Source organism: Ovis aries, chromosome 1, assembly GCF_016772045.2.
Source record: "Ovis aries strain OAR_USU_Benz2616 breed Rambouillet chromosome 1, ARS-UI_Ramb_v3.0, whole genome shotgun sequence".
In the NCBI taxonomy this organism is placed as follows: domain Eukaryota; kingdom Metazoa; phylum Chordata; class Mammalia; order Artiodactyla; family Bovidae; genus Ovis; species Ovis aries.
Window position 1 is genome coordinate 242,762,554 of NC_056054.1, and position 121,896 is coordinate 242,884,449.

At 39.1% G+C, this 121,896-nt stretch overlaps 1 protein-coding gene and 1 long non-coding RNA gene across 6 annotated transcripts; one reads left to right on the forward strand and one right to left on the reverse strand.

Annotated features, from left to right (window-relative positions):
- Nucleotides 1-57,110: 57,110 nt before the first annotated feature.
- LOC114110055 (uncharacterized) lies at nucleotides 57,111-79,440 on the reverse strand. 2 transcript variants are annotated; one of them, XR_003586437.3, is made up of 3 exons: nucleotides 79,327-79,440; nucleotides 68,006-68,172; nucleotides 57,111-65,399 (listed from the first exon to the last, which is right to left on the reverse strand). It is a non-coding gene; the product is annotated as an uncharacterized LOC114110055 (long non-coding RNA). The 2 variants fall into 2 exon arrangements; XR_003586440.3 differs by having other exon boundaries at nucleotides 68,001-68,172.
- A 74-nt stretch (nucleotides 79,441-79,514) lies between these two features.
- Nucleotides 79,515-121,694, forward strand: PLSCR4 (phospholipid scramblase 4). 4 transcript variants are annotated; one of them, XM_060405560.1, is made up of 9 exons: nucleotides 79,515-100,026; nucleotides 100,134-100,161; nucleotides 100,653-100,763; nucleotides 107,133-107,368; nucleotides 112,118-112,160; nucleotides 113,047-113,273; nucleotides 116,334-116,495; nucleotides 118,557-118,715; nucleotides 119,670-121,694. In XM_060405560.1, exons 2-9 carry the CDS (start codon nucleotides 100,155-100,157, stop codon nucleotides 119,724-119,726), a joined length of 1,002 nt encoding a protein of 333 aa, XP_060261543.1. In that variant the 5' UTR covers nucleotides 79,515-100,026; nucleotides 100,134-100,154; the 3' UTR covers nucleotides 119,727-121,694. The 4 variants fall into 4 exon arrangements, with proteins under 4 accessions (XP_060261543.1, XP_004003327.1, XP_060261550.1 ...); XM_004003278.6 differs by having other exon boundaries at nucleotides 79,515-79,664; XM_060405567.1 differs by having other exon boundaries at nucleotides 79,515-79,664; nucleotides 100,659-100,763.
- Nucleotides 121,695-121,896: the final 202 nt, after the last annotated feature.

Below are 121,896 nucleotides of genomic sequence, written 5' to 3' on the forward strand. Positions count from 1 at the left end.
ATGGGGTAAATTTCTCCCACAATGAAGAGCTTCATTTCTTTAGGCTGTTTTGCCCAGCAGTGGACATTTTACCAAGTAGTGAATATGTTTTCTCTTTTAATCCTAGATTCAAGATGCTAGAATATTTTAAAGGGATGGTAAACCATTTTAATGACCACTTTTGAAATACTACAAGACATTTTCAGACTCCCCCCACCACCTTTTTGTGTTTTCACAGGAAAAATACTACTGAATTAAACATGGATTGTGTTATCTCTGTCTGCATGTAATCACTCACATGACTAAACACTCATCATTTCAATTCATTTCAAAATGTATTCATTAACTTATTCAACAAATATTTAAGAATTATGGCATTTCAGTCAATGTTCTATGTTCACAGATAAGGAATGATGTAAAATTGTATGAGGTATTATCATCTGTCCTCAAGGAGATTTCCTCTCTTCAGTTCAGTTCAGTCGCTCAGTCGTGTCCAACTCTTTGCGACCCCATGCATCGCAGCATGCCAGGCCTCCCTGTCCATCACCATCTCACAGAGTTCACTCAGACTCATGTCCATCGAGTCCATGATGCCATCCAGCCATCTCATCCTCTGTTGTCCCCTTCTCCTCCTGCCCCCAATCCCACCCCGCATCAGAGTCTTTTCCAATGAGTCAACTTTTTGCATGAGGTGGCCAAAGTACTGGAGCTTCAGCTTTAGCATCATTCCTCCCAAAGAAATCCCAGGCTTAGAAGGAATCAAATATAATAGGTAATGGAACTGTCAAATGTCTATCTTGGGAGTAATTCTGAAATAAAGTAAAGATAAAAATTTACCTAATGGTATTCCCAACCTCCCCTTTCTTTGCGTTGATCCTAGTCACATGTTGCCTGCCTATCCATACTTTTCCCAATTAAAGTATGTGCTGCGGGAAGATGGTGGTTAGTAGTGTACATGAATGGCATCACTATGTTATTTTCTCAGAAGTACCCATGAAATGATTTTAAATTGGACATTCCTGCATAAAGTCCACTGGCTAATTCACTCTCTGTAAACCACTGAGAAAACTGGCTTCTTTGTGGCTGGTCCTTATTAAACCATCATGAACTTCCTGACAACTCCAGTCTGTGGGAGACATGTCAGGCATCAGTGAGTAGAGATTCACGGTACTAAGCTGGGAGCAGTCCATGTCAACACGGCTTCTTCTCAATTCAGTCACTGTAGCAGGAAGGTGATTTTCTGATATTTTAGATAAATGTTTTGATCTTTTATGGTAGAACTGGAGCAAACTGTTTCTCCTATCTGGTCATCTCTGCTAATAACCATCTGATCAGGTGCAAATAGGCTAATTTCACTTGATAAAAAATATTTTTAATTAATTCTATTCATAGTAAGTGAAGTGAAGTGAAGTGAATTCACTCAGTCGTGTCCGACTCTGCGACCCCATGGACTGTAGCCTACCAGGCGCCTCAGTCCGTGGAATTTTCCACGCAAGAGTACTGGAGTGGGTTGCCATTTCCTTCTCCGGGGGATCTTCCCAACATGGGGATTGAACCTGGGTCTCCCGCATTGCAGGCAGATGCTTTACCATCTGAACCACCAGGGAAGCCCTGATGCTATTATTAAAGACACTTTAAAAATCAATTAATATGCTATAATATATGATCGATTTCTTTTCTAATGCTGACTTAATTATTTTGTTTCTCTCCTAATTGCTTTTTTTCTCTCCCAACAGTTGGACTACATACATGTTCTTCAGCATTTTGAGCCTCTGGAAAGTATGTATAATTCAACAATATTCAACAGTATTTGAATAAGGTGGAAGTTTAAATTAGCAACATTATAATCAGAATTATCCGGTAGCCACTTTCTTCTTTAGATTAATCCATTTTAGTGGTTCAAAGAGGAAAGATTTCCTTTAGAAACTAAGAGAATTATCTTTGTGTAATTGTATTTATTTATAAATCATGTAATCATCAAGTCTTATATATTATCTGGTTCTTCGTTTAGTCCTTGTCTCCACTCCTATCATTAACTTGTATAGATAAGGGGAGAAAAAGAGCAGAAAAACAAAATGACTTAGCAAATGACAAGCAGAATCTTGATTTGCTGAATTTCAGTCCAGGGCCCTTGCTTTGGAAATAGGAAGAATGAGAGCAGTCAACATGGAGACTGTCCTTCATCACTAAAACATTCCCAACCCTTAAAGCAACAGCTCTACGCATTTGTTTGACTATAGCATAAAGTTTTTAACTCTTCTTGGTCCTTTTCCTATTTGTAAGTTGCAATTATAGTAATCATCTTCCACAAGCTTACTAATTCATGAAGCAACATACAATCTCATCAAAATACTTTTATAAGTCAAATTTTCTGGATATAGGTATTGCATAAGACATGATCAGTCTTCTTCAATATGGTTTCAATCTTTACTCTTATGTGAAAAAAAATTTTTTTAACCATTTTACCCTGAGATTAAAATAAATGTTTTAAATTCTAAAAGATCTAAATACTTCTTATAAAATAGTTTGATGTTTGAGTCAGTTGCATTTATTTCACATGAAATTTTTAAAAAGTTGTTTTTCTTTATATCTGTAACAAATGTTGCCCAAATAACTTCTTGAGGACTATTTTTACTACTTCTAATTTAAGATGGCTCTCTCATGATGGCAGGTTTTGAAACTAATTGGAGAAGGAAATGGCAACCCACTCCAGTATTCTTGCCTGGAGTATTCCATGGACAGAGGAACCTGGTGGGCTACAGTCCATGGGGTCACAAAGAGTCAGACAAAACTGAATGACTAACACACTTTGAAACTAATTATGGATACTATGCTGAAAACAACCTGGACCAGATGGTTTACATTGTAACTGAACATGGAGCCGACTTTATGCAGAATGCTGCTGAGACACTGAGGCCCTCTGTGCTCAGGGTCACTGACTCTATAGGCCAAGAAGTCATGGCAATGCAGAGACCTTTCAAATGCATCTATTTCTGTTGTCCCTCCTCTGGGCAAGAGGTCAGAGAATGAAAGTCTAATCAGTTGTTTCTTCCTGATCCAACTATTCACCACATGGCTGTACTCTTTCCAAAACCATGGAGATGGGGATTCACACTGGCTCTGACAAGTCAGTATGGAAGAAGATTTGGGGGAGGGGAAAATTTAATTAATCAATTTAATTAATTCACCTAAGGAAAATCACCAAGGGATTTTCTTATGGGTTCATGCTTTTCAGTGATAATTGGTAGGCCAAGAACAAATTAGAATTGTTTATTTAGTGTCCACAGTTCTATCAATTGTGTGTACTGAATTAGAAATTTACCTGTCACTGAGAACAGTAGTCACACACTTATCTAAAGGTACCTTTGGATCCCTAGATAAGGTATTGGTAAACATACGCTTAGGCTTTTAGTATTAGCAGAGATTTTAGGTAACTTTACACAATCCATCACACCCATATCTTGCTACAGATAAAGAAAGAGTGGTTCAGAAGAGTTAAGTGTCTGATGATGGTGTTATGTTTGGCAGGTGGCAGTGCCAGAACTAGAAAGCAGATATTCTGAATTATGGTTTGGTTGTGCATGTGTATCTCAGTCACTTCAGTCATGTCTGACTCTGTGACCCTATGGACTGTAGCCTGCCAGGCTCCTCTGTCCAGGGGATTTCCCATGCAAGCATACTGGAATGGGTTGCCATGTCCTCCTCCAGGGGATCTCCCCAACCCAGGGATTGAACCCGCATCTCCTGCATCTCCTGCAGTGGTAGGCAGAATCTTTGCCGCTAGCGCCACCTGGAAATCCAACTCTTCTCCAAACTGTTTGCTACAAGAAAAGGAAAGCAGTTTTAAAAAGAGGCCAAACAGAATTTTGAATTCCAGATATGTCACCCACTTAAATGTCTACAGTTTCTTTAACTTCTTTGGAACCCGGTGTTCTTGTACTTAAAAACAGGCACAATAATGTTCACAGGATTTTTTAAAAGACATGTTTATTAGCATTGACTATATGTTAATTTATTTACATTAATAATTTACTAAATGCTGATACTTAATGATTATGTGATTTGATTTTCTATATAATAGAGAAAATAATAGTACTTGGATCTTTTTGAGGGTTAAATAATAATAAATATTAACTGCTCTGAACAGCACCTGGCACCTGGGCACCTGGGTTAGGAATTAGAAAGGGAGCTGCCTGTTTTATAGCAAGCAGTAGTCAGCCTCCTCTGTGTCCTGAAGGAAAACATAGCCCCATCCTTCAAAGTTTCTTTCTGCAAAGATATCCTGGAAGTGTTAAGAGTGAAATACCAGAGAACCATGAAGGGCTATCTCTCCCAACAATAGTTTCCCTAGTCCTTGAATAAGTTAAGAATATATCAAGTGGTGTGTGTGTGTGTATAAATATAGCATCTTCACCTCTGTCTCTGCTTCACTGGCAGCTGGAGGTGCAGTGTCCCCTTGGTGTCACCACTGGCTTTGTAGCTGGAACCTGTGCAGGGTGGTGTAGAGCCTCCAAAATGAGAAGAAAGAAGATATGATGGGAGTGCTTGGGCCATGTTCTACCTATGGCTGTGGTTCATTCTATTTTTGAGGTAACCTAACCCTTATGGCAGAAAGTGAAGAGGAACTAAAAAGCCTCTTGATGAAAGTGAAAGAGGAGAGTGAAAAAGTTGGCTTAAAGCTCAACATTCAGAAAATGAAGATCATGGCATCTGGTCCCATCACTTAATGGGAAATAGATGGGGAAACAGTGGAAACAGTGTCAGACTTTATTTTGGGGGGCTCCAAAATCACTGCAGATGGTGACTGCAGACATGAAATTAAAAGACTCTTACTCCTTGGAAGAAAAGTTATGACCAACCTAGATAGCATATTCAAAAGCAGAGACATTACTTTGCTGACTAAGGTCCGTCTAATCAAGGCTATGGTTTTTCCAGTAGTCATGTATGGATGTGAGAGTTGGACTGTGAAAAAGGCTGAGTGCTGAAGAATTGATGCTTTTGAACTGTGGTGTTGGAGAAGATTCTTGAGAGTCCCTTGGACTGCAAGGAGATCCAACCAGTCCATTCTGAAGGAGATCAACCCTGGGATTTCTTTGGAAGGAATGATGCTAAAGCTGAAACTCCAGTACTTTGGCCACCTCATGAGAAGTGTTGACTCATTGGAAAAGACTTTGATGCTGGGAGGGATTGGGGGCAGGAGGAGAAGGGGACGACAGAGGATGAGATGGCTGGATGGCATCACTGACTTGATGGACAGATTGAATCTAAGTGAACTCCAGGAGTTGGTGATGGACAGGGAGGCCTGGTGTGCTGTGATTCATGGGGTCGCAAAGAGTCAGACACGACTGAGTGACTGAACTGAACTGAATGTCAAAATTGGAGAAGGCAATGGCAACCCACTCCAGTACTCTTGCCTGGAAAATCCCATGGACGGAGGAGCCTGGTAGGCTGCAGTCCATGGGGTTACGAAGAGTCAGACACGACTGAGCGACTTCACTTTCACTTTTTACGTTCATGCATTGGAGAAGGAAATGGCAACCCACTCCAGTGTTCTTGCCTGGAGAATCCCAGGGATGGGGGAGCCTGGTGGGCTGCTGTCTATGGGGTAACACAGAGTCGGACACAACTGAAACGACTTAGCAGCAGCAATGTCAAAATAATGTATTTAGAATTTCTCTAATTGGGCAGATCAGCCTCTGAATGATCTTGTTTCAGTCCACTTTCACATATAAGTGAATTGAGGTTTATAATATCACTCATAAAATGAATATAGGACTTTCCTGATACAGTGGATAGGAATCCACCTGCCAGTGCAGGGACACTGGTTCTATCCCTGGTCCAGGAAGAATCCACATGCTGTAGAGCAACTAAGCCCAAGTGCCACAACTCCAAGCCTGTGCTCTAGGGCCTGCGAGCCACAACTGCTGAGCCCACGTGCCACAATTCCTGAAGCCTACACACCTAGAGCCTGTGCTCCGCAACAGGAGAAGCCACTGTAACGAGAAGCCTGAGCGCCGTGACAAAGAGTAGCCCCTGCTCACCTCAGTTAGAGAAAGCCCATGTGCAGCAACCAGTGCAACCCAAGAAATAAAGATTTTAAAAGCTTTAAAAAATAAATAAAATAAATATAGTAGTATGATGAGAGAGTTAATTACCCAGCTGACATCAAAGCATTTTCAAAAATTGCTAATGGGTTCCATCATCTTTTCCCAAAACGGGAGGTCTTTTTTTATGATTTCAGCAGTTGATAAAGGTACAAAGAGTAATAACTCACTAAAAATATAAAAAATGTTGAGAGATAGCCTAACCTAATATAATTTTTAATAAAAACAGAACTTATAACAAGTCATACTATAGCATTTTTTCATTAAAAAAAATGCCTTTCAGTGTCTACGAGAAATTTCTTATTACCTAACAGTAAGATTTGGCAAAAGAAATTTATAGAAATATTTTCAGGACTTTTTAAAGATTCCTTTCTGAATGCTTGACAATCCATCTAAGTTCATCATGTTTATCCAGTAAACTTTTCAACTTTTCCCGTATTTATTTCACCATATTATCCGGCATTGCTTATCTGATTAAAAAAGACAAAAGTTACTGTAGCAAGGAGAAAATGTGGCTGAGCTGAAGAGTGGGAAGGATGGAGTATATTATTCCCATGAGCAAGTGACATTAACATATTCACCGTATAGTAGGTGCCTGGGTCTCCCTTTTAGAAGCAGAAGTCCTTTGGTGTCCTAGGATACCTTAAAGACAGTGAGTTTAACCTACAAAAGCTTGTGAGAATATGGATTTTTATGAAGTGCACAGTACCATACCTCCTTGCTTTTTCATGTTGCTTGCTAAGCTGGAGGAGAATCCTCCCAATCCCCAGTCCTAATCTTTTGCTATATTGAGAAGAATTTAGTAATTAATTCAAATCATACCTCATGACACAAGTTCCCCCTAATGCTTCATTTAAAGATGAAGAAAGAGCATCAGCCTGATAATTTTAAGACATAGTCCATTCTCTACATTTGCCTCTCTATTCTTGCCCTGCAAATAGGTTCCTCTGTACCATTATTTTAGATTCTATATATATGTGTTAATATATGATATTCGTTTTACTCTTTCTGACTTATGCACTCAGTATGGCCAACTCTGGGTTCATTCACACTACTGCAAATGACCCTTTCACCTAGAGCCTGTGCTCCTCAATAGGAGAAGCCACTGTAACAAGAAGCCGAGTAATACTCCATTGTATACATGTACTACGTTTTCTTTATCCATTCATCTGTAGATGGACATTTAGGTTGCTTCCATAACTTGGCTGTTGTAAATAGTGCTGCAGTGAACATTGAGGTGTGTGTATCTTTTTGAATTATGGTTTTCTCAGGATATATGCCCAGTAGTGTGATTGATTGAAGAAGGCAATGGCACCCCACTCCAGTACCCTTACCTGGAAAATCCCATGGACGGAGGAGCCTGGTAGGCTGCAGTCCATGGGGTCACACAGAGTCAGACACAACTGAGTGACTTCACTTTCACTTTAATGCATTGGAGAAGGAAATGGCAACCCACTCAAGTGTTCTTGGCTGGAGAATCCCAGGGACAGGGGAGCCTGGTGGGCTGCTGTCTGTGGGGTCGCACAGAGTCAGACACGATGGAAGCGACTTAGCAGCAGCAGCAATGTGATTGCTGGCTAATATGGTAGTTCTGTTTTTAATTTGTAGCTGTTAACTAGTTGCATAGTATATAACCCTTCTTAACTATAATTTCCTCAGTTGAAATTACATTAAGTTCTAAATCCTTTTCCTGAACTGTTTTTATGCTCTCTCAATATAAATTGTTTCTAATTAGAAAATTAAAACATGTATTTTAACACTTTTCAATCATCACAAAGTTTCATTCTTGTCTTTCTAGGTAAGATTACTTGATGGCATATGTAGCATGGGCGGTATTACTCGGAAGTGGAATGATGTGTTATCAGCAGTGAGCGATGCTGACCACTTTGAAATTCACTTCCCATTAGACCTGGATGCGATGATGAAAGCCATGGTTTTTGGAGTTTGCTTCCTCATTGTAAGTCTGTCACTTTTGAGTTCGTGAAAGTGTTATTCTTTCTGATGGGGAATAATGGTACAGAGTGCTGGGAAGGGAATAAATGTGAGAACTAGGACACCTCCTGTCTCTGCCACACTCAGTAGGTACATGACTTGTGACATGATTCAGTTGAAAAGGTCAGTCAGTAAAATCTGAGTTATTCATTAACCTACACTGAAGCCAGGAACAGTCTCTAGTACATCTGAAATGTTCAGTGAATGCTGAATGAATAAAAGTCCCATTATTTGTAAGACATGGCTGGCTATTTAAGGGGAATCAAAAATAAAACAGTAGTATATCCCTCAGCAAATATAAGCGAATTAAATATATAACTAAGTATGAAGTTTCCCAAGAGTTTCTAATATAAAATGAATACAAATTAATCTTTTCCAGACCATGTCATGAGACAAGTGTCAATTCCATTTTTTAGAGATAAATCTAAAATTTTTCAGGGGTTCATAGTAGGCAGATGGGAGTACTGAGAATCTCTTCCTTCAAATGGGATTGTAATGAAGGGAATTGGAAATAAAGGGAGTGACTTGAAAAGTCCTGGAAGAGAGGGTTGCGGAACAGGCAGAATTTAGCTGATATAAAAGCTTAGTGAGCTCATAAGTTCAAAGTTCCAACAGAAAACTTGATGAGGCTGCCTGCTCTCTTAACTCTGTTTTCCCAGTCCCCTACAGTAGGCTGGTGGTCAATGCCCCTGGAATGTGTGGTGGGGCAGGGAGAGGTCTAGGGCTGCAATGACCGTGGTACATCCACTCTTGAGATCAAAGCTATATTCTGTTTACCCAACCAAGTGTGTATCTTAGAGCATCTATCCATGTAACAGTTCTTGGATTCTAAGAAATCAAAACATATGTACAGTAACATAACATATTATAAGGCAAATGATTTACATTGGAAACCTATATATGTGAGTTTAAAAAATAAAATCTAAAATTAAGTTTTAGACACATATAATTAAATAGCTGAATAGTTGCCTATTAGATTTTCCCATGGTTCTTAGTTCTACTGCTGATATCAACAAAGGACCAGTCATGTGAAATCAAATAACTTTGTTATATATAATTTCTAGGTTTACCTTAAAATTAAATGCAGCCCAGACTTATATGCATCTGGGTAGATTTTGAGGAAAAAAATCCTAATCATGAACTAGGTGGATAATGTAACCAATTACTTATAACAGCAAAGATGCTAACTGTGATGCTAACGATGATAGGGGCAGCTATTCCTTTTAAGTGTTTTTGTATTATATGCATGCTTCTGGTTCTAACTACTTTCTGTGTAGTAACTCATTGACTTCTTATATGTTAGATAAGTTACTATGATGATTCCCATTTTAGAGATGGGAAAACTATGGTTAGTTATCTTGTGCAAAGCCATCTAGTTACATAGGTGTCCGAAAGCCACTATCGAAGGTAACTGCAGAGACTATACCTTAAACCACTGTGCCGTGTGCCTCTTTCATCTCTGTGTGATCTCTGGTTTCTTTCTGTGTTAACACAGAGGAAGAGAAACAGGATAAATGGTGGCATGTTGCCTCATGTATTTTTTTAAATTTTAGGATTATAACTGGGAAGCCCATGAGGCTCTAAGGAGGTCTTGTCTGAGAGTGTTTTTCCTTCCTCTGGTGTCCCAGTGGTGCAACCAACTGAAGACCACTTTTTATGTTATTCTGTCAATTTGGTGCTTCCCAGGTCCTGTATATGTTTTAAATGTGAAACCCTAAACAAGTACAAATCTTGATTATGAATTCTCAATGGACAGTTTTCTCCCTACCTCCAGCACAGGCTAGTGCAGTCAAGCTTTTTATTAATCCTCATTTGCCAGTTTTTTTCCCCTGGTTTCTCTTTTATACTGGATTGTGTCCCTTAGAGGGTTCCCATGTTATTGGGAGGGTCTTTAATACAATACATTTAATGCTCAGGCCCACTGCCTTGCCACAATTGGTGAAATCAAATCAGAAATTGGCAACTCTTAGAAGCCAAAGAAAATGCCTGTGTAATACATAGAACTTTCAGATTTTTCCTTACTTTCAGCTACACAGATTTCTGTAAATTTCCTAGGAGTTTGGCTTTGTACGGAAATAGGTTTTAATTATGCAGTTTTCCCTAGAACAAGGGTTTGAACTGCAGGTCCACTTGTATGCAATTTTTTTCAGTGAATATGTAGCACAATGCCACATGATCCACACTTGGTTGAATCCACAGATGCAGAACTCTAAAGTTATATGTGGATTTCTGATTCCCACTGCCCACATTGCTCAGGAGTCAACTGTACTTAGTTTAGATTTTTCACATTATCTACTTTGAACATTCCAGAAATGGAAATGACATGGTTTGTTAGTGCCAAGAACATAGGCAGAGTGCTCAGACATCAACATAACAATTAAAATAATTTTCTCCTTGTGAATTATTGTTTGCAGTGACTAAAAAAGATTGTCCTTTGTTTTCTGTTTAAGATAACATATGCAATGTTTTGTCAGATGGCATTCGTACAGAATTTCCAATTGTCTGAAAATGTTTATTTCCACCATTGTTTATTATGTAAAACATCATTCAGTTAATATAGGAGCAACTGTCTTATGATCCAGGATACAGAAAAATTTATCTTGGAAAAATTGATGAAACCGTGTTTCTTCTGAAAATTTCAAGAGCATGTTTGCTCAGTTATTTTCACTAACAGTCATTGAACATTATTTACTCTTTTTTTTTTTTTTGCTAAAAACAAGCAAAACAGAGTTAGAAAATAAACAAATTTTAGACTCTTGCTTATGCAAGGATAGGCAGATGAGGGATGCCACTGAGAATAATTAAAATGACAAAATATTTATCTAGTTTTTAAATTTAATTTTAATTGCTCCTCACAGCTGTTTCTACCCTCTCCACCATAAAACTGAATAAAACAAGCCTACAAAAGGGGGCAGCACTAGCTCATAGCTTTCTTTACTAAAATATACTCATTTTCTTAACCAGAATTATGCCAGGTCTAATCAGTACATTTTAATAAATAGAAACAAAGGATTTTAGAGTTAGAAGAAACAGGAAGAACTATCTGCTCTACATTCTAATGTACAAGTGAGAAAGCTGGAAAGGCCTAGTTCATGTATCCAAATTAGTGCCAGAAATTAGTACTAGAACCAGAACTGTGATTACACATCCCCCTTTTTTGTCCAGTATTCTGGCAGTCACACCAGAAATTTGATTTAAAACATTTCAAGGTATTTTCATAACAGTGACATTTTAATTATTAATTATTCTAAATTAATTCTAAACTATTTTAAACTCGTGCAAACAAGGCCCATTTCAGTCATCCAGACTCATCTCACAGCAGTCCTCTAACTATGGTGGAAGAACCGAATTAATCTGTTGCAGAAATAAACACTTTAAAAGTGTCTACGTCATAGATTACATAGAGGTTTATTTTATTTTAAATGTCAATAAATGTATCTTTACTTTCATGGCTATCATTCACATCTGAGTTTAATTTTTTTATTAATATAACTGCTTTTAGATTTTTTTGGTAAAAGGATATTTAGCATTTGACAGATTTACTTGCACTGAGGTAATTTAATTATTGGTGGCACAATATCAGATGAGCACAGACAGAATCAAATCACTACCTTGATTAGGAGAAGGGAAGTATATTTAATGGGCAGTCAGATACAGTCTGCCCAGATATAATCCAGCCTTCCTGCCAGCCTGACAGAAGACATGCCTGGGGTGGGAGAATATTTCATTCAGAGGTCTAGCAGACTCAGTCAGCTATGGAAATTATTCTGGGTACTGCTACAATATTTCCATGAGTTTATTTTTATTTTTTCATTAGTTTTAACATTTGCATTTTTTTATGTTTTCTCTGTTTGTATATTTCTTTCTATTCTGTTTGTCTTTGTGTATTTCTGTCTACATGTAATCCATGCCGTTTGTTTGTGATATGGCTATAGCACCTGCCTGGAAATGGATATCAGGGAGAGACTGTGCCATTTTCTTCACTCATAGATTTACAACATTCTAAGAGAGAATGTGTTCATATTTTTTTCATTTTTCAAGAGGTCACTTTATAATCAACTGAGAAAACAGGAGTGAGAAACGTGTTATCTTTATCCTGACAGAGCTGTTGAGAGTACATGGCTGTGTTCTTTGGGAACACAATAAGTACCCTACATGCAAACCTTCATGTTATGAACTTTCAAAGATGGGAACATGCATCTGGTTCTTGGAGGGAAACAGAACCTGAGTTCTCAACATCAAGTATGAGTGAAATTGTAGCTTGCCCTCCATCTCCTGTTGCTAATCATCCTTCAACTCTGCCATCTCCCACCTCTTCTCCCTCCTCCAGTTAGTAACTCTTCTTGCCTGTTCACATGATGGCAGCCTGTATACCCCAAATGTTGTACTGACTACTGTACTTTTTGAGGTACTGTACTGTAAGATTAAAATGTTTTCTTTGTTTTTGTGGTTTTTTTTTTATGTGTTATTTGTATGAAAAGTATTATAAACCTATTACAGTATAGTACTATGTAGCTGATTTTGTCATTTGGTACTTTGGCTAACTTTTACTTAACAAGCAAATTGAGCTTATGAATATGCTCTTGGAACTGAACTTTGTATGTAGGGGACTTAGTGCAATAGATCTGTAGAAGGATGCAGATTGCCATTTACTCTCCTTGTCTCAGGCAGAGTCAAAAAACCATAGTCCTCAGAAGTGAAGTACCTCACCTACAGTCACAATGCACTGGTCAACCCAAGATAGATAAACCAACTTTAAATGAGTAAAAAAATACAATCTTATTATATACCTGGAAGGAAAGAAAATAGTTTGTAAGTAACACTAATGCTAACTCACAGATGTTCTGGTTTGGGTTTTTTTTCCCCTTTTCTTCAAAAAAGCTTGCAATTCAAAATGTTATATGAAATCACTTAATATATAAATGTGGGCACCTGACTACATTTTTAAAACATATCTGTAGGTTGATGATGCTTGCTGGCTTCCAGTTTTGTATTTCATTTTTATCAACTAACATCTTTGTAGAAGCTAGGATAAATTAGTTGAGTGAAAGGCCCTAGGGATAAGGAAAATGAAAACAGAGGGAAGTTTCTCAATTGGACACAGGCAGAGGTATCAAAGATATACATTTACTCACTTCAAAGTTTGCCTGCCCTGAATGTTTAAAATTAAAAAGACTGACAAAACCAAAGTGAGAGTGGAGAACAACTGGAACTCTCATAAATTGGTTTACCATTTTAGAAAATCATTTGGAAGTATCTAATAAAACTAGACATATACTTTATGATTTTAATTTTTAAAGGTATATACTCAAGTAAGTGCAAATGTTTAGCAAAGGTCATGCACAATAATGTTTCTAGCAGCTATTTTCATAGCACCAAATGCAAAGATCCCAAAATATCCATCCACATAGTCTCACAATGGAATACCAGACAGTAATAAAAGGGAGAAACTGTGACGAACAACACATCATGGCTGATGGAAAATCTCAGAAGCTATCTATATTAGTCAAGTTTCTCCAGAGAACCAAGAGAATATATATTAATATATGAAATTGGCTCATTTGCTTTTGGAGACTAAGAAGTCTCACAATCTTCCATTGGCAACCTAGAGACACAGGTGAGCTAATGGTATTCTAGTCCAAGTCCAAGGTAGGAGAAAACTGATATTACAGCTCAGACAGAGAGAGAGTAAATTCTCCCTAATGCCAATTTTTGTGGGCATCCAGCTGATCAGATGATAATCAGCTACACTGTTTTGAAGGGCAATCTGTTTTGCTCAGTCTACTGATTCAAATATTAATGCCATCCAGAAACACCCTCACAGACACACCCAGGAAGCCTAACTACATATTTGAGCAACCCATGGCCCAGTCATGTTGACACATAAAACTAACTATCACGAGTCTACTCTGTGTCAACTTGGCACCTATACATACCTCCTTAAGCCATACTCCACCTTTGAATATAGACAATAAAAGTTAATTACACCTAACCTGATAGGACTATACTTCTACAACTGAAAACACAATCACCCCTTCCCCAGAAGATAAAGTCCTTGAGTGACATATACCCTTCTGATACCTGGTAACTTAAATACTATGATATAAAATTAATATATAAGTACCATGATAATAAGTCAGTACATCCTATGTGATATGATAAAGGAATAGGAGAGGAAAACAAAGGCATCTGGTATATACACAACATATACAAAATAAGGAACACTCTAATTCCCAGTTCTGTAACAGATCACATGGTCATAGCTGGCATTTATAATTGCCTTCTTCCTTTATCCATTACCTTTGCCTGCAGACAACACTTCAGATGGTTTGATTTTTTACTTGGTGGACTTACCCAAACCTTCACCCCTAAAGAGCATAGCACACTAGTAGTCCTGTCTGGATTGGGTTGTTGTAGTTTTCCATTGACATTAATGCAGGGCATGGTAATATCAAGATATGCCCTAAGAGACTTCCTGTATTCCAGAATACTCTTCTTTACCTTCATTGTTGAGTAGAATCCAGTTTCCCCTTGGTAATCAGGATTAGTCACTTCATTCAGGACAGTTACACCCTTGTTTACCTGTTGATTCAAAGGCTCAAAGTGCCAGGGTGGTGGTTCTTAACTTTCAGTTTAATGCAGTTCATTGCTTTTCCTCCTAGTGTAGGCCTTCCTCATCCTGGTACTAAGGCTTCTAGGCCAGCAGAGCATGAGGTCACAGGAAGAGGAAACATAAATTGTGCTAATGGATTCACTATGGGTAATAGTGGTTCTGCTCCCATTTCCTCCCCTTGATTCCTGTATTCGTGAATACTGGCTACAGAAGAAAAGCACTGTATTTTGGATTCTGAGTCAGAGCAAATACAGCCTCCTAGAGAACCTTACCCCAGCTTTGTAAGGCATTGGCACTTGGTGCTGTAGCCAAATATTCAAAAAGCTGTTTAACCATTATTTCAACCCAGCTGCTTCCAGATGGTGAAGAACATGGCAACACCAGTGAATTCCATGAACAGAAACCCATTGCCACACTTCTTTTGCTGTAATGTGTTCCTCAATCAGAAGCAACATCTGTGAAATACCATGATGTGGTGGAAAAAAAGAACACAAATGGTAGTTTTGGAAGAAACATTGCATGCAAGGAAAGCAAATCCATATCAGTTAGCATCTATTCCAGTAAAAACAAAATGCTGCCCCTCCATGAGCTAAGAGCCCAAAGAGGTCAACCTGCCATGTGGTAGCTAGCTGATTAACTCATGGAGTGATGCCATACTGAGGACTCAGGGTTGAGCTCTGCTGCTGGCAGAGTGGGTGCTCAGCCTCAGCCGTGTGTGTGTGTGTGTGTGTGTGTGTGTGTGTGTGTGTGTGTGTTGGTCAGTTGTGTCTGATTCTTTGGCCCCATGGACTTTAGCCAACCAGTCTCCTCAGTCCATGGAATTCTCTAGGCAAGAATACTGGAGTGGGTTGCCATTTCCTTCTCTAGGGGATCTTTCCCGACCCAAGGATTGAACCTGGGTCTCTTATATTGCAGGGTCTCACCATGCTTGGTGAGAAGTTCATGGTGCTGAACCTGTGCTGACCACTCTCCCTGCCACCATGAATCCAAGGGGCAATGATGTGTGGCAGGGGAAAGGGATTGGCTGGTAGAACAGAATGGTTCATCCTATTTGCTTGATTATTAAAACTCTCCTCTATTGAGGTCACCCTTTGAGGAGCATTCACACCGGACACAGATAACTTCATGTTTTTGCCCAAAGAAGTCTGCCCAAATAGCTCTTCCTCATATTTCCTTGTCATTGGTTTTCCAACCATGTTCATTCCAAAGTTCTGATCATCCAACCAAATGGTCATGTAGCCATTGATGAATCATTGATTAATATTGATGAATCATATAGCCCATGCAATATTATCACACATCTGGCCTTTTATCCTTCCAAAGTGAACAACCAGGTATCTTGCCCAAGGGTCTGCTAACTGGGAGGATTTTCTTGGCCACTGTCCTTCAGGGCTGTCCCAGAAAGGGGCTGTAGTGTTGCAGCTGTCGACAGCTGGTGCCTGTGTATCCTGCAGAACCATCTGTAAATCAAGCCTGAGTGTTTTTCTCCTCTGTGAATTGATGGCAGGGGTATTCTGAGAGTGAACAAGAAGTCAGTGTGGCAGGAGTGGGGACCACAGACATTGGGGCTATTTCTTCATGTAATCTGTGCCTTCTTGGCCTACTCAGGCCCAATCATATATATACCACTTCCATTTGATGTTAGAGTACTTCAATGGACACCCAGTCTTATGGATTGCTGGATCAGATAACAGACAGTTCATGACCAATAGCTTAGGTCCCATGGTACTTGGTGGTCAATGCTTAATAATTTTTTTCTCTGCTAAGACCTATAGCTGACCAAGAGTGATTTCTCAAAAGAAAGTAGTTTTCTTCAGAGGATGTCAGGATTTTGTTCCAAAACCCAGTTGATATCATTCAGTCACCAAGTCATGTCTGACTCTGCAGCCCCATGGACTGCAGCTCAACAGGCCTCCTTGTACTTCACTCTCTTGAAGTTTGCCCAAGTTCATGCCCATTGTATCAGTGATGCCATCCAACCATTTCATCCTCTGTCGTCCCCTTCTCCTCCTGCCTTCAATTTTTCCCAGCATCAGGGTCATTGCCAATGAGTCAGCTGTTTGCATCAGGTGGCCAAAATGTTGGAGTTTCAGCTTCAGCCTCAGTCCAAAACCATAAGGCTCTGCTAAAGACTCCAGGCAGCATCTCTGTATGTCATAGACACTTCAAACACCATTGGATCTGCTGGGTAACATGACCAAGCAGCTTGCACAGCAGACCAGATCTGTTGCAGAGCTTTCTCTGGTTCTGGCTTAAAACTATCAGCCATTCAGGACACTGGCAAGTGAGCTGCAGTAACACTCAAATGAGAAAATGCTGCCTCCAAACTCCAAAGGCTGCAAGGAGGCACTGTGCCTGTGTTGTTTTTTTTTTTTTTCTTTTCAATTGTAGAAGGGGCCAGATGCACCAAATTATCCTTCATGTTAGAAGGGATATTTCAACATGCCCTACACCACCAAACTGCTAGAAATTTCACTGAGGTGGAAGGCCCCTGAATATTTGCTGGATTTGTTTTCTACTCTCTGTTATGAAAATATCTTACCAATAAGCCTAGAGTAGTTGCTATTTCTTGCTCACTAGGTCCAGTCAGCATAAAGTCACCAATACAACAGACCAGTGTGGTATCTTGAGGAAGAGAAAGGTTATCAAGATCTCTGTGAAGTAAACTATGACATGGGACTACAGAGTTTACATCCCTGTGAGGTAAGACAGTGAAGGTTTATTATTGGTCTTGCCAGCTGAAAGCAAACAACTTCTGGTGAACCTTGGAGACAGGGATGGAGAAGAAGGCATTTGCCATATCAATAGCTGCATACCAGGTACAAAGGGATGTGTTAATTTGCTCAAAGCAATGAAACCATGTCTGATACAGCAACTGCAGTTGGAATCGCCACCTGATCATCTACAATAATCCACTGTCATTCTCTAAGATACTTCCGTCTTCTGCACAGGTCACGTAGACAAGTTGCATGGGGATGTGGTGGGAATCACCACGTTTGCATCTTTCAAGTCCTTGATAATGGCACTAATTGCTGGGGTCCAGCCCCGGTGGATCCAGGGAATTCGAAGTGTGGACAGAGTCACCGTCTGGGAAAGGACTATTTAATTAGAAATATAAAGAGATTAGGAAAGAACAGTGTAATAGGAAATTTAGAGGAAAGAGGCTGTATTCCTTGGTTTACATAGAAAGCCAATAAAGCCCTGAGACAAGGGACTTGAACCGTCTACGTAGGGCCACAGACTCCCACTTGAATAGCAGAGGGTGCCCCACCTTGGGCTCCCTCTTGTGTGGGTCTTAGAAGCCCAGGCAAATAAGTAGACACGGCTAGCCTCTATGCCCCAGATGGGAATCAGCCAGAAAATAGAGTAAAAAAGAAAAGAAGACACGGGGGAACCAATCTTTCCAGGAACTGGCCCATCCTTTATTGTCCAGAAAAGCTTTTTATACTTTTGGTTGTACATAGAGATCAATGGATAATACAAAGTTATGCAGCATCAGCAGCCCTGACTCTTATCAAGACCAGGCTTTCTCTTTGCATACCTAGCTATACACACAAGTCTTAGGTGATTTACATCATCTTCTGGCCAGGAGGCCTATTAGCATTTTATGGCCCTTTTCTGATATGGGTCCGTCAACCAGAAAACTTATTTGCCTTAAAAGTGTTGTACTTACTTAAGTCTGGTGCCACTCTCAGAAAGCAGTAATTAAGGTTACATTCTTATATAGCAAGGACATAACAATTTATAACAAGGAAAGAGGAGTAAAGAGATTTATAACAAAGAGAAAGTTCACTAACTCAAAGGTCTAGTGTTGCTAATATCAAAACTACTATATTCCTTTTTCTATATACCAATTACATTGATTAATATCCTCCAGGTGCCTAAAAGATGAAGACTATGGAGGTCTGGCAGCAGTCATTGACTCAACAGTGAAACCCATCACCAATATATAATTTTTAGCTTTTTAGAAAAGGCTCTATATCTTTAAGATGGTTTGGGTCGTAAACAATTCACATGCGTAGTTGTAAAAATTCGGACAGACTGGTCAGGTAAGTTAGAAAGCTATCAGAGGGGTTTAAGCTGAGACAATCTTTTTACACCCAGGAGACTTATTGACTGGAGCTAAGTTAATTCCTTTTAGAGGAAGGTGGTGGGGGACAGCCCCCTGTTAATGTCAGAAGTGTAAGCGAAAAGCATAATGCAGTGTGGCAGGCAGACTCTGGTTTTGGGGGTAGATGTTCGAGAGAATTCAGCAAGGCTCCCTTAAGGCCCGACTCCTGTCGGACCCCTTAACCTCATGACCTTTGCCACAGGCGGGACTCCTCGTGCCGGCTCCTGGCATCTAATCTCTACTCTGTCTCTGGGTATTACAGTATTGATTTTGGTTTACTATTTTGCTGGGTAAAAGTGGCCCTAGTTGGCTTCTCCTTGGTCTTTTCCACCATAATTGCCTTCACTCCACATGTCAAGGAACCAGTGAGGGCATTCTGGTAACTACTGAGTATTTCTTCCAGTTATGCACTCTAAACTGGGGAAATAGCAACAGGATGGGCTCAGGGACTCATTATTTCCTATCCTCAATGCACAGTTACCCTAGTAAAAGGCCATAGGTCCCATAGGGATGGCTTTGGGAAATATTAGTAGTGTAAATTTTTAGTAATGTCTCTGGGTCCTTCCTCCAGGGGACCTGACCTCCTCTTTATTCAGGGACTTTTCAATCTATAAACTGACTCAAGTCTGGGAGTTGACTCAGTGTGTGTGACCTTCTGTTTTTATGATTCAGTTATGATTCAGAGATTTAAGTTATCCTAATCTAGAACTTTTCTGCTGCAAGTGTAAGACATCAGAGAGTGAAGGAAAGTGGGAGAACTGATGGTGCAGGCCACTTTAAGGGAAAGTGAAGTCGCTCAGTCATGTCTGACTCTTTGTGACCCCATGGACCATAGCCTATCAGGCTCCTCTGTCCATGGGATTTTCCAGGCAAGAGAGCTGGAGTGGATTGCCATTTCCTTCTCCAGGGGATCTTCCCGACTCAGGAATCGAACCCAGGTCTCCCGCATTGCAGGCAAATGCTTTACCGTGGGAGCCATCAGGGAAGCAGGCCACTTTAATGTCCCTCAAAGTAAAATATAAACAAGCAAAATAGTGCTGACATGATCCTAACATGTGGACTGGCCTGACTAAGACAAAAAGACTCCATTTGCACCCATCTTCAAATAGTATTTACATACCTATGCACTACTTTTAAACAATAAATGGGTTATTAATAAACATTAGTACTTAAGACAATTTATCATAAGCAGCAGTATTTCTTTATGATTAAAATAAGGACTATGGAAATAAATATCCAGTTAGAGTTAGCATCCCATTTCTACTATTTGTTCCTCTGTACTTCACTTTCCCCTTAGATCCATGCTTCGGGCAAATCATATTAACCTCTCTATGCCCTAGTTTTCCCATCTGTAAACTGGGGAAAATTATACTACCTACCTACATGAGTTGATTTGGGGATTGCGTGCTTAGCAGCTTCAGTTGTGTCTGACGCTTTGTCGGACTGTAGTTCGCCAAGCTCCTCTGTCCATGGGATCCTCAAGGCAAGAATACTGGGGTGGGTTGCCATGCTCTCCTCCAGAGGATCTTTCTGACCCAGGGATCAAACCCAAGTCTCCTATGTCTGCTGCATGCAGGTGGATTCTTTACCCACTGAGCCAACTGGGAAGCCCAAATTGAGGATTAAATGGGTTCTTATATATAAAGTGCTTAAGACAATGCCTTCTTCACAGCCACAGTAAACACTACAAAGGTGGTAGCTATTCAGTAGGTTTAGGGTAGAGCCTCCCTAATGGATCAGTGGGTAAAGAATCCACCTGCAAGGTAAGCGACACAGGTTCAATCCCTGGGAAAGGAAGATCCACTGAAGAAGGAACTGGCCACCCAGCACAGTATTTTTGCCTGGGAAATCCCATGGACACAGGAGCCTGGTGGGCAACAGTCCATGGGGTTGCAAAAAGTTGGACACGACTGAGGGACTAAACAGCAACTGAGGTTTTGCATTTCTAAGTACTTCTAGTATAATCCTGCTAGCCTGGGGATGACACTTGAGACCTATTGTCTTAGTGAACAAAACTGAACATTTGTTAGGGAAAGAATTTTGAAAATTTAGTGAGTTATTCTCATTCTCTATCTGTGTATGTATGTATATATATATAGTAGTTGTTTAGTCGCTAAGTTGCGTCCAACTCTTGGGATCCCATGGATTGTAGCCCACCAGGCTCCTCTGTCCATGGGATTTCCCAGGCAAGAATACTGGAGTGGATTGCCACTGCCTGCTCCTGGGGATCTTCCTGACCCAGGGACTGAACCCATGTCTCCTGCATTGCAGGCAGCTTCTTTACCACTGTACCACCTGGGAAGCCCAGTTGTATTGTATTCAAGGTTAATTTCTCTCATGCAATGTTACACAGTATCCTAATCACAAGATTAACTTATCGATGCTTCCCAATATGATCCCAAGTCCTGAGGAACACCACTTAGCCAACATGTGTGGCCAGGATTGGAACTCTGAAGCCCTGGGAGATGGAGCATAAAATATATCTTCTAATCGTCTTAAATATACAACCTTCCATGGTCCCTTCTCTGTTTGCAGCATGAAGATGAAGCAGCTGCCCCCACACGGACTCCACAAGAGGGAAGGGGCTTTAGAACTATGTGTGGGCTCTACCACCAGCTCGTCCATGTCTCGGGGAGCATGAGGCGGGACACTTGGTATTACAGAGAGAACTCTACTCCTGGGGCCTCCAAACAGAAGGGCTGGGACAACAGCTGCTTCTGCATTGCTAAGATATATGAAAGCATTACTCTGTATTAGTTCAGTTAGATTGCTCAGTCATGTCCCACTCTTTGCAATCCCATGGACTGCAGCACGCCAGGCCTCCCTGTCCAACACCAAACCCTGGAGTCTGCTCACTCACATCCATTAAGTCTGTGATGCTATCCAACCATTTCATCCTCTGTCGTCCCCTTCTCCTCCTGTCTTCAATCTTTCCCAGCATCAGGGTCTTTTCCAATGAATCTGTTCTTCACATCAGGTGGCCAAAGTATTGGAGTTTCAGCTTCAGTATCAGTCCTTCCAATGAATATTCAGGACTGATTTCCTTCAGGATTGAGTGGTATGATCTCCTTGCTGTCCAAGGGACTCTCAAGAGTCTTCTCCAACACCACAGTTCAAAAGCAGTGATTTTGGAGCCCAAGAAATAAAGTCTGTCAGTGTTTCTATTGTTTCCCTATCTATTTGCCATGAAGTGATGGGACCAGATGCCATGATCTTAGTTTTCAGAATGTTGAGTATTATGTCAACTTTTTCACTCTCTTCTTTCACTTTCAAGAGGCTTGTTAATTCTTGTTCGCTTTCTGCCATAAGGTGGTGTCATCTGCATATCGGAAGTTATTGATATTTTTCCTGGCAATCTTGATTCCAGCTTGTGCTTCATCCAGTCCAGCATTTCTCATAATGTACTCTGCATATAAGTTAAATAATCAGGGTGACAATATACAGCCTTAACTTACTCCTTTCCTGATTTGGAACCAGTCTGTTCTTCCATGTCCAGTTCTAACTGTTGCTTCTTTACCTGCATGCAGATTTTTCAGGAGACAAGTCAGGTGGTCTGGTGTTCCCATCTCTTTCAGAATTTTCCACAGTTTGTTGTGATCCACACAGTCAAAGACTTTGGCATAGTCAGTAAAGCAGAAGTAGATGTTTTTCTGGAACTCTCTTGCTTTTTTGATAATCCAATGGATGTTAGCAATTTGATCTCTACTTCCTCTACCTTTTCTAAATTCAGTTTGAACATCTGGAAGTTCATGGCTCACGTACTGTTGAAGCCTGGCTTGAAGAATTTTGAGCATTACTTTGCTAGCGTGTGAGATGAGTGCAATTGTGCAGTAATTTGAGCATTCTTTGGCTTTGCCTTTCTTAGAGATTGGAATGAATACTGACCTTTTCCAGTCCTGTGGCCACTGCTGAGTTTTCCAAATTTGCTGGCATACTGAGTGCAGTACTTTTACAGCAGCATCTTTTAGGATTTGAAATAGCTCAACTGGAATTCCATCACCTCCACTAGCTTTGTTCATAGTGATGCTTTCTAAGCCCCACTTGACTTCACATTCCAGGATGTCTGGCTGTAGGTGAGCGATCACACCATCGTGGTTATCTGGATCATGAAGATTTTTTTTGTACAGTTCTTCTGTGTATTCTTGCCACCTCTTCTTAATATCTTTTGCTTCTGTTGCTGCTGCTGCTGCTAACTCGCTTCAGTCGTGTCCAACTCTGTGCGACCCCATAGATGGCAGCCCACCAGGCTCCCCATCCCTGGGATTCTCCAGGCAAGAACACTGGAGTGGGTTGCCATTTCCTTCTCCAATGCATGAAGGTGAAAAGAGAAAGTGAAGTCGCTCAGTCATGTCTGACTCTTAGCAACCCCATGGACTGCAGCCTACCAGGCTCCTCCACCCATGGGATTTTCCAGGCATGAATACTGGAGTGGGGTGCCATTGCCTTCTCCGTCTGCTTCTGTTAGTCCATAGCATTTCTGTCCTTTATTGTGCCCATCTTTGCATGAAATGTTCCCTTCGTATCTCTAATTTTCTTGAAGCGATTTCTAGTCTTTCCCATTCTATTGTTTTCTTCTATTTCTTTGCAGTGATCACTGAGGACGACTTTCTTATCTGTCCTTGCTATTCTTTGGAACTCTGCATTCAGATCGGCATATCTCCTTTTCTTCTTTGCCTTCAGCTTCTCTTCTTTCCTCAGCTATTTGTAAAGCTTCCTCAGGCAACTATTTTGCCTTTTTGCATTTTTCCCCCCTTGGGGATGCTCTTGATCACTGCTTCTTGTACAGTTTCACAAACCTCCATCCATAGTTCTTCAGGCACTCTATCATATCTAGTACCTTGAATCTGTTATCTGTTACTCTGTATATCATTTACTCTATAGTTGAAAAGATAAAATCTTACCAAATAAAATCATATAAATATAAATACTTAGAAAGTTTAACATTCATGAAACATTTCTAATGCCAAGTACTCCAAAGGAATATGTTTTTTATTTCATAGCCATAGAATTTTTCTTGCTAAGCATTTTTTTTTTTTTCAGAACAACTAGTTATTCTTCTCTTGTCTAACAAGTAATCCATATGATTACTATCATTTAGGGCAAGATGATTCTTTATGTCACTAACTTCCAGGGAAAGCTCTGCTAAAAAATAAGCAAACAAATCTGTTCTTGCTTCTGTGTATGTGTGTTTGCCATTTACTTTAAAGAGATCTAAGTGTAATTGTGAAGTATTTTAAGCTATGTGATATCAAAATTTATTATCAGTTGTACAATAATAGTAAATAAAGTGTAATAATTTTTAAAATTTAAGTGTAATAACTTTTAATATTTAAGTGTAAGCCATTTACTTTAAAGAGATCTAAGTGTAATTGTGAAGTATTTTAAGCCATGTGATATCAAATTTTTAGTATCAGTTGCATAATAATAGTAGATAATTTAAAGAAGAAGAAGGCCAATCAAAACAGTGAAACTTGTTTTTTGTAGATACGTTTTTCGAAGCTGTGCATAAAGTAAAAAGCAGGACAACATGTAGGACATAAAGTAAAAGCAGAACAGATTCCTTTGTTATTCCCTCTGTTGTAAACTCACATCTGGTGACTGACTCTCAGTTTTATCGTTTGTGGTATTTTTATGATGCACTCTTTAAGAATGTCAGAAGGAAATAGGATTTGAAGAGTAAAAAACTGGGAGCAATAGAAATACAAAACTGTACCAGTAATTATTTTATTACAGTTTTTTATCTTATTGAAAATGTGGCTGTGTGTTATTTAAGCAATCACTTCCTTAAAAGAAGACTGACTCAGCACTCTTTGTTAATTGATACAGTGTCTCAGGATAGATAATAATGTAGAGCTTCTCATTTGGTCAAATTGTAGAACAAAACTTGGAATTCTGCCAAATGACCAGGTAGTTAGTATCCAAGTTAGTTGAGATACCAGGCTTCTAACACTGAGTCCACAGGGTCACTGGCTTTAAAAAACAAAACAAAACAAAACAAAGAAACAGATCTGTGAAGCCAGTTTAACTAATGGGTTGATTCATTTTTGCTTCTTTGTTGGTTTTAACACTGTCCTACTTTATTGTACAGGTCACAGGCCTTCGTGTCTGGAACTGATCTAGTTTTTTTCCATTGGGATAATGAAAAGTTCATATCCATGCCTCAGAGTTATGTGGGAGTTGATGTTTTGGGGATTATTGTCCAAACTGCTCTTCTAATAGCATTTCAGATCCATCCTTAGGGAATTATGAGTAAATGCTAGATAATGAAATTCACTCATATTATCAGATATAAAAAATATGTAAAAGTATGTCATTTTTGCTTCAGAAATCCAAATATCACCAGGGTTTGATTTTCTAGCTCTATCTTTTTAGACAAAATCCTTAATGAAGTCTCTGTAAGCCTTGATTAGTAAGGGTAAGAATTCCCTCTTTTTGGATTGTTGTTATAAACATATTTTACCATTATTTTATTTATATTATTACTACACCCTTCATTCTCAACTCTAAGTATTTTTATGGCTTTCAGATGATGCATAAGTACTCTAAGTAGGAGATAAATTTCTTAGAAAAATAATGAAGAAGTAAAATTTTACTAATTCTAAATATTAGATATACCTAATCTAGCATTTTCTATACTGAGGAAATAGATGTTCTCCTACAATACTGGTGTATATATGTAACATATTTTTTATTTTTAAAAGTCAATTCAAATAACAACTATAATTATTAATGTGTGTATTTATATTAATAAGCCACACGTCCTCCAGATTAGTTTTACAATCAGTTCAGTTCAGGTGCTCAGTTGTGTCCGACTCTTTGCAACCCCATGAATCACAGCACGCCAGGCCTCCCTGTCCATCACCAACTCCCGGAGTTCACTCAAACTCACATCCATTGAGTCAGTGATGCCATCCAGCCATTTTATCCTCTGTCGTCCCCTTTTCCTCCTGCCCCCAGTCCCTCCCAGCATCAGAGTCTTTTCTAATGAGTCAACTCTTCACATGAGGTGGCCAAAGTACTGGAGTTTCAGCTTTAGCCTCAGTCCTTCCAAAGAACACCCAGGGCTGATCTCCTTTAAAATGGACTGGTTGGATCTCCTTGCAGTCCAAGGGACTCTCAGGAGTCTTCTCCAACACCAGTTCAAAAGCATCAATTCTTCGGCACTCAGCTTTCTTCACAGTCCAACGCTCACATCCATACATGACCACTGGAAAAACCATAGCCTTGACTAGACAGACCTTAGTCGGCAAAGTAATGTCTCTGCTTTTCAATATACTATCTAGGTTGATCATAACTTTCCTTCCAAGGAGCAAGTGTCTTTTAATTTCATGGCTGCAATCAACATCTGAGGGATTTGGGAGCCCAGAAAAATAAAGTCTGACACTGTTTCCGCATCTATTTCCCATAAAGTGATCGGACCAGATGCCATGATCTTCGTTTTCTGAATGTTGAGCTTTAAGCCAACTTTTTCACTCTCCTCTTTCACTCTCATCAAGACGCTTTTTAGTTCCTCTTCACTTTCTGCCATAAGGGTGGTGTCATCTACATATCTGAGGTTATTGATATTTCTCCTGGCAATCTTGATTCCAGCTTGTGCTTCTTCCAGCCCAGCGTTTCTCATGATGTACTGTGCATATAAGTTATATAAGCAGGGTGATGATATACGGCCTTGACTTACTTCTTTCCCGATTTGGAACCAGTCTGTTGTTCCATGTCCAGTTCTACCTGTTCCTTCCTGACCTGCCTAAAGGTTTCTCAAGAGGCAGGGCAGGTGGTCTGGTATTCCCATCTCCTGAGGAATTTTCCACAGTTTATTGTGATCCACACAGTCAAAGGCTTTGACATAGTCAATAAAGCAGAAATAGATGTTTTTCTGGAACTCTCTTGCTTTTTTGATGATCCAGCAGATGTTGGCAATTTGATCTCTGGTTCCTCTGCCTTTTCTAAAACCAGCCTGAACATCTGGAAGTTCACAGTTCACGTACTGCTGAAGCCTGGGTTGGAGAATTTTGAGCATTACTTTACTAGCCTGTGAGATGAGTGCAATTGTGTGGTAGTTTGAGCATTCTTTGGTATTTCCTTTCTTTGGGATTGGAATGAAAACTGACCTTTTCCAGTCCTGTGGCCATCACTGAGTTTTCCAAATTTGCTGCCATATTGAGTGCAGCACTTTCATGGCATCAGCTTTTATAATCTTATCATACCATTAAAATTACATAATTATATAATTAATTTTACTGACTAGTGAAGAGTGAGTGAAGTCACTCAGTCATGTCTGACACTTTGTGACCCCATGGACGGTAGCCTACCAGGCTCCTCTGTCCATAGGATTTTCCAGGCAAGAGTACTGGAGTGGGTTGCCATTTCCTTCTCCAGGAGATCTTCCCAACCCAGGGATCAAACCCAGGTCTCTAACATTGTTGGCAGACACTTTACCATCTGAGCCACCAGGGAAGAGCCCTTTACTGACTAATTGCCTTTTAAATGAAATATACTTGATTTACTATATTGTATTAGTTTAACATGTATAAGAAAGTGATTGAGTTTTATGTATTTATTTATATACATATATTTAAGATTATTTTCCAATATAGATTACAACAAAATATTGGATATTGTGCCTTGTCTTCCAGTAAGTCCTTGTTCCTCAGCTAGTTTATATATAGTTGTGGGTTCTGTTAATCCCATACTTCTAAATTATTCCTCTCTCCAATCTTCCTTTCCTCTTTGGTAAAAATACATTTGTTTTCTGTGTCTGTGAGTCTGTTTCTGTTTTGTAAATCAATTCATTTATCTTATTTCTTAGATTTCACATATAAATGATACACAATATGTGTCTCTTTGTCTGACTGACTTCACTCAGTTTGATAATCTCTAGGTCCATCTGTATTTTGCTACAAGTAGCTGCCGTATTTAATTTTTTTCTGTGACCAAGTGTTATTTTATTGTACATGCATACCACATCTTCTTTATCCATTTATCTGTTTATGGACACTTATGTTGCTTCCATGTGCTGGTTATTATAAATTGTGTTGCTATGAACACTGGGGTGCATGTGTCTTTTTGAATTAGAGTTTTCATCTTTTCCAGGTGTGTGCACAGGAATGGGACTGCTTGACCATATAGTAGCTCTATTTTTAGTTTTTTACGGAAACTTCATACTGTTCTCCATACTAGCTGCGCCAGTTTATATTTCTACCAGCAATATAAGAATATTCCCTTTTCTACACACTTTCTCCAACTTTTATTATTTGTAGACTTTTTGATGATAGTCATTCTGACCTGTGTGAGGTGATACCTCATTGTAGTTTTGATTTGCATTTCTCTACTAATTAGTGATGCTGGGCATCTTTTCACGTGCCTTTTGGCCTACTGTAGGTCTTTTTTGGAGAAATGTCTATTTAGGTCATCCACCCATTTTTTGATTGAGTTGGGTTTTTTGTTGTTATTTAGTTTTAGGAGCTGTGTGTATATTTTGCATATTAACCCCTCTGTTACATTTGCAAATATTTTTTCCCATCCCATAGATTGTCTTTTTGTTTTGTGTATGGTTTCCTTTGCAGTGCAAAAGCTTTGAAGTTTGATTAGGTCCCATTTGTTTATTTTGCTTTGGGGAGACTGACCTAAGAAAGTATGCTTCAATTTATGTCAGAGAATGTTTTGACTTTCTACCTGGGTGATGGATGTCTGATTGGGTGATTTCCATTATTCTATTTTCCACATCCCTTATGTATTCCTCTGCATTATTTAGTTTGCTACTCATTGCTTTTAGCTTAGTTTTTATTTTGGCAATTGAGTTGTCTAATTTTGATGAGTTCCTCTCTAAAGATTTTAGTTCCTTGTCACAGTGATCTATGTTTCTATTGATAATCTTTCTTAATTCCTTTAGTATTTTTATTACCTCCTTTTTGAACAGGATCTAGTAGATAGGAGAGGTCTGTTTCACTATTTGTTCTTTTAGGGGATTTCTCTAGTTCTTTTAACTGGGAGTAGTTCCTCTTCTTTTTCATTTTACTGGTTTCTCTGCCTGTATGTATTGGGAGAAACAATCATATACTGTGTTCTTGAGGGCTGTTTTTATGTGGGAGAGTTTGTGTGTAGACTGTGTGAGTCCAGTATTTTTGGTGCCTGGGCTGTTTCTGGTGTGGATGCCTGGCACACTTTTCATCAGAGTGTGCTGGCCATTATCCCCTTGCTAGGGGGTGTGATTGGTATGGTGGTGACCAGAGCTTGCACTGGATGTTGGGTGGGGTTTCCTTTTTGCTTTGTGGCTACATTAGCCCTGTCAGGGGCAGGCCTGTTCCCGAGTTGTTGGAGTAGAAGTCCTGAAGATTGGGTTCAGTAAAGCTCTATTCCTGTTAAGTGTGTGCTGTGTCGCTAAGGAGGTGAGATGCCAAAGCAAGAGAGGCCTGTGTGGTCACAGTGAGCCTATGTGTCACCTGTGCTGCTGTCCTCAGTTTTTCCCAGAAACAGCCCAAGATCACGTCCCCTTCTCCACGGTGTTCATCCCAGACCTGTGTTAGTCTGACACAGAGGGCAGGCGTGTTGTGGCTGTAGGAATCAAAATGGTTGTACTGAACACCATTACCTGGCTTGCCTCTCTGGTAAGCCTCTCCTAGGGCATATCTGGCCCAGATCCAGCTCTAAGCTGCAGTATAATATAGGTGGGAGTGGAGTGCTCTGCTGGGAAAGGAACCACTCCATACTCCTCCCCAGAGGCTGTGCTCCAGGGACATGCAATTCTGTGACGCCTTCCACCACCTGATGTGTAGGCTGACTAAGTCTACTGCTGTGGAACCTGCCCCTGGATGACCCCTGCTGTCAGAGAACTGATAATCATTCTGCCCAGTCCTCAAGCTCACAAAGCTTGCAGCCTCTTAAGCCACACCCCACCATGGCAAGGGGGAAATGGGGCTCTCATGGCTGACTCACACCCATGTATATGCTCATTTTGGGGTGTATACAGCATACCACACCCCATCCTGAATGCACTAACTGTCAGCCCAGACTACACTCCACACGCTTCAGGCTGTCTCTATGCAGCCTAGATGGAGTCCTTTCCAAGGGTCCATCAGCTGAAGCCCTAGTTTCAGTGTCTGGGCACTTCACATACTCGCAGCCCCAAGCACATTTTCGGCTGGAAAGGGGAGGGAAGTGGAAGCCAACGGCTCCTGTCTGTCTCTGCCCGGATAGTTAGGCAAGCACATTCCAGGCCCCTTGGGCTCTCCATCTGTCCTAATGGACTTTCCAGTCACTAAAGGGGATTCTCAAGGCAAGGGCACCTTTCCTCTTTCACAGCTCCCTCTCAGGAGCTCCAATCCCATCCCAAAGTCTTTTTTTTTTTTATCCTGCCCAGCTACATGAGGATCTTTCTTGCAGCATTGGTTGAATAAGAGGTCTTATACCAGTTCACAGTTGCTTTTGTGTGAGAATTGTTCCATGTATAAATATATTTTTGATGTGTTTGTAAAGAGGTGAGTTCCAAATCCTTCTACTCCATCATCTTGATTTCTACCCTTAAAACTTTTTCCTACTGAATAATTTCCTGCACATTGAAATTACATCCATTTATGACAGCACTTATCACAGCTTGAATGTAGGCAGGGTCTATGACTTGCTTCTAAAATAATAAAATATGAAAATGAGATGGGATATCTCTTCCTTGATTCGGTTAGTAACATGGCAAAGGTTATGAGATGTCACGGTTAGCTGATTAGGGAGATATTTTTTCTCTATTGATGACTTGAGGAAGTAAGCTACCAATTTTTTAGTAACCCCAGGCAGAGGTCCAGGTGGCAAGAAATTGCAGATAGCCTTCAGCTGACAGCCAGACAGACTTTTCGGTTATACAGTGGCAAAGAAGTGAACTGTGTCGACAAACTGAAAGAGCTTGGGATCAGATTCATCCACTCAAGCCTCCAGATGGTAATTCAGCCTAGAGAACACCTTAATTGACACCTTGTAAGACCCTGAACAGACGACCCAGGTGAACTGTGCCCAGACACCTGACAAAAATTTTGAGATAGTAAATGTATGTTGTTGTAAGCTACTAAGTTTATGGTAGTTAATTACACAGCAACAGAAAAGTTATACAATCAGCCAGGTCAAATTGAAATCAGTTGAGCCTGCTTTACCATTTTCTATAGTGCTGTCTCATTCAAAATATTTGTTGCTCAGTCACGTCTAACTCTTTGCAACTCCATGGACTGTAGCCTGCCAGGCTCCTCTGTCCATGATATTTTCCAGGCAAGAACACTGGAGTGGGTTACCTTTTCCTCCTCCAGGGGATCTCCCTAACTCAGGGATCGAACCCAGTCTCCCACATTACAGGCAGATTCTTTACTGTCTGAGCCAGCGGGGATGCCTCATAAATGATTGCAATTTGACTTGTGAGTTTTTTCAATTAATAAAAATATTTTATTTTTCTGAATTTAAGGTGTCTGTGGCATGACCAGTTTTTTGTTTAATTTTAGATTTGTTAAACATGATTTCTTTAATATATCTAATACAATACTCACTTTCATACCTAAGTACTATTTTTTTTTGTTTTGTTTTTTTCTTTAAAGAAGGCTTGTAAAATCCTATCTACTTTGGCCCTTCAAAACCTAGATTCACCCTGAGCACTGATCACACACTCTGGCTCTTGGACAGCCTTGCACAACAACTGCAAGCTCTGCGAGCTGTCAGAGATAGGCTAACTCCTCTCCTTGGCTGATCAGGAGTCCTGCCTACATCACTAGGCAAAATTGGCTGAACCAACAAAGGGATAGATTGGAAGCCTTACAGGCTTTAAATAATCAGAGGAACTGCTCTTCTCCCTGCCAGAGCTGAGACTGAACTCATTTTCCTAGAGACACCGTGTAGTAGGGGACATTAGCTGGGGGAATCCCACCACAATTTCCTAGTCCACAAGGTACATGACTCTTCTCCACAGCCCGGAAATAAGCATTCTGCTGGCAGCACGGGCAGATGGCATCATGCAAGTCTAGGAGATGTTCTTTGTCCCCCACACTTAGAATCCCTTCCCTAGAGGTGCAAAGTCACTAAGCCTGGGGAAGCTCCTTCAGCTCCTCAAACTGCATTAGCTGAGACCAGTGGCAGCCTCATGTCACAAGCTAAGAGAAGCAGAAGACAGCTTTGAAAACTAGTTATTGGAACCACAGACCATAGAATTAGGCCAAAGATAAATAGAGGATTGCAAGCTAAGACAAAATTTTAAAAGGACAGGGGGCATCCTTAAAATATAGTCCAGATGCCTGCGATACAATTTAAAAGATCACCCATTATACAGAGGATTGAAAATTAACTTGAATAAGAATATTGAAACATATATACTATCATGTAAGAATCAAATTGCCAGTCTATGTCCGATGCAGGATACAGTATGCTTGGGGCTGGTGCACGGGGATGACCCAGAGAGATGTTATGGGGAGGGATGTGGGAGGGGGGTTCATGTTTGGGAACGCATGTACACCCATGGTGGATTTATGTCAATGTATGGCAAAACCAATACAGTATTGTAAAGTAAAATAAAGTAAAAATAAAAATAAATAAAAATAAATTAACGGATACCAATACAAAGATGAGTCAGGTATTGAGGTGATCTGACAAAGATCTTAATCATTATAAAAATGATTTCACAAGCTATTAGAAATTATCTGAGACAGAAACATGGAAAATTTTAGCATAGAAATATAAGTTACTTAAAGGAACAAAAGAAATTATAGATCTGAAAAATACAGTAACAATTTTTTTAAACTTTCTAGACTTGCTAGACAGCCTCCCTGGAGTAGGAAATGGCAACCCTCTCCAGTATTCTTGCCTGGAGAATCCTGATAGCTTACAGTGAATGGTGAACAGTGCCTCCAGATTCACGGTCTCCGAAGAAGATTTAATTCCAGGACCAAAGACAAGGTCTCAGTCACTCAGAGATTTGTGTGCAAAATTTTATTTAAAGCGACAGGACAGAGAAAGTTTCTGATATAGACATCAGAAGGGGATAGAAAAGGTACCTGCCTCACTAGTTTAAGCGGGGGCCTTATATACTTCTCTACTAGCTGCTGAGAATAGATGAAAAGAATACCTCAATGTTGTAAGAGTTCCACCAGACCCTTTCCCAAGGCATACATCCTGAGATAACTTTGGCATAAGATTAGTCAGGGAGAATGTGTTCTGGGCAACCTCTCTGGGCGAGATCTACTGTTGCTGTGTAATCAGGGGTACAAGTCTTGAGAAACAGGTTCCCAGGCAAGATTTGTTACAATTATAATCATAAACATAGAACCTAAGAAAAGTATTTCCATGAGCAAGACATTGTGCTGTGTGATCATTCCTTTCAGACTTAAAGAAAGGCCAGTTCTCGGGGGCAAGATACATTGTTGCACAGGGCTTAAGGAAAGCATGAGGGAGAATGTTCACCTCCTCCTTAAAAGGCCTTGGAATGCCTGCCTAAGCTTTAACTCTTTCAATCCCATGGACAGAGACGCTTTGGAGGGCTACAGTCCATGGGGTCCCAAAGTGTCAGACGTGACTGAAGCAACTTAGCACAGCACAGAACAGACAGACCCAATGATAGAGTGGAGATGACAGAGGATAGAATCAGTGAACTCTATATAATTGATCTAACCTGAACAAAACAGGAAACTAGACTGAAAAGAAAATAAACAAAGCTGCAAAGACCATAATAACAAATAATCTGACCTTTGTGTCATCAGAGTAGACAGACAGGGGCTGAAAGAGTTTTCAAAAAGTAATGGCTGAAAACTTCCCAAGTTTGATGAAGGATATAAGTTCACAAGTACAAAAAACTGACAGGTATATCTACATGGAAAATCACAAGAAATCTACATATTAAATAAATAAAACTATAATTAATGAGTTCAGTAAGGTCACATGATACAGATCAAGACATATAAATCAATAGCAACAAGCATGTAGAAAATCAAAATTAGAAATATAATATTATTTATTGTTAACATAAAAAAAATGAAAGACTTAGGTAGTCTTTAACAGGCCTTAGTTTTAAGTAGAATGATTTCTCCTACTTTATTCATAACCTTAACAAACAGGTACAGGATCTATATGCTGAGTTACAAAATTCTGCTGAAAGAAATCAAAGATGTAAACAAATGGAAAGATTCACTGTTTTCATCATGTATTTGAAGATTAAGCATAATAAAGACAGTTCTCTCCAAATTGGTTTATAGGTTTAACGTAATTTCTATTGAGTTAAAGAAAAAGAAAAACTTGTGTAAATATAGATAAGCTTATTCTAAAGTTAATATAGCAAAAAAATTAATAAACAGAAACTTTCAACTAAATAGGATTAGGAGATCAGAAGGGGAGGCTCTCATTCCCTGTGAAAATAGCAGAGTCTTACTGGAGGGAAATTCTCCTCCTTCTTCCCCAGGAAGAAGGACTCATCCAATGAAAAGCCATGGACTCTATTTACTGAGGCTTTCCAGGTGGCTCAGTGGTAAAGAATCTGCCTGCCAATTCAGGAGACACAGGAGATGCTGGTTCAATCCCTGGGTCGGGAAGGTCCCCTGGACAAGGAAATAGCAACCCTTTCTAGTATCCCAGCCTGGAAAATCCCATGGACAGAGGATCCTGACAGGCTACAGTCCACAGTGCTGCAAAGAGTCAGAAATGACTGAGTGACTAAACACACTGTGTTTATTACAGCCCTCCCAACTTCCCTTTTCCCTCTGAAAAGCATTCTCCTTCCCTTGACATGCAAACACTGGCCACAGACGCAGACCCAAACTACAATTCTCTGCTAATCTCAAATAAACTCATCCTCGCTGTAGAAATATCTGTTGAACTGTTTACTACAAAATATAAACATACAACTATCCCTAGAACAGTTAAAATAATCATGAAAAAGAACAAAGAGGTAGGAATCCTCATACTGAACATTAAGGCCTAATAGAGAGCTACAGTAATGAGGACCACATGCTATTGGTGGAGGTCTGGTCATATAATGATCAGTGGAATAGAATACAGAGTCCAAAAGTAGATTCACACAAATTTGTTGAACTGATATTTTACAAATGTGGAAAAATAATTCATTGGAGAAAGGAGAACTTTTTCAATAGATGGTGCTGGAGCAGTTGGAAATCCACAGGCAAAGATATAAACCTCAACCTAAATTTCATACTTCACATAAAAAATTACTCAAAATATATCAGATATTGAAATATAAAGCTTAAAACTATTAAAATTTTATTAAAGAATAGGAGAAAAATTTTCAGATCTAGGACTAGGCAAATAATTCTTACACTTGGCAATAATATTCCAATCCATGGAAGGAAAAATTGATAAAATGGACTTCATCAAAACTAAACATTTTTACTCTGCAAAAGACCCTGTGAAAAGAAAGACTGGGAGAAAAAATGTGCTAATTAGAAATCCCAAAATATACAACTATCTAGAATATATAAAGCATTTCCAAAACTCAATAGTGAAAGAAAAACTGTTGCCCTACAATTTTATATCAAGTTAAAAATATGCTTAAAATTAACATGGCAGTAGGCTATTTTAAGGTAAAAGAAAATGAAAATTTTCCCTTAATTCTTTTATGGGCTTCCCTGGTGGCTCAGAGGTTAAAGTGCCTACCTCCAATGTGGGAGACCCAGGTTCAATCCCTGGGTCGGGAAGATTCCCTGGAGAAGGAAATGGTAACCCACTCCAATATTCTTGCCTGGAAAATCCCATGGACAGAGAAGCCTGGTAGGCTACAGTCCATGGGGTCACAAAGAGTCAGACATGACTGAGCGACTTCACTTCACTTCTTTTATACTTATGAATGATAAAGCAAAGAATAGCCATAATGTGATTTATAACATACGAAGATATACTGTATGTGCCAAAGAGAGCACAGAGATGGGAACAGAGTAAATAGACCCAAATGTTTTCAATGTTTCTACATTAATATGAAATAGTATAATGCCAACTCTATTACACTGAAAAGTTAAGGACTTGATCTGTAGACCAGAAAAACCATTAAAATTATGTAAATAAAATTATAGCTAAACATCCAATAGATTAATTAAAAGCCAGACATTTGCAGTATGGATTAAGGGGGGAAAAATACTACATATAGGCATTGCACTTTAAAATAAAGGTATAGAAATACATGAATTAATGGATGGAAAAATATATCAGGGAATCAGCATAACAAAGCTGAAATGGCAGTATCAGTATTGGGTATGATAGTCTTCAAGAAGAAATACAGTTGAACACAAATAAGGACATCACAATAATAAAATAACCACTTTATTTTGAATAAAGATAAATATACTTCATCTCACATGCAAGCAAAAGTAATGCTCAAAATTCTCCAAGCCATGCTTCAACAGTATGTGAACCATGAAATTCCAGATGTTCAAGCTGGTTTTACAAAGGCAGAGGAATCAGAGATCAAATTGCCAACATCTGTTGGATCATGGAAAAAGCAAGAGAGTTCCAGAAAAACATCTATTTCTGCTTCACTGACTACACTAAAGCTTTTGACTATGCAGATCACAACAAACTGTGGAAAATTCTTCAAGAGATGGGAATACCAGACCACCTGACATGCCTCCTGAGCAATCTGTATGCAGGTCAAAAAGCAACAGTTAGAACTGGACATGGAACAGACTGATTCCAAATTGGGAAAGGAGTATAACAAGGCTATATGTTGTCACCTTGCTTATTTAACTTACATGCAGAGTACATCATGAGAAATGCTGGGCTGGATGAAGCACAACCTGGAATCAAGATTGCAGGGAAAAATATCAATAAAATAACCTCAGATATGCAAATGATACTACGCTTATGGCAGAAAGTGAAGAGGAACTAAAGAGCCTCTTGATGAGGGTGAAAGAGGAGAGTGAAAAAGCTGGCTTAAAACTCAGCATTCAAAAAAACTAAGATCATGGCATCCAGTCCCATTACTTTATGGCAAATAGTTGGGGTAACAGTGGAAACAGTGAAAAACTATATTTTGGGCTCCAAAATCACTGCAGATGGTGACTGCAACCATGAAATTAAAAGATGCTTGCTCCTTGGAAGAAAAGCTATGACCAACCTAGATGGCATAATAAAAAGCAGAGACATTACTTTACTGATAAAGGTCCATCTAATCAAAGTTATGGTTTTTCCAGTAGTAATGTATGGATGTAAGATTTGGATCATAAAAAATGCTGAGTGCCAAAGAACTTATGCTTTTGAACTGTGGTATTGTAGAAGACTCTTGAGAGTCCCTTGGACTGCAAGGAGATCAAACCACTCAATCCTAAAGGAAATCAGTCCTGAATATTCATTGGAAGGACTGATACTGAAGCTGAAACTCCAATACTTTGGCCACCTGATGTGAAGAACTGACTCATACAAAGACCCTGATGCTGGGAAAGATTGAAGGCGGGAGGAGAAGGGGACGATAGAGGATGAGATGGTTGATGGCATCACCAACTCGATGGATATGCGTTTGAGTAAGCTCTGGGAGTTGGTGATAGACAGCGAGGCCTGGCTTACTGAAGTCCATGGGGTCACAATGAGATAGACACGACTGAGTGACTGAACTGAAATGATAAATATACAAAAGCTGAAACAATCTTAAATACTCCTGAACACATAGCTTCAAAATTTCAGAAGTAAAAGAAGAACTTGACAGAATTCCCTGGTGGCGCAAGGAAGAATCCACCTGCCAATGCAAGAAGATAGTTTTAATGTCTGGTCTGGGAAAATTTCACGTGCTGTGGAGCAACTGGTCCCGTGTGCCACAACTACTGAGTCCACACTCTAGAGCCCACAAGCCATAACTACTGAAGCCCGCACACTTAGAGCCTGTGCTCTGCAAAGAGAGAAATCACCAATGTGAAGCCCTTGCACTGCAACAAGAGAAAGCCTGTGCAAAGCAATGAAGACCCAGTGCAGCCAAACCAACAAACAAACAAAAAATTTAAAGAAATAAATAATTTTAAAAAGAAATGAGAAATTCCCCAATAATAACTGAAAGTTATAAAACCTCTCTCTCAGCAATTGATAGAACAATGAAAATAATACATACATGCAAAGGAGCTTCCCAGGTGGTGCAGTGGTAAAGAATCTATCTGCCAAAACAGGAGACACAAGAGAGGTGGGTTCAATCCCTAGGTTGGGCAGATCTCCTGGAATAAGAAATGGCAACCTACTCCAGTGTTCTTATCTGGAAAATTCTGTGGACAGAGGAGACTGGATTACAGTCTATGGGGTCACAAAGATTTGGACACAAAGAGTCAGACATGACTGCGCACACACGCAGGCAAAGACATACATAATGAAGACTCAAAAGATGAATAACACTATTAAACAACTTAGTCTAATTGTTATTTATATTTAACTACACAGGAGAACTGCAGAATACATGTTCTTTCCAATTTTATTTGGTACAAGATAAACAATATGCTGGGCCATAAAACAAGCCTCAATAAATTTAGAACTGATATAATATAGAGTATACCCTCTGAGCATCATATGATTAAATCATAATAAAATATTTTTAAACTGACATATATGTGAAAATTAAACAATGCATTTTGCAATAATGTATAGAAGAAAAATTAATCAAAAGAAAAATAATGAATTACAATAAAAACAACATATCAAAATTTGTGTGATGCATTATAGTTCTTACAGGAAGTTTTATACCTTAAATTATTTATATTAGAAAATTAATTAAAGTGAAGCATTGCAGACTTTATTTTTTGGGGCTCCAAAATCACTGCAGATGGTGACTGAAGCCATGAAATTAAAAGATGCTTACTCCTTGGAAGGAAAGCTATGACCAACCTAGATAGCATATTCAAAAGCAGAGACATTACTTTGCCAACAAAGGTCCATCTAGTCAAGGCTATGGTTTTTCCAGTGGTCATGTATGGGTGTGAGAGTTGGACTGTGAAGAAGGCTGAGCACCAAAGAATTGAAGCTTTTGAACTGTGGTGTTGGAGAAGACTCTTGAGAGTCCGTTGGACTGCAAGGAGATCCAACCAGTCCATTCTGAAGGAGATCAGCCCTGGGATTTCTTTGGAAGAAATGATGCTAAAGCTGAAACTCCAGTACTTTGGCCACCTCACGCGAAGAGTTGACTCATTGGAAAAGACTCTGATGCTAGGAGGGATTTGAGGCAGGAAGGGAAGGGGACGACAGAGGATGAGATGGCTGGATGGCATCACCGACTCGATGGACATGAATTTGAGTGAACTCCGGGAGTTGGTGACAGACAGGGAGGTCTGGCATGTTGCAATTCATGGGGTCGCAAAGAGTTAGACATGACTGAGTGACTGAACTGAACTGAACTGAAGGAAGTTAAAAAAATCACTCAAATCTACATAAAGAAAAAACATCAATATAAGACCAGAACTTGGTGAAGTATAAATGTCAATGGAAAACAACATAAGTTAATAAACCTAGCTAAACTTACCAAGAAGAAAAGGAAAGGAAAAATAAATTATGATTATCAGGGATGGCAATAAGTAAGAAAAGTTGATAAATATCTTGAAAATACTACTTATCAAGACTGATACAAGCTACAGCAGAAGATATATATAGTCCTGTATCTAATACAAAAATTGAATTTGTTATCAAAATCATTTCCACAAGCAAATTTCTGGGTTCACTGATGAATTCTATAAAATATGAGGAAGAAATAACACATATTTCAGAAACTCTGAGAGAATATAGGGGGAATACAGACTTTACAACTGGTTTTAAGAAGCCAACATAATTCTTAAAATGAAACCTGACAAAAATATTACCAAAAAATAATACTCTATACCAGTATTTCTCATAAAACCACAAAAGATTTTTAACAAGATATTGGCAAAATTGATCCAGCAATATGTATGATTTGAGTGACTGAGTGAAAGTTGCACAGTTGTGTCTAACCCTTTGTGACCCCATAGACTATACAATCCATGGAATTCTCCAGGCCAGAATACTGGAGTTGGTAGCTGTTCCCTTCTCCAGGGGATCTTCCCAACCCAGGAATCAAACCCAGGTCTCACTCATTGGGGTGGGTTCTTTACCAGCTGAGCTACTAGAATAATAAATCTTGATGGAGTTTACCTTAAGTATGCAAGACTGGTTTAATATGCACAAGTCATCAATGTAATTCACTGTATTAACACAGTAAAAGAAACCCAATATAATCATTTCAAATAGATTCAGTTCAGTCACTCAGTTGTGTCCGACTGCAGAGCACCAGGCTTCCCTGTCTATAACCAAATCCTGGAGCCTACTTAAACTCATGTCCATCAAGTCAGTGATGCCATCCAGCCATCTCATCCTCTGTCGTCCACTTCTCTTCCTGCCCTCAATCCCTCCCAGCATCAGGGTCTTTTCCAATGAGTCAGTTCTTCACATCAGGTGGCCAAAGTATTGGAGTTTGAGCTTCAGTATCAGTCCTTCCAATGAACATTCAAGTCTGATTTCCTTTAGGATTCACTGGTTGGATCTCCTTGCAGTCCAAGGGACTCTCAAGAGTCTTCTCCAACACCACAGTTCAGAAGTATCAATTCTTTGGCACTCAGCTTTCTTTATAGTCCAACTCTCACATCCATGCATGACTACTGGAAAAACCATAACTTTGAATAGACAAAGATTTGTGGGCAGAGTAATGTCTCTGCTTTTTATTATGCTGTCTAGGTTGGTCATAACTTTTCTTCCAAGGAGCAAGCATCTTTTAATTTCATGGCTTCAGTCACCATCTGCAGTGATTTTGGAGCCCAGAAAAATAAAGTCTGTCACTGTTTCCATTGTTTCCCATCTATTTGTCATGAAGTGATGGTACGAGATGCCATGATCTTAGTTTTCTGAATGTTGAGTTTTAAGCCAGCTTTTCACTCTCCTCTCACTTTCATCAAGAAGCTTTTTAGTTCCTTTTCACTTTCTGCCATAAGTATGATGTCATCTGTATATCTGAGATCACTGATATTTCTCCCAGCAATCTTGATTTCAGTATGTGCTTCATCCAGCCCAGCATTTTGCATGATGTACTCTGCATATAAGTTATGTAAGCAGGGTGACAATATACAGCCTTGACTTACTTCATTCCTGATTTGGAACTAGTCTGTTGTTCCATGTACTGTTCTAACTGTTGCTTATTGACCTGCATATAGATTTCTCAGGGGACAGGTCAGGTGGTCTGGTATTCCCATCTCTTTAAGAATTTTCCAGTTTGTTGTGATCCACACAGTCAAAGGCTTCGGCATAGTCAATAAAGCAGAAGTAGATGTTTTTCTGGAACTCATGCTTTTCCAATGACCCAATGGATGTTGGCAATTTGATATCTGGTTCTTCTGCCTTTTCTAAATCCAACTTGAACATCTGGAATTTAATGGTTCATATACTGTTGAAGCCTGGCTTGAAGAATTTTGAGTATTACTTTGCTAGTGTGTGAGATGAGTGCAATTGTGTGGTAGTTTGAGCATTCTTTGGCATTGCCTTTCTTTGAGATTGGAATGAAAACTGACCTTTTCCAGTCCTGTTGCCACTGCTGAGTTTTCCAAATTTGCTGGCGTACTGAGTGCAACACTTTCACAGCATCATCTTTTAGGATTTGAAATAGCTCCACTGGAATTCCATCACCTCCACTAGCTTTGTTCGTAGTGATGCTTTCTAAGGCCCACTTGACTTCACATTCCAGAATGTCTGGCTCTAGGTGAGAGACCACACCATAATGATTATCTGGGTCATGAAGATCTTTTTTTTTTACAGTTCTTCTGTGTCTTCTTGCCACCTCTTCTTAATATTTTCAGCTTATGTTAGGTCTATAGTACTTCTGTCCTTTATTGTGCCCATTTTTGCATGAAATGTTTCCTTGGTATCTCTAATTTTCTTGAAGAGATCTCTAGTCTTTTCGATTGTGTTGTTTTCCTCTATTTCTTTGCATTGATCATTGAGGAAGTCTTTCTTACCTCTACTTGCTATTCTTCAGAACTCTGCATTCAAATGGGTATATCTTTCCTTTTCTCCTTGCATTTTGCTTCTCTTCTCTTCTCAGCTATTTGTAAGGCCTCCTCAGGCAACCATTTTGCCTTTTTTGCATTTCTTTTTCTCGAGGATGGTCTTGATTCCTGACTCCTGTACAATGTCATGAACCTCTATCCATAGTTCTTCAGGCACTTTGTCTATCAGATCTAATCCCTTGAATCTATTTGTAACTTCCACTGTATAATCTTAAGGGATTTGATTTAAGTCATACCTGAATGCTCTAGTGGTTTTCCCTACTTTCTTCAATTTAAGTCTGGAATTGGCAATAAGGAGTTCATCATCTGAGCCACAGTCAACTCCCAGTCTTGTTTTTGCTGATGTAGAGAGCTTCTCCATCTTTGTTGCAAAGAATATAATCAATCTGATTTTGGTATTGACCATCTCATGATGTCCTTGTGTAGAGTCTTCTCCTGTGTTGTTGGAAGAGGGTGTTTACAAACAAGCATTCAACAAAAGTCATCAATCATCTGTGATAACTCTCAATATACAAGCAATAGTAAGAACTTTCTTAGCCTGATAAAGGGCATATGAAAAAGCTATTTAATGCTAACATATTGAGTGCTTTGGAGTTGAAAAGACAAAGGCAAATGTCCCGACCTACCATTTCTTTTGAGTCTTGTATTGCAGCTATAAGCTGATTGCTGTAAAGAAATGATAATACTTAAAAGGACTAAAGTTCAAAAATAAGCAAAACTTAATGAAATTGTTAAGGCATCAGTTCATTCCACACTGATCTATAGATTTAGGGCAGTCCCAAACACAATCCCAACAGACACTTCTGTAGAAATTGATTCTAATACTTACATAGAAGCACAAATGACCTACAATATCCAAAGCAACCTTGGAAAAGAACATTATTGGGGGATGTACATTAGCTAACCTCCAGACTTACTAGGAAGCTACAGGGATAAATCTGGTTCTACTCTACAACTGATAAACAGATTAAAGAAGAGAGAGTCCAGAAATACAATCACATGTTGATGGTAAGTCAAGTTTTGACAAAGGTGCTCCAGAAATCCAAAAGGGATCCAAAGGGATAGGAATGTCTTCAATATCTGAAAGAGATATCCAGTATCCAAAAGGCATAGGAATGTCTTCAGTAAATGATCCAGAAAAAGTGGACAGCCATATGGAGATAAGTAACTTCAAACACTATCTAGTACCATACACAAAATTTAACTCAAGCTGTATCTGGAACTAAAATATGTTAACTGAATCTATAAAACTTTAAAAATAATAAGCATGGTATAATACTCTTTAATGTGGATTTAGCAAAAGTTTTATAGACAAAACTAAGAAAGCAATAACCATAGAAGAAGAAAAAAACATATATCAGACTTTGTGTACAGTAAAACTTTGGCCATCAAAAGATATTTTAAAAATTAATAGGTAACCCAAAGACAGGGAAGAAACTTTTACAAACATGTATCTGATGGAAGACTCCTATATACAATCTAGTTTTAAAAACTCTTATAACTCAACAATTAACAGACAAAAGAAAATTATTAAATATGAGCAAAATATTTCAACAGTTGACAAAAGGAGAGATACTAATGACCAATAAGCACATGAAAACTGTTCAGTATTGCTTGTTAGGAAAATGTCTGTTAAAATTGCAGAAAGATATCTACACACCTGATCAGAATAATTCAAATGAAAACGAATGACCTAACTAAATTTGGGGGAGAATATTAAGCACTTGTAACTCTCATGCATTTTTATTTGGTGTGTAATACTGTACAACCACACTGGAAAAACCTCTGGCAATTTTTTATGAAACTAAGCATATATTTGTATTTTGACACAGTAATTCAATCCTGTGTTTATCCAAGAGAAGTGAAAACACATGTTCACAAAAACACTTGTATAAAAATATTTTTAGCAGCTTTATTTATAATAGCCAAAGCCTGGAAATAGCTCATGATTGCTTCAGTGACAATGGCTAAAGAAGGTGGAATCCAGATGGTGGAATTGAATGACACAGAGCTCATCTTCCCTCACAAACACATCAAAACTACAACTACATAGAGAACAACTCTTAGAAATTGACCTGAAGACTAGCAGAACATCTGTTCTACAACTAAGCTATAAAGAAAGATCCACACGGAGTCTGATAGGAAGAAAAGAGAAGTGATGTAGTCTGGAATCACATTGCTAGCTGGGAACCCAGGAGACAGGGGGATATCACAGCCTTGGGTAGTGAGGTGTTCAAGTCACGTAATAGGAACACCAGCCTTGCAGTCTGACAGCCTCCTTAAGCTGGTTTGAAAATCAGTGAGGTTTACCAGAGGGCTCTAAGAAATTGAGACTCTGCTTTTCAAGATTGCATACACAGACTTTGCTTAATCCCAGGCACAACATGGAGACAGCCAATTGAAAACTGCCCAATGATCTGGCTTGCTTGCCAGTACCACCGACATCATGTTGCCCAGCTCTCACTGGGCTCCTGCTCCAGTCCCTCTTGCTCTGGTGCTGCTCCCAGTTAAGACAGAGGTAGCCACTGCAAATGAGAGTGTTCACATTAAAGAGGGAACAGAACTGGGTTGGGCCCTGGCCCTGTCTTTGACCAGGGCAGAGGCAACCATTGCAGGTATCTGAATTTGTGCACACACTTCGGTTCAGTCGCTTAGTCATTTCCAACTCTGCAACCTCATGAATCGCAGCACGCCAGGCCTCCCTGTCCATCACCAACTCCCGGAGTTCACTCAGACTCACGTCCATCGAGTCAGTGATGCCATCCAGCCATCTCATCCTCTGTCGTCCCCTTCTCCTCCTGCCCCCAATCCCTCCCAGCATCAGAGTCTTTGCCAAGGAGTCAACTCTTCGCATGAGGTGGCCAAAGTACTGGAGTTTCAGCTTTAGCATCATTCCTTCTAAAGAACACCCAGGGCTGATCTCCTTTAGAATGGACTGGTTGGATCTCCTTGCAGTCCAAGGGACTCTCAAGAGTCTTCTCCAACACCACAGTTCAAAAGCTTCAATTCTTCAGCGCTCAGCCTTCTTCATGGTCCAACTCTCACATCCATACGTGACCACAGGAAAAACCATAGCCTTGATTAGATGGACCTTAGTTGGCAAAGTAATGTCTCTGCTTTTTAATATGCTATCTAGGTTAGTCATAACTTTTCTTCCAAGGAATAATCGTTTTTAATTTCATGGCTTCAGTCACCATCTGCAGTGATTTTGGAGCCCCCCCCCCAAAATAAAGTCTGACACTGTTTCCACTGTTTGCCCATCTATCTGTCATGAAGTGATGGGACCAGTTGCCATGATCTTCATTTTCTGAATGTTGAACTTTGAGCCAACTTTTTCACTCTTCACTTTCATTTTCATCAAGAGGCTTTTTAGTTCCTCTTCACTTTCTGCCATAAGGGTGGTATCATCTGCATATCTGAAGTTATTGATATTTCTCCTGGAAATCTTGATTCCAGCTTGTGCTTCTTCCAGCCCTGCATTTCCCATGATGTACTCTGCATATAAGATAAATAAGCAGGGTGACAATATACAGCCTTGACGTACTCCTTTTCCTATTTGGAACCAGTCTGTTGTTCCATGCCCAGTTCTAACTGTTGCTTCCTGACCTGCATACAGATTTCTCAAGAGGCAGGTCAGGTGGTCTGGTATTCCCATCCCTTTCAGAATTTTCCACAGTTTATTGTGATCCACACAGTCAAAGGCTTTGGCATAGTCAATAAAGCAGAAATAGATGTTTTTCTGGGACTCTCTTGCTTTTTCCATGATCCAGCGGATGTTGGCAATTTGATCTCTGGTTCCTCTGCCTTTTCTAAAACAAGCTTGAATATCAGGAAGTTCACAGTTCACGTATTGCTGACGCGTGGCTTGGAGAATTTTGAGCATTACTTTACTAGCATGTGAGATGAGTGCAACTGTGTGGTAGTTTGAGCATTCTTTCACATTGCCTTTCTTGGGGATTTGCATGAAAACCGACCTTTTCCAGTCCTGTGGCCACTGCTGAGTTTTCCAAATTTGCTAGCCTATTGAGTGCAGCACTTTCACAGCATCATCTTTCAGGATTCGAAATAGCTCCACTGGAATTCCATCACCTCCACTAACTTTGTTCGTAGTGATGCTTTCTAAGGCCCACTTGACTTCACATTCCAGGATATCTGGCTCTAGGTGAGTGATCACACCATCATGATTATCTGGGTCGTGAAGATCTTTTTTATACAGTTCTTCTGTGTATTCTTGCCACCTCTTCTTCTGCTTCTGTTAGGTCCATACCATTTCTGTCCTTTATCGAGCCCATCTTTGCATGAAATGTTCCCTTGGTATCTCTAATTTTCTTAAAGAGATCTCTAGTCTTTCTCATTCTGTTCTTTTCCTCTATTTCTTTGCATTGATCACTGAGGAAGGCTTTCTTATCTCTCCTTGTTATTCTTCAGAACTCTGCATTCAAATGTGTGTGTTTTTTCTTTTCTCCTTTACCTGTAGATTCTCTTCTTTTCTCAGCATTTGTAAGGCCTCCTCAGACAGCCATTTTGCCTTTTTGCATTTCTTTTCTTGAGGATGGTCTTGAGAATGTTATATCCCACCAAGAAATGATACCCCACATCCAAGGCAAGGAGAACCCCTGGAAAGACAGTAGGAGGAGCAAAATCACGTTTAGAATCAAATCCCATACTGTCAGGAGCTGTGTTAGGCATTACTGACAAAATGGAGGCATGGCCCCAACCCCTCTCCTCATCTTGCAGGCTCGGTCCTGGGATGAAGGAGTTAAGCCTTGTGATTCTGACTTATTCTTTCCTTTCTTCAGTTGAGTTGGATGGAAAGAATGTTAATGTGCTTGAGAGAAGCATGAGAAAGCACAAAGCCTTCTGCAGTTGTGCCCAGAAAATAATCTATAAAGTAACCATTGACATTTGTTCAAGGATCTTTACAAAGAATGTCCCAGGATGAGCACATAGGCCTCAGCTTGAGGCCATGGGAAGGATTGTTGTCTGAGACCTGTTTGTGAGGGAAATATTTATGGCAAAAGAAGTTTGTTGAGTTTAGGGTTTAGGAATAATTAAGAATAGCTAGAAGCCTTTTCAGGAGATAGTGATCTTAAGATAGGGGCAAATAGGATTTAGAAAGATAAGAAATAAACTGAGGAATGTAGCATGAGTTACAATGTAATCACAAGTTAATTATAGGACACATAGACAAAGTAGATAATAGATAGTAAAGCTGATTCTGAGAGAATCACTGAAGCAGGAACTGTGTTTGTAGGACAACAATGATTTCTGGAGACAGTAAATCTGGGTGGGGAAAACTAAAAATGTCAAACCTCTGACCTAATGCTTTTGTTAAAGTATAAAAGAAAACCTGAAGCTTGAAATAAACATGTAGTTTTGTACTATGAGTCAGAGGCTACATCATCATCTACCGACACCACTCATCCCTTCAGGCTGATTCCCTGGCTGCTGGAGCTGGACGCCGGCACCACAACCACCAGAGATACTTGGAGGGCTCAAACAAAACCTTGTGTGCACCACGAGTCCCTACAGAGACTGAGCCAGACCTGCCTTTGAGTGTTTGAGTGTCACCTATGGAGGTACAGGTCAGCAGTGGTCTGCCACAGGGGCAGGGGCCTGGATGCGGCAGACCTGGGTGTGGTATAAGCCCTCTTGGAGGAGGTCACCATTAATCCCACCATAGAGCCACCAGAACTTACACAGGACTGGCAAAAACAGACTCTTGGAGGGCACAAACAAAACCTCGTGTGCACCAGGACCCAGGAGGAAGGAGCAGTGACCCCACAAGAGACTGACCCAGACTTGCCTGTGTGTGTCCAGGAGTTTCCAGTGGAGTCATGTGTCAGCAGTGGCCTGCTGCAGGGTTGGGGGCACTGAGTGTGGCAGGCATCCATGGGACCTTTTGAAGGAGGTTGCCATTATCTTCATTACCTCTACCATAGTTTGGTCTCAGGTCAAACAACAGGAGGAAACACAGCCCCACTCATCAACAGAAAACTGGATTAAAAATTTACTGGGTATAGCCCCGCCCATCAGAACAAGATCCAGTTTCCCCCACAGTCAGTGTCTCCCATCAGGAAGCTTCCATAAGCCTCTTATCCTTATTCCTCAGAGGGCAGACAGAATGAAAACCACATCACAGAAAACTAATCAAACTGATCACATGAACCATAGCCTTGTCTAACTCAATGAAACTATGAGCCATCCCATGTAGGGCCACCCAAGACAGATGGGTCATGGTAGAGAGTTCTGACAAAATGTGGTCCACTGGAGAAGGGAATGGCAAATCATGTCAGTATTCTTGCCTTGAAAAGCCCATGAACAGTATGAACAGTATCCTGACTTCTAACTATACTGCAAAGTAATAGAAATTAATACAGCATGTTTCTGGCAGAAAAGCAGACATATGAATCAACAGAAAAGAACACAAAGCACAGAAATAAACCTAAGCTCATATGGTCAATTAATATATGACAAAGGAGGCAAAAATATTCAATGGTGAAAAGACAGTCTCTTCAATAAGCAGCATTAGGAAGACTGGACAGTTACATGTGAAAGAATGAAATTAGAAAATTTTCTTACAATATATACAAACATAGACTCAAAATGGATTAAAGACATAAATGTGAGACCAAAAGTCACAAAACTCAAAGAAGAAAACAGGTAGTACTCTCTATGGCAGAAACTATAGCAGCACTTTTTTTTTTTTTTTTTTGATCTATATCCTCAGGCAAGGAAATAAAAAGCAAAAATTAACAAACAGGACCCAATCAAATTTAAAAGCTTTTGCACATCAAAGGAAGCCATCAACAAAATGAAAAGATACCCCACTGGATGGGAGGAAATATTTGCAAGTAATATGTTTGACAGGGGGTTAATATTCAAAATCTATAAAAGGCTCATTCAACACAATATCAAAAGAAAAACAATCTGATCGAAACTGAACAGAAGGACCTAACAGACATTTTTCCAAAAATACAGCTAGCCAACAGGTACATGAAAAGGTGCTCAGCATCATTAATCATCAGGGGAATGTAAGTCAAAACCACAGTGAGAAATCACCTCATACCTGTCAGGGTGGCTGTCATCAAAATTCTACAAATAATATGTATTGGCAAGGATGTGGAGAAAAGGTAGACTTGTGCCTTTTTGGTGGGAATGTAAATTGGTAAAGTCACTATGAAAAACAGTATGGAGATTCCCGAAAAAATTAAAAATATAACTACCATATCATCCACCAATCTCACTCTTGGATATTAGCATTATTTACAATTGCCAAGATATGGAAGCAATCTAAGTGTCCATCAATAGAGAAATGGATAAAGAAGATGTAGCATGTGTGTGTGTGTATGTGTGTGTGTGTGTGTATATATATATATATATATATATATATATAATATTACTCAGTCATGAAAGGAATAACGTTTTGCTATTTGCAACAACATAGATACATCTGGAAGCTTTTATGCTTAGTGAAGTAAGTCAAACAGAGAAAGACAAATACTGTATTTTAACTTGTACATTGAACCTAAAAAAATTAATGAATATAACAAAACAGAAACTCACTGTTACAGAGAACAAACTGTTTAATCAAGGAAATAATTCCTATAAGATTTTATTTCTCTTATGATTCCTAATTTTTTTATTTTTTATTGGAGTATTGTTGTGTTAGTTTTAAGTGTAGAGAAAAGTGATTCAGTTGTACATATACTTGTATTAATAGCCATTCTTTTTTTCTTTTTTTTTTTTCTTTTCCCATTTGGTTATTACAGAGTATTGAGTAGAGTTCCCTGTGCTATACAGTAGGTTCTTGTTGGTTGTTTTAAATATAGCAGTGTACACATGTCAATCCCAAACTCCCAATCTATCCCTCCCCGTCACCCTTTCCTCCCAACCCCAGAACTCATAAGTTCCTTTTCTAAGTCTGTGAATCTGTCTCTGTTTTGTAAACTGTTTGTATCATTTATTTTTTTTAGATTTCTCATGTAAGTGCTATGATAGTAATGAAGCACTTATGCGTTCATTTTGGGGATTCATTAAGTTTTGAGTTTAGGGAAGTTTCACAAAACTCACCTGAAAATTGCATAATTATAATTGACATATATAACAGTTCAAGACATTGAATATATACCAACTTTAGCAATTTATTTTATTTCATTTTAACAAATTTCATCAAAATTTTCCTAAATACTGATGCTCTAAAGATAAGGCAATATTCCACTACTTAAGTAGCCTAGTAGAGGAGAACCACATTTAAACCTTTACAACCAGGTGAGAAGGGCAATTAAAGAGGTTTATATAGGGTACCACAGGAACACACTGAGAGATAAGTGTATTCTTTCTGTGCAGGAGACAAAGTCTTGCTGTTGTTCAGCCACTCAGTCATGTCTGACTATGCAACCCCATGGACTGAAGCATGCCAGTCATCCCTGTCCTTCATCATCTCCTGGAGCTTGCTCAAACTCATGTCCATTGAGTCAGTGATGTCATCCACCATTCTCATCCTCTGATGTCCCCTTCTTCTCCAGCCTTCTATGTTTCCCAGCATCAGGCTCTTTTCTATTGAATCAACTCTATGCATCAGGTGGACAAAGTATTGGAGTTTGAGCTTCAGTATCAGTCCTTCCAATGAATATTCAGGACTGATTTCCTTTAGGATTGAGTGGTTTGATCTCCTTGCAGTCCAAGGGACTCTCAAGAGTCTTCTCCAACACCACATTTCAAAAGCATCAGTTCTTCGGTGCTCAGCCTTCTTTATGGTCCAACTCTCACATCTATACATGACTACTGGAAAAACCATAGCTTTGACTAGACAGACCTTTGTCAGCAAAGTAATGTCTCTGCTTTTTTAATGCACTGTCTAGGTTTGTTATAACATTTCTTCCAAGGAGCAAGCATCTTTTAATTTCATGGCTACAATCACCATCTGCAGTGCTTTTGAAGTCTATAGATAGTTTTATAATTTCTCTCTTTTGCCTTTCCCCTCAGCTACTATATTTTAAAAATAACTGCTAAGAAGAGTCAAATATTCCTTCAAGAAGCTAGAGGAAGTCACGTTTGTCCCAAGTTCTATGGTTTACCAAGAGGGTTGCTCAAGGCAAAAGAAGGGCATTCTAGGTAACTGTAGAGAGAATCATCAAGGTATCTTCCTCTGGAGGATTTCAGAAGCATCAGCACGGGTAGCCAGCACTTTAGCAACAAGTGAGCACATTTAGAGTATATGAGTACCATTCTCACAAGAGAAGAAACTGATATCTGAAAGGTGAAGCTGTTTTCCCAATAATGTAGAAATGGCTCAGTTCCAAAGATGTTTAGAAACAGTTTCGCTAAATAGTCCAGGCTTTTTCACACTCATTACAAACATGAAGACGGTGTAAACAGCTGTCCAGATCTTTTCTAGAAGCAGGACCAGCAACATAATGCTGAACCCTGGACAAACTAAAAATGCTGACCCCCTTGCTAAAAAATGCAGAATTTTAAGAGAGCATTGAACTACATGTGGTGTTCCATGCAACTGACTAAGGCCCTTGAAGCCAGCCCTGGCAGTGTGCAGTATCACTTTACATATTGAAGCATGCAAGCTAAATAGTTTCCATTTCTGTCCAGTACTGGAAATCACTGGTTTACAAGGCAGCAAATGCAGATCTGAGTCCTACACTCTGTCACACATCACCTATTGGATTGGGGGCAAGTTATATTTGGTTTCCTTTCTGAAATGTGATCATACAAATTAAATTTCCATGGTAAGTTCCAGCATCACATATGAACTGGACACATAGATTTTAGTCCAGTGAATGTACAAATAACTGAGTGTATTATAAATACTATGAGAATCTGTGACTTTAAAATCTTGCTATTAGTGTTAGAACAAGAACTATATTAATTAAACAATCTTTTTTTTCTCCCCTGCAACTTTTGGGGATCTTCATCCCAGATATGAGCTACCAATCATAAGTAAAGATCATTTTAAAACCAGAAATGCTTATTAAAAGCAAAGTTATATATTTAGGATTAAGAACATAATACCAGGGCTTTTCTGGTGGTGCAATGGATAGGAGTCCTCCTGCCAATGCAGGAGACAGGGTTCCGATCCCTGGTCCAGAAAGATTCCATGTGCTGTGGAGCCACTAAGCACCACAACTACTGAACTTATACTCTAGGGCCTGCAGGTTACAACTACTGAGCCCACGTGCTACAACTACTGAAGCCTGCGTGCCTAGAGCCTGTGCTCTGCAACAAGAAGAGACACCACAATGAGAAGCCTCCATACTGCAACAAAGAGTAGCCCCCATGCACTGCAATTAGAGAAAGCCGGGGCAAACCAATGATGACCCACCACAGCCAAAGCTAAAAGAAAAAAAAAAATTATGGTATAAAAAAGAGGATTAGACAGTTAAGATGTAAAAAAGAATCATGTGTACTATCTATTCAATACATATAGTATTCTTCATTGTACTCTGTTGCCGTTACTTTTTACTATTCATAGGTAGAATAAGTTACATAGTGCCTAACAATTCTAAAAGTCTGTTTACTTACATTTTAACTTTTACTCTTGTACTGAAAAACAGGAGTGCCAGTTCTTGACTGTGGACCTCTCTCTGTGGGAAACCTGGCAACTTCCTTCATGGTCTGTGCGTGCTAGAGAGCTGGCTTTTTCCAGTACATCATTAAAAACCTGGCACCAAAGCTCAAAGTATCTATTTCCCAGAGGCAGATCACTGTCATGCACTCTCCATTAAAAATAGAAAACAGCAGGAGGCAAAGTACCTCTGCCAGCACCCAGCCCTATGTCCCAAAAACATCTCTCCAGGAAATTGTAAAAGCAGGGGACTCACAGTCCTGCTGACGCTGGCCTGTGAGTTCCTGCCTGCATTATGTGATGCCTGCTATTGTGCGCCTAAACCTTTGGAAGATAACTTTTAAGTCATCATGGGACAAATAGGGGCAGGACAAATATTCATCTATTTTACCAGTGAGAAACGAAAAGTCATATGGATAAAGTGAAATGCTAAAGGTCACATTTTAAAATAATTTTATTTATTTATTTATTTATTTTTTTGGCTGTGCTGGGTCTACACTGCTGTGCGGGCTTTTTCTGGTTGAGAGAGTGGGGGCTACTCTCTCACTGTGGTGTGTGGGCTTCTAATTGTGGTGGCTTCTCTTGCTGTGGATCAAGAGAAGTTCTAGGGCACAAGAACTTCAGTAATTGTTGAACACGGGCTCGGTGGTTGTGGCTCCTGGGCTCTGGAGCACAAGCTCAGTAGTTGTGGTGCACAGGCTTAGTTGCTCTGCAGCATGTGGGGTCTTCTCAGATCTGGGATCAAATCTGTGTCTTCTGCTTTGGCAGGTGGAATCTTTTACCACTGAGTCATCAGGAAAGCCCAAGGTTATATATCTTAATTGATGGGGCACTTGACCTTCCTTTTCCAGCATAAATCATCAGTGTAGTAGGCTTCTTAATATTTATAGCTAACACATCACTTACTCTATACCGGATCCTCTCACAAGCACTTTATATTTATTGACACATTTAATCCTACAACAAACCTCTAGGGCAGGGACCAATATTACCCCATTTTTACAGAGGGGAGAAATGGAGACAATGGTGTTTTCCTCAAGGTCTCACTGATAGTAAATTGCAAAGCTGGAATTCAAATCTAGACAATCTGGATCCAGACTCCACCCTTTGATCCTCCAGCTGTACTTAAACTCACCTGCTGGCTCTGCAGCCCTTTCCCAGTGTTGAAGCTGTCCAACCATAGCTCTTTCTGAGCCTCATAACGAGCTTATTCTGAGGAAAAGGAAAAGAAAGATCTCCCTGTCAAAGGTTAGCTCAGTATTCAGGGTGGCCCCAGAAGGACAACGCAGGGTTTGTGGGCCACATCCCAGGTTAGGGCAGAGTGTAAGAGCAAAGGCAGCAGACATGTAGAGGGCTGTTGGGATAAGTTGTTGTTTAGTCACTGAGTCATGTCCAGCTCCTAAGCGACCCCACAGACTAGCCTGCCAGGCTCCTCTGTCCATGAGATTTTCCAGGCAAGAATACTGGAGTGGGTTGCCATTTCCCTCTGCAGGGGATCTTCCCAACTCAGGGATTAAACCCAAGACTCCTGCTTTGGCAGGCAGGTTCTTTACCACTGAGCCACCAGGGAAGTTGTGGGATGAGTCAGTAGTCCTCAATATATCAGACTCATTAAACACTTGATGACACCTATTTTGTCATATCCCCCATTAGGCATTCAAAGTCAGGTAGGACACCAACAAATACTCTTTGTGCAGAGCTGCCCTGTGCAATGTAGGAAGTCCAATCTCTCTGGTCCCTGTCCGTTCAGTGCCAGTAATGTTCTTATCAAAGTGACAGCCATAAGTGCCCCTTCAAATGCTCCCCATTTCCAATAAGAGCACTGAGATGGTTCATTCTGTGCTGAGCATCCCACAGTATGCAAAGCCTTCAGGTATGATCCAGACACAGGAGCCACAGGCAACTCATCTGCACTTCCCTGGAGTATACCCCATATCTTTATGTACCTGGCCTAGAAGCAATTCCCAATTCCTGGGGGCATGCCTTAAGTTTCCCCGAAACAAGATGTCTCTGTTTCCTTCACTGCTTGTTTCACAAGCCATCAATTCAATATATTAAGAGATTCTGGGCTCATCCATGTTGTTATAGATTCATTGAAGGCTGAGTCCCAAGAAACAAAAATTGGAAGCAAAATGTTTGCATGACCCTTTTACAGGAAATAGTTAACTGGCTGGAGTGTTGAGGTGAGCTATAACTGTGCATAGATTTTTAAAGAACAGCTAAGGCAGAAGCACCCCCAGAGGTAACCAAAATAAGAAAACTGGTGAGCAGTTCTACACAAAAGTTCTTGAAGACTGTCAGAAATTAGAGACAAAATATAAATGCCAAATCTCCATGACACAAGCAAACATTAAATGAAAAAAAAAAAAAAAGGATCAAAAGTCAGGAAACAGATGGAGATGGAATTTAAGAGTTAGCAGGCCAGGAACATAAGAGTAGAGATGATCTGGGATGACAGACTGCTGTATGTTTTGGGCTCATTATTATTGCTTAGTGCTGATGTTGCACAAATCTCTCAATATACAAAACACTGATGAGTACATTTTGAAAGGGTAAATGTTATGGTGTGTGAATTATATTAAAATAAATCTATTTTAAATATATGATTAAAATAGATGAAAATTTAAGAAGAAAGAGGCTTCCCAGGGGCTCAGTGGTAAAGAATCTGTCTACCAATGCAGGAGACATGGGTTTGATCCCTGGGTTGGGAAGATCCCCTGGAGAAAGAAATGTCAACCCACTCCAGTATTATCGCCTGGGAAATCTCATGGACAGAGGATGCTGGTAGGCTACAGTCCATGGGGTCCCAAAAGAGTCAGACATGACTAGGCAACTCAGCACACACACAAGAACAAAGAATGTGTACCTAGTAATCTTAAGGTTCTTAGATGTTATCACAAAATGTATATACATGGAACTGAAGGTGAAACGGCATCTCCAGCCAGGGCTTCTAGCAGTCACAGGTCATGACATGATCTAACAGACCAGCAGAGGATAACGTACACTAATTTTCTTTATCTGGAAAGTGTGTGTTACTCTCAGATCTTCCCAACCCAGGGATCAGAACCAGGTGTCCTGCATTGCAGCCAGATTCGTTACCATCTGAACCACCAGGGAAACCTCTTCATCTGAAAAGCAGGAGCTTGTCACCCTCTGGTTTGAAAGTAAGAATTCGTTTTCTCCTGTGTGCTATTCAGAGTTATTAAGAATATCAAATAAGTATTAAAATCATATTCTATGAATTTAATGATATGATTCATATAAAATGCTTTCTTTAAATAATCTAAAATATGTTCTTGTTCTACAATTATTTTTAAACACACATGTGTTGTAGTTGATGAATGTCTCCATTGATTTTTATTTTTTCTTACCAGTATGAAGCTGAGCCATGTCACAAGGTACTGAAGCCAGTAACTTCAGACTTGGCTTAGGTCTAAGCAGAGCACAAACAGATATTAAAATAAACATATAATGGGTATTATTAAATCATGTTTAGCTTATGGCTAATTTTGTGGTAGATGGTATCTATCATTATTTGTTCCTGTGTCCAAGAGCATTCAAAGTTTGTTGAAAACCTCTGCAGAGTAAAGGAATGGGGACATGTAAACATAATTAAATAAAACAGTGATTCTAACCTCCTCTTTGGATGTGTACCAAAGAATTGGAGAAAAACAACACCAATTGACACTGAAACATTTAACAAACATGTATTCAGTGTACTGTTAATTAGTCTTCAAGGTGCATTTTCAATGTTCTTGAACTCAATATAATTAAAATGAAGTGAAAATCAGAAAAATAGAATAAACAATATATCCTTGGCCACAACATTTGTTCTCTTTTCCATTTAGTTGGCACTCAGTAAGTGATTATTCAAGAATTCTAGTTAAAGATGTAATGCATTTGTCCATTAAAAGTATGTATTGGGACCTCCTTGGTGGTCCGGTGGTTAAGTCTTTGCCTTCCAGTGCAGAAGATACAGGTTCAATACCTGGCTGGGGAGCGAAGATCCCACATGCCTCACAGCCCAAAAAACAAAACATAAAACAAATGCAGTAGTGTAACAAATTCAATAGAGACTTTTTTTCAAGTACATATTGAATCCAACCACATGCAAAGACTGTGCCAAGAACTGGGGTTATACAGGTCCCAACTTGTACACAGTCCTTGCCCCCACTGGGCTATGAATCCGTTGGAAGACAGTATGTAAACCTACAGAGCTAATTGTAACATACTGTATGAGGATCATGACAGAAACATCCATAGAAAGAAAATTTAACACAGTGGGGTTAAGAAAGAATAGCAAGAAAACTTAGAAAGACTTGGGAGTAAGACCTGAGCCAGGCATGACATAGAAGCTGTGGGCTTCCCTGGTGACTTATACAGTCAAGAATCTGCCTGCAATGCAGGAGACCCAGGTTCATCTGCTGGGTTGGGCAGATTTCCTGGAGAAGGGAATGGCTACCCATTCCAGTATTCTTGCCTGGAGAATCCCATGGACAGAGGAGCCTGGCATGGGGTTGCAAAAGACTCAGACATGATTTACCAACTAAGCAAAAAAGCCAGGTAAAAGGCAGATATGGCAGCTGGAAGCAGGAAAAAAATCCAAAACAAAGGAATAAAATTAAACGAGGAGTAGAAAAAACAAATAGCATAGTGAAAGGGAGTTTGCTAGCAACTGGATTATGACGAACATATTGTTGGGAAGTATTGGGAGCAAGGGTGACAGAGGCAGAGGAGCCATGTGTGCATTTGAGAAGTTGGCCTTTAGTATTTTAACAGATTATACATCATTAAAAGATGTTATAATGGTTATAATTTTCTGTGCTATACAACATATCTTTGTTACTTATCTATTTTATACATAGTAGTGTATCTCTTAATCTCATTAGTTCAGTTCAGTTCCGTCACTCAGTCACTCTTTGTGACCCCATGAACTGCAGCATGCCAGGCCTCCCCGTTCATCACCAACTCCCGGAGTTCACTCAAACTCATTTCCATCGAGTCAGTGATGCCATCCAGCCATCTCATCCTCTGTCGTCCCCTTCTCCTCCTAATCCCCAATCCCTCCCAGCATCAGTCTTTTCCAATCAGTCAACTCTTCACATGAGGTGGCCAAAATATTGCAGTCTCAGCTTTAGCATCAGTCCTTCCAATGAACACTCAGGACTGATCTCCTTTAGAATGGACTGGTTGGGTCTCCTTGCAGTCCAAGGGACTCTCAAGAGTCTTCTCCAACACCACAATTCAAAAGCATCAATTCTTCAGTGCTAAGCTTTCTTCACAGTCCAACTCTCACAGCCATACATGACCACTGGAAAAACCATAGCCTTGACTAGATGGACCTTTGTTGGCAAAGTAATGTCTCTGCTTTTTAATATGTTATCTAGATTGGTCATAACTTTCCTTCCAAGAAGCAAGCATCTTTTAATTTCATGGCTGCAATCACCATCTGCAGTGATTTTGGAGCCCCCCCAAAATAAAGTCTGACACTGTTTCCACTGTTTCCCCATCTATTTCCCATGAAATGATGGGACCAGATGCCATGATCTTAGTTTTCTGAATGTTGAGCTTTAAGCCAACTTTTTCACTCTCCACTTTCATTTTCATCAAGAGGCTTTTAGTTCCTCTTCACTTTCTGCCATAAGGGTGGTGTCATCTGCATATCTGAGGTTATTGATATTTCTCCTGGCAATCTTGATTCCAGCTTGTGCTTCTTCCAGCCCAGCATTTCTCATGATGTACTCTGCATATAAATTAAATAATCAGGATGACAATATACAGCCTTGACATACTCCTTTTCCTATTTGGAACCAGTCTGTTGTTCCATGCCCAATTTTAACTGTTGCTTCCTGACCTGCATATAGGTTTCTCAAGAAGCAGGTCAGGTGGTCTGGTGTTCCCATCTCTTGAAGAATTTTCCACAGTTTATTGTGTTCCACACAGTCAAAGGCTTTGGCATAGTCAATAAAGCAGAAATAGATGTTTTTTTTCTTGAACTCTCTTGCTTTTTTGATGATCCAGTGGATGTTGGCAATTTGATCTCTGGTTCCTCTGCCTTTTCTAAAACAAGCTTGAACATCTGGAAGTTCATGGTTCACGTATTGCTAAAGCCTGGCTTGGAGAATTTTGAGCATTACCTTACTAGCATGTGAGATGAGTGCAATTGTGCAGTAGTTTGAGCATTCTTTGGCATTGCCTTTCTTTGGGATTGCAATGAAAACTGACCTTTTCCAGTCCTGCGGCCACTGCTGAGTTTTCCAAATTTGCTGGCATATTGAGTGCAGCACTTTCACGCATCATCTTTCAGGATTTGAAGCAGCTCAACTGGAATTCCATCACCTCCACTAGCTTTGTTCGTAGTGATGTTTTCCGAGGCCCACTTGACTTCACATTCCAGGATGTCTGGCTCTAGATGAGTGATCACACCATCATGATTGTCTTCATTGTGAAGATCCTTTGGTATAGTTCTTCTGTGTATTCTTGCCACCCCTTAATATCTTCTTCTTCTGTTAGGTCCATACCATTTCTGTACTTTATCGAGCCCATCTTTGCATGAAATGTTCCCTTGGTATCTCTAATTTTCTTGAAGAGATCTCTAGTCTTTCCTATCCTGTTCTTTTCCTCTGTTTCTTTGCATTGATCACTGAGGAAGGCTTTCTCATCTCTCCTTGCTATTCTTTGGAACTCTGCATTCAGATGCCTATATCTTCCCTTTTATCCTTTGCATTTCACTTATCTTCTTTTCACAGCTATTTGTAAGGCCTCCCCAGACAGCCATTTTGCTTTTTTGCATTTCTTTTCCATGGGGATGGTCTTGATCCCTGTCTCCTGTACAATGTCACAAACCTCCATCCATAGTTCATCAGGCACTCTATCTATCAGATCTAGGCCCTTAAATCTATTTCTCACTTCCACTGTATAATCATAAGGGATTTGATTTAGGTCATACCTGAATGGTCTAGCGGTTTTCCCTACTTTCTTCAATTTAAGTCTGGATTTCGCAATAGGAATTCATGATCTGAGCCACAGTCAGCTCCCAGTCTTATTTTTGCTGACTGTATAGAGCTTCTCCATCTTTGGCTGCAAAGAATATAATCAATCTGATTTTGGTGTTGACCATCTGGTGATGTCCATGTGTAGAGTCTTCTCTTGTGTTGTTGGAAGAGGGTATTTGCTATGACCAGTGCATTCTCTTGGCAAAACTCTATTAGTCTTTGCCCTGCTTCATTCCATATTCCAAGGCCAAATTTGCCTGTTAACCCAGGTGTTTCTTGACTTCCTACTTTTGCATTCCAGTCCCCTATAATGAAAAGGACATCTTTTTTGGGTGTTAGTTCTAAAAGGTCTTGTAGGTCTTCATAGAACTGTTCAACTTAAGCTTCTTCAGCATTACTGGTCAGGGCATAGGCTTGGATTACTGTGATATTGAATGGTTTGCCTTGGAAATGAACAGAGATCATTCTGTTGTTTTTGAGATTGCATCCAAGTACTGCATCTCAGACTGTTTTGTTAACCATGATGGCTACTCCATTTCTTCTAAGGGATTCCTGCCCACAGAAGTAGATATTATGGTCTTCTGAGTTAAGTTACCCATTCCAGTACATTTTAGTTCACTGATTCCTAGAATGTTGACATTCACTCTTGCCATCTCCTGTTTGACCAATTCCAATTTGCCTTGATTCATGGACCTAACATTCCAGGTTCCTATGCAATATTGCTCTTTATAGCATCGGACCTTGCTTCTATAATCAGTCACATCCACAACTGGGCATTGTTTTTGCTTTGGCTCCATCCCTTCATTCTTTCTGGAGTTATTTCTCCACTGATCTCCAGTAGCATATTTAGCACCTACCGACCTGGGGAGTTTCTCTTTAGGTATCCTATCATTTTGCCTTTTCATACTGTTCATGGGGTTCTCAAGGCAAGAATACTGAAGTGGTTTGCCGTTCCCTTCTCCAGTGGACCACATTCTGTCAGCTCTCTCCACCATGACCCACCTGTCTTGGGTGGCCCCACACAGCATGGCTTAGTTTCATTGAGTTAGACAAGGCTGTGGTGTGTGATCAGATTGACTAGCTTTCTGTGATTATGGTTTCAGTGTGTCTGCCCTCTGATGCCCTCTCACAACACCTACCGTCTTACTTTGGTTTCTCTTAACTTGGACTTGGGTATCTCTTCATGGCTGCTCCAGCAAAGCGCAGCTGCTCTTTCTTACCTTGGACAAGGGGTATCATGCCTAAATCTCACTTCCCCTTCCCCATTCTCTCTTTGTACTGGTAACCACAAGTTTGTTTTCTATATTGATGACTCTGTTTCTGTTTTTCTATACATAATCCTTATATTTTTTTTCAAGTTCCACATGTAAGTGTTATCATAGTGTATCTATCATTCTCTGTCTGACATTTCATTAAATGTAATATTCTCTAGGTCTGTCCACATTGCTGCAAGTGGCAGAATTTCATTCTTTTTATGTCTGAGTAATATTCTGTTTTATACACACACAACATATGGGCTTCCATGGTGGCTCAATGGTAAAGAATCTGCCTGCCAGTTCAGCAGATGCAGGAGATGCACATTCTATCCCTGGGTTGGGAAGATCCCCTGAAGAAGGAAATAGCAACCCACTCCAGTATTCTTGCCTGGGAAATCCCATGGACAAAGGAGCCTGGCAGTCTACAGTCCTTGGGGTTGCAAAGAGTCAGATACAAGTGAGTACACACATCACAACCACCACATACTTATATACCACATCTTAATTCATTTGTCTGTGGATGGACACTTGGGTTGCTTCCATATCTCAGTTATTGTAAATAGTGCTATAATGAACAGTGGGATGCATGAATCCTTTGAATTAGTGTTTTTGCATTTGTTCTGGTTATATACCAAGGAGGGGAATTGTTGGATCATATGGTAGTTCTATTTTTTTTTTTTTTTGAGAAACCTCCATACTGTTTTCCATATTGACTGCAGCAATTTACATTCCCACCAACAGTATACAAGGGTTCCCTTTTCTCCACGTTCTTGCCAACGTTTGTTATTTGTAGACTTTTTGATGATAGCCATTCTGACAGGTATGAGATGGTATCTCATTGTTTTGACTTCATTTCTCTAATAATTACTGATGTTGAGCATTTCATGTGACTGTAAATAATTTGTATATCTTTTTTGGAAATATGTCTACTCAGACCTTTTGCCCATTTTATGATTGGGCTGTTTCTTCACATTGAGTTGTCTGTTCATGTATTTTGGATATTATCCCCTTGTTGGTCATATCATTTGCAAATAACTTTCCCATTCTGGAAGCTGTCATTTTGTCATTCATTTTTGTCATTGCTTTCCTTTACTGTGCGAAATCATTTAAGTTTCATTAGGTCCCATTTATTTATTTTTGCTTTTATTCCTTTTGCCTCAGGAGACAAATTCAAAAAATGTTTCTGTAATTTATGTCAGTCAGTGTTTTGCTTGTGTCTCTTTTAGGCTGTTTATGGTTTCGGGTCTTACATTTTAGTCTTTAATCTGTTTGGATTTATATTTGTATATGGTGTAAGAAAATGTTCTAATCTTACTATTTTATGTATGGCTGTCTAGTTTTGCCAATGCCACTTGTTAGACTGTCTTTTCTCCATTGTTTATCCTTGCCTCATTTGTTGTTGCTTTATTGTTCAGAGGGTGCATGGGTTTGTTTCTGGGCTGTCTTTTCTGTTCTGTTGACCTATATATCTGTTTTTGTGCCAGTACCATGCCGTTTGTTATTCAATGTGCAACCCTATGTCTTTTTATTGGGGCATTTAATCATTGACATTTAAAGTAACTATAGATAGATATGTAATTAATGCCATTTTATTACTTTCTTTACAGTTGTTTTTGTAGTTCTTCTTTATTCTGTTTCTTCCCTTGCGGTTGACATTTTTAGTGTATGATGATGCTCCTTCTTTTTTAGTTCTTGTATATCTGTTGTAGGTTTTTGATTTGTGTTTATCTTGGGGTTCATAAATGATGACCTATATTTACTTATTTTAAGCTGGAGTCATTTAAGTTCAAACAATCCTGAATGATCTCCATTTCTTTCCTCTGCTCTCCGACATTGTGTTTTTGATGACTGCTGGGGTCCAGCCCCCGCAGGATCCAGGGGAACCTGAAGGAAAAACGGCGTCGGCGATTGATTTAGAGAGAGATAAGGAAAGAATATTATAGATGAGAAAATAAAGGAGAGAAAGAGGCTGATATTCCTTGGTTTACATAGAAAGCCAATAAAACTTCAAGACAAGAAGTTTGCCCTGTTCATGGAGGCCACAGGTGCCTTCCCGGTCTCCCGAGGGAGTGAAGACGCAGAACGTCTTCCCGTTCAGGTCTTAGAAACCCGGGCAGATAAGTGAACACAGGGAGCCTCTATGTTCCAAGAGATCAGCCTGAAAAAGAAAGTAACAGAGAAAAAAAAGAAAAACACGGGGTGACCAAGCTTTTTCAAGCGAGGCCCATTGTTTTTATTTTCAAAAGGGTCTTTTATACCTTTACTTGTACATAGAGGGAAATGAAAGATGCAAAGTCATACAGAGTCAGCCCAAACATTACACCTGTTTTGTCTTTATCGAAACCAGGATTTTTTCTGCAAACCTTTCCCATAAACAATATTGTGTACATTATCTTCTGGCCTTGAAGGCCTGTGAACATTTTATGACCCTCTTTTGATAGAGGCTTTTGAACCAGAAAACTTATTTTCCCTTGGAATGTTTTTTCTTATATTTCTAATCTATGTCAGCCTCAAAAAGTATTAAACAAGTTACATTTCTCATGGAGTAAAGGTGCAGTGAGTTACAAGAAAGAACCAATTAGCTCAAAAGTCTGATGTGGTTAATTTCAAGGCTACACTTGTTTTTCTTACTTTCTAACTATGTTAACTAATGCATTCCCAGGTGCACAGTGGATAAGAGATATGGGAACTTAGCAAGAAGCACTGGCCAAATAATGAAATCCTACATTAACACTACTCTAATAACTTTTAACTCTTTGAAAGGCTCTATGTTTTAGGCTTTCCATGCCTCTCACAGTTGGGAGGATGTAAATAATCACATGCGTAGCTGCAAGAGTCTGGATATATCTGCCAAGCAAGCTAAAATGCTAACAGAGGGGTTTTGATTGGAAATATTCTTTTCATGTCCAGAAGACTTATTAGCTATAGCCCTAGGTTGATTTTCTCCAGAGAAAGGTGGTCAGGAATAGCCCCCTGTTAATGTCAGAGGAGTTGGTGAAAGTCATGAAATAGTAAAACAGACAGATTCTGGTTTTGGGGTAGATGTTCGAGAAAGCCTAGGGAGCCCGTTGAGTTCTGAAGCCTTGCTTAACAGTTCTCTTCCACATGACTTTTGTCATGGGTGGGATCTCCTGTGGTGGCTCCCAGCAGATGACATATTTTATAACTTTATGTTTATCCCTTAACTGTTTATTTTAGTTATAGCTATTTTTACTTTTTTTTGTTGTCTTTCAATCTTCATACTGGCTTATTTGGGTGGTTGATCCTATCATCTCTATATATTTGCCTTTCCTAGTGGGATTTTCCCTTTTCTATAGATTCTTCCTTCTTTTCCATTTAGAAAATACTTTTTAACATTTCCTTTAGGGTACATTTAGTATTGATGAATCCTTGCTTTTCTTTGTCTGAGAAGTTCTGTATGTCCCCTATTCTGAATGATAATCTTGCTGAGTAGAGTATCCTAGGTTACATGTTTTTCCCTTTTAGCACTCTGAATATATCACACTATTCCCATCTTGTCTGCCAAGTTTCTGCAGAGAAATCAGCTAATAGCTTATGGGGATTCCCTTGTACATGACTTTTTTTTTTTTTTTTTTGGTCTTACTGTGTCTAGATTTCTTTAACTTCCACTATTTTTATTATGATAAGTCTTAATGTGGGTCTGTCTGGGTTCATCTTATTTGGGACCCTCTGTACTGGCAGCTATCACCTTGCTGGAATGTGGAGCTGGAGATGAAGAGGCTAGAGCTGTTATGCAGTGTGAGGCACATCTTTCCATCTGCTCAGCGGCCATCACTACCTTATTAGGGGCAGGGTCTGATCCCAAGTTGCTAGAGCAGAAACCCTGTGAGTTGGGCCCAAGCTTGCTCTGTTCCCTTTAAAGGTATATTTTTCCTTCTTCTTATACCAGGACCCTTGTCCTGGAGATGGAGAGTGCTGAAGCAAGTGGGGCCCATGTGCAGACAGAGTACATATGCTCTATCTGTGCAGGAACCCACGGCTCTGCTCAGGAGCTGTGCAGGAGTGTGCAGGAACCCATGCAGCTCTGGATGTAAGTTCCCTTTGTCCCTCACTGACTGTGATGCTCCAATTTCTGCCATCTCTGCCCTGTCATGGAACTGCCTCACAGGGCAGGTGAGGCCTGTGTGGATTCCCTGCATGTGTGCAAGGTGAGCTATTGTGGCGCAGCCCCATCACAGATCTGGGCTACTTCTGAGGCACTCCTTGAGTAAACACAAGCAATAGTCACCCCTACCCAAAACAGTCTCTGTCCTGGGACTGGGCCACCTCTGCATCCCATGGTCATGTCTTACTGGGTTGTGGTCATTCTGGATCCAGTGCCATAACATGACATGAGTGAGTAGGGCCTTAGCATTCACTTGGCCTGGGCTGGAGGACGTGTAGCATAGTTGTGGAAAACCCGGTGGTCACTAGAACAGACCTCTCTCTGTCCAGCCTCAGGGGCCAGCCAGCATGTGAAGACTCCTCATGAATGGAACCCAAGCTTCCCACAGCCCTTTTGTTTGTTTCAGTGTCTTCCAACCAGCCAAGGAGGCTTGTCTCCCTTGTGGAGATTCCCAGGACTAGAGGCCTCCCAGGGGCACAGGTCCCAGCTCAATCACTTTCCTCCCCTTTTTACTCAATTTTTATTTCTTACCATTTTGGTCGTACAGAAGTCCTACCAGTTTTCAGTAACAATTATTCATCATGTAGATGTATCTTTGATATGTTCATGGAGGAGTTGAGTTCCACGTCCTGTTACTCTGCTATCTTGATCTGAACCTGAAAGATAGAGAAATTTTGAGAAAAACTCCTGGTTTCTAACTAAGTGGATTATGGTACTACCAGTTAAGACAGGGAACATACAAGAAGGTACCTAAGGTAAAATCAGTTTTGTTTTAAGTCTGTTGAATTTGGGATGCCACAGTCATACCCAAATGCCAATATCCAATAGCTAACCAAGTTCATGAATCTGTAGTTGAGGTCAGAGATCTCTGTAGGAACTAGAGTTTGGGGAATTTTGTATATGTGGGTAATCATTAAAAACATTTTCAAAGATGAGATTATCCATCTAATTTTAACAAATAATTTGCTACTATGGAACATGGGCATTTAAGTGTTGTGCAAGAAATGTAAAAGAGACAAACAACTGCAAAAGTGTAAGAACCAGAATGATGTGATGTCAGGGAACAGAAAGCCAAAGAGGATGCGTAAATAAAGACAATCATTTTCAGTGAATTTGGAAATACAGAGGACATTGGTAAACTATGAATCATTGCCACAGAGAGTTGGCAAACCAAGGCAGATTATAAGTAATTGAGAAATAAATGGAAAATAAGATAGCAGAAACAGTTTTTAGTTAAGACATGAGAAGAGACTCTATGGTGGATACAGGGAAAAGTAGTGACAACAGATTATTTTTGGATGGGAGGGATAAGCCTAAATTTTGGCTAAGGGAAAGAAAGGAAAGAAGGGAAGAAGAAATTGAAGACATAGGAGGCAGACATTTCAAAGGGATGGGAGTAGAAAATTTAGATGAATTGCCAGGACTGAAGAAAAGGAGATGGGAGGAAGACAAATGGTTCCTGATACATGTTATCAATCCAGAAAGGTACAGAGGTTGGCACAGTGTACTGACACAGGTTGGTCAGTTAAGATGGATTTGGCTAGACAGTCTGCAATACCTAAATTTCACATATGCCCAGTCTGGAATTGTTTGCTTTGCATTTAGTAAGTACAATCTTGAAATTAGGAATGAATTCAACTTTCTCTTCTATCCCGCACTTGTGTGGGTATGTGTGTGTATGTTTGAGTATATGTTTCTTCTCTTCTGTATTGGTTGAGTCTTCATAATACATATGGATTATTTTCACAACCAGAAAAATATTAAGAATGTTGCTATTAATATTGTGAACATAATAAGAATTAATGGTTGAGAGAAGTTGAACAGAAATATCTGACTAAATTCAAAGGGAGGGCCATGGACAGAGTTTCTTTCTTGTTGCATTAACTCAGAAAGCACTAGACCCACAGGTAACATACTGAATCAGAAAAAATATATACAAACATTGAAAGCAAAGCAACTCTATCTATTCACTAGAAATTACTAGACTTATTTTTTAAATTTTTTTTACTATTTGCTTTTAGAACCTATAAATAAATCCATTTCTGGTAGTCTGTGTCCCTAAGATTTAAAAGTAACCACAGTATAATTATGGTAGGAAGCAATATACTATGAGGATTAAACAAGAATAGAAATAGATTAGCAAAACTTTTAATAGTTGTAATATGTTTGTATGTGTGTGCTTAGTCACTCAGTTGAGTCCAACTCTTTGCAACCCTTTGGACTATAGCCCACCAGGCTCCTGTGTCCATGGGATTTTTCAGGCAAGAAATACTGGAATGGGTTGTCATTTCCTTCTACAAATATGTTTGTGAGTATTTATAGTTGAGTTGCTGATAAATCAGATTTGAAAGCTAATTGACATAGTTGGCAAAATCATTTTTCATATTGAGTCATCAGAAAACATATTCAATGGCTCTATTACTGTGAATTATACACTGAATTACATTTCCAGTATTTTCCTTGTCTATTCATGAACATTTATGTTTTCCTCTGTATATTAAAAGTTTATTTTAGCCAGTTCTTTAAAAGTTGGAAATTGTTGTGCATTGTTAACATATCAATTTTAATGAGTTGATATTTTTAAAATATTGATTCTTCTTATCCAAAATCATTGCTTATAGTTCCTATATTTTACAACATTCATTAAAATTTCACTCTTTTTCATAAAGGTTTTATCAATTTTTTTGTTAAATATATTCCTAAATTCCAAAATTGTCCCCATTGTGCATAGTATTTTTTGTAACTCTTGCTTTTTCAAGGACTGGTGGAGATGACATTGCTTGAGAGAGGCAGAAAACAAAGGTAATGAGTGCATTCATAGATACAAAAATTTTAAATAAGTATATTACATATTGCTTGAAAAAGACAGATGGTACAGCAGTTACAAAGAACCTAGGATAGGAGTGTGACTCTGATATTCAAGAATCAGATTGATGCCACTGACTGCTGTAAAGTAAGAGTAAGAGAGCAATGGGAGGTGATGTTCAAGTTGCCAGATCATGTAGTTCACTGGCTTTGACTGTGCGAAGACTGATAGAATAAAACCAAGCAAGTCGATAGTTCTTTAATGAGGTACCCAGAGAAAAACTCTTGATGACTCAGTGTACTGCTAATCCCCTCTGCACAGAGCAGGAAAGATCTGTTCAGTTTCTTCTTGGCTTTTCTATGTGAACTCTGGCTTCCAGGAATAATCCAGTCCAAGAGTTAATGGTTCTGCATCAGTTGTCCACACCATGGTGACCATGAAACACACTGACCTCACCTACACACAGACTCCTGCAGGCATCAGCATCTGTTTGACTCAGGAGAAACAGACACATAGCAGTTGATGGTGGAGGATAGTGAGCTATCTTCCTGTCATCACCTTCACAGAATTCTTGCTCCACAAGAGCAAATTTCTTGACCAAATTCCATTCTCACTTTCCTATACTGCAAAGAAGATGACAAAAGAAAGAAATTAAAATGAAGCTATTTCTACATCCCAATAGATAGCATTTATTACAAGAATTAATATGATAGTTTACAATGAATTTTGTGTACCTGATGATATTTTTCAAAGAACAGTACTTTATTATAGACAACTGACAAACCAACAATCCGAAAAAGCTGTATAACACAAAGCTGTCACTGGATTTTTCACAGAGCTATCCAAGGCTATGGAAACATACTTTCCTGAAACGAGTATGAATATAATCAAAACAACTAATATCTTTTCAGCACTTATTGTTTACTGTATATTATGTTAAATACTTCAAACAACTTTGGATGGTAAGCTTTATTAATATTTCGTTACTCCAGAGGAAGACATAAATAGGAGCACCCACACATCAAGTAGCAGAGCTGGTCTTGTCTAACTGCAAGTCCAGGGAACCTAACATCTACTCACTGTTTATAAAATCACCCAAAAAGGTGGAAGTACCCAAATCTAAATGACATAGGACACTTGTAAAGACATAAAGCTATATTACAAAACTCAATTCCAGTTGACCTGTTAAGACTGCAAAAGGAGAGTGGTTCAAAACTTGTTTGGACTTCAAGTCTGGTGGTCCAGTGGCTAAGATCCACACTCCCAATGCAGGGGGCCTAATATCTATCCCTGGTCAGGGAACTAGATCCCATATGCCACAACTAAAAGATTCTGCATGCCTCAGCGAAAATAGAAGATTCTGTGTGCTTCAGCCAAGACCAAGTGCAGCTAAAAAAAAAAGTCTTGTTTCCAAGGACAGGAGCTTCTGTGAAGTAAGTACTCTAACACTTGAAGATATGAGGGGCACACTTTTATCTTTCATTCAACCATCAAACAAAATGAAAGACATTTTTCTGTCTGGAATATTTGTCACTAAGCAAAGATCAAGACTATCAGATGGAACAATTAATACTTTGTGTTTTTAAAGTTCATTAAAAAATAATAACTTTCATATACCAAGAAATTGTGGCATTCTTTTTCAAATTTTAAGTGATTTCATTTGGCATTTATTTTGCTTTAATGTTCCCTTCTTCTAAATGTTTTCTATATCTGCTATCTATACCAAGTAGAGATCATTTTTACCTGTTACTAAAATAATCATGTCATGATATATTGGTTCATAATAAAAACAAACTATAAAAACACGTTTTACTGAAAACAGCTGAAAATTTTAACATCATACCACCACAGAAAATTATTCACTATTACTATGACCATATTATTTGAAAGCATGTAAATACAGTGTTATGAAAATGTAGAATAATTTTTGATTTCAAGAATTTCTGAGAATTCCTGGAAATTCCAATCTGTCATTCCTGAATGATGAATGTTAATATCAGTTGGGGATTTGGAAACATTATTCTGGATCATCAGCTTTCACACATTTAAAGCAGCAGATCCCTTTTATAAAACAAAATCTACCTTGGAAACCGAAGCAAAGATAAAAATGAGGCTCTGGCTATAGGAGATAGCAGAAAAAAGAGATGTGATTCTGATATGACCTTTGTGGCCAAACTGCTGAGTGACTTGAGGGTCATTGCTTTTATTCCTCTAAGTCTTGGTTTCCTCATGAGTAAACTACAGTTGATATAGCTCTTCTAGACACCAGGCATGTTGTGGGAGACAGTTGAGTTATTGGGGCAGGAGAGCTTTGCAAACCCAGGATGCTATTAGGTGCAAAGCCAACAAAGGATTTCTATACTACTGATACAACCCTTATAACATGGGACTGATAGGAAAAGCAATGACTAGTGCCCCAGACTCAATACCATCCTGGCTACTTTCCAAGGCTTCTCCCTCTCTCTGCTTGTGCCTTTCCCTTTTAAGGGCTGAGGGTGTGGAGAGAAGGGAACCCGTATACTGCCCACTGCTGGTGGGAATGTAAATTGGCACAAAAACTAAGGAGAACAGTTTGGAGCTTCCTTAAAACACTAAACATAGAGCTACCACATGACCCTGCAATCCCACTCCTGAGCATATATCTGGAGAAAAACATAATCTGAAAAAATACATGCACCCTAATCTTCATTGCCAACAAAGGTCCGTCTAGTCAAGGCTATGGTTTTTCCACTGGTCATCTATGGATGTGAGAGTTGGACTGTGAACAAAGCTGAGTGCCAAAGAATTGATGCTTTTGAAATGTGGTGTTGGAGAAGACTCTTGAGAGTCCCTTGGACTGCAAGGAGATCCAACCAGTCCATTCTGAAGGAGATCAGCCATGGGATTTCTTTGGAAGGAATGATGCTAAAACTGAAACTCCAGTACTTTGGCCACCTCATGTGAAGAGTTGACTCATTGGAAAAGACTCTGATGCTGGGAGGGATTGGGGGCAGGAGGAGAAGGGGACGACAGAGGATGAGATGGCTGGATGGCATCACTGACTCGATGGACGTGGGTCTGAGTGAACTCCGGGAGTTGGTGATGGACAGGGAGGCCTGGCGTGCTGTGATTCATGGAGTTGCAAAGAGTTGGACATGACTGAGCGACTGAGCTGAACTGAACTGAATGTTCACTGCAGCATTATAATAGGCAAGACCAGGAAGTAACATAATTTTCCGTTAACAGAAGAATGGATAAAGAAGATGTGGTACATATATACAATGGAATATTACTCAACCATTAGCAAGAATGAAATAATGCCATTTGCAGCCACATAGATGGACCCAGAGATTATCATACTGAGTGAAGTAAGTCTGACAGAGAAGGAGAAATCTCATATGAATACTTATATGTGGAATCTAAAAAGAAATGATACAAATGAACTTACAAAACAGACTTAGAAAATGAACTTACGGATGTGAGGGGAGGGATGGAGTGAAGAGATAGTTAGGGAATCTGGAACGGACATGTATACACTGCTATATTTAAAATGACAACCAACAAGTTCCTACTATATAGCAAAGGGAACTCTACTGAGTGTTATATGGCAGCCTGTATGGGAGTTTGGGGTAGAATGGATACATGTATATGTATGGCCGACTCCCTTCCCTGTTCACCTGAAACTATCATAACATTGTTAATCGGCTATACCCCAGTACAAAATGAAAGCTTAAAAAAAAAATAAAATGGAGTCATCCTATAATTAGTTCAGGTCAGGCAGTAAAATAGAAAAGTATACCTCTCACCACCTAAAAGTTATCGATTATAAAATAAGGAGTGTTATTTATGAGGGATTCCATATTTCACTGAAATGGGGGCCAGAAGGTTGTATTTCAGTCTGGAACTGCCATGAGATCCAGCGGAATGTGCCAGTTCCCCTCTTGACTTTGAAGGTCAGGAGGGCTTGGATGACTCCACTTTTCCACTCAGAGGATTCATGGCACCTCATTCCCTGGCTGAACTCACACAGAAAAAAGGAATCAGTGGTGTTCATCTGTGTCTGCAGTGCTCTTGTTAAGTGGAGCTCTGACATTGCTCAGGTCAGGGAGCTCTTTTTGCAAATAATAACTATTTACTAAAAAGTAATTGTCATGTTTACTTTCCATAACCTTGATACCAGCTTTTTAAAAAATATTACTACTTGTAAAAGCAAAAAATGCTTGCTAAAATAAACTTTAACAAAAGTATATAAAGATGAAGTTTCTTACACCCTCCAATCCTATCCCCCAGTATTTAATCATATACTTCCAAACTTTTCTCTATGTTTATTCAAATATACGTGTGTGTATGTGTCTGTGTGTGATTTAGCAGATTTTTGTTTGTTTGTTTTCTTAGGGAGAAGGGGTGCTTGTTTATTTGCTTCCTATTTTTCCATGAGGCCATTCTGTATTTTGTTTTTTTAAAAAAATATATATTTATAGTAGGCAGTTTCTAAGTCAGTACATTTTTATAATGACTGTTCTATTTTGTGGATATACCACAATTTGTTTCTACATTTCTGTATTGATGAATACTTGGATCTTTATACCGCTCTGCTATTAAAAATGATACTGCAAGGACAAAACAACTCAATTTCAGTGAGCACCATATAGCTTTCAACAGAAAAATTTGCTCAGGAAAGGCTGTCTGCTCTAACCTCTCCCAGGATACTGCAGGCCAAGAATTAAATTTTTAGCTCCAGGGTACTCTCTCTCTTAAAGATGTAGTTTCTAAGTTGAGGGCATTAACTAAGCCTCAGCTTTCCTGTTTGTCTCTTGAATGCCAAAGGATATTACATGGCAAAGTGATAAAGAACAAGAGAATGACTGTAGTGCACTCAACTTTTTAAATGTGAAAACACATGATTGGTATAATTTACTGTCATCACATCAACATTAACACTATCATCACCTTATCAGTATTTGGAGGCAAACTCTTTCCATGGTCAAAGTTTTGGATCTAATATAAAGTCTTGCACTAAGAGATGAGTCTCTCTATTCTCGTCTCAAGTTAAACTGCTTGGGGCTGGATGCATGTCTGGAATCTTCTGTACAATGTATTTGACAGGTGTTCTTTGAAGCTTCTGGAGTGTAGTAAGAATTAGAAAGTGACTGAAAATATGTCATCCTCCCCTGCAAATTCTAGTCCTTATTTTCAGCTCTAACACACTGAGATACAAAATTACTTCTACATAGTTCAAATACTCTAAGATAACTGGGTATCTTTTCCTTATTCCCAAATCTAATCTTTCTTCTGGACTAAACATCCTCTGCTCTTCAAACAAAGTCATATATCTGCCGGGGTCCAGCCCCGGTGGATCCAGGGTGATTCGAAGGTGGGGACGGTGTCAGCGTTCTTGGAAAAATACATATTTAATTACAGATATATAGAGAGATTAGAAACAGATAGTGTAGTGGGAAAATTAGTGGAGAAAAAGAGGCTGAATAACTTGGTTTACATGGAATAGCATCCATGCTCCAGATGGGAATTCAGCCAGAAAAATGGGGAGTAAGAAAGAAACGACATGGGGGAATCAGTCTTTCTGGAAACTGATACAATTTCTTTATTTTGGGGTTTGCTTATATACCTTTTGTTACACATAGGGATGAATACAGAGTCACGCTGGGGTCAGCAGTCCTGACCTTCATCAAAATCAGGTGCTTCACATAAATATATTAAAAAAAAGGTCTTAGGGATATTACATCATCTTCTGGCCTTGAGACCTGCTGACACTTTATGATCCTTTCTTTCTGATAACCAAAAAACTTATTTTTTCCAAGGGTGTTTTTTCTTAAACCAGGCACCACCCTCCAAATAAAGTTACATTCCTATAGGGTGAGGGTGTAGTGAGTTACAATCAAGAAAGGAATTTATTTAACCCAGGGTTAACATGATTAATCTTAAACGTTAATACTTATTTCTCCTATATGCTTAAAGGTTAATACTTATTTCTCCTATACATTAGTTACATTCATTATAAGGGCAGGGAATATGGAGATTTAGCAGCAAACATCAGCCCAACAAATGAAAATCCTTTCACCAATGTTCCCCTTAAGATCTATTTAGCCTTAAGATAGTGATAAAGTTACATTTTTACATAGCAAGGACACAGTGATTTATAACAAAGTACAGTGATCTATTACAAAAGAGAAAATTCATTAACTCAAAAAGTCTAGTATTGCTAACCTTAAAAACTACTATATTTCCTTTCTATATTCCAAATACATTGATTAATATATTCCCAGGTGCCTAAGGATACGGAGGCCTGGTGGCAATCATTGACTCAACAATGAGAAAAAGCCCTATGCTAATTAAGACTTTCAAAATACTCCAAAACTCTCTGCTATTTATGGTTAAGAGGTAGTAAACAATCACTTGCATAGTGGCAGGAGTATGGATAATCCTGTCACACAAGCTAGTCTGTCAGCAGAGAGGTTTGACCTGAAACACCTTTGTCACACCCAGGGTAGGGAATTAGCAGAAATTATTGGCACAACAAATGAAAAACCCTTCACCAATATAATTCCTAACCAACCCACTATACTAATAATTTCCAACTCCCCAAAAGAATTTGCCTTTAGTAAGTCTAAAACATCTCGTGCCTCTCAGGTTGGGAGGCTGTAAACAACCACATGTGGCCGGACGAACCTATACAGGTGGGCTAGATAACCTTCAGAGGAGTCTGTAAGCTGAAACACTCTTGTCACGCCCAGGAATTTTTATTGCCTTGGATCTGCACGTTTACTCCTTCTCCGAGAGAAACGGTTATGGGGGAGAGCATAAAACAGACTCTGGTTTTGGGGTAGATGCTCAGGAACAGGGGGTTTCCTGGGGCTTGATCACGCCTTTGCGTATGCCAAGCCTCCTTCCTCATGACCTTTGCCATGGGCGGAGTTCCTCACGCTGGCCCCCGGCATATATCCAGACAAACTCTAAGATGACTCTTTAAAATACTTTAAGTTCTACAAACCTATTTGAGATGAGGTCCCAGGAACTAAGTGATACTTCAAACACATTCTGAGCACTGCAGATTATAGTAAAACTAGGTGCCCTTCCTTGATTGGACACTGGATATCTCCTAATGGAGACTGAGTTTACATCAAGACACAGGAGAAGGCTAAATCATACTGAGCACGGAGTCTACTCAACCATTTAGATTTTTATTTACTTTGCATAAATGCTAGAAGCTTACCAATTAGGGTTTTATTTTTAATAGCTATCAACTGATATAATAAAAAGGGCAGTGGACTTAAAGTCAAAATATCTGGATTAAATCCCTGCAAAAATATTCATAAAGTCATTCAACAACATAGAGCAAACTTATAAATGTATTATTTAAGTCTCTCAGTTTAAGTTTTCTCATGTTTAATTTGGGCTTGATAAAGGTTAAAGATGAAGTAAACTTGAAGTTTCAAAAGTAATTTATAAAGAACTGTGTGATCATTAAGTATTATTTTTAAAAAACTTAAATGAGAACATTCATTAATTCTTTTTAATTCCATCATGTGAGTTTTGCCCAGCTATTTCTTTGCTAAGAAACATTTGATAAGAGAGAGAGTTAGCAATTATATTAAATATGACTGTATGTGTGCTAAGTTGCTTCTGCTGTGTCCAACTCTTTACGACCCAGTGGACTGTAGCCTGCCAGGCTCTTCTGTCCATAGGATTCTTCAGCCATGAATACTGGAGTCAGCTGCCATGCCCTCCTCCAGGGGATCTTCCCAACCCAGGGATTGAAACCGCATCTCTTACATCTCCTATATTGGCAGGCAGGTTCTTTACCACAACACCTGGGAAGCAATTTAAATATATGTAAACCAAAACTCCCCTTCATGGATCACAGTCTTGTGGCGAAGGGGCTTGCATAACCCAATGAAGCTATGAGCCATGACATGCAGAGCCATCCAAAATGTACAGGTCATAGTGAAGAGTTCTGACAAAATATAGTCTACTGAAGGAGGGAATGGCAAACCACTCCAGTATTCTTGCCATGAGAACCCCATGAACAGTCAAAAAGATATGTCACCAGAATATGAGTCCTCCAGGTCGGAAGGTGTCCAATATGTTACTGGGGAAGAGCAGAGGACAATTATTAATAGCTCCAGGATGAAGCAGCTGGGCTAAAGTGGAAATGCTTAGTTGTGGATATGTCTGGTGGTAAAAGTTAAATCTGATGCTGTAAAGAACAATATTGCATAGGAACCTGAAATGTTAGGTTCATGAATCAAGATAAATTGAAAGTGGTCAAACAGGAGATGGCAAGAGTGAACATCAACATCTTAGGGATTAGTGAGTTAAAATGGACAGGAATGGGCGAATTTAAGTCAGATGACCATTATATCTACTACCGTGGGCAGGAATCCCTTAGAAGAAATGGAGTAGCCCTCGCAGTCAACAAGAGTCCAAAATCGAGTACTTGGTTATAATCTCAAAAACGACAGAATGATCTTGGTTTGTTTCCAAGGCAAGCCATTCAACACCACAGTAATCGAAGTCTATGTGCCAACCACAAATGCAAAGAAGCTGAAATCAAATGGTTCTGTGAAGACCTACAAGACCTTCTAGAACTAATACTAAAAGAAGATGTCCTTTTCATATAGGGGATTAGAATGAAGAAGTAGGAAGTCAAGAGATAACTGGAGTAACAGTCAAGTTTGGCCATGGAGTACAAAATGAAGCAGGGCAAAGCCTAACAGAATTTCATCAAAAGAACACACTGGTCATAACAAACACACTTTTCTAACAACATAAGAGATGATTCTACACATGGACATCACCAGATGGTTGACACCCAAATCAAATTGATTATATTCTTTGTAACCAAAGATGGAGAAGCTTTATACAGTCAGCAAAAACAAGACCAGGAGCTGGCTGTGGCTCAGATCATGAGTTCCTTCTTATAAAATTCAAGCTTAAATTGAAGAAAGCAGGGAAAACCAGTAGGCCATTCAGCTATGACATAAATCAAATCCCTTATGATTATACAGTGAAAGTGATAAATAGATTCAAGGGATTAGATCTGGTAGACAGAGTGCCTAAAGAACTATGGAGGGAGGTTTGTAACATTGTACAGAGATAGTGACCAAAACCATTCCAAAGAAAAAGAAATGCAAGAAGGCAACCTCAGTGGTTGTCTGAGGAGGTTTGACAAATAGCTGAGGAAAGAACAGAAGCAAAAGTCAAGGGGAAAAGGGGAAAGATATACTGAATACAAGAATGCAAGGAATACTAAAGGAAATTACCCATCTTGAAGGGAAGTAAAAACAGACAAAACTCCTTATCTATAAGAAGAAAATGAAGAGCACATTATTACATATTTGTGAATAAATGTGAAAACTATTTTTCACCTGTTAATAATTATAAATGACAACTGACTGCCTTAGAAAAACCTAACATTAAATTCCATAGTTTATAATTTATGTGCAGGTAAAACACTATAGCAATGACATACAGGATTGAGGCACTGAAAAGTGCTTTGCAAATTTCTTAATTTTATGTAAATTTTAAGTCTAAGCAGACTGTGGTAATGTAATAAAAAAAAAACAGTAAAAAGAATAATACAAAGAGATGTAGCTAAGGAGCACTGAAAATAGGATTTAGGACTACACTAGAGCCTTTGACTGTGTGAATCACAATAAACTGTGGAAAATTCTTAGAGATGGGAATACCAGACCACTTTACCTCCCTCCTGAGAAATCTGTGTGCAGGTCAAGAAGCAACAGTTAGAACCAGACATGGAACAACGGACTGGTTCCAAATTGGGAAAGGAGTATGGCAAGGCTGTATATGGTCACCTTGCTTATTTAATTCATATGCAATGCACATCATGTGAAATGCTGGGCTGGATGAAACACAAGCTGGAATCAAGATTGCCAGGAGAAATATCTATAACCTCAGATATGCAAATGACACCACCCTTATGGTTGAAAGTGAAGAGGAACTAAAGAGGCTTTTAATGAGGGTTAAAGAGGAGAATGAAAAAGCTGGCTTAAAACTCAAAATTCAAAAGAGTAAGGTCATGGCATCCAGTCCCATCACTTCATGGCAAACAGATGAGGAAACAATGGAAACAGTGAGAGACTTTATTTTATTGGGCTCCAAAATCACTGTAGATGGTGACTGCAGCCATGAAATTAAAAGATTCTTGCTCCCTGGAAGAAAAACTATGATCAACCTAGACAGCATATTAAAAAGCAGATACATTACTTTACTGACAAAGGTGCATCTAGTCAAAACTATGGATTTTCCAGTAGTCATGTATGGATGTGAGAGTTGGACCATAAAGAAAGCTGAGCACAAAAGTATTGATGCTTTTGAACTGTGGTATTAGAGAAGATTCATGAGAGTCCCTTGAACTGCAAAGAGATCAAACCAGTCAATCCTGAAGGAAATCAGTCCTGTATATTCATTGGAAGGACTGATGCTGAAGCTGAAGCTCCAATTATTTGGCCACCTGGTGCGAAGAACTGACATTTGAAAAGGCCCTGATACTGGGAAAGATTGAAGGCAGGAGAAGGGGACAACAGAGGATGAGATGGTTGGATGGCATCACCGACTTGATGGACATGAGGTTGAGCAAGCTCTGGAAGTTAATAATGGACAGCAAAGCCTGGTGTGCTGCAGTTCATGGGGTTACAAGGAGTAGAAAACGACTGAGCGACGGAATTGAACTGAAAGTACGATTACTACAAAAAAAAGAGAGAATTTTTCGTCCCCTGAAGGATCTGAATTGGATCATCACCAGATCAGGAATTTCAGAAAGACATAGGTTTCATCATTACTTTTCCTCTCAAAACTTGGGATTTGGGGCATATGCCTTACTTTCAACTGTTTCTTTATCCCTCCCCAAAGCAGGATGTTCCATGAGACATGTTTCACTCTTGAATTACTGGGGCTCGTTCATGTGACCACCATGGATGTTTGCATTAATAAACTCCATTTCTGAATCACTCTCATGAATTCAAAACAAAACTAACAGGTAGTATCATATTTAGCTGTAGTTTTTGACACCACTCCGTTTTATGCTTTCAATCTAACATTATTTCAGTATGTGGCTAATGTCCCATGTAATTACTACAGAGAGATACAATAAGAATTTAAAAAATCTATTTCGCACGCATGATTGCAAATACCATACATAAAAGAAAGATGGAAAATTCCAGTACTCCACTCCCATATGCTTTCCCCTAACTAAACTTCTCCCTTAGTGGGGGCACTGCCAAGCTCTCTTTAGAATTTAATCTAACTTACTTTTGTCCAGTTCTGTTTCTTTACAGTGTCAGGGACCCCCAGTTCCTGTCGGTGGGTTGTTTTCTTCCCCGTGGACCACAGACCTGAACGTCTGTAGTTTGAAAACAATACTTGTGCCTAACAACAGTAGTTAACAAATGCCATTTTTCTCTCAGAAAACATAGGCAACTCAGCTCCTCCATCGCTCTCTCCTGGCACCCCTTGCTTCCTCCCTCCAACATCAAACTGGCCTCCTCCAGCCCTGTGGAAAGGAAAACAAATGCCTGGGCCCCGCGCCCCAGTGTTTCCAGCCAGCACTGCATCGCCAAAGCCAAGTCTCCAAGCCAAAGGGTTGGGGGGGTGGGACAGATGCAAATTAACAGGGTTCTTACGAAAGAATGTTTTTTTTTTTTTTTTTCTTTTCCTTCCTGGACTCCGAAATCTCTGTCAGGAAGCCCTGCCTCACAGGTTCAAGAAAATGCCTCTCGGATTACAGGCCGCCGTCGACTTGCTCTTATCTCTTTCCTCACCTCACAGGAGAGCGGTGACAACTAATTCTTCCTCATTTCCTGCGCCTGATGTTTTTACTTGCTAGCAGGCTCCAAGCCGCGGCCGCGCCTCCAGGAACCGCTGACCCCGACTGCGGAGCTCCCAGCGCAGGGGCGGGGCGGGAGGGCACCCCGGGAGGGTCCCTGCTCGGACCCCGCCCCCGGCCCGCGCCCCTCCCCCACGGGACTCGTTGGGTTTTCATTTCAAACTCCTTCTCTTCCTTCCCCCTTTTTCCAACCCGCCCCTTAGTCTTCCTCCGCGGATAACATCAGACCCTGGGCCCGGCGTCCCGGATGCCGAGCGGACGGCCGGCCGGGCGGTGAGTGGGGCTGGGCGGGCGGAGAGCGGGGTCGCGGGCGCCCAGAGCAGAGGTTCGAGGCCAGCGGACTCGAGGGCGCGCGGCGTCCTGGGCTCGATGCGCCCCGCGCCGCATCCTCAGGCGGTTTCCGAAGTTTTGGGCTGTCGGGAGGGAGCCGTCTCCGGCGCTGGGTGGGGGTCGGTGTCCCCCGTCCCCCGGGTCTGAAGTCGGCGGCCGTGGCCTTGGGACAGAGGCTCTGTTGGGGAGACCGTCCCTCCTGCGCAGAAGCGGCCCCGGGAGACCGGCTGTGTTGCCCCGCCTCGCTGCGCCCTTTTCCCGCGTCTCCTGCGAGGGACTGGGCTCCGCTGGGGTCTCGGGCTGCCCCTCCAGCCTCCGCACAGTGCTGGGGACCCAGGTCAGGTTAACTCGCAGGTAAAAGGGTTTGCGGTCACTTCTGGACGTGCTTTTCTGGCAGAGGGACGGGAGAACCCATCACTTTTACATTCAGGTAAACTGGTGAAGAAGGAAATGGCAACCCACTCCAGTATTCTTCCCTGGAGAATCCCAGGGACAGAGGGGCCTGGTGGGCTGCCGTCTATGGGGTCGCACAGAGTCGGACACGACCGAAGCGACTTAGCAGCAGCGAACTGGCAGGCTACAGTCCATGGGCTCACAAAGAGTCAAACAGCTGAGCAACTTCACTTCAAACTGCCGGGGGCTTGCAGGGTTTCAGGGAGCAGTTGCTTAGTTTCTACAGAATAAAACGTTTTTATTTCAAGACTGAAGAGTTTCCTTTCATTTGTTTTTCTGGTCTTATCTTCTCTTAGGATCTACAATTTAGTTTTTACTTTTTTGTTGCATGTTTAGTAGGTATCCACTCAAACTAGTACAAAGATGAAGATACTATGCAGTAAGGTTTTCCCACCTTCTTATAGGGTAAATCTTTAGTATTTTTTTCTTGGGTGTGACTACATTAGGAGTAGAAGGATAACCTCCATCTATCTACCTCAATAAACCTATCGTGGGAAAACTTGGAACACTAGCATCATTTCCAGGAAATTTGGAAAAGCAAAGAATGGTCATGATCATATCCTTTGACGTTGTAGTGTAGGCCAGTGAGGTAGGCAGGAGGACACATTAACATTCTCATTAGAAAAGACACAAAATTAGCCCTTTTTACACATAATGCAATTGTGTACCTTGAAAGCAACCTAAAATCTCATAAAAAAGAATTTAATGAAGTGTCTAATTGCATCTAACTGCAATTTTAAATTTTCAATAGATATTAGATATCTAAACTAGAATATAGATTAAAACAAAATAAGCCATTTAATTTGGCATGAAATAACTTGGAAAATGTATTTTTAAAGAGGCATAAAGCCCTAGAGACAGATGAAAATATGTTATGTGAGAATGTATAGGTGAAAATATAGTAAAACACATTGTTCTAAAGATATAATTTCTCTGAAAGAACATATAAATTAAACAGCATCATAGCCAATTGGGGGGGGGGGGGAGGATTGATTTCAAAACAACTGTTCAACTCAAGTGAAAAAACAACTACATGCCAGAAAGATTTCAATTCCAAGGAAAGTGTACATATGTGAATGGGGATTTTTACTATAAAATAAAAGGTATTATAAAGCTATAATGATTTAAAGGCCATAGAATAGGGAATAGATCTACCAAAGAAGGAAACTGAAGAGACATACAAGAGTAAAAGGAAAGCTTACATTTGATAAGCATACTTCTAAAGTCAGGGAATGGAGAAGAAATAACATTTAATTGATCATGTAGGATAATTACATATTTATTTGGGTAACCTAATAATAAAACTTGAACTTTCCCTCACTTTTAACATACCAATGAAATGTAGATGATTTAAACAATTTAAGTCTTAAATATATGAAACCTAGAAAAGCTGAATGAGTATTTGTGAGTGTCGCATGTGGGAAAGCATTTTTGAGATTGATAGAAAAACCTAAAGCCCATGTAGGGACATGATTCTTAACATTTGCAAGAAAAAATATGTATATATATACAAATGGCAATTGTTAATAGAAAAAGAGCTAATTTTCTAATATACCTAGAACTCTCATTAAGGACTGAGGATTAAACAATTTGAGAATGGAAAGTGTTAACTTGCTCAGTGGTGTCCGATTCTTTGCGACCCATGGACTGTAGTCTGCCAAGCTCCTCTCTCCATGGAATTCTCCAGGCAAGAATACTGGAGTGGATTGCCATGCCCTTCTCCAGAGGATCTTCTGGACCCAGGGATGGAACACAGGTTTCCTGCATTGCAGGCAGATTCTTTACCATCTGAGAATAAAGAATGTCAGTTCCAAGTAAGAGAAACACAAATGACAAGTGGCAGAAAGACCCTCAGCTCTGTTAACAGGAAAATGCAGAGTAAGATAGTGTTTTGCCTGTTTCATAGATTTTGAAAGTGTGATAATTCTCTGATAATGTGATGAGAGAAATATACTCTTAGTGGAAATGTATTGATAAAACTTTTTATTTTTAACAAAATTTTCAAATATTCATTCACTTACTAAAATTCATCATGCTCCTTCCTAAGTGTGCAAGTAAATATGTGTGTCAAAGGTGGTCACAGTAGGATTGTTGTTAGTAGAAAATTTGGGCATAGTTTTGTAACCATTGATTGGAATTTAGTTATATAATTTATTGTACATCTACAATGGATAGTAATAGTTTAAAATATTTGTTAGTTCTAAGTGTTCTAAAGTGAAAATATGTCCAAAGTATATTATAAGTTGAAACGCAAACAGAAACAAGTTGAAACACAGTATGTGTAAATATTTGTGTATGTCTGTATGTTTATTATATATATGTGTGCTTTATCATGGTCTGAAATTGAACCTGCGATAGCTCTGAGGATGAATGTATTATATGTATATTCATGTTCTGTTACATAGTTCTGTAATATATGCATGTTTATAATGAAAAGTAATATTACAATAGGAAAAATAAAATAATAGTAAGGGTCCTCCTGAGGGCATAAATGGTAATTTATGTATATAATTCCTTTATGGATGTGTTAGTTGTCATTCAGTGTAGAAGAAATATATTTTCTATCACAAAGCTTTTCTTTTTCTTTGCTCTATTTGCTTTCTTTTTGAATGTTCTCTTTCAGGTTCTTTCTTTGAAAATTCCTTCCTTTATCTGGTTCCTTAGTATTGATTGCTATGATTTCCTATAGGCACACAATTGAAAAGTTGAAAAGTTTTGCCTGAGGCATTTCACAGCCTGTTAATATTTTCATAAACAGAAAACATAGTTAATTTTCATACACTTTTATATTAAAGTAGCATTATCCTTAAATCACTTTTATAGTACTCGTTCTTCAGGAAGAGAGACACTGTCCTTTAAAAAGGAAAGTATTTAAAATTAAACTTCATTTTTGTAGTAGTCTAATTTTTTTTGACATTTTAGTCAAAAAATGTATGGCAAAAATATACTAAAAATTAATAACAATATTCTTAAAGTTTTAATATTATTCAGATAAATAACATGAAAATAATTTTAAAAAACTAGCAAACAGTAAAATGGACACATGACAGGCAGTTCACAGAAGTGTAACTGAAAAGTCACAGAAGTGACTTTTAAGCAAATAATAAAAACTGTTTGAGATATGGAAAATAAACCTGAAATATTTCACCTTTCAGTTTGTAATGACAAAACTTTTGATAAAACATAGTGTTAGGAATGTAACACAATTTTGTCAGTTTGTGAGCTGATTCAGATTCATGGAGAAGAGTTTTACAGTAATATCAAAAATGCGCAAAACTTTAGACAGGCAATTCTGCTTCCAAGCATTTAATACACAAATACACAGAGAAGTATATGTAAATTTATTTCAGCATTGTTTGTAATGTCATACAATTGGGAACAGTTTAAATTTTCATCAAGTAGCTTGTTGAACTGTGGTGTAGTCATTTAAAAAAAATAAGGTTATATGAACTGAAGTGTAATCAACGTCAAGATATTTTAATAAAAAGCAAAATAAAAAACAGTATATAGGAAACTGCCATTTGTATTAGAAGGTAACAGATAGTAGAAAATCTGCCTGCAATGCAGAAGACTCAGGTTCTATCCCTGGGTCAGGAAGATCCCCTGGATAAGGGAATGGCAACCTACTCCAATATTCTTGTGTGAAGAATTCCATGGACAGAGAAGCCTGGTAGGCTACAGTCCAGTTCAGTTCAGTCCAGTTGCTCAGTCATGTCCGACTCTTTGCAACCCCATGAATCGCAGCACGCCAGGCCTCCCTATCCATCACCAACTCCCGGAGTTCACTCAGACTCACATCCATCGAGTCGGTGATGCCATCCAGCCATCTCATCCTCTGTCGTCCCCTTCTCCTGACCCCAATCCCTCCCAGCGTCAGTCTTTTCCAATGAGTCAACTCTTCACATGAGGTGGCCAAAGTATTGGAGTTTCAGCTTTAGCATCATTCCTTCCAAAGAACACCCAGGACTGATTTCCTTCAGAATGGACTGGTTGGATTTCCTTGCAGTCCAAGAGTCTTCTCCAACACCACAGTTCAAAAGCACCAGTTCTTCGGTGCTCAGCGTTGTTCACAGTCCAACTCTCACATCCATACATGACCACTGGAAAAACCACAGCCTTAACTAGATGGACCTTTGCTACAGTCCGTGGAATCACAGAGTTGGACACAATTGAGCGACTAAAGCACACACACACACACACACACACGCACACACACACATATTTGTGTTTGCTTAGAAAATCTCTTGGAAGACATGAAATAAGAAATGGGGTATAGGTAGGAGGGATCCTTTTTGTGATATAAGTATATGTACTTTTGCTGATAATATATTTAAATGGCTATTTTTGTACATGTAAGATTTCTTAGTATGGTTTTTATTGTAGGTCCTATGATATCCTGTTTTGTTACAGTTTGACACTGGAAGACTAACCAAAAAATGACACAATAATATATTTTCTGGTAATCTTTCAGATATCATGATTGGCATGGTCATGTTTCCTAAAACATCATGATTATGTTACTCTTCTGCTAGTTCTTATACTCCAAGTAACAGAAACATGCCTCCTCTGAAAATTAAAATAAAGAAGCTTGATATTCTCTTTTAAAAAGTTAAACTAATATGTTTGGTAAAAGTTATGTATCAACTGTGACTATCAGTTTGCTCCCATTTAATCAAATTCTTTTGTTTTAAAATAAAGCCACATAACCAACTTCTTCCTAAAATGAAGGAAATATCCGGTCATAGACTTTTTGTTTGGAAGGAACCATGATGAGACTAAAATGAGAAAAATGTATAAAGTATAAAACTTAATATACATTTATTAGATTTTGCCAATATTTTCATAATAAAGATAAATAACTGTTTACTATTTTATGACTGATTTCATGCAAATATATAATTATTTATTCCATGTTCTAGATTCCATGTATCTCTGTACACTTAAATTGTGTATTTTATTTCAAAATAACAGACCTAAGTTTATCTTGTTAGTGCAGGCCTCTGTAATTGCTTTTTGAGTAAGATTGTTTCTTCATTCCAGTGCATGTAACAGCAACCTATTAAGTTGCCCAAGTGTGGAATAGGAATGACTGAATTCTTCACAATCACCAGACTTTATTCATACTGAACCCACTCAACTATCCAGTCCCCTTGTAATCAAGAAACACATAAAACTAATCATCTCAGTACACCACAGGAGCCAAGACTTTGGTTTCAAATCTATAGAGTACTGTGCTTGAAAGTATGTGTAAACTTTTCATCTTTGGTGAACCTGAGTTCTTTTTAGTTAAAATCACTTTAAGAGGGTAGATTGTCAGTTCTGTTTCTCTTTATTGTTTTTCATTTCAGATTATAAATTCTGTTATACATTTCTTATAGAAAAAAAATTTTTAAAGGAAATATTTGTATTTTAGCATCTCTAGATCTTAAATACTTTAAGACAAAAGTATCCATATTATAATTATATGCAGATTATTATAAGCATTTTGATTATTTTATAAATTATTTCTGACCATATTCTTTAAAGAAATGTGACTTTATAATGTTTCACTGTAATGTGTCTTCTTAATTATTGTGCTGGATATTTATGTAGTTTACAGTTACTACTCTTTCATTCTGTACTACTTTTGTGAGAATGAGAATGTATCACTTAAAATCCTACAACAATATTTTGCATTTCTCTTTACCTTTAGAGGAAATTTACTTGGGTTTACAAATGAGGTTTAAGGGGGGAAAATAGGTATTGTATTGGTAAACTGAAGGTTTAATTGAATTTATTAAGATAATGATTCTTTTAGAAGTGGGCTGTTTTTGAGTGAAGGATGGACACATATAGATCTGAATTTGAGGGGTCGTGTGTCAGCGGGAGAGGGGGCAGTAGAGGATATGTCAAAACCACTTGGAAAATGGTTTCAAACCTCATAAACTTTGTTAAAAAGTCTTCTAAAATTAGTGATTGTCAGAGTGAACCAGCAGCATCAGCTCATCCTAAGTCATATTTTGAATAGTTCCAAATTTTGTTTATATAATTATCCACATCCTCTTTGAAAATCGTCATATTTGATTGCTGAGGTGCAGGACTTCTGTGCGAGAAGAAACTTTGGAAATCAATTTGTTCCAACTTTTATACAGGTATACCTTCATTCTTGTCTGGGGATGTTCTGTATGTCACAAGTTCTGTGAAATATTTGCACAGTTTTTCTTCAATTTTGACATGATGAATATTTTGTAATTTTACACTCATGAGAACAAACTGTTATATTATTTAGGTAATATATGTAGCAAATTTGACTTTCTTAAATATTCTTGATAAGAGTGGAGTGTTTAAGACAAAGATATATCTACATTCATTTTGAAAGTAGTGACATCAACTGATGAGTTAATATTTGGAAAATCCTTGTAGAAACATTGCATATCCTCTTAATCCTTTTGAAAGTTTCTGCTAAGTACCCTTGAATAGTATTGTAACAAAAATTTTTAAAAAGACACTTGATTTAATGTCATAATCTAAAAATATTTATTTATTTAAAAATATCTTTAACAACTTGATCCAATTTAAAAATCTACCCAAAATATCCTCTTTAGGTTTGTCTACAGAAGGTGTTAATTTTCATTTCAAATGTAATTTCTCAGTTGTTTTTGAGTTATTTTAATGTTGGAAGTTTATGTACTTATAAAGGTGTTAGAAGAAGTTTTCCCAGTGGAAAAGAAGTAAAACATTTGCACATTTGATTGTGTCCCTGCTTCAGGGCATCATTTTCTTAGTTGTTTATAATAGGTACATAAATATATGTTTCTGTACTTGAATAATTAAATATTTACAGTAGAAGTGATGTTTAATTCCTTTACTTAAAAAATGTATTTTCACCCCCAACATGAGGGAACGAGAAAATGAGAAAATATTGGGGAATTCTGTAACTCTTACTGAGCTGTAGGGATTCCTCTTTCCTTCTGCTCTAGCCAGATGGCAGGACTTCCCTGGACTCTGTCCACTTGGCAGCTGCTACTGTGTGTCAGGCTGTGTTGAAATAGTATTACATCAGGAATACCAGAGAAAAATTAGGAAACTGATTCTGGTTGGAGAGCGTTTCCTGTTATGCTCTTCTTCTCCCAGGCTCTTGCTACTGTTTAATTTTAAGGACCCTGAATGCCCAATCATTCTGTCTAAATTAAGTGCATTCGGTGGTGTATGTTTACTGAATCTAACCCAGAACTGGAATATGTGACCTCTGAAGAATTTTCTTCCTCTGAGTTCATGGATCATTTCTCTCCTAATTATATACATATTTCAAAAACCTTACAAAAGGGAAGTTGAAAGGGAGCTCAATAGAGGAGCCTGTTTTCATTTTAGAGGGCGGGCACAGTAATAGTGGGGAGAGCTGGAGAGATCAGTGAGTTGCAGAAAGTAATTTTCAGTCCATTTAGAATACTAACCTGGCCTTTGATGATGGTTTTGAACAACCCTTTGCCCAGTTTATAGAACTGTGACCTTAATTGATTATTTAAACTCAAGGGCTTCTGTTTCTTTACCTATGTAATGAAAATTACAATCCATCTCAAGCAATGTATGCAAAGTTCCTAAAATCTCATAGATAATTAGTAGTTGTTATCTAAAATTGAAACCCAGTGACACTATTTTATGTATATTAGTTCATTTGGGGGATTAATTAACTTTCAATAGCATACTACTTCTTAAAAAATATTTTAAATATCCTCTAAAAAATATTAAAAATTTTCACTTAAAAATCTGATTTTCTGTTTGGCCTCATTCAAGATATTTTTACCCTTCTGGCTCAGTCGGTAAAGACTCCACCTGCAATGCAGGAGACCTGGGTTTAATCCCTGGGTAGGGAAGATCCCCTGGAAAATGGAATGGCTACCCACCCCAGTAATCTTGCCTGGAGAATCCCCATGGACAAAGGAGCCCGCAGATTACAGTCCATGGGGTCGCAGAGAGTCAGACATGACTGAGCAACTTAAGCACACATACAAGATATGTTTAAATTGAAGTGTAAAAATAGTTATTTGCTTGAGAATTTAGAAATATGACTTGTTTACCTAGGCTTACCTGGGGACATATTTACATATATAGATATGTGTATAACAGGTAAACAGTTTATATGTCATGTGTTTGGTATGTAAAATACATATTTAGTATATATAAATAATTGAACATAGTTATCACTACATATGAGGTTGTAGAAATAGTATGTGGTCAAGAGAATTACATTTGTAATTTATATGATGAGCACAAAACTGTAATACTATAGACAATACAAAAGTGACCAAAATGTAAAAATTTAGGGGAGCTATCTCCATGTGAGTCAACTAACAATCAGAAAGATTTTAAAGAAAGGAAATTTTAGAATATGCAACCTCCTTTTTTTCCCGAGAGAAACTGATGTGTAAAGTGCATATATCCTGTAATCCTTCATGGTCCAGGATCTGTCTCTGCTCAGTCGTGTCTGACTCCTTGCGACACCATGGACTGTAACCTGCCAGGCTCCTCTATCCATGGGATTTCCCAGGCAGAATACTGGAGCAGGTAGCCATTCCTTTCTCCAGGGAATCTTCCCAACCCAGGAATGGAACGTGCATCTCCAGCTTGGCAAGTGGATTCTTCATCCCCGCACCACATGGGAAGCTCATCTTCTTCCTGAGCTCTATTTACATCGCAAGAAATCTTGCTGCAGAATTTTTTTGTAAAATGAATTCTTCACCTACCTCATTCCATTTACTAAAATACATAAACTGACTCAGTTTAAAATTTACAGTGAACATTTTTATTATCCATGGTAACATTACAAATGAATTAGTCTGTATAATCCACAAAACTTTCTCTGAGCCAAAAGAGATTAATATAAATGTATCACCATTACTGTAAAAACATTTCAAAAGCCAGACCCACCCAATTAAAACGAATTTTATATTTGGAAGAGTAAGCATATCTGAATTAGTTGTTTCTGCTTTATGATTTTATTGTCTGTCACCAGAATGCTGTACCTTACAGAAACAAAAAGCTCATTGAATAGTACATACAGTTGACCCTTAAAAAACACAGGTTTGAACAGCAAGGATCCACTTACACGCAGAATTTTTTCACTAAATAAGAACTTTAGTACTGCATGATTGGACATTAATTGAATCCGAGGACAAAAATGAACCAGGGACAAAAGGACAAACTATAAAGTTATAGGTAGATTTTGGACTGCTGAGGGTTGGCACCTTGAGTCCTCATTGTTCAGAGTCAGCTGTATGGTTCTACGTTCAGCTCTGTCCCACCTCAAAAATAAATATTGAAGAGTTTTGGTGTGAAGGAAAAGCAGGCAGCTGCACTGGGTAAAAGAAAGGCTCGGGCAAAATAGTAACATGGTCTAGCCTCGGGAACTGGGTTGCCAGTCTGATTCTGCCTGAACTTCTTACTAACTGTACAGTGTTGGAGAAAAGTGAAAGTGTTAGTTACTTAATTGTGTCCGACTCTTTATGACCCCATGGACTGTAGCCTATGAGACTCCTCTGTTCATGGAACTCTCAAGGCAAGAATACTGTCGTGGGTTGCCATTTTCTTCTCCAGGGGATCTTCCCAACCCAGAGATTGACTCCAGGTCACTGAAGTTGCAGGTAGACTCTTTACAGACTGAGGTACCAGGGAAGACACAAAGAAAAAAAGTGAAAGGCCTTGGAGAATACCCCTTTAAAAGAAAAAAAAGAAGTTTATTTATTTATTTTTGGCTGTGCTGGGTCTTCATTGCTTCATGGCTCTTCTTTAGTTTCGGGGACTGGGACTACACTCACCATGGTCCACAGGCTTCTCATTATAGTGACTTCTGTTGCCGAGCACGGGCCCATGCGCTCTAGGGCTCTCTGGCTTCAGCAGTTGCAGCATGCGGGCTCTGTAGTTTTGCCTCCTGGGCTCTAGAGCACAGGCTCAGAAGTTGTATCACTTGTGCTTAGTTGCTCTGTGGCATGTTGGATCTTCTGGACCTGGGATTGAAATCGTGTCTCCTGGATCGGCAAGTGATTCTTTACCACCAAGCCCCCAGGGAAGCCCGGAGAAGAGCCTTTTGAATAACTTCTCTGGGCCACAAGTTTTCACCTCTATTTTAGTATCTCTTCTATAAAGCTTTCTATGAAAATAATATTTATTTGTAAACTTCCTATGAAGATGTTTTTAAAGTATTTTTTTGAATATAAGTTAAAGATAGAGATCAATGATAATGGGTGATCTGATTTGATATATTGGCTACAAAAATAATGATCAGTTTTGGGGTCTCCAGTCCTTTTTACCCATCAATATAAAGTTAAGAAATGTAAAAAAAAAAAAAAAAAAGAGCAGAAGAACACATAATACATCTATTGAATTTACTGCAAGAATCTAGTTAAACCCTAAATGTATACAATTTGGGGTGGATCAGAGGCCATATTTCTGGATGCCTCTGTCAAGTATAATTTGAACTAATTTGTTTTCAGCAGTGATTTCAAGGAGGCTACCCCTAAACACGTGTGTTTAGATTTTCTTTCTTTCAAAAAAGTAGTTACCCAGCTATTACAATATTGAATCCGGAATCCACAGGCAAGCTAAATCAGAGACAGTGCATCTGTTGCTATTAAACCTCCAATATGGGGCTGTTTCGCTAGGCAGCCATCAAATTTACACTTGTTTTTATTTTGCTTTGTTTGAATAAATTAATAGAAGTTTAATATGATGTGGGATCTTCCCCAGTGGCTCAGGAGCAATAAATATTTAAAGGGTTACTTATAAAAGGAAGCATCAGCAATTCTTTTGAATATAAGTAAAAGTTCATGAGTACCTACTATTTTGTAATACTTTTGCATTCAGTTCAGTCGCTCAGTCATGTCTGACTCTTTGTGACCCCATGAATTGCAGCACGCCAGTCCTCCCTGTCCATCACCAACTCCCAGAGTTCACTCAAACTCATGTCCATCCAGTCAGTGTAGCCATCCAGCCATCTCATCCTCTGTCGTCCCCTTCTCCTCCTGCCCCCAACCCCTCACAGCATCAGAGTCTTTTCCAATGAGTCAACTCTTTGCATGAGGTGGCCAAAGTATTGGAGCTTCAGCTTCAGCATCAGTCCCTCAAAGAACACCCAGGACTGATCTCCTTTAGAATGGATTGGTTGGATCTCCTTGCAGTCCAAGGGACTCGCAGGAGTCTTCTCCAACACTACAGTTCAAAAGCATCAATTCTTCGGTGCTCAGCTTTCTTCACAGTCCAACTCTACTTTTTCATTAGTGATTCTTTAAAATCTATTAAGCCATCTTATCAGTTAAACTCTCTTTCAAAGGAGCATATTACTATTTTTAATATTTAAGGAATTAAGAATTCTATTCTCTGGGAAGGTAATACAAAAGAAAATTTTCTATAGTGTATGGGCAAAGTTTAAAGGAAGATAGTATTTAATATTGAGATGGTCACTTAGCTATGATTTAGGTTTAAACTGAAGAATACTTGTTAGAAAGAAAATAACAAAATATTCCCTAAACTGTAAAAAAACATTCACCTATAGAACATGAATCCTTCTTACATAGTTTTACTGTTAGGGAATGGCCAGAGATAATGTACAAATATTTATGTAAGTAAAAATTTTATAGCACTGATCATAATACCAAAAAAGCATAAACAATAAAAATGGAATAGTTTGAACAAATTAAGGTACAGTCATTGGTACCAAACATTTAAACAAATATCCACAGTATTTCTGAAATAAGTGACAAAGACGTGATATCTTTAATATAGTTTTAATTTTCTGCTCTTTTAAAAGTCTATTACTAAATAAATCCATTTATCTTAATAATATAACATAATGTTACTGTCCTAAACTAGAAGCAAATCCGGCAGACACTTAAACTGTGTTCTACTCATTTGTCATTATTTTAGTGACAAATACAGAACTCTCCAGCAATATCCCCACTTTCTTTCTCCTAGTTCTTTCCAATTTGAAACTCCTTACAAGCAAAGCTCATGAAATCATATCTGGTAAAATGGCTACTGGCCCCAGTTAACCTCTTGGACTGTTTAATCAATACAAATTGTTAATAGACCAGACAAGAAATTCAGGCAAGGTTTATTGGGGTTCATGCTGCAGCACATGGGAGCGAGAACAAGACACAGGTGGCCTTGCTGGTTCCCCAAGGAGGGGGGCTGGTTTCTTAAATGGGCTGAGGGCAGGGACAGATCAGTGAGTGGAGAGGAGGCACAGCTTAGGTGGTGTGCCCACCCCTCTGTGGTGCTGTGTGCAGGGACCATGCACAGTACTCTTCTTTGGCCCTAGGTGCTTCAGAAAAGGTACTTGGTTTGTGATCTTTTGGATCTTATTGTTCATAACTGCCCCACTCTGCAGGCGTGTAGTTATTTTCAGTCCCTTATAGTTTGTTTGTATTCTGTTGCTCAAGGAGATGAGGGTTCCAGTTTCCAACCTATCTCAAAACTTTAATCTCTGATGGTAGGAGATGGGAATTTTTGGTGTCAGCCTAAAACCCAGCATAAAGTCTTACACATGGATGCTGGGTAATACATGATAAATGACTGAATGAGAGACAGCATTTTTTTAAACTACATTTTAATACAGACATATATTCTTGGTCTCTTTACCAGTTAGTTAATTTTACCTAGTGAAGTGCATACTTGTCCATGATTTGCTCTGTGCCAGGCACTGTGTTAAGTGCTATCCGAATGTAACCTTGATTAGTCTTCACAACAGTTTGTATGGTGGATCCAACTGTCATCATGTCCATGACACACAGGAGGACTGAGAAACAGAAAGGTCACTGAAGGTCACAGAGCTATCTGTCTGTCTGGGATTGATCTGTCTGAACCACTATCCATACTGTGTGAAATGTGCTGGCATACACAGTTTACCAGCTACCCAGGCTTATACTACCCTCCTCCAAGTATCCTATCTTGTGTGCAAAGGATATCACCCCTAAAGGTTATATATTAAACCCAAATAGGGGACTGTGATGGCTTCCTAGGTGGCTTAGCAGTAAAGAACCCACCTGCCTATGCAGGAGATGCATGTTCGATACCTGGGTAGGGAAGATCCCTCGGAGAAGGAAATGGCAACCCACTGCAGTATTCTTGCCTGGGAAATCCCATGGACAGAGGAGCCTAGCAAGTTACAGTCCATGAGATCACAAAGAGTCAGACATGACTTAGTGACTAAACAACAACAAGGGGACTGTGATAGATGGACTAGGACTTTGCAAGATCTGGCTGTATTTCCTGCCGCTTCTCAGAAACTGAATAGACAGAAATTTCAGACTACTCAGAAATTGTGTAGACAGGGACCTCTTGCTTTCTCTTCTCTCTTCTCACAGCGGAAGGCACTGGAGGCAGGCAGAGCCCAAGGTTTTAGATTTCATATGCAGGTTTCCAAGCCTTGTGCCTAAAGAACTGCAAGATTCTCATGTGGCCAGAGTCTCTCTTGCCAAGAGACTATGACAGATTCTAGTAAATTGTTTAGTTGCTCAGTCATGTCCTACTCTGTGACTTCATAAATAGTAGCCCGCCAGGCTCCTCTCTCCCTGAGATTCTCCAGTCAAAAATACTGGAATGGGTTCCCATTTCCTCTTCCAGGGGATCTTCCCGCCCCAGGGATCGAACTGGTGTATCTTGCATTGGCAGGTGGATTCTTTATCCCTGTGCCACCTGGGAAGCCATTCTGGTAAATATTCAACTGTGAAGAGCGGCTGGTCATTTTTCAGTTGTGTGATTGAAGTTTCAAATATCCCTGGTATGGCTCTAGGGCTTGTGGTTTTATTGAACTTTGCTAGTATGTCACTGTGTACAAAGGCGAAATTGCAGAGTGAGAATATAAAACAGCTGCAGTGTTTGTCACAGCAAGCAGTATTCAGGAAAGTGCTCTTTGCTGTGAGATGCCGTTTAGGATATCAGGGCTGCCTTACACAGCCGCAAACCAGCTTCCCCAACCTCATCCTACCATGTCCGTGTCTCTTTTCCCTCTTAATTACATTTCACTTGGCTTCAATTTCCTTCTAAGTAACCTCAGCCTTGAAAATGCCAAAGCCTCTACAATTAAGAGATCTGTGGACCGTGTAATGCTAGCCTATTATGGAGACACAGCTCAGTCTTCTGATTTCCATTTGATAGAAAGCCAAAAGTCAGCCTTTCTTCAACTTACGGCACTTTTTTGCCTTGCTGAGTGAGAAATCTGAAACAATTCAGTGAATTTTAAGAGAAGATTAAGTTAGCAACATTCCTGATTGTACCAGTTGGACATTATCCTGCCTTATATAACATTCTTGATAAAAACCATATTATAAAGTTTACACGAAAGGGGAGAGAATGTATAGTGGTGAAAAAAGAAACCAGTGGCTCAAAGGAGGGAGGAGGTAAATCCCATGAGTAGCTGCAGCTTCTGAGGCAATGTATAGGTATACTTTACTTTAAATTCATTGATATCCATTACTTTAAAAAAACATTTTTATAGATTTAAAATTTTTTTCAAAAAATGTTATATTTTTTCAAGCTGTTTTTCAATCACTCAAATCGCATTTAAATGCTAATTTATGCCTGGTGTGGTTGAGAACTGTTATTTTTCTTTATACTGTAACTACTCAAACATGCCTGGTCAAGGGTTTCACCTGTCTTGTGTTAAAAGTACAGATTTCCAGGCCCAGACCCCAGAGGTTCTACCTCACTTTTGGAGTCCAGAAATGCATATTTTTTTCCTTCAAGTTTTTTTTTTTTTTTAATATACAAAGATGTTTTTATTTTATTTATTTTGGCTGCACCACTCAGCTTATGGGATCTTCCTTCCCTGGCCACATGCTTGGCCGTAAACACATGGAGTCCTAACCACTGGACCATCGGGGAATTTCCATCCTTTAAGTTCTTTTTGTAATAAAATTATTCAAATTTCTGTCTTCACTTAGCTTCAGCAGTTGTTAACATTTGTCAGTTTGTACAATGCTATGTACTGTTTGCCACTATAGACAGATGGATGGGTGATGGATGGATGGATGGATGAATAGGCAGCTGGATGGATAACCAGATAATTTAGCCCCTTTTCACTAAGGCACTCAATAACCTGTTCTGATTACTTTCTGTCACATATCTTTGACAGCAATCCCCAGGCTTAATATAGAAAGGAATAACATATGTTTAGTTAGAAACTTACACTCAACATATACCTGTCACATGGTTCATCACAATAATAAAGAAGTACTTTTTATTGTGAACAGTCATACATACAAATATGCAAATTTAAACATACATATACTCTTTAAAAACTAGTTATAACACACCACCCCTGTTCATACCACCCTGTTAGAACTAGAACATTAGTAGGAAGTTCAGACCCCTTGAGGATCAGAGCTGAGCACTTGTCCCACATCACTTCTCCTCCATATGTAACCATTTTCCTGAATTTTGTGTTAATAATTCCCCAACTCTTTTTAAGTTTTCTCCCATACATGTATCAGAAAAAAAGTTTTTGTTTCGTTTTTCTGCTTTTGAATATTCTTAAATGGATTAATATGTGTTCTCCTATGACTTATTTTATTTTTTTGTGTGTGTTGTAATTTTGAGATACATCTATTGATGGGTATGGCGGGGCTTCCCAGTTGGCTCAGTTGTAAAGAATCCACCTGTCAATGCAGGAAATACAGGTTCGATCCCTGGGTCAGGAAAATCCCCTGGAGGAGGAAATGGCTATCCACTCCAGTGTTTTTGCCTGGAAAATCTCACGGACAGAGGAGCCTGGTGGTTAAAGGGGTTGAAACTAGTTGGACATGACAGTGTCTGAGTATGCACGCACACATGATGAGTATAACTGTACTTTGTTTTCTCTACGGTATACTGTTTTACTTTTTGAAAATACCAGATTTTATTTATCCAGTGTACAATTGATGGAAATTGGAAATGTTTTCAGTTTCTTTTGATACACAGTGTGTCAAGAACATTCTCACGTATACCTGTGTGTATATGTGCAGTCACTTGAGGGTGCAATCCTAGGAATGTCCAGAATTTAAGGTTCTAGAAAGGTATGGGCATTTTCCTAAATACCAGATATTACCATCATTAAAGGAATAGGACCAATTCCTGGAACTCTTGATTGGCCTGTGGTTGGGTCTGTATTTGCAGTGTGTACCCGGAAACAGTTTTTACTTTTGTTGTTGTTCAGTCACTAACTCATGTCCAACTCTTTGTGACCCCATGGACTGCAGCATGCCAGGCTTCCCTGTCCTTCACTATATCCTGGAGTTTGCTCAGATTCACGTCCATTGAGTCGGTGATAACATCCAACCGTCTCATCCTCTCTTGCCCCTTTCTCCTCCTGCCCACAATCTTTCCCAGCATCAGGGTCTTTTCCATTGAGTTGGCTCTTCTCATCAGATGTCCAAAGTATTGAAACTTCATCTTCAGCCCTTCCAATGAATATTCAGGGTTGATTTCCTTTAGGAACCAGGATTGACTGGTTTTATCTTTCCTTACACTCCAAAGGACTCTCAAGACTCTTCTCCAGTGCCATATTTCAAAAGCATCAATTCTTCGGCACTCAGCCTTTATGGTTCAACTCTCGTATGTGACTACTGGAAAAATAATAGCTTTGACTAGATGGACCTTTGTCGGCAGTGATGTCTCTGCTGTTTAGTACTGTGTCTAGGTTTGTCATAGCTTTTCTTTCAAGGAGCAAGCATCTTTAATTCATGGCTTCCCTAGTGACTCAGACAGTAAAGGATCCACCTACGATGCAGGAGACACGGGTTCAGTCCCTGGGTTGGGAAGATCCTCTGGAGAAGGAATGTCTGGCCACTCTAGTAGCCTTGCCTAGAGAATTCCATGGACAGAAGAGCCTGGCCCACTACAGTCCATGAGGTCATCAAGACACTAACACTTTCACTTTTACTTTTAAGACAATAAACTCCAGCTCCAGAGAAGGAGAGGAACTGGGCCAAGACTGGTGGCCCAGGCTTGGCAAGAGCCTAGAATCTACATAGTGGCTTATGCAGTGGTGACATTCACTGAGTCAACTCAGTATCCTTATTGACTACTCACTCATATAGTGTTCCAGTGCTTCTTTGACATATCTACTCTGTATCGGTAACTTTCTACTCTACTTGAACAAATGACCACATTCTGTGCTCTGATAAGCAAGATATTCATTGGAAAGAACATGGAAAGTACTTAGAAGTACTTAAGTCTAGCAACATTTTCCATTTATGTATTAGATGGTTTTTGTTTGTTTCTTCCACTGTCACACTTTTATTTATTTATTGTTTTCAATTTTTCTTTTATATTGGAGTATAGTTGATTAACAATGTTGTGTTGGTTTCAGATGTAGAGCAGAGTGATTTAGTTACACATGTACCTGTATCTATTCTTTTCCAAATTCTTTTCTCATTTATGATACTACAGAAAAAAAGGTTCTCTGTGCCTACCCAATAGTAGGTCTTTGTTGATTAGCTATTATAAATATAGCAGTATGTACATGTCAATTCCAAATGGCCTGCCTATTCCTCCCCCAACCTTTCCCCTCCGGTTACCGTAAGTTTGTTGTCTAAGTCTGTGACTCTGTTTCTGTTTTGTACATGGTTGTTATATTTTTAGAGTTCACATAAAAGTGATATGATATTTGTCTTTCTCTGCCTGACTTACTTCATTTAGTATAATCTCCAGATCCATCTATGTTGCTGCAAAGGGCATTATTTCATTCTTTTTAATGACTGAATAATACCCATTGTGTGTATATACACACCACATCTTCTTTATCCATTCCTCTGCTGATGGACATTTAAGCTTCTTCCATGTCTTGGCTATTGTAAACAATGCCTCAGTTAACATTGGGGTGCATGTATCCTTTTGAAGCATGTTTTTCTCCAGCTATATACTTAGGAGTGGGATTGCTGGATCATCTAGTAGCCCTATTTTTAGTTTTTTAAGGAGCCTCTAGACTACTCTCTGTAGTGGCTACACCAATTTACATTTCCACCAACAGCATTGGAGGGCTCCCTTTTCTACACATCCTCTTCAGCATATTGTTTGTAGATTTTTTGATGATGGCCATTCTGACTGGTGTGAAGAGAGACCTCATTGTAGTTTTGATTTGCATTTCACTGTGGTGTTGGAGAAGACTCTTGAGAGTCCCTTGGACTGCAAGGAGATCCAACCAGTCCATTCTGAAGGAGATCAGCCCTGGGATTTCTTTGGAAGGAATGATGCTAAAGCTGAAACTCCAGTACTTTGGCCACCTCATGTGAAGAGTTGACTCATTGGAAAAGACTCTGATGCTGGGAGGGATTGAGGGCAGGAGGAGAAGGGGATGACAGAGGATGAGATGGCTGGATGGCATCACTGACTCAATGGACGTGAATCTGAGTGAACTCTGAGAGTTGGTAATGGACAGGGAGGCCTGGCGTGCTGCGATTCATGGGGTCACAGAGAGTCGGACACGACTGAGTGACTGAACTGAACTGAATAATTAGCGATGTTGAGCATCTTTTCATGTGCCTTTTGGCTATTTGTATGTCTTCTTTGGAGAAATGTCTGTTTACATCTTCTGCCAAAGTTTTGATTGGGTTGTTTGTTTTTTTTGATACTGAGCTGCACAAGCTATTTGTAAATTTTGAAGATTAACCTCTTATTGATTGCATTGTTTGCAAATATTTTCTCCCATTCTGTGGGTTGTCCTTTCATTTTGTTTATATTTTCCTTTGCTGTGCAAATTTGAGATAATACCTGAAAAATCCTCTGCCTTTTCCTGACATTTGATAAGCATTCAGTATATTGTAGCTTTTGATGATCTTCTCTCTTTATTTGTCATCACACAGAACCAAGAAACCTGAAATATTAAAATTCCTTTCTCTAATAATCTTTTCCCCTTGACTGAATTAATGGAATCTCTCTCCTAACCCACCTCTTGTTTCAAATATCATCTCAACATTTTTACTTCTCTGAATTATTCTCATAGTGTTCACCTACACATATTTTTGAATTAAATGTTTAACATGTCTTCTTTTAGCCTTATCTTAAACATAACGTGTTTTGATTTAAACTTCTGATTCCTACCTTCTCCAGTCCCCAATATTTTCCCACCATCTTCCTCTCTAGTTCAGTTACTGGCATCAGCATCAACTTAGATACCCTGGGTTAAAAAATGAGACTCATCCTTGACTCCTCTCTGTACTGAGTCCATCAGCAAGTCCTGTAGGTTCTGCTCCCAAATCTTTTTATGCATCTGACCACATCTGACCCTCTCGGTGTCACCTCCAGTCTAAACCAGCATCAGTTTTCACGTGGATTACTGCTGCCATCCCTCCCCCACTGCTTCCATTCTGCACCCTCAAGATAAAGTTTAAATCGATCTGATCACTCCACTGATTAAAGTCTCCTAAAGACTCCCCCACTGCAGTGACAACAGATTCCAAACATTTTACCATGAGTTTTAGGTATGATCAGACCTCTATCTCCACCTCTGACCTTGGTTCTCTTCTTTCCCTGTGTCCCTGTCATAGCTGAACTCTTTCTCTCCCTTGAGTATCACAAAGCTTACTGTTATCTCAGGGCCTTCTCATTCAACTTTCTTGTCTTTCTGGAACTTTTCCCCGTGGTTCAGCTAGCTTAAAGGTCACCTTCTGAGAGAAGCTTTCTCTGACCCTCGGGGACCATCCATGTTTTCACTACTTTAACTTTGTTTTCCTCATAACTGTACTATCTACATTTAATCTTAAGTATTTGTTGATGTGTTCCACCCCACTGGAATATAATTTCTAGCAGAGTGCCCATCTGCTTTACAGCTGTATTTTCAACACCACATAGAAGATAGGTGCTAGGGAAATATTTGTTGAATTAATGAAGGAAAGAATGAAAGGTAACTAGAGACTAAAAGAATCACAGAACTTCTTGCATGTATCACTGATTAATAATAGTAACTAAATATATAAGGTAAAAGTTATTTTTTTGTTTGTTTGTTTTCAGGTTTGATTGGAATTCTTCAAAATGTCTGGTAAGTTTTTGTGAATACATTTTAATATGCTGTATTTTCAATTGTGAATTGTATGATTCCTTTCCTTAAAAAGTTAGAGTCTATTTCCTTTTGAAGTTACTTATTCGTGTTTAATATTTGAAGAATTTATATACATATATACATTTATTTATTCATTTATATATATGAACATTCTTATTTATCTTTGACAGAAAAGGATTAAAAGGGATTTAGAGTGGCATATAGGTAATGAAAAAAGTCTCCGCTTGTACGTGGGGGCAAATTAGGTAAAGGAAAAATGCAGGTGGGAAAGTAAGTCAGCAAAGAGAGGTGATAGTTAAAAATATATTTATAGGTTGATATCTAATATATATACTGAGTTGCTTTTTATAAGAAATGAGTATATTTAATATTGGTCATATTCATTGATACATACCAACAGAAAAAATGAATATTCTCTGATCATATTATCATTCCATTGCAAATCATGTACTACCTTTCTCACCCCTAAGATATAGTCCCCACAGCTCCTAAGCAACCTGCAGATGAAACAGAGAATCAAATAAAGTCACCTGATCCAAGGCCTGGTGCCCCTCCTGAGTACAGTTCCAGTTTTGTACCAGGTAGGTTAAATATTTGAAAAGAATCTTTCCCCTCTCCAGAAAACCATCCTCATAGTTAAGATTTCTTTTTAAATTAACTAATTAATTGAATGATTCAATAATAAATATTTAATGCCTACAGGGGGCCAAGTAGTTTACTAGATGTTAATTAGAATCATATTCCTGTCTTCATAGGATTTATAGGCAACTTAGGAAGAAAATTGTACAAACATTGATGGCACTCTTTTTGCTTAAGAATGAAGAGAATGTTATAAGTGCACAAAGGCAGTAACTACCTCTGTGGGGGATTGGAGGGAAGCACTGAGGAAATCAAGTTTTACTGGCACAATGAGGAATTTCTCAATCAAAGGAAAGAACACTGTGTCCAAAAGCTCATGGTCATGATGGTCTGGTCCGAGGCATTCTTGGGACAAACGCCAGGAGAAGTGCAGAACAGTGGAGGCAAATGGCTTCAAGTTCTAATTAAGGAGCTTGTTTTTCTGCAAATATTTTTGTAAGTCTGAAAGCTCATACTGTATTCAGAGACTCAGGAAAATGGATGCTGATAAGTATGTGGGCAGTATGTAACTTTTAAAAAATTAAATAGTCTTTTGACTGAGGAAATAGTTTTAATCAGGATTATATTCAAATACATTTTGAAGATTTAGAAAATGATAAAGTGTAGTACTATTTCTTTTAATATATATTTAAGCATATGTTTTGAGATAGAAACAAGTGAGTTAGGCTATGGAAGAGCAGAAGAAACCCCGGTATCCATAGGATACTGGCAAGGGTGTTTGCTTGGCTCCAGACCCATGGAGCTCAGGTAGCCTTTGTCTCTGCAGTGCTTTCTGAAGTTAGGGCTTCCTTTTCCTCTTTCCCTCATGTATATGTGTGTTATGTGAATCTGAGCATACAGCCCCTGTATAACCCCTCATTACTGCTTAATACCTGCTAAATCTAAATTTTTGACAACCCTGGGTCATAATTTCACTGTATCTGACTGTTACTCTATATTTTACTTCAGTGGCTTTCAAATTATCTATATAATCTATCTTATATTCACCAGTTGCTCTATATCCAAGTACCTAGGTTATACTAGAACAGAAACTATACCATTTCTAAGAAGTAATTGTTGGCTATAAATCATGTTCTGTTCATCTGGGAAAGTGTCTGTCTGTTCCCTTCTGTATCAAAAAATTAGCAAGAGAGCAGGATACAGCCTTCAAGTTAAACGAGTAAGTAAGTTGAAAAATATTATGATGGAAAACATACGACTAATGAATTTTCAGTTATGAGAATCAGCAACAAAAATTTACTATGATCACCATCTAGTGGCTGAACGATATACTTATACTGATGCAAATTGTGTCCCCTTAATTCACATTCAGTTCAGTTCAGTTCAGTTCAGTCGCTCAGTCGTGTCCAACTCTTTGCGACCCCATGAATCGCAGCACGCCAGGCCTCCCTGTCCATCACCAACTCCTGGAGTTCACTCAGACTCACGTCCATCGAGTCAGTGATGCCATCCAGCCATCTCATCCTCTGTCGTCCCCTTCTCCTCCTGCCCTCAATCTCTCCCAGCATCAGGGTCTTTTCCAATGAGTCAACCCTTTGCATGAGGTGACCAAAGTATTAGAGTTTCAGCTTCAGCATCAGTCCTTCCAGTGAACACCCAGGACTGATCTTTAGGATGGAGTTAGGAACTGGAAATACTGTACTTGAAATACTTAGTTTTAATGAATTTCTTAAGGTTCAATTATATATTCTATTTGCATTATATTACTGGATATTTATTCCACTGAAAATAAAGTAAAAAAGTATAATAATAGTCAAAATGACTAAGAAAATACAAATTCCATAAAACAGTATTTCTCACACTAGTAGTGGTAGGACAATGCTCCATAACAAAGTTATACAAAGTTAAACATGTTTTATTGTGTTGTGTTTTCTTGCAGAACAATCAGAACTTTTAAGAGCAGTTTTAAAGGTTAAAAGGGAGTATAAAACGTATACCGTTTCCCACACATATTATGCTCTTCTCTTAACATCTCAGAATAATGTATTCTTATAAAATTAATCATTTGATTATGTACATTTTTATATCTTTTTAGAAATATAGTCTCTATACTCTATAGAATAGCACCATAATCTAAATTGTAATTTTCTTACTAATTTATTGATATTCAGATTTTGTTCCATGAGATACTTTTATCCTAAGATTACATGGTTAATACCACAATAATTAATCAACTCAATAAAATGATATAACAATTAGTATTTTTGAGATAGTTTGTATGACATTGTTGTTTTTTAATAATAGTTCTAAAGAGGAGAGAGATATCCAATATTTAGTCCAGTTTGGGTACTCTTGAACACAATTCGTAAAGAAATTAAAAGTATTTCATTGGCCAAAAAATTTGTTCAGTTTTAAGTACAAATAAAAGGCATATTTTTCATTTTCACCAAGAACTTTATTGAACAGTATATTCCCTAACTAAATGAACTTTTTGGCCAACCCAATACGTTCTTTACAACAAACTGAATTTTCTCCATTTTTCTAAAGACGTTAGCTCTTTTTTCTCACTTAGCTCTAATTTGACATTGTTTCTAGTTGCCATTATTTTCCTTTAGTCTCTCCTGAGTCTGTCTCTATCACGAGCTCTGTGTAAACTACACTTAGAAACTGGTATTCCCAGAAGTCCTTGGTCTGATTCCCTGTCCAGCCCCTGGCTGCACCGGCCTGTTCACTCTCTCATCTCTTCCATTTACTTGTCCTTTTACACTCTCTTTAGTAATCTTGGGAATATCTCATGGTTTCATTTGCTTTTAACCACTTATGAATCCCTTTGTTGTTTAGTTGCTAAGTTGTATCTGACTCTTGTGACTCTGTAGCCCATCAGGCTCCTCTGTCCATGGGATTTCCTATCCAAGAATACTGGAGTGGGTTGCCATATCCTTTTTTAGGGAATTGAACCAGGGATTGAACCCCTGTCTCCTGCAATGCGTGCGGATTCTTTACCACTGAGCCACCAGGGAAGCCCTAGGAATCCTTCCACTCCCACCCAAATCAGTCTCCTCTGCCCTAAACTTATATTTCCACCTGCCTGTAGACCACTTGCCCTTAGTGACCTGGGATCTCAAACTCAAGTGATCCTCAATACATCTTTGGCATCTTGTTCCTAAACACAATATTCTTTCTCTACACTGGACTCCTGCAGTCAGAAACTTGAGACCCTTTCCTCATATCATTTGTTACCAAGACAATATGTCTCTTTAATGTCGATCATTGTTTTTCCACTTTCTACTCCTTTCATCATAATTAAATTTCCTTACCTCCCATCTAGACTCCTTCAGGCACCTCCTGCCTCATCCAACCTTCCTATTCATAAAGGCTCTAAATGTAGAACTGGTCATTCCAGTGTGCATGTTATCAGCATAAAGTCCTTTGCACAGAGTAGAGGTCTTTCATCATCATCCCTTCTTCCCCACCTTCCTTTCTGCTTTGTTTGCTAAATCTTCACACATGGCCTTTACCCATGTGGTACTGAGATTTCCCTGTGCAGCTGCTCATTTTGTACCTGTTCTGTCTAACACCTTCCCCACTCATGAAGGTGCTAACTGGGTCTCATGTGTCAGCACTTACATCGTAGGATATCTCCTCTGCCTCAGTTCCTTGCCCCTCCTCTTTAATCCCTTCATCCACTATGCGTCTACCTATGTGAGTGTTATAGACCTAGGTCCTTGGACTATTTAATCGATAGAAATTGATAAGACATGAGATGAGAGATTCAAACAGGGCTTACTGAGGCTCATGCTACAGCAGGAGGGAGTGAGAACAAGTAACAGGAGCCAAGTAGTTAAGCTAGTTCCTTAAATGGAGTGAGGGAAGGGGTGAATCAGTGGATTGGACAGGAAGCATAGCTTAGGTGGTCTGCCTACCCCCTTGGCTGTGCTGTGTGCAGAAATCATGGGCAGCATTCTGCTTTTGCATATATAAGGTCATATTTCCTTATGGTATATTTTAGTTTCTGTAAGGTTTTAGTAATAGCCCCATTTTCATTCCTGATTTTAATAATTGAAGTCTATTTTTTTCCCTTGGTTAGTGTGGCTTAAGGTTTCTCAGTTTGTTGATCTTTTAAAAGAACCTACTTTTGGTTTTGTTGATTTTGTCTATTTTTATTTTTTCATTTCTTTCTCTTCTATTTCAGCCTTTATCATTTCCTCCTGATGGCTTTGAGTTTGATTTATTTCTAAGGTGGAAAGTTGGGTTACTGCTTCTAGATATTTCTTTCTTTCTTTCTTTTTGGCTCCAAGGGTCTTTGTCGCTCCCCTTGGGCTTTCTCTAGTTGCAGCTATTCTTTTTTGTGGTGTGCGGGCATCTCATTATGGTGGCTTCTTTTAACGCAGAGTACAGGCTTTAGGGCACGCAGGCTTTCAATAATTGTGGCCAATGAGCTTAGTCACTCCAAGGCGTGTGGAATCTTCCTAGAGCAGAAAACAAACCCATTTCTCCTGCATTGTTCTTAACCACTGGACCACCAGGGAAGTCTAAGATATTTCTTTTTTAATGTAGGTGTTTAAAAATTCAAATTGCCCTCTAAGCACTGTTTCAGCTACATCCCATAAGCTTTGGTATATTATGTTTTTGTTTTATTCATCTCAAATTATTTTCTAATTTCCCTCATGTTTTTTTTTATCCCTTTGATAATTTAGGAGTACATTATTTTATTTCCTCATATTTGTGATTTCCCAAATTTCCTTCTGTTATTATTGATATTTGGTTTTACTCTGTTGTAATAGAGTATATTTTGTTTGGATTTCAGATGTCTTAAATTTATTGAGACTTGTCTTATGGCCCAGCCAATAGGTCTGTCTTTGAGAAGGTTCTGTGTGCATTTGAGAAGAATGTTTTAAGGTTTATTGCTGGGTCAAGTGTTCTATACATTCTGTTATGTCTAGTTTCATTTGTAGTGTTTCATTTGTAGTGTTTCATACTTCTGTTTCCTTTTTGATCTCCTGCTCAGGTATTCTACCCATTATTGTGAATGGGTTATTGCAATCTCTAACTATTGTTTGTTGAATTGCCTATTTCACTTTATATTTGTCAGTTTTTGCTTGATATATTTTGAAACTCTGTTTTTAGGTATATATAATTGTTACGTCTTCTTGACAGAGTGCCACGTCTGTTATTATAAAATATACTCTTGCCTGGAAAATCCCATGTGCGGCAGAGCCTGGTAGGCTGCAGTCCATGGGGTCACTAAGAGTCTAACACGGCTGAGCGACTTCACTTTCACTTTTCACTTTCATGCATTGGAGAAGGAAATGGCAGCCCACTCCAGTACTCTTGCCTGGAGAATCCCAGGGATGGGGGAGCCTGGTTGGCTTCCATCTATGGGATCGCACAGAGTCGGACATGACTGAAGTGACTTAGCAGCAGCAGCAGCTATTGTTTTCATCTTAAAATATATTTTATCTGACATGAGTATGATTATTTCACTAATTTTTATTAATGAAGTACTAATACATGCTACAACATTGATGAACCTTAAAAATATGCCACAAAGAGCAACCAGGTACGAAGGCTATGTGTTACATGATTTTAAATATATGAAATGTCCAGTTTAGGCAAATCTGTGGAGGTAGTAGTTTCCAGGGCCTGGGAGAAAGGTGGGGAATGATTGGTAATTGGTATAGGATTTTTTAGGGGGTGATGAAACTATTCTGGAGTTAGATAGTAGTCTTTAAAACAACTGCTTTGACATTAAGTAGACCTTACTATCTTTCTGACCTTAAACAATTTGTGTATGTACGTAGTTGCTCAGTTGTGTGACTCTTTGGAACCCCATAGACTGCAACCCGCCAGGCTACCTCTGTCCTTGGGGATTCTCGAGGCAAGAATACTGTAGTGGACTGCCATGCCCTCCTCCAAGGGATCTTCCCAACCCGGGGATTGATCCCAGGTCTCCCTCATTGCAGGCATATTTTTACCATCTGAGCCACCAGAGAAGACCTTAAACAATAGTAGCAATACACATAGTAGGAAGAACTTTACCATTCTGATTATATGCTAGGCCTTACATTAATCTTCCTACTAAGGAAACTAATGCATAAAGGCTAGCATGTTAACTTGATATTTCAACCTGACTTCTATGCCTCTGAAATGGGAATAATTACTTCATAAGATTTAAGAGGATTAAATGAGTTAAGGTATAAATCCCCTTAGTGCATTTTGGTACATTCTATATACTCATAAAATGGAACACCTTCTTATTTTTAAGTGGAGGTTGTGTGATGCATATCATTTCCATGTAAAAAGTCATGCTGACACCACCATATATTGTAGCGTTCATAATGTATAATTCTTCCATTTGTTTTTGAATGCAGGGCCTCCTGGACCAGCTATCCCTCTACCTGCAGGCTACCCAGGAGGCTTGCCTATGGGATACTATGGTCCACATCAGCCCAGTACCTTCCCCCTGTACATGCAGACTGGAAGTATCTGCCCCATCCAATACCAGCCTGGAAAATATCCTGCACCACAACTTTCTGCTCCAGTAGTATGGATGCCAGTGCCAACTCCCATACCACACTGTCCTCCGGGTCTGGAATGCCTAGCCCAGGTACTCCACACAAATCCAAATTGTTTTCTTACAAAGTATGACTAGGGATACAAGAAGAAGAGACTAGATAGAGTACATAAAGGTGATGGGTCAGAGATGACAGATGTTTAATTTGTGTGACTATAGGAATGGTGATGATAATTTCAGGAATGGGAATGGGGAAAAAAGAAGATAGGGATTTTTCTGGTGGTATGAATATGACTTTCCTGAAGGGTGTATGCTGAATTTTAAGACATTCACAATGTCCTGTTGAACACAATTTAAAAAATAGGAATAGGGATAGTAGAAAGTCTATGAAGATGTTAATTAGGTTGCCATTTGTTTAGAAGTAAAGGGTGAACAACAAGAAAAGCAATGTTACAAAGAACAGAGGGCAGTGAGTGAATCACTCGGTGCCTTCAGTTCAGTTCAGTCGCTCAGTCGTGTCCAACTCTTTGCGACCCCGTGAATTGCAGCACACCAGGCCTCCCTGTCCATCACCATCTCCCGGAGTTCACGCAGACTCAACGTTCATCGAGTCCGTGATGCCATCCAGCCATCTCATCCTCGGTTGTCCCCTTCTCCTCCTGCCCCCAATCCCTCCCAGCATCAGAGTCTTTTCCAATGAGTCAGCTCTTTACATGAGGTGGCCAAAGTACTGGAGCTTCAGCTTTAGCATCATTCCTTCCATGAAATCCCAGGGCTGATCTCCTTCAGAATGGACTGGTTGGATCTCCTTGCAGTCCAAGGGACTCTCAAGAGTCTTCTCCAACACCATAGTTCAAAAGCATCAATTCTTCAGCGCTCAGCCTTCCTCACAGTCCAACTCTCACATCCATACATGACCAATGGAAAACCATAGCCTTGACTAGATGGACCTTAGTCGGCAAAGTAATATCTCTGCTTTTGAATATACTATCTAAGTTGGTCATAACTTTTTTTCCGAGGAGTAAGCGTCTTTTAATTTCATGGCTGCAGTCACCATCTGCAGTGATTTTGGAGCCCAAAAAAATAAAGTCTGACACTGTTTCCACTGTTTACCCATCTATTTCCCATGAAGTGATTTAGGCCTTTGCTTTTTCTCACTATCCATAGTTTTCATCAACCAATCCTGCCTCCTCCCAAAGCATACAATGTAAATAAAAATAGAAGCCAGGCAAGAATATTGTCCATAGCTGGGAAAGGTGAAGGCAAAAGGAGAAGGGGATGGCAAAGGATGAGATGGTTATATAGCATCACCAACTCAATGGACATGAATTTGAGCAAACTCTGGGAGACAGTGGAGGACAGGGGAGCCTGGCAGTCCATGGAGTCTCAAGGAGTCAGACACAACTTAGCAACCAAACAACAATAACAAGGATATTGTTTCAGGCCAAGTTCCAGAGAACCCCTTTTTACAACATAGAGACTCCCTAATTTTCATTTATATGGACATTTTAGGATCCGGACAACTATTTCAGAAGCTGGAGCAATATGCCAACATGTTTGTGTACTGAATGGTGTTGTTTCAAAACCCATGTCAGAAACAAAAATGTTGCTAAAGAAAATAAGATAAACCTAGTATTGTAAATACCTTAGAAACTACTAAATTATGATCATGTTTAGAAAAAGCAAATGTTTAAATACCCTAAAAGCAAGGGACTTGCCCATTCAATACTTGTCTCCCCACATAGTCAACCAAATGTTCATTGGCACTGACATGTTTCTCTTTTTGACTTTATATACTGACTGTTAATCCTGTGCATTGAAAACCATTGTTACAAAGTTATAGTGTTGATCTTGAAAGTAAAACCGTTAGATCAGGAAAATTTGGATTTTACATAAACCAAAAACTTTATTATTGTTTGACAAAATATTGATGAAATACAGAGCCTTCAGGTAAAGTGCTAGAATAATTGCTATATTATTTTGGAAGCTTATAAAATGCTTATAAGTTAATCAGGTTTTAAAAGTTTATTTTTTCATAAACTTTAATATTTTCTAAAAACAGAAAATTTCCTTAGAAATCTAATATCTGATGTCATTTCTTTTTAAAAATGTATAGCTTTAATATTGTTCATTCAAATATTAAAAATTTTTCTTAATTTCTTCTATTACTTTGAATGAAGGTAAATGAACATATTTTATGAATACCATTTTCCCTTTTAGGAGTGTTTTTAGTTTAAAAAAATGTAAAAGAAACAAACAGGTTTACAGCCAGACAACCTGGCTTTTTATTCTAGCTCTGCACCCTCCTCATTCTACCTTGAGTAACTTTTCTAACCTCTTGGTGCTTGAATTTCATCATCTATCAGTTCAGTCGCTCAGTCATGTCCAACTCTTTGCGACCCCATGAATTGCAGCACACCAGGCCTCCCTGTCCATCACCAATTCCCAGAGTTCACTCAGACTCACGTCCATCGAGTCAGTGATGCCATCCAGCCATCTCATCCTCGGTCGTCCCCTTCTCCTCCTGTCCCCAATCCCTCCCAGCATCAGAGTCTTTTCCAATGAGTCAACTCTTCGCATCAGGTGTCCAAAGTACTGGAGTTTCAGCTTCAGCATCATTCCCTCCAAAAGAAATCCCAGGGCTGATCTCCTTCAGAATGGACTGGTTGGATCTCCTTGCAGTCCAAGGGACTCTCATCTCCAACACCACAGTTCAGAAGCATCAATTCTTCGGCACTCAGCCTTCTTCACAGTCCAGTCCTCACATCCATACATGACCACTGGATAAACCATAGCCTTGACTAGACAGACCTTTGTTGGCAAAGTAATGTCTCTGCTTTTCAATATGCTATCTAGGTTGGTCATAACTTTTCTAAGGAGTAAGCGTCTTTTAATTTCATAGCTGCAGTCACCATCTGCAGTGGTATATATTCATCATCTATAAAATACTACTAATGATACCTGTGCAACTGGGTTGTTAGGAGAATTTTTAACGGGATAAAGTTTATAATATGCCTGATATTTCTGGCACAAGGACCCACCAAGTAGATGATAACCTGTGCAGATGTTAATACTTGAAACACCTTATGTATATGCATGGAAGACATAGAGCCAAGCATCCAGACATTTTCTTTTATCTAGTTTTCTTTCTCACTCTCTTTTTTTTTTGCACCGCTTGAAGGCATGTGGGATCTTAGTTTCCTGACTAGGGACTGAACCTTTGCCCTCTGCAGTGGAAGCTTGGAGTCTTAACCCCTGGACCTCCAGGGAAGTCCCTATCCTAGTTTTTTGCTATCTCATGTGCTAATTACATGAATCATTATCAGGACTATCCTGACACTTTAACATCCAGGGCATCAGGTTTACATTATTTCTAGACACTGGATTGGCGAGTGACTCCACACTTGGTTAGTACTGCTTCTTAAAACTATATTCGATAAACTCCATTCACATCAACAGGCATCATTTCTTTGGCATATTTTGCTCAGCAGTGGAAGCTCTTACCAAGCGGTGAATACTTTTACTTTTTAGTTATAGATATTAGAAAGCCCCTAGAGTTTTTCAAAGGGATTGTTAAGCAATCCCTGAGTGGCCACATTTGATAAACTTTGATAATTTTATAAGACATGTTTAGACTCTAACCTGATTGAGTTTTTATAAAGAAAAATTTTTTAGTCAAATAAAGATTGTATCCTCTCTATACCCTCCTGTAGTTGATCACGCCACAAGACTTTTGTGTCTGTTTACATTATTTTAAATTTTGCTTATTACTACATTAATGTGGTGTTCATTAATTATTCAACAAGTAGTTGGTGAAATACGGCATTTCAGGCTATTTTCTGGACTCATGGATTAGGAATGATCTGATAATCTAAGTGGGGGCGACGGAGGATGAGATGGTTGGGTGGCATCACTGATTCAATGGACATGAGTTTGAGCAAACTCCAAGAGATAGTGAAGGACAGGGAAGCCTAGCGTGCTTCAGTCCACTGGGTCGCAGAGTCGAACACACCTTAGTGACTGAACAGCAACAAGAATTATCTAAGTTATCTAAAATTACAGATGATTAGTCTGTCTTTAAGGGGGTTTCTTTTCTGCTAGAATGTTCTCAAGTATAACAGATGATGGGCCAGTCAAACTGTTTATCTTTACAATGACCCTTAAGTTAAAGGAAGAAGTTGATGTAATGGTATGCCCAACGTCCATTTTCAAGGGATCAGATCCCTAAATGTTTCCTCTCCTTTGCCCTATTCCTAATCACATACTTCCAGCTCTTTGGGTCCTCCCCTGTTAAAGCTGCACTAGGGAAGCAGCAGCTCAAGTGAATGGAAGTTGGTGTATTAACCTCTTTCAGAGGTGGCTGTGATGACTGGACATTCCTGTGGAAGATCCAGCCTGCCAACTTCACACTCTCTAAGTCAGTGAGAAAATTGGCTTCTCTATGGCTCGTCTGTGTTAAACTGTCCTGAACTTTCTGACACCTCCACTCTATAGGTGACATGATGGATGCTAGGAGCAATTGATGTCAGCACAGCTTATTCTAGATGTTGTTACAGGAGCAGGAAAATAATTTTATAATATTTTAAACAAATGTTTCAGTATTTTTTGGTGGAACTGAAGGAGAGTGTTCTTTTTGGATAGCTCTGTTAATAACCACCTGATCAGGTGCTGATAGGCTAACTTCACTTCATATGTTTTTCATTCCATTCAGTTTCAAAAAGATGTTTTTACATCCATTGATATGTTTTAGCCTCTGTCTCATTCAGTTTTTTCTAATACTGTTTTAATTTATTTCTGTTATTTCTTTCTGTCCTAATTAATTGCTTTGTTCTATCCCAACAGTTGGACAACATACACGTTCTTCAACATTTTGAACCCCTGGAAAGTATGTATAATTCTGTAGTGTCCAGTAATATTTGAATCAGGTGAAAATTTTCATTATCCAACATCTAGTTCCTTAGTTATATTGATCATTTTTAGTGTTTCAAAGAGAAAAGACTATTTTCTATTGCCCTATCTTCAAAAAAGTAACAAAGGGACTTATTTGTGTAATTTTGTCTATTTACACATCATACCTAAGACTTCAAAAGGACTTACATTTTATTTGGTCGAACGTCCTATCCTTTATCTGTCTCAACTCCTCCATATTCACTTTTCATGGACAAGGAAAGAAGAAGCCAAGAGATTATGAGTTAGCGAAGGGCACCCTAGTCGAGAAGCTATAATTAGTCTCAATCTGCTGAGTTCTAAGTCCATGCTATGGAAGTAAGAAGAAATCAAGGTAAACACAATGCCTATTCTCCCAAATTTCCTGAACCTCACTGTATAAGATATACACATTCATTTCATTCACTTGACCACTACATGGAGCCTTTAACTTTTCTTGGTTGGTTTTCTTATTTACAACTAGTGATGACCCTAATCATCTCAGCATATCTCATGACTGATTCATTCATTTGTGGTCCAGTGGATAATTTCATTGAAATAGTTTTATAATTAAAGTTTTCTGAATTCAAATACTCCATGAGTATCATTTCCAGTGTTTGCTTCTATGCAGAAAAGTTTACACTGAACTTCTTAAAATAAATGTTTCAAATTTTCAAAATAACTTACATACTTTTAGGACAGATGAATAATCATTGCATATTTTTCATTAGAAAATTTTTAAAAAGCTGTTTTGTTTTAGGCCCCTGTCAAATACTACAGAAGGACTTCATGAGGCCCATTTTAACTGCTTCTAAAATAAGAAATCTCTCTCATCTTATTTTTAGTGATAACAGGTTTTGAAACTAATAATAGATACGATATTAAAAACAACACGGGCCAGATGGTTTACTTTGTGACTGAAGACACAGATGACTACACCAGGAATGCTTACCGGACATTGAGGCCCTTCGTGCTCCGGGTCATGGACTGTATGGGCCGAGAAGTCATGACAATGCAAAGACCTTTCAGATGTACCTGCTGCTGCTTCTGTTGCCCCTCTGCCAGGCAAGAGGTAAGGGGACAGATGAGACAGAGGTCTCATCCATTGTTTTTTCCTGATCCAACTCTTCACTGCACAGTTGTGCTCCTTCCAAAGCCACACAGGAGGGGACTTTCATGGCACAGTCAGAATGGAAGCTGGGGGGAGGAAGGAAGCCAAATGCCAAATAATCCTACCTATGGAAAATCACCAAGGCAGTTTTCTGGTGGGTTCATGTCTTTGGGTGCTCGAGCACAAATTAAGATTATTATGAAGTGACTTAACATACATGCAGTCAGTGTTTGAAATTCTATCAGTTGTTATCTATTGAATTAGAAATTAGCAATTCCACAGACTATAGCCTGGCAGGCTCCTCTATCCATGGGATTCTCCAAGCTATAATGCTGGAGCGGGTTGCCATGGCCTCCTCCTGTGGAACTTCTTAACCCAGGGCTCGAACCCTCCTCTCTTATATCTCCTTCCTGCATTTGCAGGCAGAAAGGCCATTACCTACAACACATTTATCTAAATGTACCTGCTGCTGCTGCTAAGTTGCTTCAGTCGTGTCCGACTCTGTGCGACCCCATAGACGGCAGCCCACCAGACTCCCCCGTCCCTGGGATTCTCCAGGCAAGAACACTGGAGTGGGTTGCCATTTCCTTCTCCAATGCATGAAAGTGAAAAGTGAAAGTGAAGTCACTCAGTTGTGTCCGACCCTTAGCAACCCCATGGACTGCACATGCTCCTCCGTCCATGGGATTTTCCAGGCAAGAGTACTGGAGTGGGTTGCCATTGCCTTCTCCATCTAAATGTACCTATATATCCCCAAATAAGATCATGCTAAATATAGACACACATCTAGAATCAGAAGGCACTCCAGACACTTTTCCTCTACCCATTATATCTACACCTTGTTACAGATAAAGTGAAAGTGAAAGTGAAGTCGCTCAGTCATGTCCGACTCTTAGCAACCCCATGGACTGCAGCCTACCAGGCTCTTCTGTCCATGGGATTGTCTAGGCAAGAGTACTGGAGTGGGTTGCCGTTTCCTTCTCCAGGGAACTTCCCGACCCAGGGATCGAACCCAGGTCTCCCACATTGTAGGCAGACACTTTACCGTCTGAGCCACTGGGGTGACTCAAAAAAAGAATAATTGTTTTGGTGGTGTTACAAAAAAAAAAATTTTGGGGGGGGGGATGGTGTTACATTTGGTAGATGGTGGAACTAGAAGGCAAATGTGTCAAGTTACACTTTGGTTGTTCTTCTATAATCCACGCTACCCTAGGAAAATTGTTTACTACAAGGAAAAGAAAAGCAGTTTTAGAGAGTGATCCAAGAGAATTTGAATTTCAAATACGCCACTGACTTAAAACTGGGCAATTTACTTAACCCAGTGGTCCCCAAACATTTTGGCACCAGAGACCAGTTTCATGGAAGAGAGTTTTTCCATGGCCTGGGGCAGGGGGATGGTTTGGAGATCATTTTCATAAGGAGTTCACAACCTTAGATCCCTAGCGTGTGCAGTTCACAGTAGGGTTCACGATTCTGTGAGAATCTGATGCCACCACTGATCTGACAGGAGGTGGAGCTCAGGCAGTAATGCAAGTGATGGGAAGCAAGCAGCTGTAAATACAGATATGCCTGCCACTCACTGCCATGTGGCCCAGTTCCTAACAGGCAACAGACTGGTACCAGTCCATGGCCTGGAGATTGGGGACCCCTGATTTAGCCTGTTTGAGCCTCAGTGTTCCTAATACATGAACTGGACAGAACAATATCTCTTAGGTTTATTGAGATTTTAATTTTATGTTAAGTACCAGCCTTTGCAATAGAATTAACTTATAGCCCTTTCTGTGCCTTGATTTATTCACCTATAAAATGGATATATTAATAGTACTATCTCATAGGATGATTATTTTGAGGATCATGTAGTAAATAAATGTCAACTGTGTTACCACGTATGTGTGGGCTTAGTCACTTCAGTTGTATCTGACTCTTTGCAACCCCATGGACTATAGCCTGCCAGGCTCCTCTGTCCATGGGATTTTCCAAGCAAGAATACTGGAGTGGGTTACCATGCTCTCCTCCAGGGGATATTCTTGACCCAGAGATTGAACCTGTGTCTTCTGAAGCTCATGCATTGCAGGTGGAGTCTTTACCACTGAGCCACGGGGAAGTCCTATGTTAGCACGGTGCCTGGCAAATAGTATAGCACTCAGTGAATATTAGCAATTGTCATATAGCTTACTCCTTTGTCACTATTGTCTTTGTAACAACTGTCATATTTGAGACGAATCTCCACCTCATCCTATACTTGCATGCACATTCTGTTGTCTTCACAGCATTTAATTTTCAGAATGGCTCATTCCCTTAAGTTTCCTATTATAATTGTCATGTCTGAGGTGTCAATCTAAGAAGCTAGCATGTTACTTTTTTGTGGATTGTGCCACAAGACATGAGAGCCCTAGATCAGAGACAAACAACTTTATTATAGCCCAGTAAGCAACATGAGGGGCTTCTCTGGTGCCTCAGATGGTAAAGAATCTGCCTGCCAATGCAGGAAATGAGTGTTTGATCCCTGGGTTGGGAAGATCCCCAGGAGAAAGAAACAGCAACCTAATCCAGTATTTTGTCTGGAAAATCCCACGGACAGAGGAGTCTGGCAGGCCTCCAGTACCTAGGGTTGCAAAGAGTCGGATAGCAACCAAACCACCATTACCAAGCAGCATGAGCTCCAGCACATGTGCATCGGTTCCCTCCTCCCCACATTCTACAGAGATGACTCAGAGGATCCCAAGTAGATGCTCCATATACAGCTGAGGGATATAGAGCCTAGAAAACTGACCATTTTATAACTAGCAGTAATTTTGTCCTGAAGGGAACATGGCCTCATCTCTCAAAGCTGTTCTCTGACATACTACCCTAAGAAATAGCCCAGGGAAAATGGAAGACTCTATACCAATGACAGTTTCCCTCGTTCTGGAAAGAATTAAGAACACATCTAGTGTGTGTGTGTGTGTGTGTGTGTGTGTGTGTGTGTGTGTGTGTTAATATGGCATATTCACCCACCTCTGTCCCTGCTTCATTTGGCAGCTGGAGGTGCAGTGTCCTCCCGGCGTCACCATTGGCTTTGTAGCCGAACACTGGAACCTGTGCAGGGCAGTGTACAGCCTCCAAAATGAGAAGAAAGAAGATATGATGGGAGTACTTGGGCCATGTTCCACCTATGGCTGTGGTTCAGATTCTGTTTTTGAGGTAAACAAATATAAACATGTTTCTATAATTTTTTTTCTACATGTACTAATAGGCCCCAGAATGATCTGGATTTAGATTATTTGTGTGTGTGTGTGTGTGAATGAATAGTGTGAGGAAAGAGTTAACTAACAGGTTGACATCAAGAAGTTTTCAAATTATTTTTAGGGGATTGCTTAATGCTTTCCACAAATCTTTTTTATGATTTCCATGTTAAATGAAAATAAGAAGAAACCATTTAAAATATTAAACTTGAGACTAAATAGCCTGACCTAATGCGTTCATTTTATTCTTGGCTGTTTTTCAGTAACCATTTTACCAAGGATTTCCAATCAGAATATAGGTCCTAGCAATGAAGAGGCCCCCACATACCACAGAACAAATAGAGCATCCCTGAAGCTGTGCAAGATAGAAGCCTGCTGCATCCTCAAAACACAATACAATGCTCATAACATGCATAAAACTTATAGTGGATTATAACGTTTTCTGGAAAAAGAAAAATCCTTCTGTTTTGCCTTTATCTCAATGGCTACAGAATGGTATCTCTAAGGTGAAAGTCACTGTCATGTCTGACTCTTTGTGATCCCATGGACTGTACAGTCCATGGAATTTTCCAGGCCAGAATACTGGAGTGGGTAGCCTTTCCCTTCTCCAGGGGATCTTCCCAAGCCAGGAGTTGAACCCAAGTCTCCAGCATTGCAGGTGGATTCTTTATCAGCTGAGCCCTAAGGGATTTTAATGATATCTTACTACCCTACAGTTCTGACAAAGGAGATTCCTGGGCTCCTTAAAGCGTTCTTCCTAATGCTTTGGAATTCAACAAGACTCATAATCTAAAATTGCTCTTTCAAATATTTTCTATGACACCCAATAAACTTCCCTTAGTTCTTGTTTTACATAACTGTATTGTCAACCATTATTTATTTATTAAAAGACCATTGTACATAAGTAGAAAATGAGGATAAGCCAGATTGTGAGGGCAGGGTGTTTGGATCATTCTAATCACCAAAAAGTGGTATTTGTGTGTTTTCCTTGTGGCAAGTGCCAGAATCTCCCTTTTAGAAGCTGAAGCTCTTTGAGATTCTGAGACTATATAAGAAGACAGGACTGGGACTTTCCTGGTGGTCCAGGTTAAGAATCTGCCGTGCAATGCAGGGGATTAGAGTTTGATCCCTGGTCAGGGAACTAAGATCCCACATACTACAGAGGAACTAAGTCCTTACACCACAAGTGCTGAGCCCATGGGCTACAAATAGAGTCTGTGCACCACAACAAAAGATCCCGTGTGCCACAACTAAGACCCGATGCAGCTAAATAAGTAAATAAATACTTTAAAGAAGAACACAGCACTCACAGAAGCCTGAGTGAATACATGGATTCTATGAAGTGCAGTGAAGTAGACCACCTTGGACTGTAGCCCACTAGGCTCTTCTGTTCAGGAATTCTATAGGCAGTGCTGGAGTGGTTTGCCATTCCCTCCTCCAGAGGCTGTTTCTGACCCAGAGATCAAACCCGGGTCTTCTGCAAGGGGGGAAGATTCTTTACCATCTGAGCCACCAGGGAAGCCCCAAATAAATAAATACTAGAGAAAAGAAGAAGAAGAGCACAGGACCTACAGAAGCCTGAGTGATTACATGGGTTTTGTGAAGTACAACAAAGCAGACCATCTTGCTTTTGTTAGCATATTTCCCTCCAGTGGAGAGACTCCCTCCCAATCCATAATTCCCACCCTTTACTTTAGGGAAAGAATTTCAAAATCAGTTTAAATCATACCTCCACTGAAAGGCTTTCCTAATAACTCAGTGGAGGATAAAGAAAGAACATGGGGCTCAAGAATTGTAAGATATTCCCCAGTTTGGTCATTAACCAGTTGCAGGACACTTAACTCTTCCTGGCCATAATTCCCTATTTGAAATTTTATTATTACTATATTCATTTCCTGCCCTATGCTTGTACTGAAAAACAGTGAAAGTGACCTCAGGGTGAACTGCTTATAAACAGGAGAATAAAGCATGCGTTTTAACACCTTTTAATCATCCTAAAGTCATATTCTTGTCTTTCTAGATCCTGTCCCTGGATGGTGTTTCCATTATTGGCAGTATCACTCGGAAGTGGAATGGTGTGTTATCAGCAATGAGCGATGCTGACCACTTTGAAATTCACTTCCCATTAGACCTGGATGTGACCATGAAAGCCATGATTTTTGGCGCTTGCTTCCTCATTGTAAGCCTTTTGCTGTTGAGCTGTTCTGAGAGATTTATTCTTTCTGATGAGAAGTAGCATATGTAGGAGAAAGGCAATAGGGTTTGAAACTGACTCTGCCACTTACTGGTTATGTCTTGTTCAGTTGCTAAGTCGTGTCCGACTCTTTGTGAGTTATATGTCTTGCAAAGTGTTTAACACTTGAAACCCTCAGTTTCCTTATTTGTAAAATGGAAATGAAATATGTATATATGTATATATATATATTCCAGGGTTATAAATATTAGCTATTATATTAGTAAAGGAGCCAGGACCATGCTTGAAAGATACTAAGCATCCACTCAATGTAATTGTCATCATTGCATGTTGCTTATTATTCTCACTACTTAAAGATGCCTATCCTTTGATTTGTTAATGAAATAAAATAAGTCTAAAGCTGATGTTCTTTCTCTTCACCTATTACCTCTTTGTCAACATACTCCTTGTTGTTGTACCATCCTATATTTATTAGGTACAATTCCTTTGCTGTATTTCTATTTGATTAATGGCTAATATTATTAAGTAAAGCATAGAAATAAAATTGGTAGCATTTGCCTTAAAATATCTATCTAACATATTGCAATTGATGTTTTTAACTTGTTTAATCCTTTTTAAATCATGTTCAGTATAGATTAACAAGTTTTTCTCATTTCAACAATGAAAATTTAGTTAATTGGTACCCCAAGTGGAAAGTTTATTGACTGCCCACAGTTTCAAATTTGCAATTGCTGTTCTTCCTATTAGGTTCTCTTCATGAAGATTTCACTAAAGGTTTCATGATTTATTCTTACCTGGAGTGAGAATATTACCTGTTGAGTTATAAAGAGTAACATTTTATACATTGCACTTAATTTCTTATGTACTGTCTTATTTGTATAATTATTTATCTATCTAATTTGATATTTATTATACATATAATTATTTTTCTAATTTCAGGACTTCATGTATTTTGAAAGCTCTCCACCACAACATTCAAACATTCATCATGATTGATGGAACCACGCATCAGCAATGATGATTAATTAAAGAAAAATTTAGAAAAGTTGCCTGGGCTCATAGTCAGCCCTCAACTATTCACAAATATATTTATCTGCTCTTGCAGATTAATGTTGTTGGACGTTAGCGTTGACAGGTAGGCTGAGAGTGTAAGTGGAAGAACACATCTAAACGTGTTTCAGTTGCGTATCTGTCTACTTGGTCAATGTGGAGTTTATCATGAAAAAACTATGACTCATTAACCAAGTCAATATATATATATGTGGTGAACTTGGAAACACTTTAAACATAAGAGAAAATGAATCCCAAAGCTCTTACACTAATTGATAGTAAAATTATGGTCTTTTAAGAGCAATCTTTGTTGAGATAGAGTCATGTAGGCTCTATCTCCAACCCTTTCCTCTCCATCATGTCCAGTTGCTGAAGACAAATTTGATTTCAGGTGAAAAGAATGATACACTTCATTATTAAAAACAAAAAGGAAGGCAGATAGAAATATTATGTTTTATTGCACCAAGAAAATTTTGCATGTGCAAATGTATGAGAAACTTGTTTTTCAAACTTATGAAAATTTCCATGGAAATTTTTATTTTATTACAAAATAAAGCATATTTTTCATATCATAAGGTTCTATTTCCCATGCTTCATTTACTAGCATGCACAGTCAGGAGCTGACTCCCTGTGAAGATAGGGTCAGCCTATCAGAAAAGAGGTGACCAGGGCCATGACCAGTCTGGATCTCTGAGCAATTTAGAGACATCAGTGCCCTTAAGAGAAGCTTTCATTTGATACATTTAACCTCTCTTGGCTATAGATGCCTTACATATGAAATAGGTTTGGTCAGATCTCTATGACTGCCTGTTAAACCTTTGTATCTCATTTGATATGACACAGAAGAGATGATTTTTTTTTCTCTTAAAAGAAGATCACTGATTTAAACCAGGCTGTTCAAACTGCAAAAGTTGGAGTTTCACTTTTAAATTTTGAAATGTGATATTCTGTGTAGCATTTTGTAAATGCAAAAACTGCAAAAGCAGATACTGTGTAATATTACTTTGCTGTTTTTTATTTAAATGATAAATGTGTATCTAGGAAAAGAAAGTGATAAAAGAGCAAACATGCTACTTCTCTGGGATCTATAGCTAATCAGTAAAGGTTATTTGGATGAACATAGTAAGCATAAAAATTGTACTTGTTTATATTAGCTAAAAGCATAGTGTATTAGTGAACACACTCTAATAAATCAACTTGCCTCTACTGCACTTTAGTTTCCTATTTGGACATGAACTGTGTTCTTTCAACACAACCAGTATATAGAATGGGATGTATTCTGCTGCTGCTTATTAAAAGAAGCAAGACTGAGTGTGCTTAAATATGAAATGAAAGCCTTTGCCCATTGAATTTCCTATTGAAGTTTGTATTGAAGTGAAAGAAAGGTGCCTCGTTTTTAAATTATATTCATGTTTTCATGATAAGTGTTGTTTTACCCAGTTTCTTGTAATGTTCATTTTTATATGCTACTGCTAGTTTTCTAAAAAAAAAAAATGTAAAATCTGCTGCTTTCTAAGATAACAATTTTATTTGGAAAGGTATTTGTAGTCTTAAATAGACAGATATATTATTTCATGTAATGATATATGAAATTTGATATAACAAGTGAGACAATAGTATTCAGAAAGTTTACTATATAAACATTTCATTTTTATTTGCTACATCCCTACATTCTAAGACCTGATGCTTAATACTAGGGAAAAATTAGTTTTAGCATGACATTTAAAATTTCTATTAAAAGGTTTTACAATAGGAACATGTCTCTTACAATTTTCTTCTTTAAAATAATATTATTTCTTATGTTTTAATACTACAGTTTATATTATAATTTTTATATTTCTTATATAAAAATATACAATATTTCATTGTGTAAAACTGATCAGACTGATTAATAAAACAAGCTCTTTTCTGAAATGTGTGTGTTTTCATGTTTCATCATATTGGTTTTGGCTTCTAAATAAACATAATATGGTTTATAGTAAAATACTGTTTTATTTTTGACTTGTGATTGAGTATTTGCAATAGACTGTTTGTATCCTCCCTCAACAAAATTTATGGGTTACCCAAATGTGATGGTGTTTGGAGTGGAGCCTTTAAGAGGTGAAAGGTCATGCAG

Coding starts and splice junctions, on each gene's coding strand:
- PLSCR4 (XM_060405560.1), top strand. Junction 107,369..112,117: donor GTCTGGAATGCCTAGCCCAG/GTACTCCACACA, acceptor CTATCCCAACAG/TTGGACAACATACACGTTCT. Junction 118,716..119,669: donor TTGGCGCTTGCTTCCTCATT/GTAAGCCTTTTG, acceptor TTCTAATTTCAG/GACTTCATGTATTTTGAAAG.